At 37.8% G+C, this 144,179-nt stretch overlaps 2 protein-coding genes and 4 long non-coding RNA genes across 11 annotated transcripts in view; 2 read left to right on the top strand and 4 right to left on the bottom strand.

The window, feature by feature from the left end:
• LOC130239862 (uncharacterized) overlaps positions 1 to 573 on the bottom strand; it is a 1,002-nt gene extending 429 nt beyond the window's left edge. Inside the window, exons 1-2 of the long non-coding RNA XR_008838714.1 lie at positions 453 to 573; positions 285 to 379 (exon numbers count right to left, since the gene is read on the bottom strand). This is a non-coding gene — a long non-coding RNA (uncharacterized LOC130239862). The remainder of the gene's footprint in view (positions 1 to 284; positions 380 to 452) is intronic.
• A 2,386-nt stretch (positions 574 to 2,959) lies between these two features.
• On the bottom strand, positions 2,960 to 3,961 carry LOC130239861 (uncharacterized). Its single transcript, XR_008838713.1, has 3 exons — positions 3,841 to 3,961; positions 3,673 to 3,767; positions 2,960 to 3,277 (listed from the first exon to the last, which is right to left on the bottom strand). It is a non-coding gene; the product is annotated as an uncharacterized LOC130239861 (long non-coding RNA).
• Positions 3,962 to 62,703: 58,742 nt separating this feature from the next.
• On the bottom strand, positions 62,704 to 120,428 carry loxl3b (lysyl oxidase-like 3b). Of its 6 annotated transcripts, XM_056471214.1 has the most exons (17): positions 120,250 to 120,428; positions 115,437 to 115,772; positions 113,383 to 113,546; positions 112,435 to 112,652; positions 90,944 to 90,994; positions 89,562 to 89,636; positions 87,952 to 88,159; positions 85,436 to 85,616; positions 82,474 to 82,628; positions 79,013 to 79,183; positions 75,459 to 75,614; positions 72,522 to 72,681; positions 68,273 to 68,516; positions 66,218 to 66,333; positions 65,995 to 66,131; positions 65,357 to 65,468; positions 62,704 to 63,408 (listed from the first exon to the last, which is right to left on the bottom strand). In XM_056471214.1, the coding sequence occupies exons 2-17, from the start codon at positions 115,762 to 115,764 to the stop codon at positions 63,335 to 63,337; spliced, it is 2,550 nt and encodes an 849-aa protein (XP_056327189.1). In that variant the 5' UTR covers positions 115,765 to 115,772; positions 120,250 to 120,428; the 3' UTR covers positions 62,704 to 63,334. The 6 variants fall into 6 exon arrangements, with proteins under 6 accessions (XP_056327189.1, XP_056327185.1, XP_056327184.1 ...); XM_056471210.1 differs by lacking the exon at positions 79,013 to 79,183; XM_056471209.1 differs by lacking the exon at positions 75,459 to 75,614 and having other exon boundaries at positions 120,250 to 120,426.
• LOC130239867 (uncharacterized) lies at positions 99,528 to 103,304 on the top strand. The gene is made up of 2 exons (XR_008838719.1): positions 99,528 to 99,568; positions 103,135 to 103,304. It is a non-coding gene; the product is annotated as an uncharacterized LOC130239867 (long non-coding RNA).
• An 8,154-nt stretch (positions 120,429 to 128,582) lies between the features above and the next one.
• LOC130239863 (uncharacterized) lies at positions 128,583 to 130,153 on the top strand. Its single transcript, XR_008838715.1, has 6 exons — positions 128,583 to 128,671; positions 128,768 to 128,870; positions 128,982 to 129,090; positions 129,207 to 129,290; positions 129,404 to 129,708; positions 129,807 to 130,153. It is a non-coding gene; the product is annotated as an uncharacterized LOC130239863 (long non-coding RNA).
• A 3,737-nt stretch (positions 130,154 to 133,890) lies between these two features.
• Positions 133,891 to 144,179, bottom strand: part of pank2 (pantothenate kinase 2) — a 13,540-nt gene continuing 3,251 nt past the window's right edge. Inside the window, exons 3-7 of the mRNA XM_056471217.1 lie at positions 138,984 to 139,237; positions 138,716 to 138,892; positions 136,939 to 137,062; positions 136,605 to 136,730; positions 133,891 to 134,991 (exon numbers count right to left, since the gene is read on the bottom strand). Coding sequence (XP_056327192.1) covers positions 134,941 to 134,991; positions 136,605 to 136,730; positions 136,939 to 137,062; positions 138,716 to 138,892; positions 138,984 to 139,237 — 732 coding nt within the window. The 3' untranslated portion in view covers positions 133,891 to 134,940. The remainder of the gene's footprint in view (positions 134,992 to 136,604; positions 136,731 to 136,938; positions 137,063 to 138,715; positions 138,893 to 138,983; positions 139,238 to 144,179) is intronic.

The following is a 144,179-nucleotide window of genomic DNA, read 5'->3' as shown; positions in this document are numbered from 1 at the left end:
AGGAAATAAACCATTTCTCTTATCTCTGTGAACAGTAATTTTTCATAATGTTTGAGTAAATGTTGCTGACTGACACAAATACACAAGTATTTTGACTTATAATGGACAGGGTGTTTAAATGTATACTAGTGTACAGACATTTATAAAAACATACCATGTTTATACAAGGAATAGTGCATTCAACAGTGTAATGCCTGAGCTATATATTTTTTTGTAAGCATGCAAAAATATAAAATGCAGTTTTCGGAAGATCATAAATATCTGAAACAGTTTGAGACACTTACATTGCACTCCTGGATGAGCTCTTCCTCTTATTCATACAGATAGACCAGCAACAGAGGACGACATCTCTCGATTCATCCCTGATTTAATGTGAGGTCTGATGCAAAAAAGTGTAGAAATTAGTAGTAATAATAATAATAATAATACACAAGTAACATTATTAAAAATACCTGATGTATGGCACCCATTCTCTTTATCAAAATCTGCCTCAAACTGCTCCTCTTTAGTGGGAAAATACTGCGAAAGTTTTCTTCATTAAACTGAAAAATGAAGCAAACAAATATTAGTATTTATGTACAGTATTATATATAAACAGTTCATTACATTACAACATCAATGCTGTAAAAGGAACCTTATGAAATGGAAAAGCACTAGCTGTACATAAACCTCATTGAATAGCTAGCTAACTTAGCTTAGCTTAGATTTACCACTTAACAAGCTCACTGTTGTTCGTCTGCTTAACTGTTGCCTAATCGTTGCTGTTAAATATTACGATGCAAATAATTTGTTCAACTTCATTATATAATTCAGAATGAACATTGAAGCAAATCAATTTCAAATAGGAATGGGTGGTTAAAATACCTGTGTATCCCTATATACATCATATGGCAAAAACTGAGCCTCTGAACAAGTTTGAACAGCATGTGTCTTTCCTGAAAGAGCTTAGGCTATTTAAGACAATAAAATGATAAACTGTTAATGCTTACCTCTTAACATGCTCGCTGTTGATCTGCTCCTTCAAAATGTCGTCTGATCACTGCCGTTGTTGAGATTCAAATGCAAACATCTCAATCAAATCCACATAATTGAGTGAATTTTCTTAAAATAAACGTGAAGCCATCTTTCCTCACTTTTATTAGCTTAACTGGTTTCTCAAATGAAGCTTAATAATTGCACTAGTTTGCTTAAAAAAATAAGTAAAATTAAAAACTTAGTTATATTAGCGAAATCATCTTAATATTTTATAATAAGTCCAGAATATCAATTTTTTAAAGAAAATATGCTCATTATTTTTAATGACCACATTAATTTTTTTAATGAAAATTACAAGCCTCAAGAGTGAAATGATAGAGTTTGCAGAACAGCCTATTTCTGCATTGCAGGAATCAGCTTATTTCAGCTTTCTAAGGCCAAAAACAGCAAGTGATAAAAACTGCTCAAAACAGTGAAAATGAACAATGTTTTTGTTTTTAACAACATACTATGCAGTATTAAACTTGTTTTAACAAGTTGCAAGTGAATACTGAGTGAAATGAGAGAGTTTGCAGAACAGCCTATTTCTGCATTGCAGGAATCAGCTTATTTCAGCTTTCTAAGGCCAAAAACAGCAAGTGATAAAAACTGCTCAAAACAGTAAAAATGAACAATGTTTTTGTTTTTAACAACATACTATGCAGTATTAAACTTGTTTTAACAAGTTGCAAGTGAATACTGAGTGAAATAAGAGAGTTTGCAAAATGACAAATTCTGCATTGCAGGAATCAGCTTATTTCAGCTTTCTAAGGCCAAAAACAGCAAGTGATAAAAACTGCTCAAAACAGTGAAAATGAACAATGTTTTTGTTTTTAACAACATAATATGCAGTATTAAACATGTTTTAACAAGTTGCAAGTGAATACTGAGTGAAAAGAGAAAGTTTGCAGAACAGCCTATTTCTGCATTGCAGGAATCAGCTTATTTCAGCTTTCTAAGGCCAAAAACAGCAAGTGATAAAAACTGCTCAAAACAGTGAAAATGAACAATGTTTTTGTTTTTAACAACATAATATGCAGTATTAAACTTGTTTTAACAAGTTGCAAGTGAATACTGAGTGAAATGAGAGAGTTTGCAGAACAGCCTATTTCTGCATTGCAGGAATCAGCTTATTTCAGCTTTCCAAGGCCAAAAACAGCAAGTGATAAAAACTGCTCAAAACAGTGAAAATGAACAATGTTTTTGTTTTTAAAAACATACTATGCAGTATTAAACTTGTTTTAACAAGTTGCAAGTGAATACTGCGTGAAATAAGAGAGTTTGCAAAATGACAAATTCTGCATTGCAGGAATCAGCTTATTTCAGCTTTCTAAGGCCAAAAACAGCAAGTGATAAAAACTGCTCAAAACAGTGAAAATGAACAATGTTTTTGTTTTTAACAACATAATATGCAGTATTAAACATGTTTTAACAAGTTGCAAGTGAATACTGTACTGTAAAAAATCTTATATGCTATTTACAAAAAAAAATAGTGGTAACACTATTGCACATATTATTTTTAAGTAAATTTCAAAAGACTTGATTTTTTTAGCAAAAACCACTTGAATGAATCATGTGAAAATTACTGAATGTTTTGAGTGATAAATGAAGATTTTAATATTATTAGTGGAATGTGCTTTTATAATTTAATCTAATCCACCACCATTCACTCATATTTATTTTTTTAAACAAAAACCACTTGAAAGAATCATGTGAAAATTACTAGTTTTTTTAAGTGATAGATGATGATTTTAATATTATTAGTGGAATGTGCTTTTATAATATATGCAAATAAATCACCATTTACTCAAATTTATTACTGAAAATTACTCATTCATAAAATGTAAAATATTTAATGTATAATGAAATACATACACAATACATTTAGGCCAAATATCATTTTATTACATGATACACTGATAACAAAATGGTACAATATGTTAAACAAATCTATATAAAATGTACAGCAATGTTAATCTCTGATAAAAATTCCTTTATCCATGTCATGGAAAAAACTGACCTGTCAACTTTCCTTTGTAGGAATAGTCACATTTTAGACAATATTTGACAGAATTTGTGTATTGCAAACTTAATATACATTTCTTTGTAAGTGATTTTAATTTGTGGAATATTTGTATAAATCCAGTTCAGCGATTCTAGATTTTCCAGGCTAGCCATGACTCACTTATCCTCCAAGACAATGCAGAAGTCCTCATGGTTGGTCATCCCTCTGACAGACAGCAATTCTCTGTGCATTCCCACACTGTAAAATAAACATTTACGTTTATTATATTGAAATTATGTTTAAGGTTTCAAATTATGTTAAACATTTCAAATGTTTAAGGTTTACTAAAACACATTAAGGAAATATATTAGGAAATAAACCATTTCTCTTATCTCTGTGAACAGTAATTTTTCATAATGTTTGAGTAAATGTTGCTGACTGACACAAATACACAAGTATTTTGACTTATAATGGACAGGGTGTTTAAATGTATACTAGTGTACAGACATTTATAAAAACATACCATGTTTATACAAGGAATAGTGCATTCAACAGTGTAATGCCTGAGCTATATATTTTTTTGTAAGCATGCAAAAATATAAAATGCAGTTTTCGGAAGATCATAAATATCTGAAACAGTTTGAGACACTTACATTGCACTCCTGGATGAGCTCTTCCTCTTATTCATACAGATAGACCAGCAACAGAGGACGACATCTCTCGATTCATCCCTGATTTAATGTGAGGTCTGATGCAAAAAAGTGTAGAAATTAGTAGTAATAATAATAATAATAATACACAAGTAACATTATTAAAAATACCTGATGTATGGCACCCATTCTCTTTATCAAAATCTGCCTCAAACTGCTCCTCTTTAGTGGGAAAATACTGCGAAAGTTTTCTTCATTAAACTGAAAAATGAAGCAAACAAATATTAGTATTTATGTACAGTATTATATATAAACAGTTCATTACATTACAACATCAATGCTGTAAAAGGAACCTTATGAAATGGAAAAGCACTAGCTGTACATAAACCTCATTGAATAGCTAGCTAACTTAGCTTAGCTTAGATTTACCACTTAACAAGCTCACTGTTGTTCGTCTGCTTAACTGTTGCCTAATCGTTGCTGTTAAATATTACGATGCAAATAATTTGTTCAACTTCATTATATAATTCAGAATGAACATTGAAGCAAATCAATTTCAAATAGGAATGGGTGGTTAAAATACCTGTGTATCCCTATATACATCATATGGCAAAAACTGAGCCTCTGAACAAGTTTGAACAGCATGTGTCTTTCCTGAAAGAGCTTAGGCTATTTAAGACAATAAAATGATAAACTGTTAATGCTTACCTCTTAACATGCTCGCTGTTGATCTGCTCCTTCAAAATGTCGTCTGATCACTGCCGTTGTTGAGATTCAAATGCAAACATCTCAATCAAATCCACATAATTGAGTGAATTTTCTTAAAATAAACGTGAAGCCATCTTTCCTCACTTTTATTAGCTTAACTGGTTTCTCAAATGAAGCTTAATAATTGCACTAGTTTGCTTAAAAAAATAAGTAAAATTAAAAACTTAGTTATATTAGCGAAATCATCTTAATATTTTATAATAAGTCCAGAATATCAATTTTTTAAAGAAAATATGCTCATTATTTTTAATGACCACATTAATTTTTTTAATGAAAATTACAAGCCTCAAGAGTGAAATGATAGAGTTTGCAGAACAGCCTATTTCTGCATTGCAGGAATCAGCTTATTTCAGCTTTCAAAGGCCAAAAACAGCAAGTGATAAAAACTGCTCAAAACAGTGAAAATGAACAATGTTTTTGTTTTTAACAACATACTATGCAGTATTAAACTTGTTTTAACAAGTTGCAAGTGAATACTGAGTGAAATGAGAGAGTTTGCAGAACAGCCTATTTCTGCATTGCAGGAATCAGCTTATTTCAGCTTTCTAAGGCCAAAAACAGCAAGTGATAAAAACTGCTCAAAACAGTGAAAATGAACAATGTTTTTGTTTTTAACAACATACTATGCAGTATTAAACTTGTTTTAACAAGTTGCAAGTGAATACTGAGTGAAATAAGAGAGTTTGCAAAATGACAAATTCTGCATTGCAGGAATCAGCTTATTTCAGCTTTCTAAGGCCAAAAACAGCAAGTGATAAAAACTGCTCAAAACAGTGAAAATGAACAATGTTTTTGTTTTTAACAACATAATATGCAGTATTAAACATGTTTTAACAAGTTGCAAGTGAATACTGAGTGAAAAGAGAAAGTTTGCAGAACAGCCTATTTCTGCATTGCAGGAATCAGCTTATTTCAGCTTTCTAAGGCCAAAAACAGCAAGTGATAAAAACTGCTCAAAACAGTGAAAATGAACAATGTTTTTGTTTTTAACAACATAATATGCAGTATTAAACTTGTTTTAACAAGTTGCAAGTGAATACTGAGTGAAATGAGAGAGTTTGCAGAACAGCCTATTTCTGCATTGCAGGAATCAGCATATTTCAGCTTTCCAAGGCCAAAAACAGCAAGTGATAAAAACTGCTCAAAACAGTGAAAATGAACAATGTTTTTGTTTTTAAAAACATACTATGCAGTATTAAACTTGTTTTAACAAGTTGCAAGTGAATACTGCGTGAAATAAGAGAGTTTGCAAAATGACAAATTCTGCATTGCAGGAATCAGCTTATTTCAGCTTTCTAAGGCCAAAAACAGCAAGTGATAAAAACTGCTCAAAACAGTGAAAATGAACAATGTTTTTGTTTTTAACAACATAATATGCAGTATTAAACATGTTTTAACAAGTTGCAAGTGAATACTGAGTGAAATGAGAGAGTTTGCAGAACAACCTATTTCTGCATTGCAGGAATCAGCTTATTTCAGCTTTCTAAGGCCAAAAACAGCAAGTGATAAAAACTGCTCAAAACAATGAAAATGAACAATGTTTTTGTTTTTAAAAACATACAGTAGGTGAGAGTTCAAAGTGACTATTACCGCCGGTCCTTATACCGCCGCCGTTTTAAATCACTGCTGCTCTGTTTTTAGTGTAGGACCGCAGTTTGTGAAAAAGCCGCCAGGGGGGGCAAAGGGACAGGATGCGAACGGAAAGAAATAGCCTTTACAGCTGCTTTAAATATGCTACTGTGCTTGTAAATGATATTAAACAATAGGTCAAAGCATTATAAGTCCTTCATTAATCATTTAAAATTTGTTAACACACTTTATTGTAAACTTTTTAAGTGCAAAGAGGACTCGTTTTGGAATTGAAGAAATAAAAGACAACTAACATGACACACACATTCAATACAAATAAGTAGTCTTAAATAAATAAATAAAGCAGTCTTTTAGCCTGCTTTTAGTGTTTGCCGTTTTGATAGGACTAAGACAAGACTTTTTCATTTATGTTTTTATTTATGTTTTTATTTACATTTTCGTTGTTGATTATATTTTACTATCTTATTTTATGTCTGAATTATTGTACATAATAATAAACGAATAATGAAAATAAATTAATAATGAAAATATGCCTAAATTAATAATTTATTTAAAGATATTGCGGCGAAACACTGAGAAACGGTCAGGGGCATGGTCTAAAGAGCTTAAGTTGAATGCTGCTTCATCAAAAGCAAAAAAAATAAATTGACCTACCTTAAGCAGATCACTAAAAGTATAATAAAAATAATTTTTTGCTCTCTCTCTCTCTCTCTCTCTCTCTCTCTCTCTCTCTCTCTCTCTCTCTCTCTCTATATATATATATATATATATATATATATATATATATATATATATATATATATATATATATATATATAATTATGTATTTATTTAATTATATATAATTATAAATATATTCTTAATAAACTTCCCAGCCACAAATATTAAAAAAACACAACTTGTATTAAAACTGGGCGAGGATTAGAAAGAATACGATGCTTGTTATATAATTTAAAATGTTATTCCTCTTGTCCAATTTCTTTATGCACATTTTTTCACTCGCTACTCTGCCAGGAACTTCGCCGCTAGAGAGCACCTTCAAAAATCTCAATCTCATGGCTCATTCTTCACGAATATAGAATTAAAATAATGGCGCGTTTGGTTAATTGTGCATCCCGCGGGTGCAACCAACAAGAGTTGTGCATTTTAGTTTAACTTTTTGAGCGTTAAAAGCAGTTCGGTGTTAGTTTTTATTTAAATATATCAAGCCGAAACTAAACAGCGCATTCTCTCGCCTCCTCGTTCATAGACCGGGACGAACTGCTGAAGCAGGCAATAGAGAAACTCCGTCATTCATCATAATCTTAGCTGATGTTTCGGAGTCGAAAGAATATATTAAAGAGAAATGTTCTTTTAACAGTCCCTATATATTTAATCTTTTTCTTTCTTTTTTTCCTGTCATTTCTCTTCAGCAAATTATATTTTTTAAAGCTGCTTGATTCTTTTAAAACCGAAAGCAGAGCCCGTCAATTGGTGTTTTTCCATAAGATACGTTTATCCTACGATAATTTATCCTCTGATCCTTTTGCATAAAGGTTTTAATAAAAAAAAAACAGGTCACTTAATTACTTTCGATGTGCTAAAATATTTGTTAAACGAATTTTATTTAAAAAAAGCATATGCACATATTACAATTGTAAAATAGTCTAAAATGCATGGTCTAGTCAGAAATAAAGGAAATTAGTTATATTTAATGCATAAAATAGGCTAGCCCTTTTATAAATTGAGTTTAATTGATTTGAAACTATTAATAGCATTTTAATGTCCTGTATAAATAATAAAAGTTGCATCAGATTGACGAAAAAACGAATATTAATACCTGCAAACAGGGCCAGGGTTACTTTTTTTTCACTGACTGGCATGACTGGCAAACGCGTCAGAAAAAAAACGCTACGGTTACTAAAGTAACCCTTCGTTCCCCGAGGGGGGGAACGGAAATGCTATGTGGAAACTTCCACTATGGGGATTTCGTCAGAATCCAATCATCTGAAAGAGTATAAAAATGGGCCAATGAAATGCCAATGAGTTGAAGCCAATGCTGTAGTGGTCTCATATGGAGCAATCCGAGCGGCGTGGCCGCGGCTACGGATGCCATATTCCCCAGGAGCCTCTGAAATAATTTCAGGGGGACCACTTTTTTCTTCCTGTCGAACTCTCTCAGACAGTTCAGCATTACCTCGGCGCGCTCTCGTGAGAGGTGCGCCTCCATAGTGATCGAGTCCAGCTCCAACCCGAGAAAGGAGATGCTCTGCACGGGGGCGAGCTTGCTCTTTTCTCGGTTGACCTGAAACCCCAACGGGCGGAGGTGCCGGAGCACCTTGTCTCTGTGCATAATCAATTGCTCCCGAGAGTGGGCTAAAAATCAGCCAGTCATCGAAATAATTGAACGTGCGGATGCCGGCGAGCCGAAGGGGCGCGAGGGCACCCTCCGCGAGCTTGGTGAAAACTCGCGGAGACAGAGAGAGCCCGAAGGGGAGGACATTGTATTGCCACGCTCGACCTTCAAACGCAAACCGCAGAAACTGCCGGTGGCGTGGAAGTGTGGAGATATGAAAATACGCGTCCTTCAGGTCTATTGCTGCAAACCAATCCTGAGGACGAACACATCGCGTGATGCGCATCTGCGTAAGCATTCCGAAGCGCAGCCTGTGAAGGCAGCGGTTCAAAATGTGCAGATATAGGATTGGCCATAGCCCACCGCTTTTTTTTTTTTTTTTTTTTGGGGGGCACGATGAAGTGCGGGCTGTAAAACCCGCGCTCCATCTCGGCTAGAGGGCCGGCTCGATTGCATCCTTCGCCAGGAGGACAGCAATCTCCTCTCGCAAGACAGGGGCAGACGCAGGACTGACCCTGGTCACCCGTGAACCTGGGAGGCCGTTTAGCGAACTGAATCGCATAGCCGAGTCTGGTCGTATGGATGAGCCATTGCGATGGGCTGGCCCGCGCTAACCAGGCAGGCAGAGCCCCCGCAAATGGTCCCACCCGCACGATCGCTGACGTGCCAGCGGCGGGGCAGCGTGGAGTTAGTGGGCTTATCCGGGGAGCGCTGGGGTCCCACAGGAGAGCAGGAGAGGAGATGTTCTCGTCTCGCACTCAAACTCCAGGAGAGGGGCTGGGAGTGGAGAGAAAGGAGACCGTTCTCTCGTGCTCCATGAGCCATTGGCGAAATGCACCGATCCTGCGAGCTGGAAGGCATAGCGTCCCAGACTGGCAGTGTTCGGGCTGTCACATCCGGAGGAGGGGAAAAGTGCTCTTTCACTGAGGATTTTGATGGCGTTTTTTTTTTTTTTTTTTTTTTTTTACGCCTTTAAATAACGTGCCCCGCCCTCCAGCGGGGAAAGAGCAAATTCCCTCCTCCCCAGATGCCCCGCCTCAGGGACGCTTCGTGGTCCGTTTTACCGAACTTAGCGGCGCCCTGGGCGGGGGACGCTGGTTGCCTGTGCGATGCTCGGCGCAGCCGCGTGGCCGGAGGCGCAGGCGGGGCGGTGAAGCAAAGCTGCGGGCGGGCGTCCTCGGCGAAAAAGCAGCGGATGTGGATGGCTCGGCGGAGGGGAGCGGTCATACAATCCCGCCGATAGAGACCTCGCCCATCGCCTCCGACTGCTCTATCACCGGCGTGAATTCCTGGGCGAATGGTGAGTTAAGAAAGTGAACTTTGTCAACGTCACGCACATCACCAGGTTTAGCCTGAGGTGGCATTCCTGGATCACGGATGTGATCATCGTCCTTCCCAGGGCACACACAGCCGACTTTTTTTTTTTTTTTTTTGGTAAGAGCATAGTCGGTTGCGGTGCGGAGCGCATGCTCAGTCCTGGGTCAGAACCATCCTCGCGCAGCCGGGCCAGCGCCTGCGCTTGGTAGCGCTGGTAGGTGGCCATAGCGTGCATGGTGAGGGGGAAGGCGCACGCAGCACACTGCGTGAGCCTACTGTGCCCATCCAGGAAGAAGGGGATGGGGAGGCTTAGAAGGTCTCGCCTTCATCCTCCACATCACACCCCTCTAATCGGTCCAGCCGAAGCAGCCTGGGGAAGCACAGCCGCAAAGTCTGCTTCTGGATTCGACGCCGCGCTCAAAGTCCCGGAGGGAGCGAGCGGGTTCGAATCCTCGTCAGACCTTGACAGCCCAACCTCCAAGGATGGTGAGGATGGAAGCGCACGCAGATTGGGCAGAAAAAAGTGCCCTCAGGACAGCGTGAGTTTACTGTGCACTTCCGGCAAGAAGGGGACGGGAGGCTTTGAAGGTCTTGCCTCCTTATATCCTCCACATACACCCATCTAGTCGGGCCGGCCGCGGGGCTGGGGGATAAACCATCACCAGACCCACGGCCGAAGCAGCCCGAGAAAGCACGGCCATCACGTCTGCTTTTTAGATGCTAACGCCGCGCTCTCCACCCCGGAGGGAGGGAGCGAGCGGGCTCGCATCCTCATCAGACAATGACAGCCCATCCTCCGATGCAGCGATGGACATCTGACCCCCGGTGTCATCAGGTGAGAGCGACCATCCAAGGACGGAGCGCTTCTCTTCACCTGAAGCTTGGATGGAGCGCGTGGAGGAGCGAGAGGTCCGCGGCCCGGGGGCGGCGGATTTACTCTCACTGAAACCCTCAGATCTGCCCGAGTGCCAACCGCAGTGCGGGGGACAACTGGGGTGGGTGGCTCTTTTGCAAGAGCGAGCCGCGATCTTAACTGCGCAACAGACATGACATCAGTGATGGCATGCACTGCCCGCGAGCACCGCATTAACATGCTGGACCCCCAGACATGAAACGCTGTGCTCGTGCCCATCATCCGGGGATAGGAAACCACCGCATCCAGAAACGCACGGTCGGAGTGACGTCTTGAAAAAGACGCGCTGCACGACCGTGTTGCTCTTTTAGGAAAGCTTTTTTCCTATATACAAACCGCTCTTGGAGGACCGGACCCAAAGGACGCCAGGCAAGGGAGAAATACCCAGCTCGACCATCTGCCACTGCGTATACGCGCTCTGGACCGGGAGAAGCTGCTTCTCGATCTCTCTCTGTAGACACAGGTTGGAGATACCCTTAAAGACTCTCTCAGAAGCTTCGTGAAAGGCTCTGAAAGCGAAAGGATGTCGAGCATGGCACTGGCTGCGTCTTTATAGCATGACTGATTGTCATTGACGCCAGCTGTGCACGCTGACGCTGCCAACTCATTGGCATTTCATTGGCCCGTTTTTTTACTCTTTCAGATGATTGGATTCTGACGAAATCCCCATAGTGGAAGTTTCCACATAGCATTGGAGTTCCCCATCCGAAGGGGAACTGCTTAATCTCTGCGAATATTTGGTTAACTTATAAAACAAATGTCTGGTTTAGTGATGTTAGTAATGCATAGAAAAATGCAAAGCAGAATTCTCCTGAGCTCATTAAACCAGTGATGACAGCGACGGAATCACTGGCCCACCACGTTCTTACGAACATATTTTATTTATTAAAGGTATTATTTCATTGACCTGAACATAACCAGTTATAATATAATTAACCCATCGTCTAAAGCAGGCAACACTCTATTCAGCTATGTTCTGTGTTTTTACTTAAAAATATTTTCTTTTTGGCGAATACTTGGAGCGCAATATAGATATTTTAAATAACAGGTAGTAGGGGTGGGCGGTACATGGGTGTCATAGTCATCACCGGTGTGACATTGCGCCACGACATGGATTTTCTAATACCGTCAATACCGTAATAAATCAATTATGCGCCTTGAACGGCTGCATTTACATCAATAATAGCTAATTCTAAATAACAAGGCATTTAATTTTCTTCAAACGTTCAGTTGTGGTCTGAATACATGTCCTTATACTACAGGGCTCGAAATTGCAACCATTTTGGTTTTTGTTACTGCAGGAAATACAAACGGCTGAAGAGTGAAATATGCACAGGTTTGCAAACCTCACCTAAAGTTATAATAATAATAATGGCGCAGATGACAGCGATCATGACATGAGGTAAATGTTGATCCGCCAGCTGAGATCAATCGAGTGTTTTCGGAGAAGGTGCCCGAATCTTGATGCATTGCATTCACCGCGTGTTCAGCGCAAATGTCCGCTAAATATAAAATCTAACACTGTACACATCATCGCCAAAGAAACTCGCCTTTACTAAGTTTACACTGAAACTACAGCTCATAACAAAGAGCGGAATTGCGCTGGTGGTCATCGCGAGAATCCTGCTCTGTCTGCTCATAAATTGGTGCGGCTGACTCGCCTGCTTTATTCCACCAACACAGAGAAATGAAGATCAGCTCATAACGAGACTGAGCATTTACAATGACCCAAACCAAAACTTTTAAAGAGTGATAGAAGTGAGACTTTCTTTTGTTTGTTCTTCCTTGAGATGTTTTTTTATTTTGCTATTGAAAGTAATTCCATGATATTATGCCGTCACCGTTCAAAAGATGAAAAATACCGTGATATTAATTTTAGGTCATATCGCCCACCCCTAACAGGTAGCCTAGTTCAGTTCAGAAGTTGTTGTGCATAGAAACATTCATTTTCATAAGGCCCCATATTTAATGCGGTTTCGTTTTTAAACGCATAGGTTTTGTTACGCCATCCGTCCTATAGGAGTTTTGGATTTTGTGTATTCATGTTTGTGAAAAACACTTAATAGTGGAGACCCCTTCCCCCTTCTCATAACCAAAAGCTTGTCTGTCAGGTGTTAATGGGCATCAGTGAGGCCGAAATCATGTCGCGTTTTCACTGTCGGGCTAGCTTGCAGCATGTCACGCAAACCCTGCCCCCAGAACTTCCCCGGAATTAGATGTTGCATATTATTCTGTGATCTTAAGGAAAGTGTTAAGTAGACTATTTAAGTGTCTTTAATACGGTGTATAGATTATTATGCGTTATTGAAACATCAAGGGGGACGCAGCAAAGTCACTTATAAATTAAAATTGTATTATTTTAAGCAATTTTATTATTTTATGCAACAGCGTTACATTTAAAACGGAAACTTAACGGCGATTATAATCAAAAAGAACTCAGCCTATAAGGCTAGATGTTTTCTTTCCCTTATTTATTAATTTATTTGTTCATGTGTTTGGCGCACATAACGCTACGGTTACTAAAGTAACCCTTCGTTCCCCGAGGGGGGGAACGGAAATGCTATGTGGAAACTTCCACTATGGGGATTTCGTCAGAATCCAATCATCTGAAAGAGTATAAAAACGGGCCAATGAAATGCCAATGAGTTGGCAGCGTCAGCGTGCACAGCTGGCATCAATGACAATCAGTCATGCTATAAAGACGCAGCCAGTGCCATGCTCGACATCCTTTTCTAGCTGAAGAGACTTTCACGCTCAACAGCTAAGGGACAATCATTGTGGCGAAGGAACAGCATTTCCGTTCCCCCCCTCGGGGAACGAAGGGTTACTTTAGTAACCGTAGCGTCCCCCTTCGGATGGGGAACTCCAATGCTATGTGGAAACTTCCACTATGGGGAAATCTATGGAAAACGCCACAACGAAAGAACCTTACTGCGTCCCTGGCGAAGGGTGTGCCACGCAGTAGAGCGAGCGCACCTACAACGCCCCGAGACACAGTCTTCCAACGTGTCCCCTGGCCCTCACTTACCTGTTCAGAACAATTATGTTTTTCGGGGAGTCGCAATAACCCAGTAAAATAGGTTTTGATACGACAGTACGTTGGGAAAGCGTTCAGTCCCGATAGGGAGGACGCTGCGGAGCTCACCTGTTACCCAGAGGGGAGACCTGGTGACAACCTATGGACTAGCCCAGAGATGGGGAGTCCTTGCATAAGGATGGTTAGCGGGGAGGGAAGACACGAGCCTGCCCTAGAAGGGGGGACTATACCGTGGCTGAGTGAACGTATGGGATCGCCAGCGGGGATCACACATAGCAGGCACCTATACCCAGAACGCGGGCTGACCAGCGGGCATGCCGACAACGTAACGGGCCAACACCTGACTCCTCCACTGAGTCAGGTGCTGGGGGCCTCGGAGGAACTCTGCAGGGTTTGCCAAAGAAATGGGGAACTAACTGACAAAGCTGAAAAAGCGCACGTATCTCCGGGTTAGGGAGAGTGGCGCAGCAAGCGTGTTTCGACACCTCAACCGAATCGTTTCCTCAATCACCAAGGGTTGCCTAATACCCTTGAGGAAACCGGCTCCACTCGCAGATTGTAACCTTGCAAATGTATTGGGTGTCACCCAACCCGTAGCTCTACAAATGTCTGTCAGAGAGGCGCCGCGTGCTAACGCCCAGGAGGATGCGATGCTCCGTAGTGGAGTGCGCTCTCACCCCCGGGGGACACGGCTCACCCTGGCCCAAAGGCGAGGGAGATGGCATCCACTACCCAGTGGGCCAACCTCTGTTTAGATACGGCACTTCCCATCTGCCGACCACTGTAATGGACAAAGAGCTGGTCAGAGGATCTAAGGCTCTGAGTGTGGTCCCCATATATTCGCAAAGCGCGAACAGGACACAACAATGAAAGGGCTGGGTCTGCCTCCTCCGCGGGCAGCGCTTGCAGGCTCACTACCTGATTGTTAAACGGCGTGGTAGGAACCTTGGGCACATAGCCGGGCCGGGGTCTCAGGACAACATGAGAGTAGGCCGGCCCGAATTCTAGGCACGAGTCACTGACCGAAAATGCCTCCAGGTACCTAACCCTCTTAACCGATGCCAACACGACCAGCAGAGCTGAGTCGAGTGGTTCGAAGGGATCCCCACGTAGGCTCGTAGCACTACCGCGAGATCTCAAGAGGGTATGAGAGGGGGGCGGGGGAAAACATCCGCCTCGCACCTCTGAGGAACTGGATGATGAGGTTATGCCTCCCCACGGTGCCGCCATCCACGCATCATGATGAGCGGAGATGGTGGCCACGTAAACCCTCAGTGTGGAGCGCGACAGCCTTCGCTCCACCTGTCCTGAAGGAAAGAAAGCACAACACTGATCTGGCAAGATCGGGGGTCTTCTCGGCGAGAAGCGCACCACTCAGTGAATAGACTCCACTCCAGGGCGTAGGCATGCCTCGTAGAGGGTGCACTAGCCTGAGTGATGGTATTAACCACCGCCACCGGTAGGTTACCTAAGTCTTCCTCGTCGCGTCTTATGGACCCCACGTGGAGGTTCCACAGAACTAAGCGAGGGTGCCAGATGGTGCCCTGTCCCTGAGAGAGTAGGTCCTCTCTCCAAGGGACTCGCCAGGGGGGGCGTCGCGAGGAGGGAGAGTTCTGATATCCAGGTCCGGTTGGGCCAGGGGCGCAACTAGCAAGCCCTGCCCCTCGTCCTCCCTGACCTTGCACAGAAACTGCGCGAGTAGGCTCACTGGGGGGAGTGCATACTTACGCATGACTCGGGGTGGAGTCGCCATTCTCCCGGGGAAGGAGCTGCCGTGAGAGCCTGTTGGCCGCACGGTTGAGCCCATCCGGGGTGTGAATAGCAAGCAGCTACTTCAGCCGCGTATGACTCCAGAGGAGCAGACGGCGAGCGAGCTGAGACATGCAGCGGGAGCGTATACCCCCCATCCGGATGGAATACGCTACCGCGGCCGTGCTGTCCATCCTGACCAGCACGTGTTGCCCCCTCAGCACCGGTAAAAAGCGGCGCAGAGCGAGAAACACTGCCAACAGCTCTAGGCAGTTGATATGCCAATGCAGCTGGGTTCCCCTCCACAGGTCCGCAGCAGCATGCCCGCTACACACGGCCCCCTCACCCCATACTGGAGGCATCTGCCGAAACGACAGCCTGCCTGGACGCCTGACCTAGGGGCACACTGGAGGGGTCCTTTCCAGGGGGTGCGGGTGCGGTGACACAGCGCAGTGACAGTCACTCGGTGTGGGCCCGCGTGCCATGCGCGTCTGGGGACCCGATCGTGAAGCCAATGCTGTAGTGGTCTCATATGGAGAAATCCGAGCGGCGTGGCCGCGGCTACGGATGCCATATGCCCCAGGAGCCTCTAAAATAATTTCAGGGGGACCACTTTTTTTCCTGTCGAACTCTCTCAGACAGTTCAGCATTACCTCGGCGCGCTCTCGTGAGAGGCACGCCTCCATAGTGATCGAGTCCAGCTCCAACCCGAGAAAGGAGATGCTCTGCACGGGGGCGAGCTTGCTCTTTTCTCGGTTGACCTGAAACCCCAACGGGCGGAGGTGCCGGAGCACCTTGTCTCTGTGCATAATCAATTGCTCCCGAGAGTGGGCTAAAAATCAGCCAGTCATCGAAATAATTGAGCGTGCGGATGCCGGCGAGCCGAAGGGGCGCGAGGGCACCCTCCGCGAGCTTGGTGAAAACTCGCGGAGACAGAGAGAGCCCGTAGGGGAGGACCTTGTATTGCCACGCTCGACCTTCAAACGCAAACCGCAGAAACTGCCGGTGGCGTGGAAGTGTGGAGATATGAAAATACAGATTCAGATCCTTCAATAGATCCTTCAGATCTATTGCTGCAAACCAATCCTGAGGACGAACGCATCGCGTGATGCGCATCTGCGTAAGCATTCCGAAGCGCAGCCTGTGAAGGCAACGGTTCAAAATGTGCAGATATAGGATTGGCCATAGCCCACCGCTTTTTTTTTTTTTTTTTTTGGGGCACGATGAAGTGCGGGCTGTAAAACCCGCGCTCCATCTCGGCTGGAGGGCCGGCTCGATTGCATCCTTCGCCAGGAGGACAGCAATCTCCTCTCGCAAGACAGGGGCGGACGCAGGACTGACCCTGGTCGCCCGTGAACCTGGGAGGCCGTTTTGCGAACTGAATCGCATACGACCAGACTCGTCATACGACCAGACTCGGCTATGCGATTCAGTTCGCGGATGAGCCATTGCGATGGGCTGGCCCGCGCTAACCAGGCAGGCAGAGCCCCCGCAAATGGTCCCACCCGCACGATCGCTGACGTGCCAGCGGCGGGGCAGCGTGGAGTGAGTGGGCTCATCCGGGGAGCGCTGGGGTCCCACAGGAGAGCAGAAGAGGAGATGTTCTCGTCTCGCACTCAACTCCAGGAGAGGGGCTGGGAGTGGAGAGAAAGGAGACCGTTCTCTCGTGCTCCATGAGCCATTGGCGAAATGCACCGATCCTGCGAGTGAAGAAGATTTTTATTTACTAAACCTATATGAAGACACATTTAATTGTGTGAGTGGAGGGCCCTACGAATATGCCATTATATATCTTTGAAAACAGGTGATAGGTTAAGGCAAAGGGGTCATAAAAGAGCATGAGAGAGGACTTGAGGATGCAATGAGAACCATCTGTGTCAGAAAGGCATGAAATGTATACAACACATGTTGAAACTGTCATGTATATTTAAAAAGACACATACTGTATGGGAGAGAACAGTCCAGTTTAGATGTTTGAAACATAGATACTAGTCATGATTACCAAATGTAAACTGTATGTGGAAAAACGGTGATGATTATATTAGATCTGTAAATTATAAGGGCCAACAAGAAGAGGGGTCTTTAAATAGGGGTCGTAAAAGAGTAGGAGCTAGGAGAGGCCTGTTGAACCAGTAAACAGCTGTGAAAACACAAAGGTGGGAGGAAGCAAGGATAAAGGGGATAGCAAATTTGAGGGACATTGGATTTGTCCTGGGGAGAGACTGAGATGGGTCTGCTCCAGGCTGTCTCTGCTTTTTTGGGAAATATTCCAATAAAGTATATTCTTCTGATATTCATAACCCCAGTCTGAGCTTGATTCATCAAGAAAACAGCCAGAAACCACAACAAATGGCGTCCCTGGAGGGCTGGAAAGGAGCAGGACTGGTGTTGCTGTACATGCTGGACTGGAGAGAAAACACAAATATGTGGCCACAATAAAAAATGGTAAGCGATTTTATGCTTATTAGTTTGTGTTTTTTCTGCCAGGACCTGCTTGTAACGGTAAAGACACTTGAACTGTTTCTCCAGCTTTAAAGAACTAAAAGTAAAAGTAAACATAAAAAGATATTAAAAGAAATAAGGGGTTTTGAATAACATAAGAAAAAGAGTAATTTGCATGCAAATGATCTGTGTTTTCCTAAGAGGGCCTTGACGGATAGGATAAACATTAACTAGTAACTGTTACCCAGATTTGGGCAATTTTTTCAAATGGATGTTTGATATGCACAGAGCATTTATAATTTTAAGAGAGAGTCTTTAATGTGCGGTGACAGTTAAGAGATTAAAGCAGATTAAGTTTAAGTAGAGAGATGCGCGCAAAGTCCTACGATACCGCTCTGTTAAAGGTGAAGCAGAGGGCTGCATAGGTAGGCAAAAATCCTGTGGTTACCGCTCTAAGGTTAGAGGCTGATCGGACAGGTCACTCAAGAGGAGTGTAGTGAAAATCCTGTGGTTACCGCTTCAGTTTTAGGGAAAAAACATGAAGGCTGCTCGGGCAGGTCACTCAAGAGGAGTGTAGTGTAGTGCATTTATTCAATTGTATGTGTTTGTGTATTTGCTGCTTCAGGTTGAGGCAAAATAGTCCATATTGGTGTGCAGAGAAGGCTCCCTTCCTCCTCCTTGACTGGAACAAGGATAGGGGGATGCAGCTCATGTTACACTGAGTGGAGGAGAGGAGTGAATGAGAAGAGAAAAATAATAAGAGTAAACGTGTGAATGTGTTTAAAAGTATGTTTTCAATAAAGAGAAGGTTAAAATAATGATTATAGTAGATTATAATATAAAAGGAGGGCTGCAAATTTGAGGTGTGATTTAAAGAGCAATAAGAATAGTAATTGATGCAGATCAGGGAAGAGATTATGATATAAAGGAGGAGTCTCCTAAACCAAAACTGATGGAACATATTGCATTCAAAAGACACAGGCTGAAAAGGCAGAAGAATATACTAGTTAAACATTTTTCAGAAAAGGATCTTTGTGTTTTAAGTTGTGTTTATGTTAAAAAAAAAAAGAACAATGAGTGCACTGAAGCAGAGTGGACTGAAATTCCTGACATAGCAACAGGTGGAAGACAGTCTGCCCCAGGATGGGGGTAAGAGAGAGATTTATGGTGTCCATGTGTGAACAGTAAAAGAGAACATCAAACTATTATATAAAAAAAAAAAAGATAGACTTTAACATAATAATAATGGGTATAATATAAGTTATTAAATGAAGAGACATATTACAAAGTGCTACAGCAAGATAATTGAAATAGGGAAATAACAATAATAGAGTAAGATATAATTAATAGTGTTATATTATAGAAAATGGAACTAAAATAAATTCATTAAAGCTATACTAATTAACAAATGAAGCCATAGTTTATAAATATATGGAGATAAAGAGAGTATGAAGTAAAATAATATATTAATAAATAAATAGATTTACTAAGCAAGTATGAATAAATATTAGATAAGTTAGTTATTTGACAAAGATAAAAATGAGAAAGGAAAACTGAGGATAAAGGATAACGTGTGTAAAATAAAATAAATTTAAAAAGGTTAAAATGTATAAGTAAACCTAAGAGCTAAAAATGCAAATTAGGGAAAGGAAAAAGAAAAGAAAAAAGAATAGAAATAGAAATAGAAAAAAATAAGTCCAAACACTGTTTAATAGAGAAAAAATGAGATGTTTAAAAATGTAGAAAATGTTTCAAATATAGGTATATTAACAGAATAGATAATAAAAACTAGAAAAATTAGTAACATTCTGAAGAAACTAAGGTTTGCTTTTAGAGGATTAGTTTATATTTAAGGGCAATAAAAAATGTTTTGTCATCTTTCTCAAAGTCAGCTACATGTTATCTGAGCCATCATCTATTTGTAGTAAAGCACAGTGATTCAGATGAAAATCATAGAAGCTGGGTAAATGTTAAAGAACATGATGGAGTGAGTTAAAAAGTTATTTTTTAAAAGTTCATGCAGTAGGGAGCTAAACTGATAATTAAGCATTGCATTTCAAAAATGAAAAATGGTTCTAGTAAGCAAACATGTGGGTTAAATTAATACTATGAACCCTAAGCTATAGCAGTAATGATTTTGAACATTTATACCAGATATTAGGCCACCATGTAGTACTGTTTAATTAAAACAGATATGGAAATGAGAAATAAAATATTCAAATATGTGGCAGAGAATATAAAATATAAAAAATGACAAATGGCAAAAGGAAGGAACATTTGATGCAGGCATAGGGAAAATAGAAAGTGAGTATGGAAAATGTTAGGGAAATTAAAAAATCTTAGTAAAGAAACACTAGTATAGATAAGCAAAAATGCACAATCTGAAGCTAAATAAATTAATTAGAATAACACTAAATAAATAGAAAATTATATCATATTTACATATGATAATAATTACTGGAGGAAAAATAAGCTGATAACAAAGAGAAGATAATAGATGGAAGGAGTCTTCATTTGATGGAGAAAATATGGGAAAGAGGAAAAAGACTTTTATTAAGTCATGGGCTAAATTCCATATATTAATTAAGGGGATATAGGGATGGACTTTGGTGGACTGTAGTCTCGTACCTACCAGACATCTCTGAGTGCACTGGCAAATAGGAAATGTGGTTGAAAAACACAATGGACAAACTGTTGGCTGTGGACATTTGTGAAAGCAGTGAGGCAGGCACTGCACGCCCAGGATTTACTGAGGACTGAAAAGGCTACTGATGTTCAGAGACACTAAAAAGAGTCAAACAAGAGAATAATGAACTGATCAAAACAAGAAAAAGTGCACCACCAGAACTTTACATCAGCTAAATGAAAGAAAAGAAGCCAGAACTAAGAGAGAGGGGGAAAACACTGTGCCCTGATAAGGAAAAATGTGTTGAGTCTGGACACCACAGAAAAGACTCCAGAGCCAATCTATGAACCAGCTGTCTTCTCAGGGTGCGAGGAGGGAGAGTCTGGCAGTCCATCTCAAAGCAGTCGAACTATAGTCCAAATTGAGTATAATGTGACCACTCAGAAGGAAAATTAAGAGCAAAAGTGTACCTACCCATTCTTGTCTCAAATCAGACTCCTGCCAATTTGATAGAGAAATATCGTGTAAATTGAAGAAAAGTGTTATATGAAAATATACGATGAAAATTTAAATGTGTAATGTTGAAATTATAAATTATGATGAATGTTAAATAATTTGGTTAATTTTCATAGGTTTAATCATAGAGATCCTTGAACATAGAAGGATAAAGTACAATGCATGGTGGTGACAAAAAAAAAGACAGCTTTTGATAGCTGAAGAAATAATTTGGATTAGAAATTTTGATGGAATTAAATATTTAAGTAAAAATTAAAGAAATATCTTAGCATAATCCTATTTTGAGTAATCTAAACCAAGATTTGAGAGAAAATTATGTAAGAGATTAAGACAGAGAAAAGTGTTTTATACTTAAAGAAGAGATTAGAACAAAAAAATTAAATGAACAGGTACAATATAGGTTAAAAAAGTGACAATTCTAAATGTACTAAAAGAATAATTGAAAGAGAAAAGTGTTTAAGAAAACAGATTTTGTTTCACAAATAATCATATGTGAAGAAATTATTCAAAGCAAAAAGGATTAAGGACTAAAGATGAAAACCAGAACAGATAGAGAAGAACCTATAAAGAAATAGGTAATTTTAACTTGTAACAACTACAACAAAACTGTATGCACAAGCAGCATGATGTGAGAGCGGGAAGGAATTAGGAGCTGAAAGTGGATAACACAAATCAATATAAGATGCAAATTAAGAAATATCTCAGAAATAAAATTATTTAGGGTAAGTGTAAAATTTTAATAATGATTATCAGTTCCGGACGTAGAGGTAGAAAAAATTAGCCAGCATAGTGAGGATTAAAATTAAACCTGCTGCAGGTTTGCCCAGAGAAACACTAGATGCTGAAACTGTTATAAAAACATGAATGGATTTTATTTGAATTTGATTTAAATTTAATTTTTGAATATGGCATTAGTCAAAACAGACAAAAGTAAATTTTGTGTAGTTTATGATTTAAGCGCAATCAGTGATAGAGGATTTTTCAGCAGAGGTTCCTAACATACTGAAATATGTTATTCCTGATGACAAATATGTTAAAGTAATTGATTTCTGTTCAGGTAATTACTAGAGGAGGGTAGACAGTACAGTACAGGCAGATAAGCAATATATATACATTAGAATGCCTAAAAGGATTTAAAGCGGTTGAGAATTGATATTGTAATAACATATGTAGAATTTAGTTATCTGCATGTCCATATAGCTTAAGCTAAGTTAAAAGACTAAAATAAAAAACACTATTGTATACAAATAATACAATAATAAATACATATACAAATAATGGAACATGATGACTTTTTAGAGAGTTTAGTGCTGACTAGATATAAGATTATACAATAAAAAGAGTTGAGAAATTACAAAATAGAAAGGACTGAAAAAATTAGGCATGCCTTTAACTAGAAATCCAGATGCAATAATGTCAGGTAAGATGATAAAATAGAAATTGTATTTTCATTAAAGGAAATAATAAAGTATTTCTAATATAGTAGTTTTAGCATAGAGTCACAACCTCAATTAGATGACAGTAAAAGTTAAACAACAAACTAGTCTCTATGAACAATATATGTAGCATCAGAGTGAAAAAAGAAAGATAAGATTTTTGTAATACATACGAAGTACAGATTGTTGAGTCAACAGCATTTCTAAATATTGGCATTAAAAATGTATATGGTTTGTATCAAGGGTGAAGTGGTAAGGAAAATTAAGCAGCAAAGATAGTGGTCTCCTTATTTTATTATAGTGATTAGTGAATTGTTATACACATGTGACTTTTGTGCAGAGTAGAAGGTGAGTAAAGGAACAGCAATGTACATAAGAGGGTTATTCAATAACTTGATTGTGGATGTTGTGTTGCGTTATGATAAAACTTTTTTAGGGCAAGAGATACAAGCTTTTGGAAAACCACAGGTGTGGTAGATGAGTGAAGGTGATTCCAGAAGCAAAGTAGGGAAGAAGGAATAGTTATTACTAGACACACGAAGTAAGTCCCATATTTGGAATACCCACAGAAATAAGTTCAAATAATGTGTTCATTTATAAATGAACTAAGAGTAATTAAGGTTAATTAAATTAAATAAATTAAAGATAATTAAGTAGATAAATAGGTGGATATGTGATTCAGTGAATAAATAGATAAATAAATTAATTGTTAAGGAGTTAAACAAGTATTGGAAATCAAGAAAATTGAGCAATTATCATACACACCTGTAAGAAATGGCTGAAAGAGCTGAAGATGATCCATCAAGGCCAGAGCTTAACAAGATATGTGGAAATAACTAACTAACACTGCATGAAGTGCTATTGGGTCGACCCTTGCATGTAATCTTGCACATAACCTTGCATGTAATCTTGAACATAACCTTGCATGTAATCTTGCATTTAACCTTGCATATAACCTAAACTCGTGGAATGTTTGGAGAACAATTCAAATGCATTGGAAAGAAGAAGTTTGGTCTTTTATGAAGAAACTAATTGCCATGTGCAAAGCGATATCTGTACAGGAAACCAGAGAGTAGCAGAAGCAGGAGATTATTCCGATGCTCGAGTATATCTGAGGTGCTCTGGAGAAAGTGGAGTGAAGTCAGGAGAAAAGGACCTTATGACAAGGTTGCCAAAGGGGATGCCATCAACTGGGTACCATCTGAACCACTGCAAAAGGGCGCCAAAGGAAAAAACTACAGGAAGAGAAAGCTAATGGGAAACAGAGGAACCAGAAAATCCTGAAGTTCAATGAAGTGCAAAGTGTGGCAGGAGGAGTTTATCAGAAAAGTTAAAAGAGTGATTCTGATAATATGCCCGAGTAAGAAATACAAAAGGTGCCACAAGTTCAAGCGATGATAATCACCACAACTTCAGGCTACAGACTCTCAACATAAAGTCTCTATCAACATCTTTTCAGGGCAGAATGAAAGAAAGAAACAAACAATTCAATCGCAAGAGTAAATCAGACTGTGATTAAAAAAGCAGAGTGCTAAATATTTTGATAGTTTAGATAAAGAAGAGGATGATGAAGAGGATCCATGCCTTGGGTGTAAGTGCTAGAGAACCTCTACCGCAAAATGGCGGCTCTCTACGATGCGCAAAGTATCTGGGCTGAAGATCAACTTATTCTACTTATTATGTGTGTTGTTGGTGGAGTAGAATAGTGTGTAGTGAACATGTATTATGATTATGTATGGTTATTCTTTGATTCTTTGAAATAACTGTGATCATCACAAGCATATGTATAACCTGATGCACGCTCATGCTTAAAACACTACCTCCTTTGATATAACAGCAAAATAGAATCAAGTCTTTTACTGTGTTCTTGTCAAGACCGGATGCAGATGTTTGGCTTGGTTTTATTCCAAAGTGCGATTCCATGATCTGGTCATTTGTAATAATACTGTGACATGTATTTGTCATTAGGTAGTAGAACTTAGGACTGAATTATGAAGTTGCACTATGGGTAAAGACAATTAAGGTGTGGCTTTATTAAGCCACAGAGGAGGGAAATGAAGAAGATTTTTATTTACTAAACCTATATGAAGACACATTTAATTGTGTGAGTGGAGGGCCCTACGAATATGCCATTATATATCTTTGAAAACAGGTGATAGGTTAAGGCAAAGGGGTCATAAAAGAGCATGAGAGAGGACTTGAGGATGCAATGAGAACCATCTGTGTCAGAAAGGCATGAAATGTATACAACACATGTTGAAACTGTCATGTATATTTAAAAAGACACATACTGTATGGGAGAGAACAGTCCAGTTTAGATGTTTGAAACATAGATACTAGTCATGATTACCAAATGTAAACTGTATGTGGAAAAACGGTGATGATTATATTAGATCTGTAAATTATAAGGGCCAACAAGAAGAGGGGTCTTTAAATAGGGGTCGTAAAAGAGTAGGAGCTAGGAGAGGCCTGTTGAACCAGTAAACAGCTGTGAAAACACAAAGGTGGGAGGAAGCAAGGATAAAGGGGATAGCAAATTTGAGGGACATTGGATTTGTCCTGGGGAGAGACTGAGATGGGTCTGCTCCAGGCTGTCTCTGCTTTTTTGGGAAATATTCCAATAAAGTATATTCTTCTGATATTCATAACCCCAGTCTGAGCTTGATTCATTAAGAAAACAGCCAGAAACCACAACACGAGCTGGAAGGCATAGCGTCCCAGACTGGCAGTGTTCGGGCTGTCACATCCGGAGGAGGGGAAAAGTGCTCTTTCACTGAGGATTGTGATGGCGTTTTTTTTTTTTTTTTTTTTTACGCCTTTAAATAACGTGCCCCGCCCTCCAGCGGGGAAAGAGCAAATTCCCTCCTCCCCAGATGGCCCGCCTCAGGGACGCTTCGTGGTCCGTTTTACCGAACTTAGCGGCGCCCTGGGCGGGGGACGCTGGTTGCCGGCGCGATGCTCGGCGCAGCCGCGTGGCCGGAGGCGCAGGCGGGGGCGGCGAAGCAAAGCTGCGGGCGGGCGTCCTCGGCGAAAAAGCAGTGGATGTGGATGGCTCGGCGGGGGGGAGCGGTCATACAATCCTGCCGATAGAGACCTCGCCCATCGCCTCCGACTGCTTTATCACCGGCGTGAATTCCTGGGCGAATTCACCCCCAGTGTCGCCGAACAGGCCAGCCTGGGATATGGGTGAGTTAAGAAAGCGAACTTTGTTAACGTCACGCACATCACCAGGTTTAGCCTGAGGTGGCATTCCTGGATCACGGATGTGATCATCGTCCTTCCCAGGGCACACACAGCCGATTTTTTATTTTTTTTTGTAAGAGCATAGTCGGTTGCGGTGCGGAGCGCATGCTCAGTCCTGGGTCAGAACCATCCTCGCGCAGCCGGGCCAGCGCCTGCGCTTGGTAGCGCTGGTAGGTGGCCATAGCGTGCATGGTGAGGGGGAAGGCGCACGCAGCACACTGCGTGAGCCTACTGTGCCCATCCAGGAAGAAGGGGATGGGGAGGCTTAGAAGGTCTCGCCTTCATCCTCCACATCACACCCCTCTAATCGGTCCAGCCGAAGCAGCCTGGGGAAGCACAGCCGCAAAGTCTGCTTCTGGATTCGACGCCGCGCTCAAAGTCCCGGAGGGAGCGAGCGGGTTCGAATCCTCGTCAGACCTTGACAGCCCAACCTCCAAGGATGGTGAGGATGGAAGCGCACGCAGATCGGGCAGAAAAAAGTGCCCTCAGGACAGCGTGAGTTTACTGTGCACATCGGGGAAGAAGGGGACGGGAGGCTTTGAAGGTCTTGCCTCCTTATATCCTCCACATCACACCCATCTAGTCGGTCCGGCCGCGGGGCTGGGGGATAAACCATCACCAGACCCACGGCCGAAGCAGCCCGAGAAAGCACGGCCATCACGTCTGCTTTTTAGAAGCTAACGCCGCGCTCTCCACCCCGGAGGGAGGGAGCGAGCGGGCTCGCATCCTCATCAGACAATGACAGCCCATCCTCCGATGCAGCGATGGACATCTGACCCCCGGTGTCATCAGGTGAGAGCGACCATCCAAGGACGGAGCGCTTCTCTTCACCTGAAGCTTGGATGGAGCGCGTGGAGGAGCGAGAGGTCCGCGGCCCGGGGGCGGCGGATTTACTCCCACTGAAACCCTCAGATCTGCCCGAGTGCCAACCGCAGTGCGGGGGACAACTGGGGTGGGTGGCTCTTTTGCAAGAGCGAGCCGCGATCTTAACTGCGCAACAGACATGACATCAGTGATGGCATGCACTGCCCGCGAGCACCGCATTAACATGCTGGACCCCCAGACATGAAACGCTGTGCTCGTGCCCATCATCCGGGGATAGGAAACCACCGCATCCAGAAACGCACGGTCGGAGTGACGTCTTGAAAAGACGCGCTGCACGACCGTGTTGCTCTTTTAGGAAAGCTTTTTTCCTATATACAAACCGCTCTTGGAGGACCGGACCCAAAGGACGCCAGGCAAGGGAGAAATACCCAGCTCGACCATCTGCCACTGCGTATACGCGCTCTGGACCGGGAGAAGCTGCTTCTCGATCTCTCTCTGTAGACACAGGTTGGAGATACCCTCAAAGACTCTCTCAGAAGCTTCGTGAAAGGCTCTGAAAGCGAAAGGATGTCGAGCATGGCACTGGCTGCGTCTTTATAGCATGACTGATTGTCATTGACGCCAGCTGTGCACGCTGACGCTGCCAACTCATTGGCATTTCATTGGCCCGTTTTTATACTCTTTCAGATGATTGGATTCTGACGAAATCCCCATAGTGGAAGTTTCCACATAGCATTGGAGTTCCCCATCCGAAGGGGAACTCGTGTGCCATCGGAAAACTAGTGTAATGACGGCAAGCCATCTTTCCCAGACTCGGGGCAAAGTCCTGCCTCTCCTTTCACTCCGTCCCGAAGCCCCAGCTGGCCCTCCTGGCATCCTCTGCGTAAAACATATGCTGGATAAGTTGACGGTTCATTCCGCTGTGGCAATTACAGACTAATAAAGGGACTAAGCCAAAAAGAAAATGAATGAATGAATAAATAAATAATAATAATAAAATAAAAATAAGGTAATAATCTTTACACACAGATGCCGCGTAAGTGGCCTTTTTTAATTTAGAGATGGTACATTTGAATTGCCTCTGCCACTTCTTCCCCCACCTCAAACCTGAAAGTTGAAGAGAGAACTATATTCTTTGAATAAAACTATTGAGCTATAAAGGAAAAAAACGCAGAAGAAATTTGCCATTATATTAATTTTAGCACAGCTGCCAGTCATTTTCACATTAGTTTTTCAGTTAGGGATTAATATTAAAGTAGCCTAGTAAAAATGTCTATACTATAATATTATAATTTGTTATATCCATTATTATTATTATTATTATTATTATTATTATTATTATTGTTATTATTATTATTAAAGCTATACAATTGACAAAACGCAGAACCCTTAAAAAAATTTGCTTTCATTTTGACATAGCTAAAGCACACGTTTAAAGTTATGTAAAAAAAACATCCCATTCTACAGCAGCAGTCAAGTTAGGACACTTAAAAATGCCTTTTGCGTTTGAAGATGATCGACCTGCGAAGTTATGTTTACAGTGTTATAAAAGAAAAAGGTAGGCTATTTAGTGCGTGTGGATTTACCGTAGACAGGCTTTCTGTTTGGCTAATGCCTAAAAATGTAACTAAGTAACACATTAATTTTAGCAACTATTTTTAAATGGCATTTAAAATTTAAATTCATTTTTTAATTTAATTTAACATTTAAATATAATTTAATTTAAAACATTTATTTTTTCCTCGCTGATTTTGGTTGGGTAATAAAGCGTGATGACTCAGATATGATCTAGTTTAGCTTGCATGTGTGGGCATATTTTGACGTCTTTACCTAAAACTTTAAACATTTATAATATTTAAAATAAAACGGAAAGAAATAAGGAGACTAACATAATTTAAACCACTTATTTGGTGCTTAAACCACCTTCAGAAAGTTTTGCCAGCTGTGGTAGAGCGCAACGGAGGCTCCACTGGAATGTAGCAGAATTGTTAAAACTTGGTATTATTTATTAATATGTTATTAATGTGTTTTTGTGTTCCTCGTCTTGTACGTCGCCGTGTTATTCTGCGTCAACGTCACGTTTTTCTGTCCTTAAGTGCGCATATAGTCGAACATTTCTGCTCGACATCGGTAGAAACAAACTTCACAAGTTAAACTCCGCGGACACGGATGAGCTGCAAGATCTCGGCTTGCTCCGGATGCCTACCCATCCTCCGACCCCCACCTCACCACCTCGCCCACAATGGAGGCGCTTCAAGCGGCGCGAGAGGAAGCAGAAGAGGGGTAAGCGCGGGGGTATCCGAACAAGGCTAGCGGCTAACCCCCACAAACCCGCTATCCCCTCCATCATTCTAGCGAACGTACGCTCGCTAGACAACAAACTGGACTACATCCGTCTACTTCGTTCATCACATAGGACTGTAAAGGACTGTTGTGCTTTTGTGTTTACGGAAACTGCACATTAGTGAGCAGCAGACAGCCCACCCCGATGCTTTTCTCATCCTGGCAGGGGACTTTAACCATGCAGACCTAAAGAGTGTGTTTCCAAAAATACAACAAGACTTTCCAACACGGGGCAATAACACAATGGACTTTGTTTACACCACACAGAGAGGAGCTTACAAAGCCTTCCCCCTCCCCCACCTTGGTGGACCACTTAACTGTCATGCTAATGCCTGCTTACAGACCGATCGTTAAAGTCACCAAACCGGTTTGCAAGGAGATACAAGTGTGGCCAGAAGGTTCTCCAGAGGCTTTACAAGACTGCTTCAATACCACAGACTGGGATATGTTCAAACAGGCTGCCACTCAAAAGAGCAAGAGGCCAGCCCCAATCATGTACACCTTCTACAGAGGCACTATTGAGAGCATCCTGACCAGCTGCATCACTGTGTGGTTTGGAACCTGCAATGCATCCTGCAGGAAAACACTTCAACGCATAGTGAGAACAGCTGAGAAGATCGTTGGTGTCTCTCTCCCCTCCCTTCAGGACATTTACAGCACACGTCTTACCTGTAAAGCACTCTGCATAACAGCAGATGCCACCCACCCAATGCACAACTTCTTCAGTCTGCTGCCACCACACACACATACACACACACACCGCAACAGACACACACACACACACAGACAGACAGAGCGCCCCCAGGATACAGGTTAATATCCACTGCTGTATGAATATCTGTTATGTTAATGTACAAAATAAACCCGATTTAACGTCCACAAACCGAGACTAGCAAACTGAACACACTTTTTATTCCCGGTTGCTTTGCGCACGTCTGGTCTTGTTGATATGATTATACATGAGACTACGGGGACATGTTAATACACGCAACTGTCAATCAATTCGGTGGGCAGGGGGACCGCATTCCTACATAAAGTTGCGGTCGATCTGAAAATGTTGCTAAATTGAAAAAAAAGGACTGGGTGTGTTTATATCACCCCATTATGACGGTCTATACACCATACATGCACATATGTTTGTCTAAACAGCTTGAAAAGTAGATTTTTCACAATAGGTGCCCTTTAAACAACTGTCAAAGGAAAAGCAAGTGATTTTGAAACTGCTCATTATTTGAGCTCTCATGCAGTATTCTTGTTCCAGGGGCTGAGATATGTTGTTTTCAGGCCAAAAACAGAAAGTGATAAAAAAAAAAAAGCTTAAAACAATGAATTACATCATTGTTTTGCTTTAAACAGAAATGTATAAAGTACTAGAGACCCAGACTTAAGTAAAAGTACAAGTACTCTATCAAAAAGTGACAGAGCACCATACTTTAAGCACCATACTTAAGTGGAAGTACTAAAGTATTCAACATTTTTTGTACTTAAGTATTGCAAGTAGTTTATTTCAAAATTAACTACTCAAGTACTGTTGTGGTTTCTGGCTTTTCTCTTAATGAATCAAACTCAGACTGGGGTTATGAATATCAGAAGAATATACTTTATTGGAATATTTCCCAAAAAAGCAGAGACAGCCTGGAGCAAACCCATCTCAGTCTCTCCCCAGGACAAATCCAATGTCCCTCAAATTTGCTATCCCCTTTATCCTTGCTTCCTCCCATCTTTGTGTTTTCACAGCTGTTTACTGGTTCAACAGGCCTCTCCCAGCTCCTACTCCTTTACGACCCCTATTTAAAGACCCCTCTTCTTGTTGGCCCTTATAATGTACAGATCTAATATAATCATGACCGTTTTTCCATATATAGTTCACATTTAGTAATCATGACTAGTATCTATGTTTCAAACATCTAAACTGGACTCTTCTCTCCCATACAGTATGTGTCTTTTCAAATATACATGACAGTTTCAACATGTGTTGTATACATTTCATGCCTTTCTGACACAGATGGTTCTCAATGCATCCCCAAGTCCTCTCTCATGCTTTTTTATGACCCCTTTGCCTTAACCTATCACCTGTTTTCAAAGATATATAATGGCAGATTCGTAGGGCCCTCCACTCACCCAATTAAATGTGTCTTCATATAGGTTTAGTAAATAAAAATCTTCTTCAGTACTTAAAGTAAAAGTACAAGTATTGTGTAATGTAGTTCCACAAGCAGTCAAAAGACATCATATTGTTTTGTTTTTTTAAATATATTTTTTGGGGCACGTGATTACGCAGAACGAAAAGAAACATGGCTTACAATTCTGTTTTTCTATCGCGCTTAAACCACAGATCTGACAGATTATAACAGCTTTAACACACACCTTTCAAAGTTGTGTGTAACAAAAACACTCCATAATCCACTCAAAACGCTATTGAAACCCATTTTCAGAGCGCAAATTACTGGTTGTAAATGGAAGTTCTAAACACTCTACCGGAAGACGCTGGTCGCTATAGCGCCCTCCATACAGCAGCCAAGAAAAAGGTCTGTAATTGTAACGAGTAGGGGTGTGAATTTACACTGGTCTCACGGTTTGGTTTGGTTCGGTTCCGATTATCATGCCATCGATTCAGTTCAATTCGATATCTAAGCATTGACTATGCTTTCCATACATAATTCGATTTTTTCTTCACAACACAAGAATTTTTTTTATTAAAATCTATAAATATATTAATATTTATATATTATTCCTTTAACTGCCTGCTCGTCCAAATGGTTGACCATATTTTGACTGACCATATCTTATTGAGAGGAGTACCTAACTTAACTAAACCTGAAAGCACTCGTCACAACATTGCTTCTACATTGAAATCAAAAACAAGGAACTGTTTTTGGTAAAAATTTGCAAGGTAAGCATTTTTTTTTTACATATTACCCTCTAAGAGCCCTAACTTTGCAAAGTTATGTTACTTGATGCCATGAAAAATATTTAGTGTGTTTGTATTAATGTTTCAAAAACATGCTTGACCAAATGGTTGATTTGTCACTTTATGGTAAAGGTAGAAAAGCAAAACTAATGTTTTCATATCATGCATTTCTGCAGTCTGAATGGACTGTTCGCTAAGAAAGATCAACTTTTGATCATTCACAGAATAAATATGACACAGCTTGTTATTTATTTATGAATATAGATAATTTCTTAAGTATATATATTTTGACACTTTTAGGAATTTTTTTGAGTAAATATAATGACTTTTTAGAACTTATGTGTGGAAATCACTACTTTCAAAGATGATTACCTCTTAAATGGCAAATACTTGTGTACCAGCATTAGCACAATTGTAAGAAATTAATATTTGATAGTTTGTTAGATATTTGATGGATGTCAATAGTTTCTATGGTACAAAAACGCACATCGTTAGGCCTTTTTACCAGAAAATCCCTTCACTGATGAGATAATTCAGCATGTTCACTCACATACATTCTCTCTCTCTCTCTCTCTCTTTCTCTCTCTCACAAACACACACACACACACACACACACACACACACACACACACACACACACACACACACACACACTGCCCTGCACACACCTAAATGTACACTCCATGCACTCTCACATATTCATACACTCTCACACACAGTTCTCTCTCTCTCTCTCTCTCTCTCTCTCTCTCACACACACACACACACACACACACACACATTTTTGTGAATTGTGGGAACATAATATAGGTTACAATTGTTTTTATATTGTACAAAGTGTTCTTTCGATTACTCTAACCCCAAATCCTATCTCTAAACCCAACCCCCTACAGGAAATTATGTGAAGTTTTACTATCTGAAAATAAAAAATATTTAGTATGATTGAATGTCATACATAATGTCCACATAATTCACCATCTCCTCGTAATATCTGTGTAATACCAATGTTGCTATACATATACATGGGCACACGCACACACAAACACATATAAATACACTTTTACACACTCATACACTCTCTCTCTCTTACATACTTACTTACACACACACACATACACAAACACACACTCACACTTTTTTGAAGTTTGATTGATTGGTTAATACCACAATAAACAGGAGTTTCATCTTCTGGAAGCACTCGTGAAACTAAACTAAACAAGCAAACTAAATCCTGTTGCACTAATTCACTTGATTTTGATTTTATTGTAAAAAACAAGAAAATGTGTATATTACTTTATTAAATGAAAATCTGAAATATTCTTTGGTCTTACACTTCATATTTTTCATAATTATATAGTATATTTTATAGTATATTTAGAAATGAAAGCGCTGTTCACTGATGGCGGAAAGAACAGCCGCGGTTACAGTCTATATGTGTATAATACGCGGTTATCACAGGTAATCGATAATAGACACCGAGGAGAAAACTTGCACCTCAGACATGCTCGTGTCTGTATCCAAGTATCACTTTAACAGCCAAGAGGAGAGGAAAAGTTACCTCACAAACAGGCCAGCAGGTCAAATGTCCAAAGTGAGAGAGGCAGAGATGGAGTCTTACAACATTTCTTCGTAGTAGTGAAATAGCGGCTCGTGAGCTGTGCTGCCTTCACTCGCCCTCGCGCCTCCATCCTTCGCCATAGTATTGCAACATTGCGCATAGGAGATAAATGACGTCAGTACGTAATAACCGGTTATGGTCTATTACTGAACCGATATCGATCATTTTGACACCCCTAGTAACGAGTAACGATGCAGCTCATAAAAAATCTATCGGAGTAAAAGTATTAAACTCATCGAAAATACGTACTTAAGTAAAAGTGGAAGTAGGAGAAAAAAACAATACTCCAGTAAAGTACAGATACTGACTTTTAGTACTTAAGTACAGTAGTGAAGTAGTTTTACTTCGTTACTATACATCTCTGGAGATGACTAGATTAGATTAGATTAGATTCAACTTTATTGTCATTACACATGTACAAGTACAAGGCAACGAAATGCAGTTTCAGTCTAACCAGCAGTGCAATAGCAGCAAGTGCAGGATATAGGTATAAGTTATAAAGTGCAGTTATAGAAAAACTATGGTAATATTTACAGATGGATGTACTATGAACATTATATACAGAATGTATTAGCTATGAACAGAATTTACAATAAATGGATATATGTACAGGATGCTATTAATAATCAGGAGTGTGCAGATAGATAAACATAATTACAAATGTCCATGTGCAGTGGGTATGTACAGTTCAAATAAATGAATCAGTGCAATGAAAATGTGCAAACTTTAAATGTGCAAATGTTTAATAGTGCAGTGATTGTGAGGAGTATGAGTTAGAGGAGTGTGGGGGGTGTATTGGGGGGCAAAAGAGTCAGTGAGGGGCAGAGTTCAAAAGGGAGACAGCTCTGGGGAAAAAGCTGTTCCACAGTCTGCTGATTTTTGTCCGGGGGAGCCTGAAGTGCCTGCCGGAAGGCAGGAGAGAAAACAGTTCGTGAGCAGGGAGAGAGGTGTCCTTAAGAATACTGCGTGCTCAGCGCAGACAGTGTTTCTTCTGGATGTCCTCAATGGCTGGCAGTGTAGTCCCTGTGATGCGTTGGGTAGTTTTCACCACCCGCTGCAGTGCCTTACGCTCAGCAACAGAGCAGCTTCCATACCAGACTGTGACGCAGTTGGTCAGGATGCTTTCTATTGTGCAGCGGTAGAAGTTCACCAAGACAGCTGATGAAAGCTGGTTCTTCTTAAGTTGCCTCAAGAAGAATAGGCGCTGGTGAGCCTTCTTGACCAGGCTGGAGGTGTTGGTGGTCCAGGAAAGGTCCTTTGAGATGTGGGTCCCCAGGAACTTGAAGGATGAGACAGGCTCAACGGCCATCCCATTAATGTGGATGGGATCATGTGAGCCTGTTCTTCCCTTCCTGAAGTCCACAATACGCTTATTTCACGCGGCCGCCATTTTAAAGAACCAAAGCGAGGCTGTGGTGGGAAGAAACGCGGAAGTATAGGACCAGCACTGTAAACATTGCAGTGACATGCTGTGGACTACAAACCTCCAGCTGTTGCCGAGATTTCAAAATACAGACATGGTGTAAACATCACTTTAATATCAGTCAGTACGTTTAATTGAAACAATTAAAAGCAATTTAGCATCAAACAACATCACAAGCTCTGTAAGAGTAATATGCTCAAGTGTCCTCCTAGGCTTCAGTTCATGGCAGCAGGTAAACAGAGGGGACGCTTCCCTGCTTCAGCCTATGTAACTTGGTGAGCGATAAACACTGCAGTCCTCTGTAGCACACCCTCGTGTTGTCCCGGTACTGAAGTTTTAAAACAGTCTAATTCCCGCTAAGTTAAAATTGAAGTGCCGCTGAGCGCCGCTGACTCGACTGATCTTCAAGGCTGCTTCGCGATCCAGTCTCCATGTATCTTGTGTTTGCACTCAGTTTACCGCTCTTCACCCAGTGCAAACACAGATACACGGAGAGTGGAGCGCAAGCGTGAAACAGCCATAAGGATCAGTAGAGTCATCAAGCAGATCGCTCGGCTGTGTTTGTGCTCAGTAAACAGCGGAGGGTGAACTGATTACCTTCTCGGCCAATCACAAGCATATCTGTTGAGCACGTGAACACAATGGCCTATCAGCGCTGTTTTAAGAAAGCCATCAACAGTGCTTTAAATGTTAGCGGGAAATTGACAAATTTTCTTTTAATTCAGTAACGTGACAAGTCTAATATAGTGAAAGAATCAGTTCATTAACTTGAGTTTGATAAATGGCATCTAAAACGTGTGTTAGGGAAAGAAAACGTTAGCTAACTAGTGCCGTTTCCCTTAACTTAGCTGAAAATGAGCTCTGATATCCCTTTATATTTTCACCATTCATTCAGAACGGACCTTCGGGTCACTCAGAAGGCGGTGAAATGATAAATTTGTGTCTCTTTCTATTCGCTGATAAGATATACAGCCAAGTACACAACGTTCTAATGTAACTCCCAACGATACTTCCGGGTTTCTTCCCACCGCAGCCTCGATTTCGCTTTTAAAAATGGCAGCCGCGTGAAATCAGTCTATGAGCTCCTTGGTCTTGTTGGTGTTAAGAAGCAGATTATTGTCGGTGCACCAAGTGGCCAGATGCTGTATCTCCTCCCTGTAGGCAGTTTCATCATTATTGCTGATTAGGCCAATCACTGTGGTGTCATCTGCAAATTTGATGATAGTGTTGGATCTGTTCACAGGCCTACAGTAAAAAGGGAGTAGAGGAAGGGGTTCAGCACACAGCCCTGTGGTACACCAGTGTTGAGTGTGACGGTGGTGGAGCAGATGTGGCCTGATCTAACATTCTGAGGTCTGTTTGTCAGAAAGTCCATAACCCAGTTGCAGAGAGACGTGTCAATATCCAGGTCTCTGAGTTTGATCAGTAACTTAGAGGGTATGACAGTGTTGAATGCTGAGCTGAAGACAACAAACAGCATTCGTGGATGAGTGTTTTTATTGTCCAGGTGTGTGAGGACAGTGTGCAGTGCTATGGAGATGGCATCTTCTATGCTCCTGTTGCCACGGTAGACAAACTGGTGTGGGTCCAGTATGGATGGCAGAGAGTCTTTCAGACGTGCCAGGACCAACCGCTCGAAGCACTTCATGATGATGGGTGTGAGTGCTACAGGGTGGTAGTCATTCAGGCATGTTGGGCTGGAGTGTCACAATAGAGGTGGTTTTAAAGCATTTTGGCACAGTTGCTAGGTTAAGCGACAGGTTGAAAATGTCTGTGAATATCCCAGCGAGCTGTTTTGCACATGCTTTGAGGACGTGCCCAGGAATACCATCTGGTCCAGCAGCCTTACGAACATTGATCCGACTCAGTGCGGTGTAGACTTCTGAGGAGGTGAGTGTGATAGGTGAGTGGTCGGTTGAGGAAGTGTTCCTGGTGTAGGGTTCTGTATTGTCTCTTTCAAAGCGGGCATAAAAGTCATTTAGCTCGTTCAGGAAGGAGACATTTGTGGCTGTGGGGGTGGACTGGGTGGGTTTGTAGTTGCTGATGTCCTGAATGCCCTGCCACATGCGCCGAGGATCAGTAACAGTGTTGTAACAGTGGTTGTCCTTTTTGATGCCCCTCTTCAGATTAGCCCTGGAAGTGCTGTAGGCCTGTGCATCCCCTGATCTGAAGGCAGTGTTGCATGCCTTCAGCAGGAGGCGCACCTCCTTGTTCATCCATGGCTTTTGATTTGGGTATGTGGTGATCTGTTTCTGGGTTGTAACACTGTCTATGGTGGTGTTGATATATTCCAGAACAGAGGAAGTGTAACTGTCAATGTCTGTGTGAGAGCCACATGTGGCCTGGGAAGCAAACATACTCCAGTCTGTGTGTTTAAACCTGTCCCGGAGTGTGGAGTCTACCCCCGCTGGCCACACTTTGATGGTCCTTGCTGATGGCTTCACACGGATGATGAGGGGTGAGTACTTGGGGGTGAGAAACAAAGAAAGGTGATCTGATTGACCCAAGTGGGGGAGGGGGGTCACAGCGTATGCTTCAGCCATGTTTGTGTAAACTTGGTCTAAAGTTTTGTTTCCCCTTGTGTGACAGAAAATGTTTTGATGGAATTTGGGGAGCACTGTCTTTAAGTTTGAGTGATTAAAATCCCCCACAACAATAAAAGCAGCCTCCGGATGAGCAGTCTGTTGTTTGGCAGCAGTTATAATGGTGGAGGTGAACTCCAGTGGCAGATAAAACGGTCTGCATTTAACCATTAGAAATTCCAGGTTAACAGAGCAATGTCTCCCAACGATGACAGAGTTTGTGCACCAAGCTTTGTTAATATAAATGCATAATCCTCCGCCTCTAGTCTTATCGTAGTCATCCGCCGTTCTGTCTGCTCGGAATGTTTGATGCTCAGTTCGCGATTCAGCGTTGTCTGGTATCCCGCTGTTTAGCCATGTTTCTGTGAAAATCATGACATTACAGTTCCATAATCTTTTGCTGTGGTTGATGCGCAGTTAAATCTCATCCATTTTGTTCACCAGTGACCGTACATTGGCGAGAAAGATGCTGGGTAAAGAGAGCCGGTGTGGTGTTAGCTTTAGCCTAGCTCTTAGCTCGCCGCGCTTCCCCCGTCTTTGTTTACATTCTCTACGCCGCCTTCGAGCACTTCCGCCCGGCCGGGTAGGGCGTTCAGGCCCGGGTGTTCTGGTAATCTCCGGGATGAGTCGAAGATTGCTAATAAAACTGTCCGGAATGCACAAACCAATATCCAAGATCTCCTGTCAGGTGTACGATGTAAAGGCACTGCTGTTCTGCACGAACAGACCCGAAATTAGCAGAAATAATACTGCAAAACTGCAGAAACTGAAGAGACGTTGAGCCTCGCGAAGTGACCGCGCCGCCATCTTGTCTCGATAACCTAGTCATGTGAGAGCCAAAATGGCCGGATTTCCCCAATGGGCCATTACTTAGTAACTCGTGGTGACAACACGGTCTTTGTCTTATAAAGGGGGAAGAAGAGTTTGTATTGGAATTAAGCTCCGGGGGAAACTTAATTAAGAAGGAGACAGAGGGCGCAATGAGGCTTCCATGACTGCTGATTTTAACGAATAAAATATGGCTGAGTTCCTACAATCCGCTATAATAAATAAATGGGACTGATAAATAAGGGACTAAGCCAAAAGAAAATTAATGAATTGTATAATAACAGAAAATACTTGTTGTATAGCTTTATTATATATACATCCCTTCATTTTCCTTCAGCTTAGTCCTTGTTTATCAGTGGTCGCCACAAAGATATGAACCACCAACTATTCCAGCATATGTTTTATGCAGCGGAAGCCTTTCCACCCGCAACCCAGAACTAGGAAACACCCACGCACTCTATGCAGTGCATTTCTGAAGAAAATTAAAAAACATGTAAATCCAGCAGCTCTGTCTGATTTCTCATGCAGCATAGACGAAACATTGCCATGCCCATCAGTCATTAAAAATATAATCATTCTTAACCCTTTAGCTGCCCCTCCAAGAAAAAAAAATTTTTTGGATTGCATTTCTTAACTCCAAATGTCACTAGTTAACACTCAATTTTAGACATTGCACAATATAATTGTGAAGTTACTGAGGAAAAAGTAAAGGTAAGGGGAAAAAACGATATATGCATGAATCATATATATATAACCAATACCTTTAATTTTGGAACTGATCCCAATACCAAAATATCAACCAATCCAGATCCAATCCCGATACTGTGCCTTTTTTTAAACATAATACAGTTTCTATAGTTCTAGTGCTAAACTCAAATAATAGATCTTCTTTAGTTAAAAAAAAAAAGACCTTTAGGCCAACTAGGCCAATATGTCAGATGACACAATCTAACTTAAAAAACGATGCTTGTTGTAAACTAGGCTACATTATTTGAGCATTCGTTATGACATTGATATGTTGTGGTCCAGTTTATGTTTCCTTTTATAATATTACAATTTTTCTTTGAAACCTGTAATAGGCAACCACTATTGACCCTAATCGCTTGTAAAATAACCAGCCTTTTAGCAAAGCCTGATATTTTCCTGCAGGTTTGACGCAGACTAAACTAAACCTTCTGGGTCTAGTTTTTAACATTCCCTCACTTAAACTCGCCGCAAGTGAGATAGAAAAACTGAAAGAATGTCTGAAAAAAAAAATTTTGTCAGAAAAATTTTGTTTGGTATAATTTGTTGGTTATTTTAATGTATTTTGTTGGTCAGTTATCTACAAAACTATTCACAGTGCTGAAGGTATTCCTCTTGGAAGAATAAACCCAGTCGGTCTCGGAAGGATGAGAGAACATAAACTAATTTTACAGAGAAGCACACAGAGCAGAGCAGAGCAGCACAAAGGGAAGAAATCAGTCCGTTGAGGATCTGTCTAATGTATTATTGAGTCTTTTCTAATTTACAATTTCAGGTAGGCCTACTTTGTGTGTGAAGAGCAGGTAATAACCCTCTCTACTCCATTGAACATGAATTTAACCACTTGAATATTCATCTGTACTTCACATTCACCTATAGAATGGCTTTAAAATATTTGGGATATAGTAGGCCTACATGACAACTTTTTGATGCCTTATAATAGGCTACCTGTATGGCCTTTTTTGGCTTATAAATTACACAGAATATAGCACACGTGCAAGACTGGATTTGGATCAGTACCAGCTGGCCGATACCCGATCCAGAAAAAATATGTGGGATCGAACCGATATACAATCCAAGTATCGGGATCTGTGCATCCCTAAAAAAAAATTAGAATGGGGGTCAGCTGGTGTTTTTAGAATTTACACATAAAAGGGGTAAAAATCAGAACACACTTTTTGTTTTGTGTAGTCCAGATTAGAATTAAACAAATGTTGGAAAATAAGTAACTGTTGTTTGATGGCTATTTGAACACCTTTATGGAAATATTGCCTAAGATAATGGCAGGAGAAACACTGTATATTGTAAAACAACAGACAGATTTCATACAGATATTACCTCATTAATCCTGGATGGGTTGTACTCCACATCTTGTAGGTCCACCTTTCTCCAGCGCAATTTTTGAGCCTGAGACCTCTTCCACTTTCGTGGCATCCTTTAAAATATCAATAAAAATATGAGACATGTGATAATTAAAATAATTTTTGACTTGACATTTAGCCAACTTACTAGTTTGAAATATCAGGGAATTTAAGCAGAGAATTTACTTTTGTCTCAATCAAACGTATCTCCTTTGTTTTCTTTTATTTATCAAAAATAATCCAACTAAAAGACATTAAAGAATTTGCAAGAATTTGTAGGTCAAATTCATATCAACAATTTCATTTTAATTGGCACATACTTTCAAAGTTCCTCCAATGTAAGCACAACTGAAGCTAAAAAAAGAGAAAACCTGTAGTCTCAGATTGAAGGCAAATGTTAGTACAGAAGACAGTGTCTAATTAGACTTATAAAATGCAATAAACTTTTTTTTCAAAGAACAACAAAAAGCAAAAAAAAAACAAAAAACTGAAAGTCTGTATGAGAATGTACAAAAAAAATTATATATAAAACAAGTGCAATAAAATAAGTAAACTAATCTATTTAGAAGAATGCAGAACATTGAAAAACGTAATAACAGAACTTTTTTCCTCAAATGTTTCAACCAAATAGAACAAATGAACTGCTCTCAGTAGAGAAAGGAAAAACACAAGGAACTTGAAAAAGAAAGAGAGGAAAAATTAAGTCACAATTTTAAAAAACAATAAAAATTATATGCCAAACACTGACCAAGGTGCAAAGTGCAGCAAAGGACGTGGAATAATCTGATGATTCTCTCTGAAAAACAACATCAAACATACTCAAAACTACTGTAAACCATGCATAAATTTTCATGTTAAACAATATCAACCATGTACTTAATATTTATAAAATATAATTTTAGGGATTAATCTTGGATACTTATATCTCACCATATTTTTAAGAAGCCAATTTATGACATACATATGCTGTCTAGTACCTAAGCCAATGGCAAGAGATGTTGGGAAATGCTTGAGAATCCCTTTAAAGCTATTCTATTATCTGAATGCACAATTTACAGTTGTGTTTGAGTAAAAGATGCTTCATTTTACTCTAAACTACTCATAATAATTTCTACCAAATTTCACCTTTGTTGTGTTTTTAGGAATGTATGCTTTTTATATAATATACAAATATAATGGCTCAACTTACAATAGTATTTAGCAGAACACTTTTCAAAGCTTTTCAAACACACCACATGAAAACATGTTACTTGTTTTCTATATCTGTATACTATAGAACAAGTGGTCTGAAATAACAGATGGAGGATTGTTGGTATTAAAAACTATTTTAAAAGCCACAATTCCATGATTATACTTTTTTAGAACAAACATTTTTTTATTAACCATATCAATATTTAAATTATTAAGTCTACCTGAAAATGCAGGAATGATCGCTCTGAAACAGAATTCTAAAAAGAAAGAAAAAAAAGTCAACAAAGCAACAAGCATTTCACAAAAAAGAAGCTTCACGTTTTTTTCCACAATAAAATATAATAATCGCTATTCATTTACTTTAGGGCTGCTCGATTATAGGAAAAATTATAATCACAGTTATTTTGGTCATAATTGTAATCACGATTATTCAAAACGATTATCAGTTGAAGTCAAAATTATTCGCCCTTCTGTGAATTTTTTTTTTTACAGTGGGTATAAAGAATCACCCCCCTTCAAAATAATTACATTTTGTGCATTGTAGCCTGAAATGAAGACAGACAAAGTTTTTGTTTTATCTAACTGTATTTACTTAGTGCAACTTATAACACCCAACCAAAAGAAATAACACCATGTCTGAAAAAAAAATGAACTTAAAAAAATGAAATCAATGGATTGGATAAAGGATCACCCCCTTGTTTCAGTATTTGGTTGAATAACCTTTTTCTTTAATTACAGCCTTTAATCTGTTGGGATACGTTTCTACTATCTTTGCAATATTAGCCCACTCCTCTTTGCAGAACTGTGCAAGTACAGTTAAATTTGATGGTGTCCATTTGTGGACTGCAGTCTTCAAGTCATTCCACAGATATTCATGGGGGTTTAAGTCTGGACTCTGACTTGGCCATGCCAGGACATTCACCTTTTTCTCCTTTAACCACTGTGTGGTCAGTTCTGCTGTGTGCTTCGGGTCGTTGTCATGTTGGAAGGTCAACCTTCTTCCCAATGATAACTTTCTGGCAGAGGGAAGCAGATTTTCCTCAAGAATTTGTCTGTATTTTGCTCCATCCATCTTTCCTTCTATCCTGACAAGTGTTCCAGCTCCTGCTGCAGAGAAACAACCCCATAACAAGATATTTCCACCTCCATGTTTTACGGTAGGAATGGTGTTATTTGGATGGTGAGCTGTATTGGATTTCCGCCAGACATATTGTTTGGTGTTGAGGCCAAATAATTCAAATTTAGTCTCATCTGACCATATAACACTTTTTTTCCATGTGGCCTTGGAATCTTCTAGGTGCGTTTTGGCAAAGCTCAGTCATGACTTTAAGTTGTTTTTCTTGAGAAGAGGCTTTTTTCATGCAACCCTCCCATACAACCCACATTTGTGGAGAATTTTTGATGTTGTCACATGCACACAATGACCCCTCTTTGACATAAATTCCTGCAACTGCTTCAGAGTTGTTGTAGGCCTCATGGTTGCCTCTCTGGCCAGTTTTCTCCTGGCTCTTTCATCCAGTTTGGTGCGACGTCCTGATCCAGGAAGGGTCTGTGTTGTACCAAACACCAGCCACTTTTTAAAATGGACTTCACTAGGCATTGATAAAGCATTTGAAATTTTTTTTGTATCCATCCCTTGGCTTTCCGTTTCCCTTGGCCAGGCCACAATTTTATCCCTGAGATCTTTTGACAATGCCTTGCCACCTATAGTTGATGGTGTGCTTCAGTTGCACTACCTAAGGTTGAAATGCTACAATAAAGCTATTTTTATGCTGAGCTAATAAAATTGACCACCAATGAAAGTGAAATGGCATTGTGTGTTTTTAAGAAGATGATTTGCTACACCTGATTGAGTTTACCCGTAATTTTTAGGAGGGGTGATCCTTTTCACAACTGAGTGATTCTGTTTTTATGCTTGTTAATTGTTTTCAGACATGTTGGTGTTATATCTTTTACATAGATGTTATACGTTGTACTGAATAATTACACCTAGATAAAACAAAACTGTGTCTGTCTTCATTTCAGGCTACAATGCAACAAGATGTAATTATTTTGAAGGGGGTGATTCTTTTCTATACCCACTGTATATAAATATTTCCCAAATGATGTTTAACAGAGGAATTTTGCATAGTATTTCCTATTATATTTTTTCTTCTGGAGAAAGGCTTATTTGTTTTATTTCGGCTAGAATAAAAGCAGGTTTGAATATTTTGAAACCTATTTTAATAGGTCAATATTATTAGCCCCTTTAAGCAATATATATTTTTGATTGTCTGCAGAAAAAACTACTGTTATACAATGACTTACCTAATTACACTAATTAAGCCTTTGAATGTCAAAGCTGAATACTAGTATCTTATAAAAATATCTAGTAAAATATAACATACTGTCATCATAGCAAAGATAAAAGAAATCAGTTATTAGAAATGAGTTATTAAATCTGTTATGATTAAACTGTGCTTTAGGCATCTTTGCTGTAAGAAAAAAACTTTAGCTCCTTCAGTCAAGAGCAGTGGGGGGGGTTTCTCCTTTTGTTGTTTGATTAATGGTAAAAACAGGCAGCAGCAGGAATGTTGCGTGCTGTCACTTTAAGAATAGTGTGGTTGTTCAGATATAGTTTCTCTTTCACATGTCTTTTGATTCTCAACTTGTTTGTTAATTCTGAGGGTTAATATGAATAATCACTAAACACTGCGCTCTGACACAAATGTGCATGTATTTGACCATTAAAACGCTCACATTAAGATGGCATTAGATGTGTGTGCTCTGCTCATCTCGGAGCCTGTCCGAGGATAAGCACGGTGTACGCACACACAACAGCATGCGCTCTTTCGTGCTTTTAAAAATATGAATTATTTGAACGTACATCAATGAATGATGCGCATCCCGTGCTGCAAAAGTTACATTACAGGACATGCTTTTATTCATTTTCGCGTGGAACTGAGCTTTGCAGAGCAACAAGTGTACAACTGAAAAGGGGGCGGTATATGGTGGAATAATTGTTAATCTCGATTAATGGTTTTTCATAATCTTTAGAAGCCAAAATCAAAGTTGAATTTGATTAATTGCAAAGCCCTGATTTATTTCAATTCAATTCAATTCACCTTTATTTGTATAGCGCTTATACAATGTAGATTGTGTCAAAGCAGCTTCACATAAAAGGTCACAGTAAATAGGAACAGTGTAGTTCAGTTTGTAGTGTTTAAGTTCAGTTCAGTTGAGCTCAGTTCAGTGTGGTTTAATAATCACTACTGAGAGTCCAAATATTGAAGGGCAAATCCAACGATGCGCAGCTCTACAGATCCCGAACCATGCAAGCCAGTGGCGACAGCGGAGAGGGAAAAAAACTTCACTAATGGCGGAAGTGAAGAAAAAAAAAAACTTGAGAGAAACCAGGCTCAGTTGGGCACGATCATTTTAATTTCTCCGCTGGCCAAATGTCTTGTGCAGAGCTGCAGTCTCAGTGGCGGAGGCTGGAAGCTGGCCTCAGCGAAGACTCGTCTGTCTCTGGAGCGTCACAGGAATCAGTCTCATGTTCTCCACTCTTCCATGACCATGACAGTAGCTGCTCAGGATTCGGCCTGGTCCAGGATATGGAAACCTTGGGATCATCTCATCGTTGGTCTTGGATCGAATCAGTGAATCTTTTTATCTATATTCTTTTCGGCTTAGTCTCTTAATTAATCTGGGGTCGCGACAGGGGAATGAACCGCCAACTTATCCAGCGGATGCCCTTCCAGCTCATACACACACATACACTACGGACAATTTAGCCCACCCAATTCACCTACAGTATAGCGCATGTCTTTGGACTTGTGGGGCAAACCGGAGGACCTGGAGGAAACCCACACAAACACGGGGAGAGCACGCAAACTCCACACAGAAATGCCAACTGACCCAGCCAAGGCTCGAACCAGCGACCTTTTTGCTGTGAGGCAAATGTGCTACCCACTGCGCCACCATGCATCCCATAATAATCGCTATTTAAAATCAAAAAATTTTCTTAAGGTTTTAGAATATTTATCTGGTACAGAAGAAAAAAACAGCTAGTTATTTAAATAGTAAAAATACATTTGCGAGTAAAACACTAACTTCAGAATTAGCAATATCTCCCCAGCTAACAAATTTAGGTTGTGAGAACGTTCTCATAACGTTATCAGTAACGTTCCAAGAATGTTAAAATGTCCAGTTTGCTTAATGTTTTTAGAATTTTTTTATGGTTAGCATAACATTCTTACAACGCTCTCAAAACCTAAATTTTCACAAAAATATAACGTTCTAAAAACATTTTTTTCAATGTTCAGACAACTTTGAAATGTCCAGTTTGCTTAACATTGTTATAATTTTTTTAATGGCTAGAATAACATGCTTACAGCATTCTAAAAACCTACAATTCAGTTAAAATATATCATTCTAAGAACGTTTACTTGTAACATCTTAAGAACATTAAAATGGCCACATTCTTCAAAGTTAATTAAAGGTAACAAAGTTTTTTTTCTGAGATTCTCTGAACTCTTCAACCATTCTAATAATAAGTATCAATAATGTAAATTACAAAAATTATGTAAACTCTAACCTAACCCATAATGATTATTAATGTTATTTATTACTATTGTTATTTTATGGCAATTTGGTTGATCAAATCTTGTACCAAATCTTTGAACTATCCTTTTCAAACCTGGCATTTAAATTAAGCATTGAAATTGATAGTTCTGTATTTAAGGCTAATTATTTTCACTTTAATTCAATATTTTAAAATATTTAATACATTTATCATTTACATTACATTAGCACTTTAATTTTCATTACAATTAATGTTAATTACAATAGAACATCAAACAGTAAAAAAAGGAATAAATGGAAATAGAACTCACAATGAAATTACAGAAAACTATACACAACAACAAAATCTTAAAAACAAAAGACAATAAACCAGAAAACATAAAAACAGTTGGCTTCAAAGAAAACTGCAGTATCAGAGCGAAAGTTATTGCCAGAGCCAATACTGGATGATCAAGGTGAGACGATCAAATGCAAAAATTGCTTGAACATTCTTTGTATTTGAATCTGAAAAAAAAAAAAAAAAAATTTAATTTGTTATGGTTGTGGCCTTGTGTTAACTTGTGACTATGCAAAGCTGTTATAGCCTACATGAAGTTAAATTCACATAGCCAGCCCATCTAATTTGATAAAATATGTTACCTGAATCACCCGGAAAAGTAAAGCTGAGCTAATAATCCCTCATTAACAATCAGTTAATACAGTATAATCAATTGTTTTAATTATGATTGACTTGTGTCAACTGGGCTTACGATAATTTGTGCCTTACAATTGTCTGATTGAAACATCTATTGTGTTTAGCATTACTGGAGCAAACCTGAGCACCTGTGACTGAAACGTAGAGAATATTTCAGTAAATCATGAAGAAAATATAAGCAGAATGTATGATTTGATTCTCTCTCACAAACACAAGTTACATCTTGACATGTTCAGGCCTATTTGACTGTTATTATAGCCCATAACTTAATTCGCATTACAACAGTAATAGCAGTTTGTTATTAAATTATTATTAGTATAATTAAAATTACACATTTATGCTGATGCTGTTATTGCCAGGGGTCCTACCATGATGGTCCATAATTGTGGAAGCAAGACTATTTATCTCCTAGTCGTTAAATTTTGCAATTAGATTGTGGTCTTTAAAAACAAATTCACATTAAGTTAAATTCACCCAGAAACTTGAATTATGTTATTGATTATTTTCTTGTATCATTACAATTCCCAGAGACCTATTCATCTTCAGAACACAAACTAGGATGACATGTGAGAGCTCCTCATCCTCCAGAGACAGCTATGGTCCCAAAACAAAGCAGGGCTGTGACAGTAACAGATTTTTTGTTACAGTGGTGATAAAGCAAGAAATCAAGCAGTATGTCGGTAAATATATACTTACAGCGTTGCACGATTAATCGAAAAAAGATCACGATCTCGATTCGACCCGCCAAGACGATCTTAATCCAGCATTTCTACAATTCTCCCAATCATATATTCAAGTTCTGGAGAGAAGCAAAGATGGCCGCACGCATTGTATAATTATATTCAATAATTATACCTTTTAAAATAAGGTATAATTCACCCAAAAATGTCATTTCTGTCTTCATGTAATGATGTATTCGCGTCCGTGAAATCACACGTGACGTGAGCTGACCGTGAGCTGTTACCACAGAGATGGTGGGCGCGCGCATGTGAAGTGTAGTGAACAGAACCTGAATAGGCTGTGAATAACAGGTAACAAAGTTGTAAATAACATTCAGTTTGTGGCACAGAGGGATCGTTTGGGAGCCACGTCAGAAGTATGAACCGCACTTAGCAGTGAAAATGAAAACAAAATCGCACATCATTTAAATAATCATATTGCATTTTAGAGTTAATATATTTAATTTTTTTTTTTCATAGCAAACACAGAGTGTTGTGAATGAGAATAAATGTTTACTGGGTCAGTATAACTACTCTAGCCTATAAAATGTTTAATATAATGAAAGAGGGAATCTTGTTAATGATAAATGTCTGATTTTACCAGCAGAAAAAATGGTCTAATATTGTTGTCAATGACAGGTTGCAAGCATGTCTCAAACATAATAATTATGAGTAGTTGTATTCTGATGTCATCACTTTATTGTGCATTAATAACTAGGACAATATTCAAGTCCACCGTTCAAAGTCGTGATTCTCATTTTAGCTAGAATCGTGCAGCTCTACCTACATAGGTCTATATAGATGTTAAGATTCCTCTATGATCAATTGATTGTCCGCAACCCTTTCAATCGATAGACCTTATCAATGACCGTTTAAGCATGGACATTTAAAGGGGAATAGAAGCATTCAGTCAAGTTTACATTATTTTGTATAATGATTTTCACTTTAATGATAATATATTAAACACAATTAATGTAACCATTTAGCAGAAAACAGCATGTTTTACTATAGCTTTTAGACCTAGGGTGCCGCCATCTTGGAATATCGCTGTGCCTGACATCACAGGGTTGGTTCTGTTCCTTCAGCTGAAAAGATACAGTGGAAGTAAAGGACTGAACACGAAGACTGCAAAGCCTAATTTAACCCAATGCGTGAAGTTGAGGACGTGGAGCTGGTGCAAATACAAGCATCAAATGTGTGTCTAATAAAAAAATATATATTTATCCTATTTTTCTTTTTCTCTTTTAACTACCAAACATTTGACGCTCATTGATCCACTCTCTGTAGTACGCTGCCTGACTGCCTGTCTGGGTTTCAACCAGCAATTGGTTTCAACCAGGTCTGGTGCTGATGTAATGGGGTTGGGTACTTTCAATTTTCACAACTACAGCCCATCGCCTCTTTTCGTGTTCAAACCAAACTAAGATCAACACGTTTTTTCACATGGCAGGTTTTTACGTCCTTCATACATGTTGAGAGATCGAGTTGATTGATTGAAAAAGGAATATGTCTTGACATAATCCACAAAAACGTGACTTAGTAAAGCGTAAAGGCATTTAGCATTTTAATTATTGCATTAGTCAAATCATGCATTGGGTTAAATTAGGCTGTCTAGTCTCCGTACTCAGTCCGATAGAGACAAGATGAGGCTGCGGTCATTTCGCGAGGCACAGTGTCTCTCCAGTTTCTGCAGTTTTACAGTATTATTCCTGCTCATTTCGGGTCTGTTCGTTCAGAACAGTAGTGCCTTTACATCGTACACCCGACAGGAGATCTTGGATATTGGTTTGTGCATTCCGGACAGTTTTATAAGCAATCTTCGACTCATCCTGGAGATTGCCAGAACACCCGCGGCGGGCTAAGAGCTAAGCTAAAGCTAACACCACACCGGCTCTCTTTACCTAGCATCTTTCTCGCCAATGTACAGTCACTAGTGAACAAAATGGATGAGATTCAACTGCGCATCAACCACGGCAAAAGATTATAGAACTGTAATGTCATGATTTTCACAGAAACATGGCTAAACAGCGGGATACCAGACAACGCTGTATCGCTAAATAAGCATCAAACATTCCGAGCAGACAGAACGACGGATGACTCCGGTAAGACCAGTGGCGGAGGATTATGCATTTATATTAACAAAGCTTGGTGCACAAACTCTGTCATCGTTGGGAGACATTGCTCTTTGAACCTGGAATTTCTAATGGTTAAATGTAGACCGTTTTACCTATCACGGGAGTTCACCTCCACCATAATAACTGCTGCTTATATTCCTCCCGATGCTGATGCCAAGCTTGCTATTAATGAACTTCATGCAGCCATCAGCAAACAACAGACTGCTCACCCGGAGGCTGCTTTTATTGTTGCGGGGGATTTTAATCACTTCTTAACCACTTAAATCACTTTTAAGTTTTCACGTTTAATCACTTTTTAATCACGTAAAGACAGTGCTCCCCAAATTCCATCAAAACATTTTCTGCCACACAAGGGGAAACAAAACTTTAGACCAAGTTTAAACAAACATGGCTGAAGCATACGCTGTGACCCCCCTCCCCCAAATGGACCAATCAGATAACCTTTCTTTGTTCCTTACCTCCAAGTACTCACCCCTCATCAACCGTGTGAAGCCATCAGTAAGGACCATCAAAGTGTGACCAGTGCGGGTGGACTCCACACTCCAGGACAGGTTTCAACACACAGACTGGAGTATGTTTGCTTCTCAGGCCACATGTGGCTCTCACACAGACATTGACAGTCACTTTCACTGTTCTGGAATATATCAACACCACCCTGTTACAACCCAGAAACAGATCACCACATACCCAAATCAAAAGCCATGGATGAACAAGGAGGTGCGCCTCCTGCTGAAGGCACGCAACACTGCCTTCAGATCAGGGGATGCACAGGCCTACAGCATTTCTAGGGCTGATCTGAAGAGGGGCATCAAAAAGGCCAAGCACTGTTTGTTGTGACTTAAATTGATATATAACAGCTAGAGTGATTAATTAATGCTCCATTTATCATTTCATTGTTATAAAGTGAATTTATTTACCTTGGCATTTATATATGCTATTTTGCTTTAAGAACAGTTTTCCTATGATGCTTATCGCTACTGAAAGCGCGCCTGTAACCATTAGCAACTGACTCAATGTGAGAGTGTGTGTGTTCGGAGCTCACTCCTGTTTCAGTATACAGCAAACAACTTGAGTAAACAGTTCATTTTCATTTAAAACAAAGTTTTCCAGTCGTCATTATTGCTGCTAAAAGGAAAAGACAGAACACAAGCTAAAGCTAGAGGAGCACTTTAACAACTCTGATCCTCGGCGCATGTGGCAGGGCATCCAGGCCGTCGGCAACTACAAACCCAGCCAGTCCACACCCACAGCCACGAATGTCTCCTTCCTGAACGAGCTAAATGACTGTTATGCCCGCTTTGAAAGAGACAATAAAGAACCCTACACCAGGATCACTTCCTCAACCGACCACTCACCTATCCCACTCACCTCCTCAGAAGTCTACACCGCACTGAGTCGGATCAATGTGCGTAAGGCTGCTGGACCAGACGGTATTCCTGGGCGCGTCCTCAAAGCATGCAGAACAGCTCGCTGGGGTATTCACAGACATTTTCAACCTGTTGCTTAACCTAGCAGCTGTGCCAACATGCTTTAAAACCACCTCTATTGTGCCAGTGCCAAAACACTCCAGCCCAATGTGCCTGAATGACTACCACCCTGTAGCACTCACACCCATCATCATGAAGTGCTTCGAGCGGTTGGTCCTGGCACATCTGAAAGACTCTCTGCCATCCACACTGGACCCACATCAGTTTGTCTACCATGGCAACAGGAGCACAGAAGATGCCGTCTCCATAGCACTGCACTCTGTACTCACACACCTGGACAATAAAAACACTTATGCAGGAATGCTGTATGTTGACTTCAGCTCAGCATTCAACACTGTCATACACTCTAAGTTTATGATCAAACTCAGAGACCTGGATATTGACACGTCTCTCTGCAACTGGGTTATGGACTTTCTGACTAACAGAGCTCAGAATGTTAGATCAGGCCACATCTGCTCCACCACCGTCACACTCAACACTGGTGTACCACAGGGATGTGTGCTGAACCCCTTCCTCTACTCTTTTTTTACCATCGACTGTAGGCCTGTGAACAGATCCAACACCATCATCAAATTTGCAGATGACACCACAGTGATTGGTCTAATCAGCAATAATGATGAGACTGCCTACAGGGAGGAGATACAGCATCTGGCCACTAGGTGCACCGAAAATAATCTGCTCCTTAACACCAACAAGACCAAGGAGCTCATTGTGGACTTCATGAAGGGACGAAGAGGCACACATGATCCCATCCACATTAATGGGATGGCTGTTGAGCCTGTCTCATCCTTCAAGTTCCTGGGGACCCACATCTCAAAGGACCATTCCTGGACCACCGACACCTCCAGCCTGGTCAGGAAGGCTCACCAGCACCTATTTTTCTTGAGGCAACTTAAGAAGAACCAGCTTTCATCAGCAGTCTTGGTGAACTTCTACCGCTGCACAATAGAAACCATCCTAACCAACTGCATCACAGTCTGGTATGGAAACTGCTCTGTTGCTGAGCGTAAGGCACTGCAGCGGGTTGAGAAAACTGCCCCACGCATCACAGGGACTACACTGCCAGCCATTGAGGACATCCAGAAGAAACGCTGTCTGCGCCGAGCACGCAGTATTCTCAGGGACACCTCTCACCCTGCTCACAGAATATTTTCTCTCCTGGGCAAAGGAGCAGACAAAAGCCAGGACAAAAACCAGCAGACTGAGGAACAGCTTTTTCCCCAGAGCTGTCTCCCTTTTGAACTCTGCCCCTCACTGACTCTTTTGCCCCCCCAAATATTTAATATTTGCACATTTAAAATTTGCACATATTCATTGCACTGTTTCACTTATTTGAACTGTACATACCCACTGCAAATGGACATTTGTAATTATGTACACACCCACTGTACATATACATTGTAATTATGTTTATCTATCTGCACACTTCTGATTACTAATAGCAACCTGTACATATATTCATTTATTGTAAATCTCTGTTCATAGCTAATACAACCTGTATATAATGTTCATAGTACATCCATCTGTAGATATTTCCATGTAAATATTTTTCTATAACTGCACTTTATAACTTATACCTGTATCCTGCACTTGCTGCTATTGCACTGCTGGTTAGACCTAAACTGCATTTCGTTGCCTTGTACATGTGTAATGACAATAAAGTTGAATCTAATCTAATCTAAATTACTTCCACTGTATCTGTTCAGATGAGGGAACAGAGCCAACCTCGTGATGTCAGACACAGCGATATTCCAAGATGGCGGCGCCCTAGGTCTAAAAACTATAGTAAAACATGCTTTCTGGTAAATGGTCACATTAATCGAGTTTGTTTAATATATTTTTATTAAAGTGGAATCCAATGTGCAAAATAACGTAAACTTGACTCAGTGCTTCATTTCCGCTTTAAAGGATTGGTTATGCTTTGTGCTGTGAGACATGCGTCCACGACTTTGTACATTAAGTAATAATAATCAAGTATGCATTTACTTTACCTTATGGAGTCACTCTCTTTGGATATAGGGGATGCATAAAACTGTTACGAGCAAATCCTGTTATATCCGCTGGTGCTGCCGTTAAAACGCGGGTCAGGTAATCAAAAAATAGACTACATGATGTTTATAAGTGGGTCGCGGATGGCTAAGATCAATCATTAGTTATGCAATCTTTTAACTACTTTGTCTAAAATATTGAATAAGATTTGATTAAACAAAAGCGAAACTGATCGGATCAATGGATGATTTTGTCATAAACAGTGAAATCAGTTTTATATAGACAATTTTTAGGTAACAAAAAATGCATTTTTCAAAACTAAATATTTCACTTTTATTTTACTTATATTGTAATTGTATTTAGCAAACTAGTTTGTGTTGTGCCACGGAAAATATAAAGTCTAATCTTTACATAATCTTAAAAAAAAACTTGTATTAAAAATGTTGATAAAGGTCTGTGATATAAGCATTACAACGGAGCATTACAAGCGCTAATTTTCTGTGGAGCAATTGATTTGAGTTAGGGGAAAAAAAATAGCCTATGCTGTTTATTAAAAATGTTTGAGTCAATTTTTGTTTTGAAATCAAAATTTTTTAATTTAAGTGAAAATATTTAGGGCAGGCCTTTAATTCTATTTATTTAATTTATTCTGTTTTTCCATACACTGCTGAAAGTTTTACGAGCAAAAATAAATAATAAACTAAAAAGCTGTGATAATAGTAATAACCACACTATCTCGGTTGACGTCTCATTATGGCGATAAAGTGGTTATCGTCACACTCCTAAGTCCAGATAAAGCACAAAAAAACACAACACTCCATGTGACCTCAGTGGTTCAACTGTGAGCATACCAAGCTCTAACACCACTTTACTGAGGAAAAGAAAACGGTAAATACTAATTTGTTTGCCTATATCTCTCTCGCATCAGATCAGGGTTTGTGTTTACTACGAGCAGCAAGCACACACTCTGACCTGTCGTGGCGGAGGCAAACAAGTTCCCCTTTGGATGGAGAACTTCAATGCTATGTGGAAACTTTCACTATGGGGATTTCGTCAGAAACCAATCATCTGAAAGAGTATAAAAACCGGCCAATGTAATGCCAATTAGTTGGCGGCATCAGCGTGCAAAGCTGCCGTCAATGACAATCAGTCATGCTATAAAGATGCAGCTAATGCAATGCTCGACATCCCTTTGACTTTCAGAGCCTTTCACAAAGCTTCTGAGAGAGTCTTTGGGGGTATCTCCAACCTGTGTCTTCAGAGAGAGATCGAGAAGCAGCTTCTCCTGGTCCAGAGCGCGTATACGCAGTGGCAGAAGGTCGAGCTGGGTTTTTCTCCCTTGCCTGGTGTCCTTTGGGTCCAGTCCTACAAGAGCTGTTTGTATATAGGAAAAAAGCTTTCTTAAAAGAGCAACACAGTTGTGCAGCGCGCCTTTTTCAAGATGTCACTCCGACCATGCGTTTCTGGATGCAGTGGTTTCCTGTCCCCAGATGATGGACATGAGCACAGCGTTTCATGTCTGGGGGTCCAGCATGTTAATGCGGTGCTAGCGGGCAGTGCATGCCATCACTGTGATGTCATGTCTGTTGCGCAGTTAAGATCGCGGCTCGCTCTTGCAAAAGAGTGACCCACCCCAGTTGTCACCCACACTGCGGTTGGCACTCGGGCAGATCTGAGGGTTACAGTGGGAGTAAATCGCCGCCCTCGGGCTGCGGACCTCTCGCTTCTCCACGCGCTCCATCCAAGCTTCAGGTGAAGAGAAGAGCTCCGTCCTTGGATGGTCGCTCTTTCACATGATGACACAGAGGATCAGATGTCCATTGCTGCATTGCAGGATGGGCTGTCATTGTCTGATGACGATGCGAACCCGCTCGCTCCCTCCCTCTGGGGTGGAAAGCGCGGTGTTGGCATCTAAAAAGCAGACATGATGGCCGTGCTTTCTCACGCTGCTTTGGTTGTGGGCCTAGTGATGGTTTATCCCCCAGCCCCGCGGCTGGACTGACTAGATGGGTGTTATGTGGAGGATATAAGGAGGCAAGACCTTCAAAGCCTCCCGTCCCCTTCTTCCCGGAATTGCGCAGTAAGCTCACGCAGTCCTGAGGGCATGTTTTTTCTGCCCGGTCTGCGTACGCTTCCATCCTCACCATCCTTGTAGGGTGGGCTGTCAAGGTCTGATGAGGATTCGAACCCGCTCTCTCCCTCCGGGATGATGAGCGCGGCGTCAAATTTAGAAGCAGACTTTGTGGCTGTGCTTCCCCAGGCTGCTTCTTCAGGCTCTGGAGATGGTTTATCCCCGGCCCCGCGGCCGGACCGATTAGAGGGGTGGGATGTGGAGGATGAAGTCAAGACCTTCTAAGCCTCCCCATCCCCTTCTTCCTGGATGGGCACAGTGGGCTATGGCCCATGATGATGGAGCAGTTGGAGACGATGGGCGAGATCTCTATCGGCGGGATTGTATGACCTGTACTGTGCACTGACACTGCACTGTCGTATTAAAACCTATTTTATTGGGTTATTGCGACTCCCCATAAAAAATTGCTGTTCCTAAACAGGTAAGTAAGGGCCAGGGGACACGTTGGAAGACTGTGTCTCTGGGCGTTGTAGGTGCACTCGCTCTACTGCGTGGCATACTCTTCTCCAGGGACATGGTAAGGTTCTTTCGTTGTGGCATTTTCCATAGATTTCCCCATAGTGGACGTTTCCACATAGCATTGGAGTTCCCCATCCGAAGGGGAAAGTTACGGTTACTAAAGTAACCCTTCTTTAGGGCGAAGGGCGAAGGAACAATGCTATGTTCCTTCGCCACAACGATTGTCCCTTAGCTGTTGAGCGTGAAAGTCTCTTCAGCTAGAAAAGGATGTCAAGCATTGCACTAGCTGCATCTTTATAGCATGACTGGTTGTCATTGATGCCAGCTGTGCACACTGACGCGGCCAACTCATTGGCATTACATTAGCCCATTTTTATACTCTTTCAGATGATTGGTTTCTGACGAAATCCCCATAGTGAAAGTTTCCACATTGCATTTCCCCCCCCCCCCCCTCTGGGATCAAAGGGTTTCCGTAAGTAACCGTAACCTTTAGTAACTGTAACGTTTTTTTAAAGTATTTTTGATCACCAAATGGGTTCTTTGAGCTTTGTATGATTACAGTTGAACCACTGAAGATACATGCAATGTTTTGACAAAGTGTTTAGCTACTTTTCTGGACTTTGAACATCTTGGGACCATTGCTGTATATTGAAAAAGAGGGAGCTATACCTTTATAGCAAATGAGCCAAATATTCCATAAAATTATTAAAACGTGCACAAACCAATGTTTAGTTTGGAGAGAGAAGGGCAAAAAAAAACTTTTGCAAACCTAAAAATAACTTTTTTCTATAACTTAAACTTTATGACAAATGTACTGGATCTGTTACACATATATCACAATCACTCTTTATAACCACAAATTTCACTGCTGTTGTTTTGCTCCAGTAATACCGTCAAAGAACACCGTAGTAGTCAGGAAACCATACAAAATCAGAGAGATTGGTGTGGTGTAGAAGAACTGCAATGAATGTCTGTCCTGGGTGACACTGGTTTAGACCATCGGTATGTTCTTGATGCCCTCAATTCGAGCTTCCAGAAAACCTGCAATAAATGAAATGACCAATTACACCTGGTATCTGCATTATGCAAAGTGAAAATCAAACATTTATTTCTTACTCAGATATTTCATATTCATATTTGTCCGATAATATTGTCACATTCAATAATTTTGACTCATACCTCTGAATATTTCTAATTCATTGATCTTGTTAGGGTTTCATTTACATTTCATTCTTATAAGATTATTGATGCAAAATGTCTATTTTTAATTGCACGCACATACAAACCACACCCAATTAGTTGCTGCTACAAGTAAATTGCAGTAATCCAAGGAAGAATAATGAAGACATGGAGGAAAACAAAGAACATACTATAACATAGTATAACAATCAAAAACAAACAAGGACAAAAGATGGTTCGTGAACACAGGCATTTATAAACAGAACATTACCAACCAAAGTAAAAAGAATCTTGACAAATAAAAGTAACTTAGCAAACTTACACATGGGCAAAGCATTTTCCATTCAATGCTGCGTAGTGCATCTCTGGTTAGGAGTAAATCTCTAAGTAAAAAGTAAAAGTAAAAGTTAACAACCACAACAACAGTAAATCAACAGTAGTTCAGTTTGTAATAACCATCATATTGCGTATTAAAAGGATAATGTTTATAACATTGTTCAGCCAAATATAACATTATTTGCTGTTTCTCAAAGTCGCAATGTGTATCCATATTCTTTTAGGCTAATTCCTAGTTATACATGAAATTTATTCAGTTGAATTTGCAACAAGCAAACAAAAAAGGTTAAGTAGAATATATAACTGTGCCCTCTCTCTCTCTCTCTCTCCAAAAAAAAAAAAAAAAAAAAAAAAAAAAAAAATTTTTACTAATGCTTTGCTTCTTAGACTTTACACACCTGAAACTTGTCTATAGCACTTGTTCACTGCTGCTCTTATAGTTGTGTAAATTGCTTCCTTGTCCTCATTTGTAAGTCGCTTTGGATAAAAGCGTCTGCTAAATGACTAAATGTAAATGTATATACCTGCAAGAGACAAAGTGAAAAATTAGGTGTAAAATCGTCAGAAAGTCTTTAGCCACCACTTAGGAGAGTAAATAGTGAGTAAATTTTATTTTTTGGGTGAACTATCCCTTTAAGATTTAATCGCCAGAAACTTCCCCAGCAGTCTTGCAGATAGTATACATATTTTATAGACCTTTTCACAAGATGGAGATGATGCATTTCAATTGTCACCAGCATCTTAAATCCAAAAAAAGTTTTTAATATTTAGATTTTTAAAATAGCATGTTAATTAATTTGTTTGTTTTAATGCCATGTTTGCTTTAGATAGAGAAGGGAAGTCCTAAATAAATCTTTTAAAAAAACATTTTCTCTATAACATCAAATGTACTGGACCTGGTACAGTATATCACTATTCTTTATGAACACAAATTTCCCTGTAACAAGTGCTGTTGTTTTGCTCCATACCTTCAGAGAACACCGTAGTAGTCAGCCATCTATACAAAAGCATTGGTGTGGTGTAGCAGTACTGCAATAGATGTCTGTCCAGGCTGACACTGGTTTGGGCCATCGGTATGTTCTTGATGCCCTCAACTCGAGCTTCCAAATAATACAAAATTTAAAAGCCATTACATCTGGTATCTGCTATTATGTTGTGTAATTCAAACATTAATTTGAACGTGACGTCTGCGTCACGTTTGCATCAGCTTCAAGGGTTTGCAGCACATTGCATACGCTTATTCCAGCTTTATTATACGTATTCATTCTCTGCTATTGTTTTCACCTCAATTATGTTTAATTTGCAATTAAGTGCGTTTTACCTTTCTTATTTATAGCTTTTTTATTCCAAATGGTAAATATTTATACCAATGATATAAACATTTCGGTATGCCATTGTTAAATGTCAATTTAACTAACATAAACAATATTTGTAATTTTAGAGTTGTAATTTTATATAGTTGTACAGTTTGTCAAGTTTTCATGGACATGTGATCTGACAGAATTATACAAAAAAAAAAAATTTACACCTCAAAAGTCAAGGGCATGCTCACTTTATAATTATTGTTTTTTTTTTTTTTTTTTTGTACTTTTAGCAGGTACATACAAACTTTGTATCAACAGGTACAGAAAACCTGGAAGGGAATCAACATTTTAGAGAGTTAAGGTTTCTCTTTTAATTCGCCCATATCATCACACATAAACAACATAACCTTTTCTATTTATTCATTTGATGTAACTAAAAGAGATGATGGATCCCCTTTAGGGCTACTTGAACTGTGGCTTTTTTAATACTATCCCTGCTGAAAAAACTGCTAATACCAGCCTAGGCTGGTTGACTGGTCTTAGCTGGAAGTAGCTGGTTTTAGCTGGTCTCCCAGCCTGACCAGCTAAGACCAGCCTGGCCAAAACCACTCTAAAACCAGCCTGCCTTCTAACTATGAAGCTATGCCTGCCTTCCAGCTATATGCCAATAAAAACATTTTACATTTGTCCTATGGTTTGTCAGGATAGGGCAATATTTAGCTATCAGTCTGGTGAATTGATCAACTGGTGAATTTAGTATGTTCAGCCTGGGGATGGAAAATGAATGACCGAAATCCACACAATTTACAGTTTTTCCCCAATAGTTTACACACATTTTCTGAAAGCATGCCTCATATTGACAAAACTCTAGGGCTAAACCCTTCAATTGTCCTGCAAAATGAAACTACATATAAAACTCTTCTCAAAATTGTATTTTGATTTTAAATGACACACATAAACCATCCATGAATAGACATTTATAAGAAGCAGTTGGTCACTGATGTGTTTACAGTTTTTCATGATTGTAACATGGAGACTGACACGGAGGGATCCATTATGCAGTATTTATTAGTTAGTCAAACATCCAATACGCACTAAAGTGCGAACACACATCAAAAGTAATCAATAATGGTCTTGGGGCTGGCGGCTGACAGACACAGAGTGATTTACCAGGCATAGATCAGAGGCAGGCGGTGTGGTTCAGAATCCGTTAGACAGGCTTGGGTCGAGGGCGGGCAGCGTGGTTCAGAGTCCGTGTATAAAGCAAGGGTCGTGGGCAGGCAGAAGGCAACTCAGAGTCAGAAACAGTCCGGGGTTATTCTCAGAAGATCAGACAGGAAAGACTGCTCAGTAATGCTGGCCAGGGCTAAACAAGACTTCGCAATGAACTGGTGTTTGAGTGTGGCTTATATAGGAAGCGTGGGTTGTTAATTAGATTCAGTTCAGGTGTGTGCACAATCAGTTTAAATGGATGATGTAATGCTTAAAAGTCCAGGGATGGTGACCTCTGCTGGCCAGCGAGAGGAATGACTGGGACCGAGTCGGTAACAATGATTGCTAACACACTAAAATTTTACTCTTCCCACAATTAGCAAAACCTTACACTCAAGGAGCAAAACACAAGGCTAGATCTGCACAACTGTAAGCACGTTGTCAGCTTCACACTTTTTGCAAAACATCACACAGTGATTTGCAAATCACTAAACACACTTCGATGCTTTTGACACAGATATTTTTCATAATGGAATTTCCTTGCAATTTCAAAGCAAAGGCCTTCAAATGAACACACACATGAACCATTGGTTAAACACAGCCATCAGGTGTTCACACACTGCAAAATTGTAGACACACCAATCAGCTGGAACCACAATAAAAAAGCAATACATATAAACTATTAGTCTTCAATAAATATGTTGTACAGGAGCTATAATTATTAATCTTTAATAAATAAGCTAATGCTGCAGTATGGAAGAGGAAGCAGAACGTGAGGAAGATTGGTCAACAGGAGACGGGGTAAGGAATTTTTTATTTTTTTTTACATTGAAATGTATACATCACCAAAAAACTAAATAAATAAGCTTTACATTGTTGTATGGTTTGTTAGGATAGGGCAATATTTAGCTATCAGTCTATCACTGTTTGGTGAATACAGTATGTTCCATGTACTTTATAGCAACATCTCTCAAATCCTGATTATATCCCCATGTTTTTTAGTTGTTTATCTCCCTCCATATTCTCCATTTCTCAATCAACACTATGGACAATTTAGCCTACCCAATTCACCTATTTTGGACTTGTGGAGGAAACCGGAGCACCTAGAGGAAACCCACGCCAACACGAGGAGATCATGCAAACTTTACACAGAAGTGTCAACTGACACCATCGACCTTCTTGCTGTGAGGCTCAAGCACTACCAACTGCGCCACCACGTCACCTTAAGCTGTTTTATTATTTAGAAAAATTTCAACAAATAAGCATACATGATTATCTGCTTTTCCTGCAGGTGCTAAACACTGCAAATAAGTCGTCCAAAGGACAATTGACGAAAAAATAAGACGGCCTAATGTCCGACAAGTCACATGCCATGTTCTTACAGTGAAAACACATTGCAGAACAAAGCAGGTTACATTCCTGGTGAACAACAGCTAAATCCAGCCTAGGCATATAGCTTGAAGTTTTCATAAGCATAGCTTCATAGCTAGAATGCAGGCTGGTTTTAGAGTGGTTTTGGCCAGGCTGGTCTTAGCTGGTCAGGCTGGGAGACCAGCTAAAACCAGCTACTTCCAGCTTAAACCAGCTAAGACCAGTCAACCAGCCTAGGCTAGTATTAGCAGTTTTTTCAGCAGGGATAGTATTAAAAAAGCTACAGTTCAAGTAGCACTTAAAAGGATCCATCATCTCTTTTAGTTACATCACATGAATAAATAGTAAAGGTTACGTTGTTTATGTGTGATGATATGGGAGAATTAAAAAAGAAACCTTGACTCTAAAATGTTGATTCCCTTCCAGGTTTTCTGTACCTGTTGATACAAAGTTTGTATGTACTTGCAAAAACATTTAGGCTAAAAGTAAAAAAAAAACAATAATTATAAAGTGAGCATGCTCTTGACTTTTGAGGTGTACTTTTTTTTTGTATAATTCTGTCAGATCACGTCCGTCAAAACTTGCCAAACTGTACAACTACATAAAATTACAACTCTAAAATTACAAATATTGTTTATGTTAGTTAAATTGACATTTAACAATGGCATACCGAAATGTTTATATCATTTGTATAAATATTTACCATTTGGAATAAAAAGCTATAAATAAGAAAGGTAAAAAGCAGTTAATTGCAAATTAAACATAATTGAGGATAAGTGAAAACAATAATGGAGAATGAATACGTATAATAAAGCAGGAATAAGTGTATGCAATGTGCTGCAAACCCTTAAAGCTGATGCAGACGTGACGCAGACGTCACGTTCAAATGAATGTTTGAATTACACTGCATAATAGTTCACCTAAAAATGAGGCTGGTTCTAAACATTTGACTTTTTTATTCTGCTGAAGACATAAGCAGATATTGTGAAGAAAGCTGAAAACCTGTAACCATTGGCTTCCATAGTAGGAACAGCAATCAATGGTTACAAGTTTGACTGTAATAAATAAAATAAATCCCATGTTTGTCATAAACAGGTTTAAGCATCCTCTACACACATTTTCCAGCACATTACCTCTGAAAGAAACTTCCATGGACCAATATTAAAATATGACATTGCCATAGTTTGTCTCAACATGGTAATTATTATTTTTTTCTAGGGCACGTTTATAAAAATTACTTGGCCTAAAAAAACCATGGCCTATTCATGGCTTAGTCTAAGGCCTTCAATAAACTACGACAGTTTGCGTTCACTGAACAGTAAGAACGATTAATAAACGCATATGAAACAGTCCCTTAAAACTCACGTCTCGCTTTCAGTTTCGGGCTTTGGCGCGTTTTGTACTCACACACAAGCATACCGCGCCAAAGCCCAAGTGAACCGGGCTCTGGCACACCTCTTCTAACCGGGGCACGGCCGGCCAAGTGAACCATGCCTGAGCCCGATTCAGGGCACTCACACTTCTCAAACGATCCGGGAAACGGGCCTGAGCGCGGTTCGAATAGCATAGTGTGAGTAGACCCTAAGTGTTAATCACAGGCTTTCGATATATGTTATAATTTTTATCATTCATATTAAATGGCTCCCAACACTTGACATATCTTTAAATAACACTTTATTCTCCATCTGTAACAGAGTTGCACATGACATGAAATGTTATTTTACTGCAGCCGAACACATGAAGGCTTATACAGTTCAGTAAATATACAAATGAAGAACAATGTAAAAACATCACGGAAGCTTCAACGGGAAAGCTGTACATGAAGGTTGATCTGAAAGTAAAATAAGAGTCAGAGCTTTGAAGCATAACATACATTCACACTTTGTAACAGCTTTTAGACAGGAATGCTCAAATCCGGAGTATGAAACATTCAAGTACTTTTGACCATTTTACAAAGAGACATCGGCTGTGACATGCCCACAAGGCTTTATAAAGCTTTAAGAAAACAAGCACCTGAAAGCACTGTAAACTCATACAGTAGGCTGTTCCACTGACAGCCTGAGCAAATGTTCATTAATGTTGAATTTTCACTATGCCGAAGCCAGAAAATCAGTGGGCCAGAGCGTCCTTTGGTGTTCTGCTATTGATTTAAAAAAAAATTTGAGGCTTTTCATAATTTCAAAAGATAATCAGTTTATGGCTGGTTTGAAAGAATAAATATTTGTTACTGAATTAACCTACATGCTAGATTGTCTGGGTATGCTAATCAGCTCATTCTGTTGCTTATATTATGAGATCTGGTTGTTCAGTTGTCCAGGATATTTCTCAAACTTCTTCTCAGCCTCTTCGCTGAACGAGTCACCTGAAATTGAAAGACATAAATGAAGACATATTTTTCAGTGACAAATTTTTCCATTTTAAATGATTTCATGTAACGTCAGTATTCAGAATAGCATAGTGCCATAATAAACAGTTGAAGTTAGAATTATTATCCCCCTTTGAAACTTTCACAGTATGTCTGATAATATTTTATCTTCTGGAGAAAGTCCTATTTGTTTTATTTCAGCTAGAATAAAACCAGTTTTACATTTTTAAAAAAAACATTTTAAAGCCAAAATTATTAGCACCATTAAGCTATATTTTTATTTGATAGTCTACAGAACAAACCATCGTTATACAATAACTTGCCTAATTACCCTAACCCACCTAGTTTACCTAATTAACCTAAATAAGTATATAGACATATATTTACACAAGTATATAAACAGACTCAATGATGAGGTAAATAGGGCGGCTCAGTGGTTAGCACTGTTTCCTCACAATAAAAAGATCGCTGGTTCGACTCCTGGCTAGACCAGTTGGCATTTCTGCGTGGAGTTTGCATATTCTCCCGGTATTTGTGTGGGTTTCCTCCAGGTGCTCCGGTTTCCCCCACAGTCCAAAGACATGCGGACAAGATTAGCCAAAAGAAAATGAATTAATGAACAAATGGGATAAATAACCTAGAGGGCCTATAAGACAGTAGTTGATAGTGCCACTGTGTATCTTGTGTATCTTACATCTGTTGCTCCAAGGAAATCCACAGTGGTACTTTATTATATATATATATATATATATATATATATATATATATATATATATATATATATATATATATATATATATATATATATATATACATATATATATATATATATATATATATATGCACTCACTGGCCACTTTATAAGGTACACCTTACTAGTATCGGGTTGGATTACGATCTGGTGACTGTGGAGGCCATTTGAGTACAGTGAACTCATTGTTATGTTTAAGAAACCAGTCTGAGATAATTCACGCTTTATGACATGAGGTATTATCCTGCTGGAAGTAGCCATCAGAAGATGGGTACAGCGTGGTCAGAAAGGGATGGACATGGTCAGCAACAATACTCAGGTAGGCTGTGGTATTGACATGATGGTCAATTGATATTAAAGGGCCCAGAGTGTACCAAGAAAATGTCCCCCACACCATTACACCACAACCACCAGCCTGAACCGTTGATGCAAGGCAGGATGGATTGATGCTTTTATTTGGTGTTACCACCAAATTCTGGCCCTACCATCTGAATGGCACAGCAGAAACCGAGACTCATCAGACCAGGCAACGTTTTTCCAATCTTCTATTGTCCAATTTTGGTGATCCTGTGTGAATTGTAGCCTCAGTTTCCTTTTCTTAGCTGACAGGAGTGGCACCCGGTGTGGTCTTCTGCTGCTGTAGCCCATTCGCCTCAAGGTTGGACGTGTTGTGCGTTCAGAAATGCTCTTCTGCATACCTCGGTTGTAACGAGTGATTATTTGTATTACTGTTGACTTTCTATCAGCTCAACCCAGTCTGGCCATTCTCCTCTAACGTCTGGCATCAACAAGGCATTTGCGCCCACAGAACTGCTGCTCACTGGATATTTTCTCTTTTTTGGACCATTCTCTGTAAACCCTAGAGATGGATGTGCGTGAAAATCTCATTAGATCAGCAGTTTCTGAAATACTCTTTTTCTCTTCTACTCCCCCATTCTGATGCTCGGTTTGAACTGCAGCAGATCGTCTTGACCATGTCTACATGCCTAAACACATTGAGTTGCTGCCATGTGATTGACTGATTAGAAATTTGCATTAACAAACAGTTGAAAAGTTTTACCTAATTAAGCTGTCAGTAAGTGTATGTGTGTGTTAAAAATGTCTTCCCATATGTGAAGACTTGTATGTGAAGGCTAGAGAGAGTCCAGAAGCTCCAGGAATGTATTTTCTGAAGACTTTATAATCATTTCTCACCAATATGGCAGTTATGGACCCAGATCCTGTGGCCGTCATATTTGCAATTACATTTCATGGCGTTGTTTGTGAAGTCACTCTCAGAAACCTCATAGTTAGGGTTAATCACAACCTGAAAAAGAAAGCAAGAAACATAATCAAGTCTTGATACTCTTGAATAAAGACATATGTTTGACAAAGATAATTCTCATTAGCCCCTTTCACACATACAGACCTTTACCGGCAATTTTCCGGAAAGGTCTGTATGTGTGAACAGGCCCTTTTTGAAAATACTGGTAAATTCATTCCGACTATTTTCTGAAAAGAGGAGTTGTAACATTGCCAGTAATTTGCCGGAATGCTGCACTGTGTGAACGCAAAAGGAAGATTGCCGGAAAGAGCGCGTTCATGTCTAGAACACACTGACGTAAGACATCTACTATAGCCAATCAGAACACGCAGACGCATTCACGTCCGTACGGTTTGTGAGAATAAAAGCCTGTGAATGTTTTTCCAGACACATTTAGCTGATAGATGTTAGTCAGATCACGTTTCTATGTTCCTTTTTAATGCCAACTTTTAAATGTACCAGTAAAGTAGTTCCGGAAATTTTCCAAATAATTACCGGTATCACTGTATGAAAGGGGCTATTCTCTGACCTGAAGGATATAATTTCCTGGTTTGACGTCGGTAATGTCGATCCATTGGCAGTCAATGTCATGCCGATACAAATCCCAGCAGCCCACTGTGATGCCCTGCTCACCGAAGTTTGCACACTCATATCTCTTGGAAACACCTAGAATGAACACAGATGTGTACTTCAATGAAGATGTCCAAGTAAACTGAGAATTTTAAAGAAGTTTCTGGATCAGTGTGATTGACCCTCATCACAGTCAGTGTCCTCAAGGCAGAAACTGGCTTTGTGTCCTTCTGCAACTTTAGTGCCATTGGCCGACATCAGGTCATAGTGTGTGAAGATGTCCATACTGTGATAATGCCTGTGGAGTCACACACACACACACACACACAGACACACACACGCACACACACACACACACACACACATGCACACACACACACACACACACACACACACACACACACACACACACACGCACACACACAACACACACACAGCAGATCTTTAAAAAAAATACAATGTAATTGCAAATTAACAATCAAGTTCCAATTTTTTGATTCTTGATTTCTTGTAATTTCATCTTATAAACTTACAACTGCATTTTTATATCTCAGTGTTTAGTATGTTGTAGGTTGCAAGGTGACTATCAACTGTTTTTTCAGAGGATGACAAGCTGACAAAAAATTGCTGTTCAAGTTTTATTTATGGGGAAAATGACAAAGCACTGCAGTGTCTGGGTGCTCTGTGTTTGTCTGAGATAATTAGTCTACCGAAATGTGTATATTCCATAGAAGCTGAAGCTGATCGGTCAGTTCTTGTCACGTGGCTCGCGATGCTCGTCTTTCCAAAGTTTACAAAAAACTTTCTAAAGATTTCTGTTTCATACTCATTTTGCTGCTTGGGGCTTAAATTTGGGCACTCAAGGGACTGAGATTTAAGCGAGAGATTAAGGTCCTCATTCTTTCATTTTCTTTTCGGCTTAGTCCCTTTATTAATCTGGGGTCGCCACAGCGGAATGAACCGCCAACTTATCCAGCATTTGTTTTACGCAGCGGATGTCCTTCCAGCTGCAACCCATCACTGGGAAACACATACACACTTATTTACACTCATACACTATGGACAATTTAGCTCACCCAATTCACCTGTACCGCATGTCTTTGGACTGTGGGGGAAACCGGAGCACCCGGAGGAAACCCACGCGAACGCAGGGAGAACATGCAAACTCCACACAGAAACGCCAACTGACCCAGCCAAGGCTCGAATCAGCGACCTTCTTGCTGTGAGGCGACAGCACTACCTACTGCGCCACTGCATCGCCGAATAAGGTCCTTTTTAAAAATAAATGATTTTTCAAAATAAAAGATCGGTAAAAGACTCAGATAATAAATAAAACGGACATAATTAATGATTTTTTTGCGGCCCGGTATCAATTGATCAACAGACTGGTACCAATGGCCCAGTGGTTGAGGACCAATGATCGAGAGAAGATCGATTTACTATTTAATTAACATCTTAAAATCTTATTTTCCATTAATTTTTATTAATCCTTAAGTACTCTTCAAATTGACAACCCTTTCATTATGTTTGTGGCTGTTTTTGCCCATTGACTTCCTTTATAATAATTTTTTTTACTGCAAGGCCATGACACCATATAATCATGCATTCTTGACTCTTGCTGGTTGTCCCTGTTGGGAAGAGCTACAATTTATAAGTTTTACTGTTGATCTGAGTAAATTTGCTCAGTGTATTGTTGAGTTGTTGAAAGTTTTCAAAGCATTTTTCCAAAATATGTATGAAAATAAGTTCTCACAAAAAAAAAAAAATCATTCCATTTGCTTTAACACGAAAAAGTTTTAAGACGGCCAAATTAAGACTCAACATCACCCCAGAGTGGATGGAAACATTTACAACAGCACATAAGGGTTCATTTTAAAGCTTAGGGTACATCTCTGCCAGAATTGTTTAGCATTTGTCCATATCCTAAATGGTTATAAACTGGATGGCACAAAACAGTCATAACAGAGAGACAGGTTAAGAATCCTCTTAAATACTACTGTTATTATAAACAGTTTATAATGCATATGGTGTAAATTATATTTTTTATGAATGAAATATTTTGAGTTTTGATATTATTGGGCTAGTTGGTCTTTCATTCCATTGTGGCAACCCCTAATAAATAAGGGACTAAGCCGAAGGAAAATTAATAAATGAATATTATTGGGCTAGTTTTGAGCTATATTGTTGCAAAAACCTGGCAAGCCATGAAATCATTCATGTTTTAAGTGTATGTTTACCCATGACATGCGTGCCAGACCCATGAGTGTCGTCCAGCTTTAGGCCTGAAGTCTGCCCGTCCGATGTTGTGTATTTGCGAAGAGAATCGGAGCAGGCGGCGATGACCATAAGGCCAGTTTGCACTAGCAGCACTCTTGGACAGACAGTCCTCCTCGGCTGCACAGTACAGCATGTGAAGGGGACGGTCCTCTATATACGTCGTCTGCTGCACAAGCTGAGCATTTAGCACCAGATCAGATGCAGCTGCGGACATAAACAAACAAATTCAGATAAAGCAGATCTCTCAACCCTATATTTAGTCCAGCAATTTGATTCAGGGCTTTGTTTCTATTTTGATGGTGCTGATGTGTTATTGTCTGGACAAACAGTTTTGCTCAATGTACAACAGCTGAGAAAATGATAGGTTGTCTCATTTTGTATACATAATCTAAACAGGTGTAAGTCATTTGAAGTCAATTCTTTGGTGTGTGAGGTTCGGTAATTACAGGCCAGAGCTAAAAGATAGATAAACAGAAGACTGACCACAGCGCTAGATCTACCATCAGCAGCAGACTGACCGTCTGAGAACAGTCCATTTTAGACATCCATAAACACTTTTATGAATAACTTCTGCAAAACAGGTCAGTTTTGAGTTTTACTGAATGCAAGACTCTGCTCTGGATTTTGATCATGATATTGATTTATATAAGTTCCCTGAACATACTTAAGACACAATATTGCTAATCAATTTATCGAAAGCAGTTTTAAACAAAATCAAAGCAATATTCAGAATTTTTTAAATAAGCGGGTTGAGTGAATGATTCAGTGACTCATGATTCATCAACACTCACAGTGTTTAAAACCATATGATGACCAAATAGGTACTACATTTGATTAATGTTCTACTTTGTGACCATTAAAATGTGTTATATATAGTACAAATTAAATCAAGAATACTGCATACAATGTTGGGCAAGCTACTTGGAAAATCTAGTGAGCTAAGCTATCAGTTAATCTACTAATGGATTAGTTCACCCAAAATTGGGTTTACTATTTACTATTGGTCTACTATTTGTAGCCTTTGACAGGTTTCTAGCATTTTAAAAAAATATATTACTTTGTGTTTAGTAGAAGGAACAAACTCAAACAAGAAGAGTGAGTAAAGTCAAAGTCAATTTTGTCTTAATCTGCGGTCACCTTGCACTTTTCACCCCATAGACTTCCATTCATACGCATGTGAATGCGACAGACCAGAAACGAAAGCTTGTGTGACAAGTTTCGCAGTTTGTTGCGTTGCAAAGTTCAAGTCTGATAAACTCTGATCTGTGAAATCACATCATGTGACAACGTAAGACCAATTGAAGATTAAGACTTGACCTCTCTGTACAGACATGTGAAATATGGATCTATCGCTAGCTTTTTTCTATTTGTAATTATCTTGTTTTATCTCCTCCCTTTTCGCAGCGCCATACGATAGAATTTCGCATACTTAACTTAACAGTGTCTATGATCTGTAATCAAATTAGTTTGCGTCACCTATCTATCTTTATATGGATGGACTTTCTTGTGGAGGTGTTAAAAAAAGGATGTGTATTATAAACATAAGTAACCTGTTTCACATTCGAAAAATGTAGACAGTGTCCTTTTGAGGAAATTTAATCTGAAACGTGGATGAAATGTACCCGAAGCTGTAAGATCAGCTGTCATAAAGTCAGACTGAACGACAATGAAGATGACCCAAACACAGAAGAAAACTCTCCTGGAGTTTGACGTCATCCACCCATGACACTTTCATTATCCCGCGTTCTGAAATGATTCCTCACAGCAAACGTAACAATCTGTAGTGGCAATTTTGCACACAACGTGTCTCAATAATAAAACCAGAAAGAAAAAAAACTGTTTTGACATTTCCGTGCGGTTATTTGAATTGCCACATGGATTGTGTAATCAAATTCAGAGCTCCTATTGGTTCTTGGATTGACACTAATCGCAGCTGTTAGGCTTGTTTGAGATGGCCAAAATCTGCGCAGAACCGATCACTGGTGATCACCGCAAGATGCAAGCCGGTTAGAAATGAGTTGTCACAATGACGTGCGCCAAAAAACTCTTGCGACAGCGAGGCGGGTACCTCGGACTGAGCAGTCGGCTGCAGTTGCTCTCCAATAACTGCGTTTTCAAAAAGCATGACGGGAAACAACTGGCTGACCACACAGCTGAATGCTTATTAGATGAGTCTGACAAACTGCACTTTATTCTCTAACTTATTTTTACTAAGCTTTATACATGGCGGTGTTGTATACCTTTTTTTGTATTTTCGTTGATGATTTAAAAAAAAAAATCTTAAAGAGCATTACATATGTTTATTTATTTAAGTTTACACACAAACAAAAACAACACACATCTTTGAAAAACATAATGTGACATATCTAATATAACAAAATGTTACAAATAAATAATTAGGATGTGCTGTCTTTTATTTCTCTCTTAATTTAAAGTCGTGTTTGTTGTCATTTTCACTTTTTTGTATGTTTGTGTGAATTTTGTATTGTAATTTTCATGCAACGTTATTCCATGAAAGTCAATCCAATACATACATATATGCGTACATTCAAAGGTAATCAGACTGTTTTGCCATTATGCCTCATCTTTGTGTGGTTTCATATGAGAAGTGAAAGGGTTTTTTTTTTTTTGTTAATGATATTTCATGTATATTTCTGTTCAAAAATCAAAGTGGAGTGGTAAACAAAACACACACACATATGTATGTGAAGTCAAAAGTTACGTTTAATAGACCAAGAACATCTTCACAGTATTTCCTTCAGTCTAATAGGTTTTATTCTGGAGAGTCTTGGGCTGTTTATTTTTGTCTGGCTGGAGTAAAAGCAGTTTATATAGGCCTAATAAGCATGTCAATATAATTAGCCCCTCAAGAATTTTTTTATGTCTGCATGCAGAACAAACCACTGTTGTCCAATTGTTTTCCTCATTTTTCTTTATCATAATTAATCTATAGTTTACTTGTTTAAATTGCACTTTAGGCTGAATACTAGTATCTTGCAAAAAAAACTAGTAAAGTATTATGTAAATCATATCATATAATATTGTCATCATGGCAAAGACTAGACAAATTAGTTAGTAGAAATTAGTTTATAAAACTGTTGAAAACAAAATCTGTTAAACAACACCTTTACATATTTGATGCAATACCATTTTTTACTTACACACTCATTTTTATTTCACAAGAGAGCTAATAATTATGTCTTCAGTTATATGTCCCTTTATACCTTCTAATGACCTCTATAGAAAGTCTGAAATTACAATAGAAATGGACCACTTGTTCAATAAAATGGCAAATTCTAGGGACATTCCAAGCAAAACAAACAAACAAACATTTATCATGACCTGTCACTCAAAACATCTCACTATAGCTACTAAATTTATAATGTAGCCAAATTAGATTTTTGACCTTTCTTGCTGTATAAGCTGTTTATTTTGTTATTCTTTTAACACTTACCACTGTTGATTATACAGATATACATTTTAAATTTTAAAAACACCCTTTTAAGTAATGAGCTGTTCATCTTCTGTGATTGTGACCATCTTTTTGTAAAAACAGTAATATTTTAATTGCATCCACTCCCACCATATTATAAAAATAGCCTATTTTAATTATATAGTTGCTATGGTATCACAACAACTATAAACATAATCCAATACTTAAAAAGCATGTTCAAAAACACCATAATATTTCCTTTAAATTACCATAGTATTTTTTTTTTAGGTCATTCGTCTAAACCACTGGTGGAGTTTTCAGGCAGCAAAACAATGAGATCTGGGAAATGTCTGACTTCTCATGTATTTTTTGAGCCCTCCTTTTATGTCCCATTCACACGGGGCGTCAGCTTCAACGCTTCCCATTCACTTTGAATGGGTGATGTCAGACGTTGCCAAACTGCATTGTGGATCCGTCCGCGCCACTTCAGAGGCGTTGCTCGCTGCAGAAGTTGGGACTCAACTTTTCAAGCTCCGACGGAAGCGTCAGCCAATCAGTTCACTGTATGCAAATACCCCAGCCAGGAAGTGGCCTATTGCTGACTAATTTCATTTAGACACGCCCTCTGTCAAGCACTGACGCTGAAGCCCCATGTGAATGGGGCGTAAGAGTGAACTTTAACATCCCACTAGCTTAATAATGTCAGATGTCAAGGGAATTTAAGTGCCATTTACAAGTGCTGTTGTCCGCTTGTGTATAAAAGTAAGGGCACTCACTCTCTGAACAGATCACTCCAGCAGCAAAACGCGCAGCTGCTTTTTGACAGTTTACAGTCCTGTGGTGTTGGCATTGGCTGATGGACATCTCATCACCGGTACACTTCACTCCACTCATGACCATGTCTGTCACGTTACTGCTGTCCCAATACCACGTTTCCTTCGTAAAACAAGCATCAAAACACACAAACACAGACAGTGATCAGTAATTTTCTATGAAGAGAAATTATCACACATTCATTGAACTAACACCAAACTAAATGTGTGGCTTTAAAATGCTGTTTTCTTAACCATTTGAAAATCATACTGTTACGTTTTTAACACTTCTTTAATTTTAACACCTTTTAGAAGCCACCAAAAATGACAATGAATTTGTGACCTGCACAAAATAATGGTGACTTCACCTTTCAAATTTAATACAAAAAATATGTTAATTATTATATTTTAATAATGAAAAGGAGAATTCTGAAATCATTATTATTAATATTCATATTAATATTTTATTATTATTATAGTAATTAAATTAATGTTGCAATACAAAAGAAAAGAAAAAGAAATCATTCAATTTCAAATCTTTTCATATAGGTATGACCAGGGGCCTGTTCCATAACCCAAGCTTACAGAAAAAGCCAGGCTTATTTTGGTAAGTCAGGTTTAATAACGGCGGATTTAGTTTCATAAATCAAATTTACGAAAGTTTCTCTGACAACTTATGCTGGGAAACTAGCCTGGTCTGGGGCAGTTTAACTCTCAGGCTAATGCCACAGTCACACTAGAGTTTGAGCTTGCGAAATTCTGTCGTACGGCACTGCGAAAAGGGGCGGGATTAAACAAGATGATAAGACCTTAAAAAAGCGAGCGATCGGTCCATTTTTAAAATTTCTGTCCAGAGAGGTCATGTTTTGATCCTCGATTGGTCTCACGCAATCATATGATGCAATTTCGCAGGTCAGAGTTCACCAAGCTTGAACTTTCCAATGCAGCGAACTGTGAAACTTGCAGCATGACCTTAGGTTGCTGGTCTGACGCATTCGTGTGTGTATGAATAGAAGTCTATGGGGATAAAAGTGCAGTGAGATCGCAGCTTAAGTCTTAAGTTTAAGCTTACTCAAAGTAATGTTAACATTCACCTGCTATAATTTGATGCCATTTTAATTTACTTAACCTCCTAATAATGATTAAAACTTTATAGTCACTTAAAAGTAAATATACAGTATATACACCAAACACCTTTATGAATAGAACGATAATACATTTAAATTCATATAAAATAATCCAAACGAAACAAATACAAACTACAACATTTCAACAATTTTTTTATTTATTTTATGTTTCTGTTGATTTTTTCCCCTGTAAATTTTATTTAATATTTTCCCCCAACAAATAATTTTGGGTGTGCTCATTTTTGGACTGATTTTCAATTTATTTTTTGTTAGATTAGTTCAAAATTTTGCTTTGGTACTGAATAATCTAATGTACATACAGAAAGATATTATTGTAAAGCGTCCTGTAGAAAATATTTATTTAAAAGAGAGACCTGTGAGGGGTGTACTTAGCTACTTATATATGAATGACAAAAATGTAATGAAGAAAATAATATTAAGAAAGCACTGACTGATATAAAAAAGTAGGCTACATTTCTTAAAGAATGACTTTAAAGCTGTAAACCCTGAGTGGAATAATCAGGAGATGGATCCAAGCTGAGCAGCAGCCTTGCTTTAATATAAAGATATTTTCCAATTTTCCAATGGGGAAGATATTTCCAATTTTCCGCATGTGTCAAAGGCAAAGCAGCAATTTGCGGTGGTTTCGGGAGCAAATTTAAAATCCTGCCGCTTGTGCGTGCACGGCTCTTTGTAGCCATTATTCTAAACTTAATGTGCTGACGTTAAGCACATTTTGAATGTTACCGGGAGCCTGCAATGCATTAACTTTTTTCTTGCAAGAAACAATTGGCAGAAACACGTATTCTCTCTCTCGCACGGGCGCAAGCACAATTTCAATGTATTGTGACAAATATTTAATTTAACAATAATAGGCCTAAATAATGGCCTATATTTTAAAATCTGCAATTTCCTTTGAGCCTTCTGTCTTGCTTTCATGCAAGCCGTAGTTTTTGATTATTATGTTTAAATTATTATATGTTTGAACTCTAAAAACCAACGTGGCTTACTTGCTGTGAACAGCTGTGTCTCATTTTCAGAGTAGCACACAACATAAAAGATGCATCTAAGCTCGACCTTCTGGGTTTCACAGTTATCTAGGTTATTTAAACTGAACTTAGATTAATCAAATTAGATCAAATAAATCTTCAACTTGCTGTTATGGAACCAATTTAAGCATAGACGTTAAATTCGGATCATTGAAGTCAGGTTTTGACTTTAATCCCCGCTTTTCTAAATGACTTTAATGAAACAGTCCCCAGGTGACATTTATATTGTGAAGTTATACTTCACAAAATAATGTACAAATACAGGTATAACAGCATTATACAAGAAGTAATCTGACGAGAAATCTGTGTAATGGGAGAGTTGTCAAAAAAGGAAAATTCTGTCATCTCAAACCTTAATGAGTTTCTTTCATCTGTTAAGCACAAATAAAGATTTTTTGGAAAATATTTGAAACCAGTAAGCATTGACTTTCATAGTATATGTTTTTTTCTACTATGGAAGTCAGTGGTTACTGGTTTTCAGCTTTCTTCAGCTATATTCTTTTGTGTTTAACAGAACAAAGAAACTCATAAACGTTTGTAGTAAAACCATAAAGGTTTGGAGTAAATTATTAGCAAATTTTTATTTTCGAGTGAACATTTTATCATAAAAATACCCCCCTTCCCCCATTTAAATTATTATTATTATTTTTTTTTATTATTAATAATTTGTTCATTTATTTGTTTGCTTGTATTTGCTTGTATAGGATAGATATTGCTGTACTCACAGTAATAGCATGCATGCTGAACCCGAGCCCTAGCTGTCTGCATAGCACCATGGCCTCTTTAGTGCTCCAGCCCTCACTGCACACACTGCCCCACCGCTGCCCCACCCGCACTTCCACACGCCCCTCATACGGAGAACGCCCGCCTGACAGACGCACCTGCAAACACAGCCTACGCCTTGTCAGACACACTCACCCACCCGCTTTCTTCATGTGTGTCAATTCATTGAAAATTTTATGGCAAAGCACTTGTTTATTTATGCAGTTGTTATTATTACTGGATATGATGCTTATTTATCTTCACATTGTAAAATCCAATGTTGGACTGTGGTCATTTTTAACTCCAACACTTATATTGTAGTAGAGCTATTTTTGTATTAGTGAATTATTAAAACTGTTATTAAAGGGTTTTTTTTTATTAAATAAATGAAATAGTTTGATAACAAGCAGGAAATGTTCATGGACCAATGACATCACCCCATTGAAATGGTCTATACAGTGTGTAACACTGCTCTAAGTGAATAAAAACATTCAGCTTAAGTTTAAATCGGAAAGTGCACCAATTATTGCTATTTTTAAACTAAAGATTCAACTCGTTTAGAGTCGTTTAAATGATTAGTTGTTTGTCTGGATCCTTTGCCTGTTCGTATCGACGTCAACACAAAACAATACCAAATATGAAGTGCCGGATCCGGTAAAATATAATTGCACCTTTCCTTTCAAATGCTAGCAGAGTGCAGGTGTGTATGGGACTGATCACGACCGAAGATGAGTGAACATTAATGAGTGAACATTCTGGTGATTAATGCAATAGTCTACCCTGCAATGGGGATTTGCCAGCCGTTTGTTAAAGGAAGAATCAAAAAAGACTATTGATGTATGGGACTTTGTCAGAGCTTGGCAGGAGCTTTATCAGTACACAGTTCATATGGAGCAGTCTCTTCCTCCATTTCACAAGTGTAAGTAAGTGCGCTAAAAATGGTTGTCTCCTTGTTTTCTCTAGCTTGCAATGTGTATTTAATTGTGTTTTGTTACTTGTAATCCCTCTCTTTATATTCTTCATATCGCATCTAAAACCATGATGAAAATGCAACGTGCTGCTTTCTTTACGGATTTAAATGCATTTGTTAGCTTGCAATCCTTTGCCGTTTGTCGTTGCTATGGCCACTATCAGCTGTTTTACACATGTTTGACGGTCAAGTTTCAAAATAGTTCAGCTTTTGCTGCTGTGTGGATTAATACTGAATGTCTATCAATGTTTTAACTTATGGTTAAGAATAGCGCAATATGCTGGTGCTTTAATGCACTACTGCATTGGGCTCACACATATGCTCTGCATTCTAGCTACTTCAACAGTGTTGATAAGCCAGGCATGACATTTCTCTTTGTCTTGCGCTGAACGCAGTCAACCAATCACAACAGACTGGGTCATAGAGCCAATCAGCATAGATTATCATTGCGCTAAGGAGGGGTTTGGAAAAACAATGAATCGCGAAAGTCATATGGGAGTCAATGGGATAATTAGGTAAAATTAAATGCATATTATAAGAAAATGAAAGTGTTTTTTGGCCTTGCATGCATATCAGCCTGTTGTTGGAGACCCCCAAAACCAAAATATGAACTATTATAATGCACAATAGGGGCTCGTTAATTAGTCACCCTCATGTTTTTCAATTCCCTGAGACCTTTCTTCATCTTCAGAACATAAATTAAGTTATTTTAAATAAAATTAAAGCACTCTCTCATCCTCCATATACAGTTCTAACCGTTCTGAGATGTTTAAAGTCCAGAAAAGGAACCAAACATTGTCAAAACATTTCATGTGACTTTAGTGGCTCAAATGTAATTATATGAAGCTCCAAGAACACTTCTGTGCTTCAAATAAAAAAAACAGCAAAAATTAATTTGTATGCATATATCTTCTCTTTCTCTGTCAGGTCAGGGTGTGTGTTTACTATGGGCGTATTGTCATTAGGGTCAACAGCACAGCACATAACCATTTTATTGCACATAAAAAACACGCACTCTAGTTTTCATAGTTTTTTGGAGCACAAAAGTGTTCTTGGAGCTTGGTATAATTACAGTTAAGCAACTAAATTTACAGACAGCATGGTGGTTCAGGGGTTAGCACTGTTGTCTCACAGCAAGAAGGTCGCTGGTTCGAGTCTCGGCTGGGCCAGTTGTGTGGAGATTGCATGTTCTCCCCGTGTTTGCTTGGGTTTCCTCCGAGTACTCCGGTTTTCCCCACGGTCCCAAGACATGCAATATAAGTTAATTTGATTAACCCTTTAACTACCCAAGAAAAAAGTATAACTTCTAATGTCGCTAGTTAACACACTCAATGAATTTGTTTCAACACATCCCATAATTTCTAAAATATCAGCCTCTACCAAATGGTTGATATGTTGGTTTTTGGTAAAAGAATCAGACTTAATACATATACTATGAAAAATCTGAAAATATGAAGTGTAAGACCAATTTATTTAAAAAAATATTCAAAATAAAATATTTTTGAATACTAAATCACCTTTTTTTAAGTATAAAATAAAATATTTTAAATTATCATTTATTTACTTGTTTTTATTTTTACAATAAAACCAAAATGAAATGTAGTAGTGCAACAGGATGTTCGTTTTATTTATTTATTTTTTTAAACCAACACTGTAAACCAACAACACTGTGTGTAAGCCATTTTAAAAAAAAGTCATTCCTTAAATGACTCTAACAGGCATTATTTAAAACAGTAAAAGCATGGTCAACTGTTTGGTAGAGGGGCAGTCAAAGGGTTACTTAAATTGGCTGTAGTGTGTGAATGGGAGAGTATGGGTGTTTCCCAGTGCTGGGTTGTGCCTGAAAGGGCATCTGCTGCGTAAAACATATGCTGGAATAGTTGGCGGTTCATTCCGCTGTAGCAACCCCTGATAAATAAGGAACTAAGCTGAAAGAACTGAATGAATGAACTGATTCCTTTTCTTGACATTGAACGTCTCAGGACCATTGCTGTCAATGGATGAGGAGGAGGGAGCTCTCCAATTTCATCTAAAATATCTTAATTTGTGCTCAGATGATGAACAAAGGTCTCAGAGGATGGGTACAAGCTGAGGGTGAGTAATCACAAACATAATTTTCATTTTTGAGTGAACTAACCCATTCATTATTTTCATTAGTTTTTAATTTCAAAATTATTTATACACTGCACTTTCTTGTATTTGAACATTTTTTTAATAATTTGTAGAAATTGTTAAAAGACAAACCTTTTCATGAATAAGCTACCAGTATAGAATAGGATGGCTGGTTAGTACTAGTCTGAGGCAGGTGAAACTACTAAAATCAAGTAAATGTTGACTGGAGCTGCCCAATCTTTTGATCGAGGTTATTTTCTGACTGTACCTGTATTAGAAGCACTGCCGCTGTGTTTTCATCTGCTGTTCTGTGAGTTTTTTAAAGTTCAAGGCATTGAATTTGCATGCATGAGTCGAGTGTGTAAGTAGATGCGCCATCTGAGTTTAAGGCATTGTTAGCATGCAAGTGTGTTGCTGTTACTGTTAGAATCCTACTTGTAGGCCATGGTTGGCGTACCCGAGGCCCAGCTGCCTGCACACCACCATGGCCTCCTGCGTGCCCCAGCCTTCTCCACATATCAGGCCCCAGCGCAGCGTCCCATTCGCCTCTGTGTGCAACACCTCCACACGGCCCTCATATCGTGTTCGGCCCCCTAAGATACGCACCTGAGCAGGGCACAACCAGGGACCAGGGCTAATGGTCACACTTTTTACCACTAGTGGATTTTTCATTTTGGCACATTTTTTTTAACACCATGTCCTAACAACATGCTCAACAAAATGATTCCAAGACACAAAAGATGCAAGCGGCAAAAGATTTCTGCAACAAGCAATTTGGCTGTCTGCATCAGATACCACACGACAATTAACAATTTAAAAATCAGCCAATCAGACGTAGTCTAACAAGTAAATAAAAATTAAACTTATTTAATATTATTAAAAGTACATGCTCAGAGTCACAGTTCTAAGTTCATGTTTAAACTGTACACTACCTGACCAAAGTCTTGTCATCAATCTTAGTTGTAAGAGCAACAAATAATAACTTGATCATTTGGTAAAGTGGTGGAAGGTAGATTTTTCAGATGAATCATCTGTTGAACTGTGTCCCAATCATCACAAATACTGGAACCCGCATGGACCCAAGATTCTCACAGAAATCAGTCAGGTTCGATGAAGAAAAAATCATGGTTTGGAGTTACATTCAGTGTGGGGGTGTGTGAGAGATCTGCAGAGTGGATGGCAACATCAACAGCCTGAGGTATCAAACATTTGTGTTGCCCATTACATTACAAACCACAGGAGAGGGCATTCTACTCATACTTCAGCCTCCACATCAAAGTTCCTGAAAGCAAAGAAGGTCAAGGTGCTCCAGGATTGGCCAGCCCAGTCACCATTATTGAGCATGTTTGGGGTAAGATGAAGGTGGAGGCATTGAAGATGAATTTAAAGAATCTTGATTAACTCTGGAAGTCCTGCAAGAACGCTTTCTTTGCCATTCCAGATGACTTTTTCAATAAGTTATTTGAGTCATTGCAGAAATGTATGGATGCAGTCATCCAAGCTCATGGGAGTCATACACAATATTAATTAATTTTGTCTGAATATCAATACTCACTGTCTCATGACTCAATATTCTATACTGTACATTATTTCTGTTAAGTGACAAGACCTTACTGTCTTAATTAAATAATTAAAAATCAAGGCATGATCATATTTTATTTTGGTAAAATAGGCATAATCTAGAGGCCTTTGCCTTTCATACAAGCCACTTCTGATAGCAAATGATCATTTAGATGTCAAGTTATTATATGTTGTTCCTAAACCTTGGAAGTCACATGGTGTATGTTTGCTAGTGATTTTATTTTCAAGGTCTTAAGTGAACTATCTACTTGCACTTTCAGTATGGCAAAAATGTTACACTGGCAGCATTTAAGACTGAATAAAGCACATAATCAGTAGAGGGGATCACTATCAAAGTAGAAATTGTCTTCGCCATCACAAAAATAGAAAACATTTCTAAAATAAAAAACCTGCATGTTGCGGTTGTGTATGTGTATAGGACAAAAGCTCCTATTAACATGGAAAAGATATCTAAGATGAATCACGTGAAGTTAGGGCATGGTGTGTTCTTTCTTTGCAGTTTAGTTTGATTGAAATGAACTCTAGCCAGCAAGAATTTTTTGTGTGTTAAAAAGACATCTAATAGACATCCGAACATAGATGTCTTGGCTAAAATAAGGCTAAATTTGGTCTGTCAGTGGAAAAATAGACATCTAACAATAGTCCAAAATCAAATTGACTATTTGATGATTATAGTCTTCATGTTATTTGTCATGACAGGTTTTGCAAAAATGTTACAATATTCATAAAGATTTTTTAAACTAGCCTACAGACCAATTGCTTCAATTTTGGTGATAAACTTAGAGAATAGTGTGACAACTAGCCCTGGTATTCCAAACATGCATAAATGTACGTCTACCAGCATGTGCATGATAGTTCAAGTACGTTCCATCGCTTGCAATCAATCATTAGTCACAACAGATGCTTAATTCCAGTGACTTTCTTTTCATACAGACAATCATACCCAGCATTTCTAATCATTCATTTTGAATCAAAATGAATCTGTTGTACTCATAATTTTATCATTGCTGTGTTCTCTGTGAATTGTAACTCATAACCATAAAACCAGTCTTAAATGGCATGGATATATTTTATACAATAGCCAAAAATACAATGTATTGGTCAAAAATATGGATTTTTCTTTGATACCAAAAATCATTAGAATATTAAGTAAAGATCATGTTCCTTATAAAGATATATTGTAAATGGCCTAAATAAAAAACTCTTGATTAGTAATAGGCATTGCTAAGCACTTCACTTAGACAACTTTAAAGGTAATTTTCTCAATGATTTGTTTTTTTTTAACCATCAGATTCCAGGTAAAAATAAATTCTGTTCTAATAATCTACTGTCCTATCCTAACAAACCATGCAGTAATAAAAAACTTATTTATTGAACTTTCAGATGGCATGTAAACCTTAATTATGACTGCCGTTGTGGTTCAGAGTCACAACTGAGAAACAAGCAATAATGAATATTAGATCTCTGAAAACATCCGAACGGCAGACAGGAATAATATAAAATCAACAAACGGAAGATATTTTTTAAGCAATACATCAATTACACTTTACAATAAGTCTCCATTTGTATCATGTAATCTACATTAAGTAATACCTAACCTATGTGTATTATTAATCTCATTGGTGCTCATTTTTAACAGTTGCTCATACTTTGTTAAACTCAAAATGGATTAATATTATTTGATGGATGCGAGTTAAAGGTCCCGTGAAATAATTTTTTTTTTTTTTTAAGTTATCATCAGTTTGTCAGTCTTAAGCATATCCATAAGCTAGCTCCAAAACATAGACAAAATTTGCTTTTAGAAGATAAAAAAACATCCAAAACTTTCAGTTTCCGCCTACACGGACCAACAAATTTTTTACATCACCTCATAGTTCAGTTTTTCATCAAATCATGGTCAATCAAATACTCTCTAGTATCTGACATGTCCTACCTTCTTCAAGATACTTTTAATTTGATGCGTTTTATTTTAACAACTGTCACTGCCAGAGCTGTGATAAAAACTAAATGCTATTGGCTGTTTTTTTTAAAGAGGAGGAGCAACTCTATGTCCTGCCGTCTTAATGTTTCAGGTGAGTTTACGTCAAACATCAAATAAAACGTGCACATCTCTAAGCACTTCACGGGACCTTTAACATTTCTAACAAAATCATTAATAACCATAAATTTTCATTAATAACCATAATAGTTGTTTAATAACAATAAACAAATACTGGAACATTACTGTTTTATCAACGCATCTATAAACATATTCTGATAAAACATGAACATATGTTGAAAAGGAAAGGTTTTGAGTGTGTGTGTGTTGCTCTGACCGTCTTTTCGTAGCCCATGTACGGAACATTGCAGCGGACTGAAGCGTCTTCAGTGTGCTTGCAGTCCTCCGCTGTGATGTTTTTATAGCGGCAGCTCCACAGTGAGCGCTCATTACCAGTGCACTGCACCTCATTCATATGGATAGGCCCCAACCCTAAGAGAAAACACACCAACATTTACATTTGTCACTCATACTGACAAAGAAACATTTTAAGTTATGTAGTTTTATATGTACAGTGCAATTCACAACTAGGCCCTTATAAAAACGGTGTACTGTATATGGCAATATCATGCAAATCACATATTTAACATACTAGTTCATGTTTGCATTTCACAGATGCAACATATTTTAATGGCCTTAACATCTATTAATTTTTAACCGGAATTATGAATATATTTAAATGTATTATCTTTACGTTTATATTTACATATATAGCTGTTTATCAGATTTCCATATCTCACAACTAATGATTGATCACCTGATCGTGGTTATTGATTCTAGTCATAATTATTTGAGATAACTATGATAATTTTGGATAAAATATATACATTTCTGTAGTTTATACGTCCCAGTAGTTAATTATTTTATTTATTTTTTATTTTTTGCAGTTTTTGTTCTCGTGAATCCACCAGAGGCAGCTGTGGACGCTTTTTGAGCACACAAATTTCTCTCATGAGTGCCATTCGCGCCTGCAGTTCTCACATAAATCCACCAGAGGACGCTGTCGACTTACTGACCAACTGACAAGACTGATATCTCTGGCTACATAATTTGCAATCTTTAGAAATTTATACAGGGGTACGTTTTCACAATGAGCCTGTGTTGCAATTATTTGTGCTTTGTGATGGAGGACTAAACTCACTATACTGTAGATGGGAAAATGCCACAGTTCATGCTCAATTTTTAAGAGTTGTTAGGTGGGAATGTGGTTTTATTTTTAAAGACAGTGTCTTTTTGAAAATGTTTTTCAGTGACTTTGGATATTCAATGTTCATAGCACTCCAAGAGAAGCCTTTTTTAGAGGTAGGTGTAGTCCCTGTCCATCAAACACATCTCTTCCAAAATATAAATCAGGGTACAAATGGATTTTAGCCCTTAGATTTGTGCTTGGTAGATTTAAAGAGTTTTAGTCTGGTCTGTGGCCTAAATTTGAACTACATTTCATTGGGGTCTAAATGGTGAAACACGTGAAGAAACATCTGAACTGGTGACTTGTGCATTGTGGTTGTAATTGACAGGTTCACTGTGTGCTGTTAGAAACCACATAACAGTTCACATTCATTCTAGACTGCACACATAAATTCACACTTGTACAACTATGTTTATGGGGGCTTCCCATAGACGTAATAATTTCAATCTATATAGACTGTATATTCTATCCGCCAACCCTACTCCTATATCCAACCCTCACATGAAACATTCTGCATTTTTACATTTTTATAATACTTCATTGTGAGTTATGAGCAAGGCAAAAAATTTGCGGAATCTGCAGACATTTTTTGATATACAGTGCTCAGCACATGAAGAGTTGATGCAAAAATATGAAGATATGAAGATGCAAAAGCCGCTAAACGCCACTTCCGCCAAAAATGAGATAATGACATTGAGTGAATGCTTTAGGCACATAGTTATGTTCAATAAATAGTTTTGTTTGAAATCATCTAAATCGCAGCGTCAGCCCATTCAGAAATAACAGTTTATTTGCAAAACGCCACTTGCCTTTGACAGCAAAAGCCGCTATATCTCGAGAACCAATCAGAAGGCTTGAATCGAATTATATGTTTTCAATGATACGCCCGCTTTATGAGGCTATTTTATTCCGCTTTTGATTTTAAAAGATGAAGTTTGATGAACTGGATGAGCCTGTCCGACCGTCAGTGAATGGCAAATGAAAACATCCCTTACCTCAAAACTCTATGCTCTCTCCAATCCATTCGTATAAGAAAAAGAAAACACAATGTACAGTCGGAATGTAGCATGCATTCATAATGTTTGCTTGCGTAGCGGCGCTACTTTGAATGAGTTCTATACAGCAGCTGCATTAAACAGCAACTCCATTTCACGAAAGATGAAGTTAAGATGCTGTTCTTTTATCCCGCATGGATGCTATGAGGATAAACAAGAGACGAAAAAGAGACCAAGTAGTAGGCTACAGGATGGGAGGAAAAAAAATAAATTAGCAAATTTGTGATCTTTGTTCTGATTCATCTGACCTTTTTTTGCTGCTAAAATAGACCAAAACAGTCATTAATTCATCCAAAATATATAATATATTTTTAAGTTTTTAAGTAATATTTATTTTATATTAAGTTATATAAAATATACTGGGATTCCGAAGCAGTGATTTGTCTGATATGAAAAGTGACCAATCACAGTCGACCTTGTCTAGTTTTGCATGAAACATAAGGGCGGGACAAAGGCCTTTCTGTGTTACAGTGGAAGTAAATAACACCTTAAAAACAAATGTTTTATTGGAATAATGCTTTTCGGATGTTTTCACAATAGAGATGTCTATCTTATTAGCAAGAGTAATCAACCCGCGGACATACTTCCTGCCTTTTCGATGATCTGCACACACGTTTCGCTCTTTTTTCTCTGACGGCGAGTATACTCGCCTCTGACCTGTCACTCTTCTGAGGCCTGGTTTAATAAATGTCACACACCTGGGAGATTTTGACATGAGATTTGCTGGCAACGGCAGTCAAATATGCAGTTTGTAGATCCTTATTTATGCCGACTGACCAAAAACAATCAAGCATTTCAGGCAGCCATAAAAAATTAAACCAATTATGGTATATTATTTAGTAATGGGTTGTTTGTTATCTCTGATGACCTAAGAGGTGATTGTCAGGTCAAAAGTCTTATAATAAAAACATTCCACACATTCCATCACTGTTGGCAAAACAGCCTATAATCCACTCATTCTTCTACTCTTTCTCGTGTGTCCTTTTCATTCTTACCTTTTCCCATGCTGGCCCCAGTGAGTGCTTCTTTGGCAGATCCAAAACCCATTTCTCTACATACCACACTGGCAGAGACCAGGTTCCAGCGATCATCACAAACCGTCCCCCATTCACTGCCCTTCAACACCTCAACACGACCCTCACCATATTTTGCTCCACCCTTCAGCCGTGTAGTAGGCTGATAAGACAGAAAAAGGAAGATTGTTTAGCATACCCCATATTGTGCTATTTCCAAGGTGTATAATTTTGTTGGGAAGGTATAGTACAATAGGTTTATATATAAGGTGCAGTAGGTGATTGTCTTCAGATTTTCTTGTGCTGGTTGAAAGTCTCTTCACATTCTAATAGTAATGATTAAATTAAATCATCTATATGTATTTATATGTATTTTTATATTCTGGTTTTAAGGCATTAGACTTAAAAATGTTCATTCAATTAAAAATTGTCCCTGATTTCTGATAAGTAACTCAAACTGTCAGTCAACAAATGTTTGTACATCTGCACAGCCGTTCTCACAGACAAAACTGGCATTTGCGCATGCACGTGCACACAAATATAGAGTGACAGCAGTAAAAACTAATTTTTTAAATCCTCAATCAATATTAGAGTTTGTTTTGCACGCTGGAGGAAAGATGACATCAGGGCTGAAGTATTTCTTTTAGACAGGCAATGTTCTGTTTTAGTCACGCAACTATTTTAGTCACATAAAGCTGATGTAGATTTAGTTGTTTTACTGATGGGTGATATGCACAGAAGTGTTGTTCAGCCTCTGAAATCTTCCAGCGAAAGATTGATGTGACTATTTTGAGTTTCATAAGGGACCTTTTACAGCATCGATAATGTAGATTTTTATTTGGTTTAACAACAAAACATAAGTAAATAGCTCTTTTCCACCTAGCCTGCTTTACTAAGGTTTTTCACTTCACATTGGTTCATTTTTGAACAATGACAACCTGTGACGCGCTCCCTATATTGTTTACCATGCTACTGTGAATATTTGTTCTGAAATAGCATGCAAGTATGGCTTAGTAATAAGTGTAATTCCTTCATCCCGCCGGCCAACAACTGAGCATACAGTAGTCGCTTTAGGACAAAGGGCATGAGCGAGTGAGACCAGCGATCCTTGCACGCATGAAATATTGCACATTATGATCATGTAAGTTTTGCTTGCTATACAACTGAAAACGTGCTAGATATAATACTGTTTTTTGTTTGAAATTGTAATAGGGCTGGGTTATACATTTAGGAATACTAGGATTTTTTTTATTTAACCAAATTATTTTTAATTTACCAACATTACTAAGGTAAATAGTTTTAATAGTTAAAAACAAAAATATTTAAACAAAACATCTGATCTCTTTATAATAAAATAAACACAAGTGTTAAAGTGACTCTTAAACTTGATAAATAAAATGTTACAAATTGTGTGCAATGTTAAAGCGTAAATGCTGAACAGTCAAAGCAAACGTTAAGGTGTGAATAATAATGATACAGTAAATCTCAAACTCTGTAAACAAAACAAATTATCATAATCAAATCTGAGCTTTCAAGTAAAGGAACTAGTCATCATTATTCAGATTGCAACATTACAAATTGTGAAGTTGAATGACTAAATTACTCCCTATGCTAAAGAATCTTTCAGATGGGGTGCTAGTGGCTGGGATGCACAAGAAAAGAAACCAAAGAGCCACTCTGGCGACATCCTTACATCCTTTTTTATTTACAATCTCCTTACTGCTGCTATACGGCGCTAATTTTTGCATGTGTTGATATTCTGACCTCTTGCATCTCTCGTAACTAGGTAACCATAAACCATTTTCTCAGAGGATCAGCAGCCACATTGTAATAAAACTATAGAGCTTCATACCGAAACTAGATAGAGAATCTTTTTTAGTTGATATTGACAATGGTGTTCAGTCAAGAAGTATCGATATGGATATTTATTGACTGAGGCGTGGCTTTGGACGGCAGAGGAGGGACTGTGTTTAGCATTTTAGGTTAGCATTTGGGGTTCTATCATTCAGGTGCGACGCAAGTGTTTTTTGCTTGTTTCAGCCCAGCACAGATAGCATTTTCACATCCTGCACGTCCATTTAGTTGGTGCATTTGTTATTTTGAGTCAACAGAAATAGGTTGTGCCATTGACAAACTGCAAGCTGATCTAAAGTCAATTGATAAGTTTTTTTTTTCTTTGTTATTTAAAGAGTGTATTAGTTATGTGCACCTATACAGGTCCAGTATGCACATACAAATTGCTTTACACAGTGTTTGAGATTAAACGCAGAAAGAAATTGTTCACAAGACAAGTAGCTGTTACATGACAAGTATGTTTGTGCTGAATCGTTTCAGATTTTCAAATCATTCTTACTTTTAGGAAATAAAATGCACTTTGAAACTTGAAACTTTCAGACCTTATGCATTCACAGTTACATCACATACTAATGTAATCTATTCATAATAAGTATCATAATCTGAGTGCTATAATAGGTGCTTCACATAAATCATATCTTTACCGGCATCTTGAGTTTCTTCTTCATAGTAGGGCTCTGTGTGTACAGTGGTCCAGGCACACAGCTGACCACAGCAGGCATTCCTCCAGGACATGACTCGGTGGCGTTGCCATAGTTAAACTCCAGAGGACATGCGGCCAAGTGCACTTCTGTGCCTAAACAAGCCACTGAATGAACCAGAAAAAAGTTCTTCTGCCGCTCAGCATACAGCCTGAAAGAAGTGAAAGAGACAGTGGCTATGGATGTCATTAAACAGGTTAAAGGCATTTCTCAACCTGGCGTGCTGTTAATTTAAGCACAGCATCATCTTACAAGATCACATACAGCAATAATGTATTACAGCCATCTATTGCTAAATCACATCTCATTGATAAGTTTATTTTGATATTTACTTCTAAATAAGTAACAACTGTTAAAATTCAGTTCATAAAGTATTCAAATTATTGGCAATTAACTTAATTAAGTGTGAAATTTCTTAACATTTTTTTTAATGCTATCATGTGCCTTAACATTATTTTGTAATTGCAAAGCTACATTTGTTGCAGTTTTCATACTTTGTGTAACATTAGGTTTTGTATTGCACCATTTTAAGTACAAAAAAATTAACCTAAAATTAATGAATAAACGTTTATTCATGTTTTTTGTAATTGTATGTGAAAAAAATTGCTTCAGTGTAACTAGCTACTTTTAGGAAGTAACTTGTAATGTAGTTATCTTTTTAGAAGCTTATACAATAGCTGCTTAGCTATTTACTTGTGAGTAGCGTGTACATTATCAAGCTACAGCCTCATAGTACATTTAAAAAAAGACGTTTGCTGTTTGTTCAAACTACTTAATTAAATTAGGTTGCAACAGCACAATTTTTTAGGTTCTTTTGGAACAATGTTTTAGGTTCAATGCACCTAAATTTATAAAAGGTAACAAGTTAACCAAATTCCTTCATGTTGTCTCAACACAAATTGATAGTGTGGAAGCCGACATTTTTTTACAGAATAGCTTCTGCCACACTGAATATCACAATATTCTTGTATTCAGAATTTCTAAATTCACATATTCCTTTCCTCTAGTTTTATAACTGTAAACATCGGAGATGCTTGCTGCCATTAATTTTGGAAAGCAATAATGATTCAATCACATTATTAACAAGAACACACAACAGTGAAAGTTTGTTTTTTTAGAACATAAAATATAAAAAATATATAATATTGTGAAATGTTATTACAATTTAAAATAATCACTAGCAAAACAGTACTTTCAGGAACTTTAGTCCAGTCTTCAGTGTCATATGATTTTGGTTTGCTGCTCAAAAACCTTTCTTATTATTATCAATGTCATAAAAAATAAATATATAAATGTATTTTATGTCAATTTTGATTCATTCAAAGTGTCCTTGGCTTGCTGAATCAAAGTACTTATAAGCCTTACTGATCCCAGCTTCTGTTACTCATTAATGTTTTTGTAGGCACCAGAAACACCCATAATGCAACATATCTGACATGTGTAGGTACAGTTAGGAAGAAAACAGAGGGTTAGAAAGGTCTGAGACATGATGGCATTGCATGCCCCCCCCCCCCCCCCCCCCTCCCTCTTTTTTTTTCTTTTACCAGGGTTACCTTTTAGCCGCAGCTGATTTGCCCCGTTTAGGCTTAGAGCTAGTTTTAGTGATAGCCTTAATTTTGGACTCCTGCCTGTAATGCAAACAACCATTATGCACAGAAACACACAAATGTCCACAGCAACATCCAACATGCATGTACATACATATACATAAATACATAGCAGATGCATGGGAAAGAGGACGAGAAGTAACTTTTAAGATCTAACACTGTTATACTGTTGATGTGAGGCACAAACTAACTGATAATTATTTGATATATACTATAAATCAGTAGTGTAACACAAATAGATCTGATTTCTTGTGAGAGACTAGTGATGTGCTGTGAGAGATTAGTGATATCTGTAAGATTAATTATGTCTTTTAGAAACTATGATGTGCTGTGAGAGACTAGTGATGTTTTTTTTTGAGACTATTGATGTATTTTAAAGACTAGTGATGTCCAGTGAGAGACTAGTGATGTCTTTTAGAGACTGTGAGCTGTGAGAGACTAGTGTTATTTCTGTGCTCCAAGTTTGATCATTATGTTTTCCACAAAATAAAGAGTTTATAAAGTGTCTGGGTTATTCTGTAAAACGCTGCTCTACTATACTATGGTAAAGTTCCTGAAAATAAAATGCCTAGCCAAATATAAGTATCTAATTCTAAGTTTATGAGGGAATATCTTAAATAGCTTCAATATGATCAGTGAAGATTACTTTTTTTCTGGGGGGAACTCAACTGCTCAGAAATTTTGTTGTTAATTACAGCTTTTAATATTATAGTACCAAGCAAGTAACTACAATGCTCCCAGATTTGACCCTTAATAAAACTACATTTACCTAAAGACAGAGCTACAGAGTTCAATAAACATATAATAAATCTATATTAACAGTATACTTGTACAAAAAAGTAAATGTGTAACAAACAGTATTTTGAAAAAATGACAACTATAAAATGCCACATCAATTTTAAAAACTATCATCATTTCACTTTTCCATGCCTGTTATATACATCTAAACAGAAGTGCACATATCTAAGATAAGCATGCATTAAGCAGAAGCAGGTATGCATGTTAGTATGAGTAGGAGGGCGTCTCTTTCAAGATTTCTTGAAAGCTGTTTCTCGTACACAAGCACAGCCTTATCTCAAAACTATGCAAGTCAAACTAACAGATGGAAAGAAGTTCTTGACAAAGAAGTGTTTCGTCCACCACTCTCTCAAATATACACACTTTTTCACACACACACCTCAACAAGCTGCATTACTAAGAGCATAACTGACTGAAGTATGTTAGTTAATAAGAGGATGACTAACACTATAAGGTCACTACTAAAGCCGCATGTGCTTTAGTGCTCTAGGGAAAGAACACTGGTTTGGTTTCTTTCCCTCAGATGATACCTGGTTGCTTTAACTTTAGCTTTTGGTTCAGCTGATCTCTTTCTGAGATGCCTGTTGAAAACACGGAGATGGGGTCAAGCACAAAAACACAGTCTGCTGTTTGTCTCTTTCTCTGCTCTTGAGGCTGCTTAAGATGGGAAAGGTTGTGTAGCATCATCATCTTTCATTAATCTTTCATTGTGTGCTTAATTTTAATAGTTGTGTGAAGAAAAGCTTAATAAAGTTTGTGTGAAATCAAATTTACAATGTTTATTTTGCTAGCGCACATTGCTATTCATTAAGTGAACAGTTGCAAGTTAATCCACTGAAATATATATATTTTTTGGTATACTTTAATGGCGGGCCTTCACTGTTGATGTCGGATTTTCACAATATTCTTAACCATTCACCTCTTACCGTTAGTTTGCTATGAGAGAAAGAAACACAAAAAAGCCTTACCTCCTACTCAACCTTCTGTTCCAGTTGCAAGTACATCAACATTATAGATATTTACATTAGATGTCCCCTATGCTATTGTTGCTTATTGGAGGGAACGCATCAATGAAGCCGCCATTTTAGTACAGGGTAGGTGCTTCTTTGAAATGAATGTGGGACCAAGGTGCAGTGGAGGACTGGCCATCCAGCGCCAGAGATATATACACATAAATACATATATCTATGATCGGGAGTTTTCCCATGGTCAGTATGCAAATATTTTTTTAAATTATGAAAATTATAATTTTTCATCACTTTTCTACATTGATGGATAAGTGATCATATAGGCATTGCCGACAAAGAGTGTGTGTTTATGTGAATGGAAATGTATTATACTCCCTCCCTGTTAAATTTGATCTAATCCGTGTCCTGAAACATACCCCCGTTTTCACTTCTCATTCTAACGGTGGGAGTGACTCATTTGTAAATCCCTGTTATGAACGACTCGTTTACTTAGCCGACAATAATACAAGTTTCTGGCACCGCAGTATCTTGTCATATTTCATTTACTTTGTTTGCTTATTTTTTTTAACAAAACCAGCGCAAGCTGAGTATTTAGTGCAAGTTGGTGCTACTTTGCCTTATGGTCAAGGTAGTAAGTCGCTGTATCATCATCAATAACGTTACTTGTTTAGCGCAAAAGTTCGTAACATTCAAAATCATAAAAAACTAAATCTTACCTACGCTACTACACCTGTCCACAGCGCTAAAAGTCCAGCATATTCAGATTGGCTTTAGTTTTGACTAGTGCAGTTGAATGACATTTGTTCTGGGAGCACTGTACAAATATGGCGGCACTATTGATGCATGTTCAGGGTCTGTATGCGATATCTAGTGTATATATTTATGCAACAACATAATGAAATAAAAGTCTCAGCAACTTCCTGTTCACTCTGACTTTAAAGCCTTAATAGGTTGTTTTCACATGACGCCATTGATGACACGCGAAATTCAGATGTAGGGCAGGAAGGAATCACTATGTAGGAATCACTATCAGAACATCAAAATGTTTCTGTTTTATGTTGTTTATGATTGTTTAAATCAGTGGTTCTCAAAGTGGGGGTCGGGATGAGACAATGACGGGGGGTCGCTTGAGGATTTCCAAAAATCTAATTCATTTTATTAAACTACTAGAATTACCATATTTATCCATAACCTACAGAAGAAAAAAATAGTAGTTACTAGTTACATAAAAAACAACATTCAAATAAAAAGCCATCAGCCTTTCCATTTTTTTGCGATCCCAGGAGTAATTGTGTAATATTAAAGACACTGCACACTGATTTTAAGGCACCAGGTTAAACTTTCTGACATCTTTACAGCACTCATGTACATTAAACATAAATACAGGCCACAACTGAACATGGAGGATGGTCTCCGAGTGGCATTCTTCAAAATTGAATGATGAATAGACTTGGGCCTATTGGTATATGTGCGCTGGTGTGTAAGGTTTATATATTTACAACCACCTCAGAGGATATTGGGGGTCACGAGCCACTGGTTGCTGTCTTGGGTTTTTAAGTTGAATCAAATTAATTTTACAAGTCACCTCCACTTACATTAATACATTAACATGGTTAAAATGTTGTAACATGATTGACGTATTCAATTAAGTTATAGTATCATATGTTGTAATAATTTTTTGATCATATAGTTTTTAGATCATATAGTTGTACATACTTTTGTGGAGTTGTGAAGTTGCATTTAATATAAATGGAAAAGTATAATCAATTTAAAATGAACACAATCAATTAAATAAATAAATGTAATTATTTAAATAATTAAAATGTATATCTTTATAGTATACTCTTGAAGCATATTATATATTTAATTTTTTTAATGTATCATAAAATAAAGTGTGTTCTTTATAAGCATGTGAGAGAGAAAGTCATTTCGTTTAAATCTTTTGGCTAGTTTTGACATTTTTCCTCATTAAATTTGACTGCATTTAGTGTGTAATGTTGGTCTGGCCAACTCTTATAAAATCATAGCTTTGCCAAAAGAAAATGGCTTTGTTTTTTAATTGATAATCAAACGTAAATCTGACTGTTCTATTATAAATCGTAAATTAAAATTTCACAAATTCCATTAAAATAGCCCCAAAACTATTGCTTTTATAGTTTTGCGAATTGTTTTATTAGAACTTAAGTCTTTTTGGGGGGATTCAGATTTCATGAGGTTATGGAAACATCATCAGTCACAGTGTATCATTGATTCAAGAATGTGGGGCTGGTAATGGTGCGAACGTGCCTTAGCGAGACGGCTTGAGAAATGAAACCTTTATATAGTCTATAAAACAACACATGGGAAATAAATACAGACAGACATCTAGTAGATACACAAAGACATGCTCTTAGCTTCCTCTCATCATCAAAAGTTTACATATATGTGAGTAAAGCCATATATATTTTGCACAGGACTCATTCTTGTAAGTGAAACATTCTTGTCAACATTCCTCTGGATTTGGGGGATGAGACGCTTACAGTGCACGAGTGTCCCACATCCATGCAATACTTTACTTGTCCAGCTGTTTGTCTGTGGTTTAAACTGTGTGTGTGTGTGTGTGTGTGTGCGTGCGTGCGTGCGTGCATGCGTGTGTGTTGCTGAGCTAAACTGCATTTCACAGATGACTGAGAAAAGTAAACATTATTTCCTCTCACAGTGGCTGAACTGCCACAGTATAGTGAGATGTCACACATACACAGTCACAAGAAATACAAATAGATCTGCTCCCAAAACTCCAAAACTATTAGTAAAATGCTTCAAAAGTATGTGATTTCTTTTTTTATTATTACTTTGTGAAGTTTATTTATAATCTAATTGCGATAGGATCACATGCTTATGATTGCTTGTGGCTGATCCCCCATTATTCAATTTATGATTCACCAATCAGACGATTCCTAAGCCACTATAAATACCCTAAGTTCCATATAACAGCCATCTTCATTTTGAAGAATCCCCCTTCCACCCCTACTCCTCCTCCTTTCCTAGATGGGTGGCACGGTGGCCCAGTGGTTAGCGCTGTTGCCTCACAACAAGTTAGTTATTACCAAGCCAGCCGGTGTGTCTGTGTGGAGTTTACACGTTCTCCCCATGCTCACGTGGGTTTCCCCCGGGTTCCCTGGTTTCCTTTCACCATCCAGAAACATGCACCTTAAGTTAATTGACTGATCCAAATCGGCACCATAGACATGCTCCTAGTAAGTAGGAGTATCTCTTAATTGCAATCACTATCTGTTCATCCGCTACTACAGCAGGGGAGTTCTCGAGATCTACTTGAGGTCAAACTCCCCTCTCGCCTTGCAAACAGGAGGGAGCCACGGGCTCGAGGATCTTATGAGCTCAGGGCTCTCTCCCGGGACAGCATGCCAAACAAGCTTTATAATCAATCATCAGCTAAGTGTGAACTATTGAAATGTAACTTATTAAAGTAGAAAGAAAATATTTCCAGGGTTTTCACTGAACACATTAATTGTATTCTCAAAATATGAACACATTTTTAATTTTCGATGGCACCAACATACTCCTAAAAAGTCTGGAACAGAGGCAGGTTTAACATTAGGTCTGCACAATGTTAGAAAAAACCTTATTTGTCTCATATTGTGACACAGTTCCTAGAGAAACGAAATATTAAATGAAACAACAGTGGCTTGTTTTTTCTACTGCGAGCTGAATGGATGTAGTAAAGTAAGCATTTCATTCACAAAGATGGGGAAAGTGTTTGGGGAGAGTTATTACAACCTAACAGACACCTCCTGCTCACCATTTCTGTTTTGTCGTCAAAACTGACAGTTGGAGCAGCGTGGTTATATATGTTAGCTACGCCCATTTGCTAAGATATACGTAATCTGACAATGTAGCTGAAAAAACAGCAAGTGCATTTTCAGATTTCAATTAAAGATTAGAAGGGCAAAAAAAATTTTTATCCATGTTTCCTCCAGAGTTTCATGTAATTTCGGGTGTTTCATACTTAAATTGTTGACTTTAACTGCAGTTTGGCACTTTCACTTTCATTCGGGAACACTGGAGATATTGGATGCAACTATGAACTGCTGGAAGAGTGTTATTTTAATGGAATTTCATACCACACGTTGAATGGAAGAAAAAAAAACACTGCATTTAATGATGCAGGTCTCTGTGGTCTTCACTGACTCGGTAGGTGCAAACAGAGTCAAACAGCCATGTGTGTGTGGACTATCCTGTTGCAAAACGTGGCAAAACGTCCTACATGCTGGTACACTGTAAAAAGTAAAGGTGCTTCAAGTACCCTGTTGAGTACTCAAAGAACTTTAAAATGTATTTTAAGTGCCTCAAAGCTCTTTCTCTCAAAATGGGGTTCCTTGGGGAACCACTGACAGTCTTTGCAGTGCTTGCAGGACCCTTTTGCAGTAACTGGGATCCTACAAGCACTTTTTTGTCAATACTGAGGTTCTGAAGTCACTGTTTCCTTACACTAAGACCTCGAAGCACTTTGAAAGTTATTGGAGGAACTCAATTTTCAAAAAAGAGTTACTGAAAGATCTATAAACTTATATAATGGTTCCTGGTGGATCTCTCCTCTAAAAGCTAGCACTTAAAGGAACCAAGAGATTTTTTTTTTTGTCATAAATTAAATAGACAATTGTGGAGACCAGAAAATGAGATGGATGTTCATTTACTTAATATTTACTTAGTTATTTGTGCTTTTAGTATGATATGAAATTTGGTGTTTGTTTTTCTTTTTTGTGTGGCACTCACTGTGAACACAAGAATATCAATGATTAGAGTCTAAATGTTAACTTGATTGCAGTTAGGAGACTGACAGAAATTGTGAAAAACTTTGAAAATGTAAAAGTAATTTTGGAGAATAAAATACAAATGAGCCACAACAGAGGGGGAAAAGGAGACAAAAACATGCACAGGCTTGTACAATTATAAAATGATAATTATTATAGGGGACTAATTTAATTTTCTGTCACTTAACCTCATTAGACCCTTGAATTTTGATAATACTAAACTTAAATATATAGGCTATGGCAGGGGTGTCCAAACTTTTTGGGCCGAGGGCCAAATGTAAAAAAAAAAACATTGTCCCGGGCCAAATTTTACATACATCACACAGACATGCATATATATATATATATATATATATATATATATATATATATATATATATATATATATATATACACGGTACCGGTCAAGAGTTTGGGGTCAGTTTTATAATTTTTTTCATGTTTTTTTTAAAGGAAAATTATTCAGTTCATAAAGGCTACATTTATTAAATGTAGAAAAATGTTAAATTGTTAAATATTAATTATTAAAAATTTAAATAACTGCTTTCTTATTGTATGTAGTTTCAAATAAAATTATTATTCCAGACATTATTGCTTTTATAACAATAATATTAATAATAATAACAACAACAATAATAATTAATATTAGTGATCTCTGAAGGATCATGTGACTCTGAAGACTGAAGTAATGAAGCTGAAAACTCATCTTTAAAAATGATTAAATTCAATGATACGCTACTTTTGAATAGTTATTTTATAGTGCAACATTTCACAATTTTGCTGTATTTATGATGAAATTAATAATTTACTGAATTAATCAATCTATCAAAGAAACGTTGGCTAGAATTCTGCATTATAGACTTAAATTATAGAGAGACAGCATATGAACCGAGACTGCATCAGATCATGAAGCAGATCAATGTTGATCTTTCTTTCAAGCTGGCAGTGCAGAAATCAACAAAACAACTGGCCTAATACAACATAATATAAGATTAAAATATGGAAAAATTATCCGATGGTAACTTCGGTCAATTTTCCTAACAGATAAACAGCTCTCGGTAATATTACAGCATGCTTTTACTTTCGCATTAGACATGAAGCACACATTTACCGGTAGGAATGACATCTCGTCTTATCATTCTCTCTTCGTATAGCCGTATATACAGTATGGCTATTACACAATCATAATACACTGTGATATAGCCTGGGTCGTTAGTTTGTTGGAATGTTTTGTTTTGTCACTACACTCGATCGGCTTAATCGAGCAGAGACCATCTCATTCAGGCAATCTCGGACCGATTAATTTGGCGCGGATGCGAGCGTGATTGCTGAATTCACAAATGCCAAACGAACTGCGCTAACAGGAGAAACGAGACAGATTCCGAAACAAACGTCTATGTGTGAAAGGACCCTAAGATTGTATTTGCACGCAATTGACAGACAGTCGCAGCCAAACTTTTGTGACAAGGCAGCACTGGCCCGATTGGGCCAGTAACATTCTGTACACTGGCCTGAGCGTATCGCACGCTGGCCCCGGGACATCGGGCAGTCTGTCGAGCCCTGAATCATGTTTCCTTCAGTTTGTTCGGTTCGTTTTACTTCATAACAGGAACTGCTGCCTAATTGAAGGCATGTGATAGCGACGCCCGGTGGTTATTTATTGAATTACGTTCATTTGTGTATAGTGGGCCAGATTCTATTGAAATTTATAAAAAGCCTCGCGGGCCGCCACAAAACTGATTGCGGGAAGCAGATGGCCCGCGGGCCGTACTTTGGACACCCCTGGGCTATGGGCTCTGGTTTATTGATCAAAAGTATTCCTCCAGTTTGTTTTGATAAACCAACAAAGATAACTTGCTAATGAATGCAGTATTTTGTACATTTTTATTTTTCTGAATTAAATGGTTTTTTCATCTGTTTCTTGGATTAATGGAATGGAATTAATTGTGTTGCCACAAAAAAAAAAAAAAAAATTAACCGGAACTAACAAAATAATATAAACATGATGCGGACGCGCATCATCGTGCATGCGCAGATGCAGGTCGCAGGAGCATTTTCAAATAGCGATTTATAACAGCTCCTTTCTTCCATTTCGTGACTGCTGTCATCTCTAAGACACGGAAGGTGAGTAAGTTGGAAAAATAAATATACAAATTAGATACGATTTGCACACAAATATATACACTTACACGCATCATTATGTTGTGTAACCTGTTTTAGGAACGTCTCGCTAAGCGATTGCTGTTGTATAAGATTGGGTAAACGTTATTATTTTGCGATAATAACAATCGGCTGGATATACATAATCACTCAAATTACATGTCTACCTCACACAAATATAAACAATTTGATGTAAAAAAATATTCATTTATGTCGAAATATTTTATTGTCATTGAACACGAAGCTTCCATGAAAGCCATTGCAAGCGACCGTTAATTTCAAATTAAACGGGTAACGTTATACATTCGTACTTATTAGACGGCTTTTTTCCACAAATATATTTATTTATTTAATTATTTATTGTCTTCCTATACATATACAGTGTGTAGCAAGTTTGAGCAGGGTTGCTTATATTATTTTCTAGCCACGATGCTATCTAATATTCTTTTCTTGTATTGTTTGTGAGTAATATTACGCATTTGTTATTATTTTCGTTTCTTAAACAGTTACCTGTGTGACAAATTGTGTCTAAGTTATGTACTTCAATACATTTTTTATTCATTCACACGAATAATGTACATAAGGCCTGCTTTTTTTCCTTCTCAGAACATCCACATAAACCCTGAAATTGTTCAGTATTCTCTCAAACAGCCGTTTGAGTCACCTCAAATGTAAGTATTTTTTTTAAATAACTAACTGAATTGGAAATAAATGTAAAAATACTTCATTTAACAAACAATATTATTTGATAATCATTATCCAGCTGGGTAACACTGAACTAATGACATTAAACTTTTAACCTTTTAAGTGTCTAAAATCACTCACTTATTTTCTCATTTGCTTGTTTCTGATGTATCCATATTAGGTGTAAATCAGTGTGACAGATATAGACTAGAAATTTAAAGTTTGCTGTATCAAATCCAGGTAGCAGAGGGACTTTAGGAGCCAGGTTGAAATGGTCCGATGCACTTCACTTGCAATGCAGATCATCATTTCTGGACAGCTTTCTACTTACTGCTGTGGACATGAAAGGTTCAGCAGACTTTTTGCTCTGAATGAATGGCTATTAACATGGTGTGAAGAACAAAATCTGCTCTTTATTAACAATTGGAATCTTTTCTAGGATCGTCCTAGGCTTTCCCATGCTGATGGGCTGCACCACAGCAGTACTGGAACTGAATTCCTGTTGGACAACATCTTCAGGATGCTTTGACTAGTAAGTGAAAATACACATTTTAGCCATGTAGACTTTTGCTCGTCCCACATTAATCACAGTAATGCATATCTGGCTTACTCCATAGAAACTGTGTCTGTTCCTCGTATTATTAGATCAAGAATTTAATTTACTATGTGTTCTAGAAAAAATCTATTAAAAATCAAACCTGAAAAAGGCAAATAAGTGAAAATACTTTTTTTTTTTTTTTTGTAAGTTCGGTCTTCTAAACATCAGGCCACTTGCACCTAAAGCACGTATTGTAAACAGACAACAATCTTAATGCACTAATAATCCTAATCTTAATGTCTTACTGAAACCTGGCTTAAACAAATTGACTACAGTATGTTAGTTTAAAATGAAGCCGCGTTGAACTTGAATTTAATTAAATTATATTTATTATTAGATAAAGCAACATAATGCTTGGGTAATACATTTAAAATTAATAGTTGTTCAATTAAAATAAATAAAGTGTCCACCAAATTATATTTTTTTACAGAGTAGTGAGTTAGTTACTACCTCACAAATAAACATGGTTTAAAGTAAATTAAAATTTTGTCATCATTTACCCACCTCTAATATGTTCCAAACCTGTTTGATTTTCTTTCTTTAGTTGAGCGCAAAACATTATATTTTGATTAAAGCTGAACATTTTTAACCGTTAAAAATAAATTATAACCAGTATAACAAAAGTATGGATTGTGGTTATAGGTTTTCTGTTTTCAGTTCAACAGATGAAAGAAACTTAAACAGAATGTGAACAAGTGAAGGTTGAGTAAATGATGACAGAATTAAACTTTTTAGGTGAACTCTCCCTTTACAGTGGAAGTGAAGCAGTCAGTCAAGTTTACATTCATTTGTAAATTGATTTCCAGTTTAGTGAAAATATAATAAACAAACTCGATTAATGTAACCATTATTGAAGAAAAGAGCATGTTTTACAATAGTTTATATTTTTAGAGCTAGAGTGCAGCTATTTTGCAATATCACTGTCTGACCTCACAAGGTTGGTTCCGTTCCCTCAGCTGAACAGATACAGTGGAAGTAATGGACTGAACACAGAGACTGGAAAGCCTAATTTAACACAATGCATGAAGTTTTGGATGTGCATCACAGAGCTAAAAAATTATTAGCCCTTTTAAGTAATATTTTTTGATAGTTTACAGAACAAACCATCGTTATACAATAACTTGCCTAATTACCCTAACCTGCCTAGTTAAGCATTTCAAATGTCACTTTAAGCTGAATACTAGTGTTATGAAAAATATCTAGTAAAATATTATTTACTGTCATCATGGCAAAGATAAAATAAAACAGTTATTAGAAATGAGTTACTAAAACTATTGTGTTTAGAAATATGTTAAAAAATTTCGAAATTAGGGAAAAAAATAAACAAGGGTGCTAATAATTCAATGGGGCTAATAAATCTGACTTCAACTGTATGTCCGAAACATAAAAATACATTTATACATTTTTTTATTTTTATTTTATTACCGATCAATTGATGTGCTTTGGTCCACTCTCTGTATTACGATGCCTGACTGCCCTCAATGTCTTTAACAAGATCTGGTACGTAATGGAGGCGGGTACTTTCACTTTTCACTATATAGCCCCTCACTTTTGTTCATGTTCAAACCAAACTAAGATCGGTTCAGTTTTTGAAAGATTATTGTAATCGTTGCATTAGTCTGAATGTAAATCACCGTGTCAGGCAGCACTGCACCAGTGTGAGAGAGTAGACCAAAGCACATCAAATGAACAGTATTTAAAAAAAAAAAAAAAGAAAAATAGTAAACATATAAAAAAAGTTTAGATTTTAGACACAAGTCTGTTCCTTGTATTTGTACCAGCTCTGCGATGCATGTCCACAACTTCACGCATTGTGTTAAATTAGGCTTTTCAGTCTTCATGTTCAGTCCGTTACTTCGATGATATCAGTTCAGTTGAGGGAACAGAACCAACCCCGTGGCGTCAGACACAGCGACATTCCAAAATAGCTGCACCCTAGCTCTAAAAACTACAGTAAAACATGGCATTTTCCTCTAAATGGTTACATTAATCGAGTTTGTAATATATATTTTCATTAATGTAGAAAACAATTCGCAAAATAATGTAAACTTGACAGACTGCTTTGCTTTCATTTATATATTTTAAAAAACAAGACCAACTTTATATTAAGGCACCTTAACCACAGTACTTAAAGTTAAATTAATAATATGGTACAATGCACTTATTAAGTACTGTATATACATGTTTTTACATTGTACTTTTTTAATCATCTGCATGTAAATGGATCTAATACAGGGTTCAATGCTAAGGACATTTTCTACTGGCACGGCTGGACCAGCGGTTCAGATTTTTACTTGTCCTGCCAAAATTTTCACTGGCCCCACCAAAACAAATAAAAAAATAAAAAAATAGCCACATTTTAAATAATGTGTCAAAAATAATGTCTGTGAATCTAGAATTTAAATACTTTTAAAATGTTAAAATATTTAGCAGTAAAATATAGCAGTATGGAAAATGTGCAGGTATTTTACTGCAAAACAAAAGGTGGCAGACTTGAAAAAATATATGCAAAACATCACTTCATTTTTTTCGTTGTGTTGTACCCATGTAAATATCTGTTTCCACAACCTTAGAAACAGACGTTTCCTTTTAGCCTCATAATTTGATGTTGCTGTCATGTTGTCGTCTCTTCACTGTACTGGTGTTTACCAGGTTGTGGAAAAAAATAACGTACTTACAACATCCAATCAGATAAAAGGAACCAAAAACCAATATAGTGTTTACAACTTCACAGAAAAGGTAGCATTCAAAGACTTAAAAGCACAAATTGTTTCTTGATTCTAAGACTGTATTAGCACGCAATTGACAAATAGTCGCAGGCAAATTAAAATTTTGTGACAAGGCAGCACTGGCCTGATCGGGCCAATAACGATTCTCTCTACTGTCCCAAACATCTCTCACGCTGGCCCCGGGCCATTGGGCAGTCCTTATTGTTGAGCCCTGTAATATTAATTTCTGTATTTCAAAGGCCACTTAAATTTAGCCCAAAAACAATATTTGACCTTCATGCATGATTGATTTAAATTTTTAACTCATATAATTTTCTCTTTATTTAATGTGTTTTAAATCAACTAATGGTTAATTTTAAAAAAAGCTAATAACTACAACCTGAATAAAATACCAATATCACGTATGCAGTACACTCAAAATTATAGTGCATTATCTGTGTGAATGAGTAGGAAAATATGTGGGGTGCAGTAAGGAGGGAGTTGTTTCAGACACAGCTTTTGTATTGTCTTATTTCTGCTTGTGCTCAGATATTTGAGAGGTTTACATTCTATGGATTTTGCCTTTATTGATGTATATGGGCACTCTGCAAGCAGTGGAAAAAATCCTTTTATATAAATTAAGACAATTCCTAACTTTTTTGATGTTTCCTTTTGTTATTCAGAAATGTTCTGCATATCTTTTGTGAATATGTCTTGTTAAGTAAAAAAATGGCTCTGGGAATATTGTGAATTTCCTTTGTTTTCATAACTTCTTTTAATTTACTTTTATAGGGACACCTCCAATGTGAAGCAGTGGACAGCTAAAGATGTTGCTGGCTGTTATTGCTAGACATTATTTAAATTTGATTGTTTGCATTAAAATGTATATTACATTATTAATCATATTATGTGAATGTAATTGTGATGTATATTGATTAATAAAAGTGATTATTTATGAAAAATGCGATTTGTATTTTTTTAAATCTATAAACATGTATAGATAGATGGATAGATAGATGGATAGATAGATAGATAGATAGATAGATAGATAGATAGATAGATAGATAGATAGATAGATAGATAGATAGATAGATAGATAGATAGATAGATAGATAGATAGATAGATAGATAGATAGAAAGATAGATAGATAGATAGATAGATAGATAGATAGATAGATAGATAGATAGATAGATAGATAGATAGATGTCCATTGAATTTGTGATTAAACGTTTGCACAAACCATAAATTAAGAGGGATAGGAAAAACAAGCATTAAAAAATAAAATGGTGCTTCAAAGCACTCAAGGTGGTTCCTGGTCATTCTTAATAAGAAGGTTCCTCAGAGAACTGCCCCTTTTGAAATGGTGCCTAGAGGTTTTTTAGAGGGTTCCGCCGGCGTGGCAATGTGAAGAACCCCAAAAAGTGCCTCCGTGAACCTATTATTTTTACAGTGTTAATAAGAGGGTTCCTCCAGGAACCCTTGAAGTTCCTCAGAGAACTGCCATTTTGAAATGGTGCCTAGAGGTTCCTTAGAGGGTTCCGCCGGTGTGGCAATGTGAAAACCCCCAAAAAGTGCCTCCAGGAACCTTTAATTTTTACAGTGTAATAGTTTGATTAAGGTGTTTACAGTTTACATGTCTGTACTGCACTTCAATAACACGACTAAAATCGGCATACTTCACATGTCTTAATTTGATTTCACGGAACTGAAAGGAACTGCCAACTTATCCATCATATGTTTTACGCAGCGAATGCCCTACCAGCTGCCACCCAGCACTGGGAAACACCCACACTTTCTTGCATTCACACACACTACGGCCAATTTAGCTTATTCAATTCACCTGTACAGCATGTCTTTGGACTGTCGGGGAAACCGGAGAACCTGGAGGAAACCCACATGAACATGGGGAAAACACGCAAATGTCCCATTTGAAGTAGATGTACGTTATTAAAGTTGTCCTAAAAATATTCAACAACAAACAATCTTGTCTAAAGACAATTTGGAAACACTTTTTTGATTCGCTTCAAGTTTTGACTACTATAGTCTTAATTATAAATCTTTGTTTATTGTTTGTAAAAAAAAAATGATAATTTCTAGTGTCCAAGTGGTTCAAATTGACTTGAAATCATACTTAATCGTAGACATTAAAAATAAACTTTGTTCTGAACTGTGTTTTCTGGTTACTTATCATGCCTGACATTGCCGATCCTGCAATGTGACTATTGCAGATTTGCACATTGCGATATCGATGCTGAAACGTTATATTGTGCAGCGCAGCCCTATTTAACATAGTTTCAACTTTCCATTTAATCACAATGTTTAATTGTTTCGGAATTAAGGATATTAATTGCAAATCTTTAGCTCATTATGACATGGGACTAGACCTCTGCTGCTCAGCAATCTATGGTCATCATTGTTTGGTTCTTTCTTTCATGATGGGCCATACAGTATATGTTCAACAGGAGACAGATCTGGACATGCAGAAAGAGACTAGATCTAATAACCACAGACTTCCTAATGGCAGTATACAGTATGTCACTGTATATATGCATCCATGTCAATAGAACTGTGTGCATATGCCAGTGACCTATACCATCTGGTTTGCTAGTCCATGAACCAAGGGAGACATTTGCTTGAACATCTAATGCTCATGAAATCTGGATGCTCTCTCTGATCTTGAACTGATGAACTCAATGGGCTCTATTTTAATGATATTAATGCATAGTCTACAATCCACAGAGCAGGTGTGCTTAGGGTTGTATTTTAAGAGGAGGAAAAATGGTCGATGCACCTGGCGCATGGTCAAAACGGGTTGTCCTTTATTATTATAGTTATTGTTGTGTTTTCTGCATTTAGTTTGCAGATTGACTTACGTTTTATGTTTGTGGCTCTGTCCGTACATGTTTGTTGTATTATCATGTTTTTTAATTTGTTGATTTTTATTTTTGTTGTGTAAAGCCTGAAGCCTGGTTTATACGTGATGCGTCCGCTATTTTGCTTGAGTGCGAGCAGCGAATGTGACATCATCGCAGTGTTTGCGGAAGTTCGCTTTGGGTGCACGCGACATGATTTCGGTCGGCTGAGCGCATGATTTTTATTTTGAGACTTACATTTACATTTTTTCATTTAGTCATTTAGCAGACGCTTTTATCCAAAGCGACTTACAAATGAGGACAAGGAAGCAATTTACACAACTATAAGAGCAGCAGTGAGTAAGTGCTATGGACAAGTTTCAGGTGTGTAAAGTCTAAGAAGCAAAGCATTAGTAATGTTTTTTTTTTTTCCTTGAGAGAGTACAGTTAGTGGTATAGCCAGAGAGTCAGTTACAGATTATGAAGGAAAGTGGAGACTAAATAGTTGAGTTTTTAGTCGTTTCTTGGAGACTGCAAGTGACTCTGCCGTTCTGATGCAGTTAGGAAGTTCATTCCACCAACTGGGTAGATTGAATGCGAGAGTTTGGGAAAGTGATTTCTTACCTCTTAGGGATGGAACCACGAGGCAACGTTCATTCACAGAACGCAAGTTTCTGGAGGGCACATAAATCTGCAGAAGTGAGAGCAGATAAGAAGGAGCAAAGCCAGAGGTTGCTTTGTAAGCAAACATCAGAGCTTTGAATTTGATGCGAGCAGAAACTGGCAGCCAGTGCAAACGGTTGAGTAGCGGAGTGACATGTGCTGTTTTGGGTTCATCAAAGACCACTCGTGCTGCTGCGTTCTGAAGCAGCTGAAGAGGTTTGATAGAACTAGCTGGAAGCCCAGCTAGTAGACAGTTGCAATAATCCAGTTTGGAGAGAACAAGAGTTTGAACAATGAGTTGAGCTGCATGTACAAATAGGAAGGGTCGGACCTTTCTGATGTTATAGAGTGCGAATCTGCAAGATCGAGCAGTTCTAGAAATGTGGTCAGAGAAGTTTAGTTGGTCATCAATCGTTACTCCAAGGCTTTTTAACATTTTGGATGCAGTAATGGTTGCCCCATCCATCTGGATTGACAAGTTATGGTGTAGAGTCGGGTTGGCAGAAACTTTAAGCATTTCCGTTTTCGCGAGGTTAAGCTGAAGATGATGATCTTTCATCCAGTGTGAAATGTCTGACAGGCATGCTGAGATGCGAGCTGGAACCGAGGGATCATCAGGGTGAAAAGAGAGGTATAGCTGGGTATCATCAGCATAGCAGTAAACCAGAGTCAAGAGATGTGTTAATTATGTGAGTCAGTGTTGGTATGACTGCAGGAAAAATGGCTTGCAAGAGATGAGAGGTCGATGGGATCAAGCGGACAGGTGATTGCATGGCTAGATAACACGAGATTGGACACCTCTGACTCAGAGAGCTGGGAAAAAGAGGTAAGTGTGTGTGGTGTTGGTCTATCTTGCGTGTTTGTTGTAGGTGCAGCAAATTGAGCACTGATGTTTGCAGTTTTGGTGCAAAAGAATGTAGCAAAGTCATCAGTAGTGAGTGTGGAGGATGCGGGTGGAGGAGGAGGATAGAGGAGGAAGGAAAATGTTTTAAAAGTAAGCGAGGATTGGTGGCACTGTTGACTTTCTGACGGAAGTATGTCTGCTTTGCAGAAGTAACCTCAGCCGAGAAAGAGGACAGAAGAGTTTGGTATGTTATGAGCTGTTCAGGATTTTTTGTTTTTCACCAAATTTTCTCTGCAGCCCGAAGTTTTGAGCGATGCTCACGGAGAACATCAGAGAGCCAGGGTGCAGGAGGACTGGCACGGGCTGGCCTGGATGTAAGAGGACATAGTCTGTCTAGACATGATGCTAGTGTGGAGCAGAGTGAATCAGTGGCACTGTTCGTATCAAGTGCAGAGAGTTTGCAAGATGGAGGAAGAGAGTTTGATTGGGTGAGAGAGAGCGTAGGTTTCTGCGAAAGGCAACTAGACTTGGAGTGTGTGGCGGCTCAGGAGTAATGTGGATGTTTAGAGACAGAAGGAAATGATCCGATGTTTGTAGTGGAGTTACTAGTGTTTGATCAGCGAAGCAATGTCGAGTGTAAATAAGGTCTAGCTGATTCCCTGATTTGTGAGTAGCAGAAGTAGTTGCTCTTTTGAGGTCAAAAGAGGCAAGCAGAGTCTGGAAGTCAGCAGCTTGAGGTCTTTCAATGTGAATGTTGAAGTCACCTAGTACCAACAAGGGAGTGTCATAATCAGAAAAAGATGAGAGAAGAACATCCAGTTCATCTAAGAAGTGACCTAATGTACCCGGTTGGCGGTAGATGACAACCACATTTATGTAGAAGGGGTGGATAATGGTGACTGCATGGAAGTCAAAGGAGCTGATTTTTGGCAGGGACAGTCTCTAAGTGAATTTACATTCTTTGGGTGAATGAGTGGCTATGGAGGTAATAAAATCTGCCTTGTTAACAGCTGATTGACAATTCCAGAGGCCCACGGAAAGAGAGAGTTGTGAAATAGCAGATACATGTATTGATCGAAGGTTGTGAAGATTGCAGCGTACCTCCCGTGCTTTGCGAGTGTTAGTAACAACAGGAATTAGTAAACACATAATAAAAGTGCAAGGAAAACAATAATGAGTGCAGAGATAAAGTAAAATAATAAAGTAAAAAGTACTCAAGTGCTTTGTTGGTGTCTTTGCTCGGTGGAGTCGCGCAGGTAGAGTCGATGGTCTTTACACTCGTCGGTCTTCACACGAGGCTACCGCGGTGAGACTAGCTGCTTATATACACCCCTGAGCGCTTTGCTGATTGAGCTCAGCTGGACATGCCTCGAGAGTAAAAACACCCGAAACTGCGGCGGGGGGGGCGTGAAACTGTCCGGCTCGACACACAAGCTCTTACAGTAACCAAGGAAACAGTGGGTAAACTTTCTAGTACCATAGACAGATAGCTGAAAACAAGTTTAAATGTCCTACAACCATACACAACCAGCTGAAAACAAGTTTTCAAGTCTAAGTCCAAGTCTAAGTGTTCTCTAACCATACACAGCAACTGAAAACAGGTCTAAATGTACTTACACGGTGTTGCTTTCAATGCTAAAGTGCTCCGGCACCGCGTTTGATTTGAGTTGAATATGAACCACTTTGAAGAGATTTTGTCTGAAACAGGTATGACTGTACAGACACCTTTATGATCCGTGATCATAGAGATAACCAGATGATCAATAATTCTTGGCTATAATTGCAACAGCAGTGGGAAAGGAGGAACGTTTTTGTGAAAAGGTTTGGAAAAACCTGAGGGATAAGTTTGTTAAAGCCAAATGGCAAAAGTGGTGACCCAGGTACACCATTACAGAAATATATTTTTCCACCATTCAAAGATTTTGCACTGATGTATATGTTACAATTTTGAATTTATGACAATTTAATAGTTACAAAACTATAATTAAGGAACAAATTATTTCTTTGATAACTAAAAAGGAATATTTGAACGTATCGGTTAACAATATACCGATGGCCTGTACGTGGCAAATATAAAAACCTCGTCCATTTCGTAAGGTGCGCAAGCAGTCAGCGGAGGTGAGCGATGCGGCATCAGGCAAAAGTATAAATCCACCTTAACCAGAGAGTAGGGCTGCAAATTAGCTTCATTTTATGAACGTGGCATAGGTTGTCTTTGAATAACAATATCAAGTGTATTGTCCCTGTTAAATAAACAAATATATAACTAAATAAACCAATCAGAGTCTTACATCTCAATCGCATTGGTTGCGTACGTAAGTGTAGAGCGGGCGGGGAGGGGTGGTCGCAGACGTAAGTGTAGAGGGGTTGTCACAGGCCCCTAATAATATCTCTGGGGCCCACAAAATGCATTGGCCCTTAGAATCATCCTAACTCCTTCCCTTAGCGGCACCCCTGACTGGGGTTATACACAAATACAGGGCACTAGATTCATTTATAACACTGGTTGCTCTGGTGTGATTAACATTTTTAGATGGTCTCAATAAGGGCCCTATCATACACCTGGCGCAAGACGTGTTTGGCATGTTTAATAAAACAAGTTTAGATCTGTCCACCTTTTGGATTTTGGAGATGTATGCATCACCATATGAGGCAAAAGTATTTGATGTGTGTTTGTCCTATACTTGTAGGCTTATGGATGTCTTCAGTTGAGTACATACAAGACCGCTTCCTTATGCAAAAAAGTAAAGGAGTAAGGTAATGAGTAAAAGTAAATTAAAGAGAAAGTAAAGAAGGCAAATGGAGGAGACTTTGTTTACATTGTTTAGCCATTGTTAACATTGTTTAGCCTCGCTGCAGATGCTCTGTTTAACTGTTTTCTCGATAGTGAAGCGGTCAGTTTTTCCTTTTACAAATTTGGCCATGTAAATAGCAAATGTGCCATGGCACGACGCAACTGACTCTTAAAGGAAATGGGACATGAGACTCTGATTGGTTTAATGCACGTTATACTCAAAACACACCTCAAGAGAATAAGCACATCCCCGTTAGACCATGCGCCAGGGCGCAGAGTAGGGCTGGGTGATAATTCTATATCGATAATTATCTCGATATATAATTTTTCGATAAAAAAATAATGACAGTTCGATAATTTCTTGATAATATTAAGGCACTATGCGTAACGCTGTACAGGCATTTTTGCAGCCTGCCCTTCCGGATGCTGCACGCAGTACAAGTTTACAGCCATAAAGTGTTAGTTGCACTTGAAGGAGTATGAAAAAAATAAGGTAAAAAAGGTCAGAGTCACAGACATTGTTGACAAAAAAACGTCACTAGGCTTCAGTCTGGAGATACTTAAGGATTATAAGGATTTAATATGAATGCTACTGATTACTTAATCTATCGATTGTCGATAATGCTTTAATCAATGACTGATTAAGACATAATCTTTAAAATAATGACATATAAAAAATGCAATAAATATATGACAGACGTTTACAACAGCAGTGGATCATTAATTAAATCCTTATTTTACACAGAGCGAAGCATCATCTACCCGCAGTTGTTTAAGATGGGCACAAACTAAAAATATATATTTCTTTGAAAATGTATCGTTTTCCAACGAATTTTGTTTTGTATAATGTGTAATTTAATTTCGATGTATATTTTGTTGGTCAGTTATCTACAGCATAAATAAGAGGAAACGAATAAGATCTGAGGTGAATCGCTTTAAAACAAGCCGGCTATTATATGCTTTAGCGTCAAAACAATGCATTAAACTGTTTTCACGGTTTCATTTTAATGAATTAACGAAGCGTAGTCTGAGCAGCATGAGCTAGACAGCCTTTACAGGCTATTGGCAGCACTTATAGTTTTCTTGGATTACCTCGGAAAAATAAACTCAGGCTGAAGGATGCGAGCTCAGAAGCTCACTGTTTGAATGAAGACGCCCCCCGCATGTCTCGCCGTGATGCGCAATTTATAAAATGAGATTCTGCATAGGCCCATTCATGCCCATCTGTCAGACAAATTTGGTTAAAACGCCTGCGGATACAACAGAGATCTGCGCATAACAGGGTTTTATGCGTTCCGCAATGTGCGATGTCAAGAGGGTGACTCCATAATAAGGTAAACTACACACACTTGATTATATAATGCATGGATGCATCTCACAGTGCAAAGCATAACTAAACCTTTAAATGTCCATGCTTAATCAGTCATTGATTAAAGCGTTATCAACAATCCATAGATTATCAAGTAATCAGTAGCATCCCTAAATAAAATATATTAAAGGATATTTCACCCTAAATTCACCATACTCACCATTAAAAAGACAGTTCATCCAAAACTGAAAATTCTGTCACCATTAACTCACCTTTTACTTGTTCCCAACTTGTTTTATTTTAATTTTTTCTGATGTTGAATAATATCAAATAACTTGTAGGTAATGTCTTTGGTTGTTTAAAACTTAAACAGTAAATGCTGAATTAAGATTGTTTTTGCTTATTATTTTATTTATATTGTCAGACAGCTAAAACATTTCACAAAATGTGTTAAATCAGCTGCACACAGGGATTTGCATGCTGAAAATCCTATAAAACTGATAGATATAAAGATTTTACATTTATCGTGATGATTATCGATATCGACCGATATGAAAAAAATCATCATGATAATTTTTTTTGCCATATCGCCCAGCTCTAGCACAGTGCATATTCTTCCATGGTTAAAATAGCAAAAGTGGATTCAGACACACCCTTAATGCTTTTGTGCCATGCACTTTAGACTTTGCACCTAGATTGTTAAAATAGAGCACTAAGGGTGTACTCACACTTGGCTATCCAAACCATGATCAGGCACATTTGACCACTATTTCCCAGTTTGTTTGACAAGTGTGAGTGCTCTGAATCGGGCCCAGGCATGGTTCAGTTGACTGTCCCTGGCCCTGTTGAAAGAGGTGTGCCAGAGTGCGGTTCGGTTGGGCTTTGACATGGTACGGTTGTAGTGTGAGAACAAAGCGTACCTGAGCGTGAAACTGAATACCCAACGTCACTTTTAAGGGACTGTTTCATATGTATCTATTAATCATTCTTACTTTTTAGTGAACGCGAACTGTCATAGTTTATTAAAGAGGCAAACCCCTCACTGATCGACAGCTGCACCTTCAGCAAACCTCCTAATATCTGCAGCACAATGACTTTCATAAACATTTATGAGCGTCAAAAGTGGTGGATCTGTTCAGCAGAAGATTTGACTGTATGTCATCACAATACAAAGACTTAAAGTAATACAAAACAATATGACTAAAGCAATGTCAATTGTATGGAGTGTGAGCGCTTCTCCTCAGTTAAACAGTGTAGGCGAAGGAAGAGAGGGGAGGGGGACAATCGCGCCTGGGCTCGGTTCAAGACAACCGTGTCAGGGGTTGATAAATTGCTCTGTTAATTTGTATATATATTAGAAAATTATAATTATAGCATTTTTATGATTATTATCATTACATAGAAACTCCTTATCATCTACAATTCCTATTTGTAAAATACTAAATGTAATAATTTTTTTAGATGGTCGTAGCAATATCTGGCAACACTGTATCGCCAGATATCTGACAGAAAGTGATCAAGTGTGCGGGTCGTTTATTATTATCATATCAGCCATTGCTGTTGAAAATTATATAATCACAATCCAGTCAATTCCCACACTACATCAGTTAAGAAGTCTTGAACACTCACTTATAGAAGTTCTTATTGACTTTCTTCTCATGGGGAAATCCCATCATGCCACAAACCACACGTGAATTTTTGGGTGTCCAGCCAATATCACAGATCTGAGCCCATCCGTCCTTATTCTTAACCTCCACGACTCCTTCAGTGACTGGCATCCGCTTAGTAGCCATAGTGACGACGGGCCGCAAACGCACCTCCTCCACCCTGTTTTCGTCCACCTGCACCTGAGAGAAACACATGACACAATGAGCAGAGTGTGCTACAGCCCAGACACACATTCAGCATCAATACTTTCACTATTCATTTCTTTAATAAGGTCTTATAAAGCATGGGTTTACAAGCCACCCATATACAGTTGAAGTCAGAATTATTACCTCCCCTGTTTATTTTTTCCCCAATTTATGTTTAACGGAGAATCGATTTTTTTCAACACATTTCTAAACATATTTTTTTAATAACTCAATTCTAATATTTATCTATTTTATCTTTGCCATGATGACAGTAAATAATATTTTACTAGATATTTTTCAAGACACTTCTATACAGCTAAAAATAACATTTAAAGGCTTAATTAGGTTAACTAGGCAAGTTAGGGTAATTAGGCAAGTTATTGTATAATGATGGTTTGTTCTGTAGACTATCGAAAAAATAGCTTAAAGGGGCTAATAATTTTAACCTTAAAATGGTGTTTAAAAAATTAAAAACTGCTTTTATTCTAGCCAAAATAAAACAAATAAGACTTTCTCCAGAAGAAAAAATATTATCATACAAAAATTTCCTTGCTCTGTTAAAAATCATTTGGGAAATATTTAAAAAAGAAAAGAAATTTCAAAGGGGGGCTAATAATTCTGAATTCAACTGTATAAAGTGAATCACAACTGCCCAAATTTTGACTTTTTGACCAATTTAATTTTGAACTTTGACCTATTTAATTAGTGGATAGGGTTCCTTTACCTCTATAATATTGGAGTCCACAAATCCGGGCAGTCTCTCATCTTTACAGATGACTCCGGCGTCCTCATCATGAGTGCAGTCACTGTTTCCCCAACCTCGAGATTTACACACTGACACACTTGTTTCACTGCCGCTGCACTGCACATTGTCAAGCCAGATTTTCCCTGAAACAAACACAGACTCTCTGAGCAACACATACAGGCCATGCAGAATATGTGAGTGAGTGCACGTGCATTCAGACAAATCTTAAATCTAAGTGCATTAAATCTGTTTAAAAAAAGTATTGCACAGTAAAACTCAAATAAGTAAAATGACGTAACATTATTTTTACTTTTTACATGAAATTCTGCAAAAACTGAATGCAAAAAAAAAGAAAAAAAAAAAAAAAAAAAATATATATATATATATATATATATATATATATATATATATATATATATATATATATATATATATATATATATATATTATATAATAAATATTAATTGTTGTACTTTTTCTTGTCTGCGCACACAAGATGTTCTAACTTTAAATTCATTTTGCATGCTGCTCACTAACTTTACTGATTTTATTAACGGCTCATATGATGTTTCTGAGGTGGCACGATGGCTCAGAGGTTAGCATTGTCGCCTCACAGCAAGAAGGTTGCTGGTTTGAGTCCCAGCTGGGCCAGTTGGCATTTCTGTGTGGAGTTTGCACGTTCTGCCCACATTTGTGTGGATTTTCTCTGGGTGCTCCTGTTTCCCCCACAGCCCAAAGACATGCAGTATAGGGGAATTAAATAAACTATATTGGCAGTTGTGTATGTGTGTGAATGCAAGAGTGTATGGGTTTTTTCCAGTGTTGGGTTGTGGCTGGAAGGGCACCCGCTGCGTAAAACATATGCTGGATATGTTGGTGGTTGATTCCACTATGGCGAACCCTGATTAATAAAGGGACTAAGCTGAAAAGAAAATGAATGAATGAATGAATGAATGAATGAATGAATGAATGAATGAATGAATGAATGAATGAATGAATGAATGAATGAATGAATGAATGAATGGCCGTAGTGTATAAGAGTGTGTGTGGATGAGTGTTTCTCAGTACTGGGCATCTGCTGTGTAAAACATATGCTGGAATACTTGGCAGTTCATTTTGCTGTGGCAACCTCTGATAATCAGAGACCAAGCCGATGGAAAATAAATGAATGAATAATGTTGCTGATCGATCAAGTTTGCCAGCCTGACTTTACCAAGATCGGTAAGGTTTTATTTTACAAACAAACGTAATTTTGTGTTTTGCAAAAAGTCTTCTTCACTTGGTTAGGACAGCAATAATACTAGAGCAAGGTTAAGTTATGCCGCCTTTCTTTTTGTATACATTTGGCTGGTTTGTTGACAATGTTCTCAAGTACATTTGCAGGGTTGTGTTTGAATGAGGCATTTTAAAAGGCTTGGATTTTTTGGAAATATGGAAAAATAGTAAAAGTCAACTTAACTTTGGTATTTGTAAAATGAGCATATATGAAAAAAGTGGAGTGTCCCATTTACTTTAACTAAGAATATCTCTGGGCTTGAGACTTCAGTATTTTAAACTAAACTAAAGAAAACACAAAATCGACTACTTAAATTTAAAGAGCACCTATGATTACCCCTTTGGGGTAATTTGGATCCTATTTTTATTGTCCGGAAATTTAAAAAAGAGACTTATTGTGTTTATATCACTCCAATATGACAGTGGATACACTACACCTACACACAGTTCTGTCCAATCAGCTTCCAAAAGGTGATTTTTATCATAGGTGCCCTTTAACTTTAGTCAACTCAAACAATTAATGTTAACCCAGGGGTCTACAACTTTTTTGGTCATTCTCCCTCTAGCTAAAATATGACCTTTAAATGAAAATAGCAATTTGTTGTTTACAGATGTTAGGAAGTGTCTGGCACTGTGACTTCTGATCTATGTAAGCACCACTAGAGGAGAGTGGCAATGTGGCATTTACGCTGTTACTTTTTGCTTTCAACTGTGAACCTAACTTTACAGTGTATACAGATTAAATTCAGACATTTTACCTGCACCCTTGCCATATTTGGCACTGTGTGTCCAGCCTGTGGCCGAAACGAAGCCTAGCTGGCGACAGAGGACATGGGCATTGGCCAGTGAGAAGTCATCATCACAGATGGTGCCCCACTCGCCTTTGTAAAACACCTCAATGCGGCCCTCGTTGTGCTTTCTAGGAAAACCAGACAGACGAAACTTCAGCGTGTCTAGGTTGTCTGCCGTCTGAGGGGTTGGCATGGGGCTGGAGCGTGCTGGTGGTGTGGTCTGGGCAAAGCATGATGGAATCCAAGTATTCACTAAGAAGACAATGATGTGTCGCCACCATTGATGCAGCTCCATGTGTGGCTCTACAGTGGAGAGCAAACACAAAGAAAAATGTAAGTGATCTGTATGTTTAGATCATTGAACTTTTACATTTATATTATATTCTGGTCACTTTGGTTGTTCAACATCAGGGGTATCAAACTCAGTTGCTGGAGAGCCGCAGCCCTACACAGTTTAGTTCCAACCCTGCTCCAACACACTTACCAGTAGGTTTAAAACAAGCCTGAAGGACTCAATTAGTTTGATCATGTGTGTTTAATTAGGGTTGGAACTAAACTGTGCAGAGCTGCGGCACTCCAGGAACTGTGTTTGACACCTATGTTCTACACCAATTTTGACTGACAAAATGGTTTATCATAATGAATTAACATTGACGGCAACATTTTAGAATCACCAAAACTGCATATTGGTTTAAACAAATATCTGTTTTGCACAATTTTCAAAATTAGTGAGAAGATCCTGCTGTTAAAATAAAATGTCTTTCTCATTACTGTAATGCAAAGTCAGCATCTTGTGGGCAAACAAAATGTTCAGAATCAAAATAAACAAACTAAACTATTACAGTTGTCGTGATTAAATGAAGAGTGATATTTTATGAAAGTACATTGAGATGTGTGCAAGTTGCATCAAATTTCTTTACGCATTTTGAATTTTCTTTCTTGTTTTTGTGATAACAATGGCCAATCATTCATTCATTTATTCATTCAATTTCTTTTCTGCTTAGTCCCTTTATTAATCAGGGGTCGCCACAGTGGAATGAACCACCAACTTATCCAGCACATGTTTTACACAGCGGATGGCCTTTCAGCTGCAAACCAACACTGGGAAACATCCACACACACTCATTCACACACATACACTTTGGACAATTTAGCTTACCCAATTCACCTATACCACATGTTTTTGGACTTGTGGGGGAAACTGGAGCACCCGGAGGAAACCCACGTGAACAGGGGTAGAACATGCAAACTTCACACAGGAATGCCAGCTGACCAAGCCGGTGCTCGAACCAATGACCTCTTCCTGTGAGGCGATAATGCTACACACTGTGCCACCATGCTACCCCAATGGCCAATCAAATACTTTAAAAAAAATCACAGTTTATAAAGTTGGAGTTGGAGTGTGTACTATTTTGTGCTCTTCATTCTCTCACCATAAATAAAAATGTTGCTGAATCAGTCACACTGATCATATAATGTGAGTTTTTGAATAACTTTATACAAACCCTATAAATCAACATTCAAAATCATTATAACAATATTAAGAGCAATAACTAAGAATTTTGTTTAATACTGCAGCCCTACTACTCCTGCAAGTTTTAAAAGACTAAAGTCACTAAAGGAAATTTTATAACAATGGTTGACTTTGAAGCTATTTTTAATCAAAATTTGCTAGTAAACTTTCCAAAAATTCCAAAGAAATAAAATCAAATATAGTTAATTAATTTATAAACATTGAAGCAGTGCTTTTGTGTAAAATGTACAACGCCAAATGTGTGTTTCATTTAAAAAACGAATGCATACCATTACAGTAATGAGAATCTCCAAGAATTGTTCATATAAATAAAACCAAGCAAAAAAAAAACAAACAAACAAAAAAATACCTAAAAGTAAAACTTGAAAAAAAAAATACATTTAAGCTTTGCACTAACTCTCGTCAAGTCTAAAATCAAAGGTCTATGTATTCTAAATTCCCAACACTCCCTGAGAAATCACTGTACTGCAAAATGACTAAGAAGAAACCGACAAAATCTGTTTTTTGTAATTGTTTTTTTGGGGGGGGTTTTCACGTTTAATAGACAGGACAGTGAGGGGAGCAAAGAGAGGGAAAGGATCGGCAAAGGACCATGAGCTGGGAATCAAACTTGGGTTGCCTTGAGCACCTGATTGCTATGTGTCAACACTCTAACCACTAGGCTATTGTCTGAATTTAACCCACACATCCAGTCACCACATAAACATCAGTTCAATTTGTTCATGCTAATACCTGTCTTCAACAACACGAGTTGGTTCAGGAACTTCAGGGTTTACAAAAACTGAAAATGCAAAAAAGAAACTGAAAATGCAATTCTCCGGATTCAAAACAGGATTGTTACATTTCTCGAAAAATATATCTTAAAAGTAACTATTTACAGCTGTCTTTTTAGTTCAGTAGCCATTAGCACCTTCTGCCATACTGACTTTAAGGGAAGCAATAAATCATTTAACCGAGCCTCCCACTGACTGTGTGCTTGAGTGACAAGAGGCTGATCTCTTCAGGAGTTTTGTTTACAGTATGACAATCAAACGAAAACTAAGCTGATGATATGATGGCTCCTCACCGGTGCGGCTGCAGGGATTCACTAATGCAACAACAGATTAACAAAGAGGTCAATGTGGAGCCAATGGCCCTCAGAGGAATGTGCATAAAGACCTGTTACCCAAACATGTGCCCTTCTGTTCTGGTACTCGACAGCATCTTTGCCTGATCTTCATTTGAATATTAAGAAATATCACACAATGTTCTAAATCACAATAAAAACATTGGGCCACTTTTGATCCAGTGGACTTGGACAAATCAATAATTACAAATTTCATGCTCATTTGTCCATTCATTTTCTTTTCGGCTTAATCCCTTTACTAATCAGGGGTCGCCACAGTGGAACGTACCGCCAACTTATCCAGCATATGTTTTACGCAGCGGATGCCCTTTCAGCTGCAACCCATTGCTGGGAAACTCCCATACACTCTAATTCACTCACACACGTTATGGACAATTTAGCTTAACCAATTCATCTATAGCGCATGTCTTTGGACTTGGGGGGAAACTGGAGCACCCGGAGAAAACCAAAGCGAACACTGGGAGAACATGCAAACTCCACACAGAAATGCCAACTGACTTAGCCGAGGCTCGAACCAGCAACCTTCTTGCTCGGAGGCTATCGTGCTACCATGATGCCAAATTTCATGCTCATAAGTCCTAAAAGATCCTTATGTTTCTGTCCTGAACATTTACAACAATGTAATTTCTGCTGGACTATAGAGCGTAGCACTCAGTTCTGTAAGTCAAATCGCTATTCATTTTCATCATAGGAAACAATCAATTATATCAATTGTATTAGCATTTGTTGATCGCATCGGTTTGCAATAATTAAACTTTTTAAAGCATATACGTAAAACTACATTACCCATGATGCTGTGCAGAAAATTACACCAATCAGATAATGGCAGCGAGCAAACTACTTACAAAAAAAAACATTAAAAGACCCACCCACTAACACTGCAAATGATTGCAATCCAGTCAACAATAGTTTTATACTTCCAAAATTACAGTCTAGTTGTAGGCTTACACAGATTAATACAACTGGCAATGCATGGCATTGTAGATCTTTCCCCACACATCTTAAACCATTTTAATTAAGTTCTTAACCTCAAATCAAATTTTGTAATGCGGTTCTTGGCTTACACTGCTTTAACAAAGACTTCTAATGCCCTCTACTGTGGAAATTGGGATGATTCGTGTCACACTTTCAAATTTTTTTTTATAAAATGCAGCTGTTACTAATAATATTCATCCCATTTGTACACAAAATTGCAATTGGTGGAAATTACATACAATTAAAACTATTCTGGTTCCAAGATATTTATCTTCATTTTATTTTTTTCTATTGTCTTCCCACAAAATGGCTTATGTTGTAAAAAAGAACACCAACTAATGTATTCACATAATAAATCTGCATTTAATTACATAAAGCAAGTATTAATAGTCATTTTAAGAATCTAACACGTGCAAGTCGTGTTAAATATGTGAGGATGTGTCAAGATTGAATAGACAAATGACCTCTCAACCCGTGAAAGGATCCAATTATACAAGGTAGTAAAATAAGAATCTGGCGCGCTATTGACAACAGATCTTCAGTAGCTCAGGGCTGAACGATTCACAGACACACTAAATTACGGTATTTTAACTGTAATTATAACCAAATCAAACTGACAGCAAACTTATATTGTAAACCAGCACATCTGTAAACTATATCACGCTTTGAAATGCCTTATCTATGTGCTGAGGTAACGGTGAAGCAGACAGACCTGGATCTTGATTTGTGGAGAGTTTGTGGGCAGATTTATTAGTATACATTTAGTTCCTACACAAATCAGAACGATTGCAAACGGATATTCAATTGTTTTGTACAATGTGACCCCAAATCTGTATCAGGTCTCTTGGCCAGATTTTAAGAAATACACGGAGGAGAAAAAGACACTTCTGATAAACCGAAAGCGCCGTTAACTGTTTTCTTTTCAACGTAAGATTGTTAAAAAAAAAAGTCCGTTTCACGTTTTAATAAACTACACTGCAAAACTGAAAGAAGTCTGCCATTACAGAGGAATTTTAACTACTCGGATGATCTCTTCACAAATAAATCCTTCATTCAGCGGTATTTGTAACACAACAAAGTCAAATATTCAATAACGTCCTTTCAGATGAATAAAATGAACAATTGCGCATTTTCTTTTCACTAACCTCAAGTTAAAAAGCTTCCCCTCACACTCTGTATTAATCACAGAGCCTGAAAAGCATCCAGAAAGCACCGTGGGAGCCGCTGCAACACCGAGACGCTGTAAAGCGGAGAAAAGTGGCAGAAAAAGCGGCTGTGAATGCAGAGGATGCCAGCTGGACAGAGAGAGACAGAGGAGGAGAGGTGGAGCTGACTCGTGGACGACTTCACACGAATGAAAGGGGGCAGGATTTATTTGAGGAAAAACACACAGCCCTTTCACAGCGCAGGAAAAGATTTTCCGACTTGCATAACGAAACGTTCCTCTGGTCAGTCACGTTTTACATGAATTCTGCATCTTCAACTTTCATTCAGCTTTCTTATCGAATTTAACTAGAGAACGGTAATAAAACTGTCGTAGCCTACAAAAATTTGAATACTGCTATAAATAACAACATATTATTTAAAAATGACCGGCATGTAAATCCATATGCAATGAAAGGAATTAAATTCAGTTCCCTTTAAATAATTAACTTATTATTAGATCGATAACTATGCTCAAAACTGTCCAAACCTATGAAAAACATACTCATTTTTAACAAAACATAAAAACAACCAAAATTACTCTACTAAAAATGTAAAAAATGGCATCACGGTGGCGCAGTGGTACGATAGCCTCACAGCAAGAAGGTCGCTGGTCCGAGCCCCAGCTGGGTCAGTTGGTATGTCTGTGTGAAATATGCTGGATAAGTTGGCGGTTCATTCAGCTGTGACCCCTGATTAATAAAGGGACTAAGCCGAAAAGAAAATTAATGAATGAATAAATGAAAAATGTTAAAAAATATATCCAGAAAAATTACATTAAATCTATGGGCGACAGTGGGTAGCACTGTCTCCTCACAGCAAGAAGGTCGCTGGTTCGAGGACTGTGAAGTTCTCCTGATGTTATCCCAGTGTTGGCGTGGGTTTCCTCCGGCTGCTCCGGTTTCCCCCACAGTCCAAAGACAGTAAGAGTAAAATCTTTAAAATACTAAATACGGCCGCCAAAGTACCTGCCACGACTATACGTCGCATTGTACAGGGACTGGTCGCCCCGGCTACACACGCCGTCACGAGTATGATAAATAGAAACCCAAAATGAGGCTAGTGCGACGATTTGGTCACGCGCTCACCATTATATGGATAACAGATGTTTAAAATGTCAGGTAAAGTGCAATAAGTATAGTAATATATTTCTAATATATTCCTGCAGTGTCTGTTTGGTTATGAGCTTTAATCGACTGTAACCCGTCAGAAAAAGTGAGGCAGGTTTGATGCCAGGGGCGTTGCTAGACATAAAGCTCTACTGGGGCACGTACCCCCTAAAAATAAATGTATATTTTTAAATATATATATACACTATATATAAATATAAATACACTATATATATATATATATATATATATATATATATATATATATATATATATATATATATATATATATATATATAAATACACTATTATTCACTATTATTTTGAAGAATAATTGTATAATAATAAGAGAACTTTTATGTATATTATATTTATTATAAATAAAAGTATTCTTCTTATTATACAATTATTCTTCAAAATAATCTTAATTGTAACTGGAAAACAATGTTAAGACAACTGGAGTGATATGCTAAGATCATTTAAGAAATTACTTTTGCATAAATATTAATTTAATTAGAATGAAATACTATAGACAATTCAATAAAATACATTAAAAAAAGATGTGTTATAGGATTATCTGTTGTAGACTTGACACATGGCAGAGAATTAGGTTTGTTAAGTCTTACCTCCCTGACTCCTCATACCTCCTTTTTGCTTCATACAAATAAATCTATCAGGATGCATGCTTAGTAAGATCACCGTCATATTGTTTAAACTTTGGTTTTGTCCACTTGTAAGACAAAAAAGGCTGTTACGCTGGTTTTACAACGCATGAGCGGCGCGTAACAAGCAGCCTACTTTTTTGGCGCGCATGTTAACTACCGGGATTCTCAGAAGAAGAGCAGCGCGTGCGCGAGGCGCGCGTGTTCTTTGCGCACACGCGGAGATGCGTCAGTTTGCTTTTTGATTACATTGCTTTCACCAGCGTTAGTTCGGTTGCACATAGAGAATAACGTCTTTATTGCGGAATTGCCACTCTTAATAAATAGACTTGCATATGAAGAAATTATATCTCAATGCGTTTACTGGGGCACTGGAGATTTTCACTGGGGCACGTGCCCCAGTGAATTGGGTCTAGCGACGCCCCTGTTTGATGCCATGCTCACGCGCTCGTCATTATGGATTATAAAAGAGGAATAAAACATCAGATAAAGTGGCAAATACGTATAGAAATATATATCTGCAGTGTCTGGTCATGTGCTTTAATCGACTGTAACCCATCAGAACAAGTGAGGCAGGTTTGACGCTTAGTTGGGGCAGGTTTGACGCCATGCTCACGCGGTCGTCATTATGGATTATAAAAGAGGAATAAAACATCAGATAAAGTGGCAAATACGTATAGAAATATATATCTGCAGTGTCTGTTTGGTCATGTGCTTTAATCGACTGTAACCCATCAGAAAAAGTGAGGCAGGTTTGACGCTTAGTTGGGGCAGCTTGACGCCATGCTCACGCGCTTGTCATTATAAATTATAAAAGAGGAATAAAACGTCAGATAAAGTGGCTAATACACATAGAAACGTATATCTGCAGTGTGTGTTTGGTCATGTGCTTTAATCGACTGTAACCCGTCAGAAAAAGTGAGGCAGGTTTGACGCTTAGTTGGGGCAGGTTTGACGACTAGTTGGGGCAGGTTTGACACCATGCTCATGCGCTCGTCATTATGGATTATAAAAGAGGAATAAAACGTCAGATAAAGTGGCAAATACATATAGAAATATATATCTGCAGTGTCTGTTTGGTCATGAGCTTTAATCGACTGTAACCCGTCAGAAAAAGTGAGGCAGGTTTGACGCCATGCTCACGTGCTCGTCATTATGGATTATAAAAGAGGAATAAAACATCAGATTAAGTGGCAAATACATATAGAAATATATATCTGCAGTGTCTGTTTGGTTATGAGCTTTAATCGACTGTAACCCGTCGGTGAAAATGAGGCAGGTTTGACGCTTAGTTGGGGCAGGTTTGACGCCTAGTTGGGGCAGGTTTGACACCATGCTCACGCGCTCGTCATTATGGATTATAAAAGAGGAATAAAACATCAGAAAAAGTGGCAAATACATATAGAAATATATATCTGCAGTGTCTGTTTGGTCATGAGCTTTAATCGACTGTAACCCGTCAGTGAAAGTGAGGCAGGTTTGACGCTTAGTTGGGGCAGGTTTGATGCCATGCTCACGCGCTCGCCATTATGGATTATAAAAGAGGAATAAAACATCAGATAAAGTGGCAAATACGTATAGAAATATATATCTGCAGTGTCTGTTTGGTCATGTGCTTTAATCGACTGTAACCCGTCAGAACAAGTGAAGCAGGTTTGACGATTAGTTGGGGCAGGTTTGACGCCATGCTCACGCGCTCGTCATTATGGATTATAAAAGAGGAATAAAACATCAGATAAAGTGGCAAATACGTGTAGAAATATATATCTGCAGTGTCTGTTTGGTCATGTGCTTTAATCGACTGTAACCCGTCAGAAAAAGTGAGGCAGGTTTGACACCTAGTTGGGGCAGCTTGACGCCATTATCACGCGCTCGTCATTATAGATTATAAAAGAGGAATAAAATGTCAGATAAAGTGGCAAATACACATAGAAACGTTTATCTGCAGTGTGTGTTTGGTCATGTGCTTTTTATTTGACTGTAACCTGTCAGAAAAAGTGAGGCAGGTTTGACGCTTAGTTGGGGCAGGTTTGACGCCATGCTCAAGTGCTCGTCATTATGAATTATAAAAGAGGAATAGGCTAAAACATCAGAAAAGCAAGCACAAGGTTACTGACTGTTTTTTAGACTTAGCCCACTCCACAATTCACACATCACTGGTTTCTGTCCTCTACTTATTTGGTAAAAAGGTAATAATGGTCCAACATTCCTGACCATTATCACCAATAAAGCCCTAAAACAGGGCATCAGTATTTTGTAAACCAATTGTGGCCATGGCAAAAGTGGATACTCAGGTGGTTTTGATTCACAATACAGAAATGTGTTTTTTTACCATTCATAGATTTTACATTGACATATATAATACAATTTTGAATCTAAAACAATTTAATAGTCACAAAACTATAATTAAACAACAAATTATTTCTTTGATAACTCGAAAGGATATTTGAAGCTATTGTTTTACAACATATTGATGCCCTCTTTTCAGGGCTTTATTGGGGATAATGGTCAGGAATGTTGGGTTTTTATCTTTTTAGCATATAAGTAGAGGCCAGAAACTAGCCAGACAATAACATGTGAATTGTGGAGTGGGCTAAGTCTAAAAAAACAGTCAGTAACCTTGTGTTTGCTTTAATATTATTATTATTATTATTATTATTATTATTATTATTATTATTATTATTATTATTATTATTATTATTATTTTGCAAGGTAAAACAGTGTTATTTCTCTTGTGTTGAATCATCAACCAGAAATGTTTGTATATTATTATGTCACACACATAGTGAATATAACACATACACACTATATGTGTGTGTGTGTGTGTGTGTGTATATATGTATGTGTGTGTATATATATATATATGTGTGTGTGTGTGTGTGTATATATGTATACACACACACACACACATACATATACACATACATATACATATACATATATATATAAATATATACACATACATACATACCTACATATACATATAAATATATATATATATATATATATATATATATATATATATATATATATATATATATATATATATATATATATATATATATATATATATATAGATATATATATATATAGATACATATATATATATCTATATATATATATATATATATATATATATATATATATATATATATATATATATATATATATATATATATATATATATATACACACACACACAGTATATATATCGTTTATTTTATTGAAGTATGGCTTAGGATTTTTTCATTACTGTTAATGTCTACATGAATAACTTAGATGTTACATACTGTTGTTTAAATGTTGATAAAAAAATATTTTTGGTGTTTGTGTTATATACATTTTCAGGGTTAATCTACATAATTGTACCAAGATTTGACTGTAAATCATCAGAAATAGCGGCAAAAGTGACAATGTTATAAGAGACTGTTTGAAATCAGCCACCAACTCTCATTCAGTGAATATTAGGTGATGCTAAACCAACCTGTAACATACTGGAACACGGACGACCCCCGTTTTTTTGTCACCTTATGATTGGTTGAACTGCGAACTGCATTCAATCGAGCTATCCTATTGGTTGTAAGTGACCACAGATTTAAAGACGATGTACCTACTCGGGTACACTTTTGCATAAAAGTTACATGTCCTTTAAGACGCTATAATTAATTAATATAGTTTTGCTCCCAAATATCTTTGTTGTAGCGGACAATTGTTACTGGACGATTCTTGGAGAATTTACAACATGGAAGGTAAGCAAATAACTTCAGCATTTTCTTAACATTAAAGGGCACATAGGTTACCCTTTTTTTCATATTTAATATAAGTCTTTTGTGTCCCCAGAATGTGTCTGTAAAGTTTCAGCTCAAAACACCCATCAGATTATTTATTATAGCTGTTTGAAGTGTCTATATTATAGCTGGAAAAAAGGTTTTGCTGTTTTTTTGTACTGGCCCTTTAAGGCTAGTCCTCCCCGCCCACCGTTCCCACGTGCCTGTCAGCAATCGCCGCCCTCGGCTGCCTCAGGAAGCAGATCTCACATAACGTGTGTAAGAAATACTACAGTACGAACTTTAACAATCACTATTTGATGCATTTTTTTGTGGATTTGCAACAATGAGTCACACACAATGTCATTACAAAGTTCATGCACACACACAGCAAGGACACAAACACATAGCGCACACACATACACACAAACGTAGCGCTGACATACACACACACACACACATAGCTCAGACGCGGACACACACTTAGCTCAGAGAAATTAAATTTTCGGCCTAAAGAAAAGAACTCCCTACTGCATGGTGTTAAGCAACTTTCACTTTTCTGTGTAAAACACAAAACCCTTGGTTCGTAACGCACGTGACTCGCGGATTAACAACTTTATTTACTTGTAGATAAATCCTAAATTAGTAACGGTCACAAAACTCGCCTTCCATGTCATTCAAATCACATGTAAAAACATTTTGGCTTCCTTATATAAAAAATGTAAAGATAACGCATCTAGTTGTGGAGGCACCTAAATGCTTTCGTAAGTTATTAAAGGGGTTTTCTGTCTCTACTTGTTTAGTCTGCATTAATGCATGTTTAAGCGACACAATAATAGATTGGGATCTCAATTCAAAACTCCAAGCAAACATAAATTGTAAATGATGGTAATGTGCACGTTTATCAATTCTTCAAAGTGCTGCATTTAAATCCGCATTTGTTCGAGGGATTAAGTTTTTACTCTTTTTAGTAAACAAATAGCACAGAAGTAGTGGTTTATAGTTTAGATACAAACACTGATGTTTATGGTAATGATTAAAATCACTGTTTAATGCAACTTGACGCTGTTGAAAGCAATTACATTGTTTACCCAGGTAGCGACAAACAACCATTAAAATATATGAGTAATTATTCAAAAATAAAACATATGGTAATGAAGTTTTAGGAGTGAATTAATGAATCATTAATTGAAAATGAAATGAGTTGTACAACATTATAATGTTAGTTTTAGACATTTATCATTATCAGCAATTGTACTGTAAATATTGAATATTTTACTTGTATATTCAGCTTGTTATTGCTTGATTTATATTAAAATTCCAAGTCATGTTTGTTAAATCCAAAAGTTACTTGCAGTAATGATTTTGTAATAAATGTTAAGCAAATTACATTTGTCTCCTCTTTTTTGCTGATCCAAAAAATGATCCGATCTGGACTCAAAAACTTAATGTGATTTATAATATACTTTATAATATAGTATACTTTTTCCTGCTGCTTGTAAATTCAATACATCCCTAATAATTAGTCTTTTGGCGCTTCCCTGTGGTTGTAATTGGTAGGACATGCTGACTTCTGTGTCGTTCTAAAAGTTATGTATTTTTGCTGCCATGTCATTTTGGAAAATGTTTCCAATAATAATGCTATTGAGAATAATAATTAAATAAATATGTAAAATTGAAATACATATTATTTCGTTTAAAAAATAAATAACAGCACAATTTTTCATGAAGAAAAAGCCATATTTATTCAGAGACTTGAATGACTGAACTTGAAGACTGTTAAAAAGGACAATTGGTGCAAGTTTGGAAGTACTGTCTCCACCTTTGATAGCAAAAATGGAAATTGGCACTGCCAGTGCAGAAGCCTAAACAAGAAACCCAAAATGTGAGTAACTGCTTCAGAATCCATTCTTGTTATAATACAACTTTTAATGATATACATAAACATGGAAGCAAACAGCTTACATATAGTTTTGTACTGTACTCAGGTTGTAACTTTGACGACTTACACATTCATTTTATGGTACAGAGACCATCTGAAAATTTTAGAGGTACTATACAATTTCTAAATCAAAATGCATTAAAGCAATCCTGTGTCTACATCACTTGAATGTCACTAATGCCTCAGGATCACGTTTCACATTTAATTTGTTTCAGAATTATGCGCAAAAAATTCTTTGCCCAAGAATTGTTTGGACAGGTCAAACGCCAGAGACAGGATACCACTTCATTCTTTGGGTTTGTTAACAAAATTACATTATACAGTGTATATATACAGTTGAAGTCAGAATTATTAGCCCTCCTGAACTCCTGAATTATTAGCCCCCTACACATTTTTCCAGATTGTCTGTTTAACGGAAACACATTTCTGCACGTTTCAATAACTCATTTCTGAATTTCTGTTATCTTTTGCCATGATGACAGAAAATAATATTAGACTAGATATTCTTCAAGATACTAGTATTCAGCTTAAAGTTACATTTAAAGGCTTAACTAGGTTAATTAGGGTAAAGTTAGGGTAATTAGGGAAGTCATTGTATAACAGTGGTTTGTTCTGGAGACAATCCAAAACAAATAATGCTTAAGGGGGCTAATAATATTGACCTATTATTTAAGCCAAAAAAAACCTCAATAAGACTTTTCCAGAAGAAAAAATATAGGAAATACTGTGAAAAATCCTTGCTCTTTTACATATGTGTCTGCTTTAAAATGGCTTTTAATTTAATGTATTGTACAGGTTTTTAACAAGACAGAAAAACAAATAAGAATTTACCAAAACACTGAACATTACATCAGCATTTCAGCCTCAGACATGAACATTCTGAGGTAATACATTGTATCATTTCTATATTGTTTATAAAATCATTATTCAAAACATTTTGTCTTGGATACAGTCTGCTTTAAGTCCATTTATTTTCCCAGAGATGCCTTTCGAAATACAGACTCTCTGGATGGGTGGACTGTGTGCAGTCCACAGCAGTGGGAAAGAAATGATGGCAACAATTGTGGGGTTTTTGTTTGCACAGTGAGTTTTGTGTTGGTTCCTTTTTACATAAATCGGTATTGCATAATACTGGAACGTAAAGAAATACTGTTCAAAACATGAATACAGTTCATATACTTTACATTTTTGTAGATGGCAGAGATGGAAGCAAAAATGTCTCCAGAGTTGCTTCACACTGACCAGCTGATTCATCTTCGGGTTTACCATGCCTCCCGTTTGGTTGAAAAATCTACAAATTGGGGTAAAGCAGACAGTTATCTTTCAATGCTGGCTGGATGTATGGATGTATGTAAAATTGAATAAAATTAATGTAATATTTTTCTTAAAACTGAACACTGATTTTTTCCATTTTTTCAGGAATTACAACCTAAGAAAACAGTGCATAAAGCTGTAAACACATGTATGGCCCAGGACTTGCATATTTCAAAAAATCTGGAAAAAGTAAGTAACCATATTCTATATTTCACAATATTATACTGTGTTGATTAAGCAGTTATAATATACCAATATACTATTTATAAAATAACTAATATAGCATTTGATTTCTTCTGCAGAACCATGCATCCAGATGTCAAATCCCTGCAATAGATTCAGTTCGACAGCTGTAATAAATGGTTGCACTATAAGTGCGCTGGTATTGATCCGGCAGTGGTTACAGACGACATGCCATTCAATTGGGGATTGGATATTGTTCAACCATGTCCTTATGAGAAGTATGTAGTTTACATTTGCATAAAAATTTAGTCTCTACATATACATTCAGTCTTTGTGTAGCCCTCCAATTAATGTTTGCAAAACACTGTCAGTGTTGAAGCAGGGTTTGGTGGTGGACATTGTAATGACAGATCAGGAAAGCATGGTAAACATGATGAATATTTAATCTCATTAATAACTGAAAAAATGGCTTTTCAAATTTACATGTGTAATTTCAGTGACATTTACATACATATTTTTCAGAATTATCTGGAAGTAAAAGGGATAATTCACTCAAAAATGACCATTTACTCACCCTCATGTGATTCTAAACCTTTGGGTTCCTTTTTTCCTTTATACATAAAATTTGACATTTCTATGAAAGCTGAAAACATGTAACTATTGACAATTTTTTGGATGATCCATTCCTTTAAAAATGAGAAAAATGTGTTTTTTTCTTAAATATAATCATTTTAATGTTATGTTGCAGGAATTACACAGTGGCTTGACAAGTGGCACAATAAGGTCCAACAGGATGTTTTTGCATAAACATCCAACATTTTCCCCTTAACTGAATAGGTAACTTGATCTAAGTATTAGTATATTTAATGAACAACAGGTAAAAAATGTTTATATGACACATGTTAAAAAAATATTAGAAATATATATAAAAAATTTAACTGTAAAAAAAAAGTATTTATAAAATAATAAGGGAACAACTTCAGATATAACTAATATTATGAAGCTAAATTTAATGCTTTTTTGTCAACAGACTGAGGGGATCATAGACAGAATTAAAAAAGTCACACAGATAGACATGAAAGAATTAAGTAACACATCCTACGTTCTGGAAGTTATAACTCCTGAGGTAACTATTAATGTAATATATTGTAATGCATAGGAAAAATGCATATAGGACAATTAAATTAAATGTATTAAACTGTTTTGTTCCGCTTGGTTATTTAAAGGTAACCTTCTTAATTCTCAAAAGACAGAGGGCTTCCACAGGTTCCAGTCAGAAATGGCTATGCAGAAAAGGCTATTTTATTTATCCCTATATATTTCTATTAAAATAAACTCTATTTTTTTCCTTTCCAGGCTAACCTCAGATTGCAATCCAAAATGGTTTTGATGACAAAGGGATGCCTTCTGTTGCTATTTATCTTTTTGTATGGTTAAGCCTGAAAACGAAACCAATAAAGGTACATGTTTATGTAATATAAACGGCCTGTTGGAGTTTGCTTCAGTCAAAATGTGTTGCCTGGATTTTGTAACCTACTTTCCGATATATATTTTTTGCCATTGTTGAGGTAGAATGACATCTGAAACATTCATACGTACAAATAAAATATAGACAAATAGTTAAAAAAAGTAAATAAAGCTGTTTTAATGTTCCCATTGAAAAAAGTTACTCCAAAATACTTTTATTTACCCATTAAACTAGCAGTTACAACCAGTTGAACTCGTTACATTGAACGACATTGCACTAAAAAAATTAATTAAGTGAACTCACCTTGGCAGTAGTGTTGTTGCATTCTTTGCTCACGTGCATCTACCGGAGGGTAAAAGACAACACGCCGACTGCCGACTCCCGTTAAAAATTCAATTAACTACAGGAAGCCGTGGCATATACCGTGACGGGCGCATACAGCCGTGGCAGGTACCGTGGTGACCGCATACAGCCATGGCAGGTACCGTGGTGACCGCATTTAGCCGTGGCAGGTACCATGGCGGGCGCATACAGCCGTGGCAGGTACAGTGCCGGGCGCATTTAGCTGTGGCAGGTACAGTGGCGGGCGCATTTAGCTGTGGCAGGTAATTGTGGCAGCTGCCCCTGCCACGCAAAGATTTTACTCCCTCACATGTACTATAGGTGAATTGGGTAAGCTAAATTGGCCGTAGTGTATGTGTGGGTGTGAATGCAAGAGTGTATGGGTGTTTCCCAGTGCTGGGTTGTGGCTGGAAGAGGCATAAAACATATAGGGATATGGATAAGTTGGCGGTTTATTCCGCTGTGGCGACCTTTGATGAATAAAGGGACTGAGCCGAAAAGAAAATGAATGAATGAACATTAAATACACTTTCAAATAAAAAAGTAATTAGTATTTAAAAACTTGTGGTATACCCTAAGTTCAAATTTACTCACAGAGGATAGTAAAGATTTTTTTAAATGTTGCATCTCTTAAAATAATACTGTAATAATCTCAGGGGGAAATGGTGTATTGTGATGGTCTTCAAAACATGTGTAAACTTTCCTTACTAAAAACAAGTTTTTGTATTTTCATAACTTTTTTTTTTCATCTAGCATAGTTTTTATTTTTTTTAAATCAGCGTTTCTGCAGGTTTTACCAAGTTAAATTTATGACTTTTAAAGACATTTTTAGAACCATTATGAATTAAATTTATACAGGGATAAATGCTAAGCATACATATTTTTTCAAAATATCACAGTTGGAATAGATTTTTACTTGTCGTATTAAAAGAATTATTAATCTTTAATAATAAAATAATAATAATTTAATAATAAAAAAATATATGTCAGGTCAGTCTCCTCAGCAGTACAGAGCATGCGGAAAGTATTCATAGCTCTTCACTTTTTACACATTTTTTTATGTAAATGCCTTATTCCAAAATAGAATGTGAAAAAAGATTTTTTGAAATTGTTGCAAATTTATTAAAAATAAAAAACCTGAAAAATCACATGTACATAAGTATCCTTTGCCGCGAAGCTCTAAATTGAACTCAGTTACATTCTGTTTTTACTGATCATTCTTGAAATGTTTCAGCAGCTTATTTGGAGTTCACTGTGGTAAATTCAGTTAATTGGATATAATTTCAAAATGCATACACCTGTCTATATAAGGTCCCAGAATTGACAGTGCATGTCAAAGCACAAACCAAGCATAAAGACATTGGAATTGTCTGTAGACCTTCGATACAGGATTGTCCCTAAGGAACAAGACTGGGGAAGCTTACAGAAAAAGTTCCAATGAGCACAGTGGCCTCCATCATCCGTAAGTGAAAGCTGTTTGGAACCACCAGGACTCTTCTTAGAGCTGGCCGGCCATCTAAGCTGAGTGGTCGGAAAAGAAGGACCTTAGTCAGGGAGGTGATCAATAACCCGATGGTCATTCTGTCTGAGCTCCAGCATTCTTCTGTGGAGAGAGGAGAACCTTACAGAAGGACAACCATCTGTGCAGCAATCCACCAATCAGGCCTGTATGTTAGAGTGGCCAGACGGATGCCACCAGCCTGCCTGGAATTTGCCAAATGGAATTTCTCCATTTGTTCGGAGAAAACCAGGCACCGCGCATCACCAGGCTAATACCATCCCTACAGTGAAGCATGGTGGAGGCAGCATCATGCTGTGGGGATGTTTTTCAGCAGCAGGAACTGGAAGACTAGTCAGGATAGAGGGAAAGATGAATGCAGGAATATACAGAGACATCCTGAATGAAAACCTGAAAGAGTGCTCTTGACCTCAGACTAGGGCGACAGTTCATCTTCCAGCAGGACAATGACCCAAAGCACACTGCCAAAATATCAATGGAGTAACTGCTGCCAAAGGTGCATCAACAAAATATTGAGCAAAGGCTGTGTGTACATGAGATTTTTCTGGTTTTTTATTTTTATTAAATTTGCAACAATTAATTTTTTTTACATTGTCATTATGGTATTGTGTGCAGAATTTTGAGGAAATAAATGAATTTAATCCATTTTGGAATAAGGCTGTAACAAAAAAATGTGTAAAAAGTAAAGCGCTATATGAATACTTTCCAGATCCACTGTAAATACATGGAGATATTTTTATGTTATTGTAAGGAAAAATGAAATCATTATGATAGAGTAAAAAAAATTCTTTTAATGAAAAATTAAGTTTTATTGAGATGAATTGTTGGTGACTGTTGGCCAGATTGGGTAGCTATACATGAACAAAGGAAAATTAAGACCTGTTAAAAAAAAAAAACTACCACAAACTATTTTAGTAGATTTAAGACTTTTTAAGACCTGAAATGTAGTTTTGGAGATTTAAGACATTTTAAAACTTTTTAAGACCCCGCGGACACCCTGTTAATTATTTTTGTGAAGCAGACACATAGATTGTAAGTGTCAATTCAGCGTTACTTGCAATCTCCTCATAATTATTTGTACCTTTTGCTCCAATTTTAAAATATTGATTATTTCAGTGTAATACATTTAAATTATTTAATGTAATAATTATAAAAATAATTTCAATGCAATAAACAAATTTGTTTGAATGATTCTGCAGGTTACAAGTAGGAAGAAGCCAATTTTATAGTTTTGTCTTTTATTTATCTTTAAAAAACAAAAAGATACAATCAGGAGATTAAAAATGTACAAAGTAGTTGTTTATTTATTAATATTTGGTTGAACACAATGCCTGTTTACCATTTTTTAAACAAACAGAAGGCACTTAATATGCTGGTGTAGCAACACAACTAATATGTTTACAAACATAGACAAAACTCTAAATACACAACAGACAATGAACAGAAGATTACACTGCACACACTGATTTGGTGTTGCATGTTGCATTGTTACAGAAACAGAGACACCAAACTAATTACAAAAACAACAACACCAAACAGCTTTGAAGACTTTGAGAATTATGATAGTGCATATGTTTTTGTTCCTCTTCCAGATAATAGGTCAACATTTTACCTGGTCCTTTTCTCTCAAAGTTGTTTTAGTCAAAATCCTGTCAAGCATCACAACATTAATTGTCCAAAAAACATAACATGAACATACACATTCTGAACACACTGCATCGAGCATATCGGTTTTGCTACATTCAAATTCACATCCAATTATATACTCACTCTCCAATTAATGTATATGTTGCACCAGAAAAGAGCAAAACGACAAAGAAAAGGTGCTTGACTGACATCCCAGTAAATAATGACTTTCCCCTGAAAACTGTGATATTTACCACATGCTTGGGTAATTATTATTGTCACTTACAACCACAAGCGTCAATCACTGCTTAATGCTAACCAGTAGTGATAAAAGTCACATCTAATAACCTAAGATGTGTCGATGTGAGTTATAAATCAGATTTTACTAGCTTATTTTCATATCAGATTTTGATGTTCGTCACCTTTGATGCATTTTAGTCATTTTCGAAATGCAATAAATAGCATTGCAGTAAATCCTATATCTATAGCATTGACTTGATTAATCCTTATTTTTGGATATCATTGTTTTACTCACTATAAAGAGATGTTATTATAATTACTGCAGTATTTCTTTGGTATAAATAAGATCCAGGGCCTGGTCTGCATAGTATTGTCTGATATCTGAAGGCACCTTTGGTCTGTTTGCATAAATATTTGTGTGCTTTTGTTTTGTAAAAAGATACAAAGTGAAATCTAGTAACTCAGGATGGGTTTGGTAGTTCCAAAAGTGCACCAACTGCTCCGAAATAACCCTGAAAAACACAACAAAATGGTTTTGAGTGATTTAGTTTGTTTTGGAGGTGTTAAGCCCAAACTATGCTGGTTTATGTTTCTCACAGTTTCTGTTTTTGAATACAACCAAATAACCCACACATAAAATGAAATTACAGTACAGTATATTGAATAATGCTCTTGTAAAACATACAGTAATAAAGATTTTACTTTATTAAATGTCATTGTTTAACAGAAGATACATTTGCATCTGCATCGTGTCCTCAAAATCGGAATAAAAACATTTCATGATTTGAAATCAACTAAACGAAGAAACTAAGAAATTAATTTCTCTGTTAAAGTCACAGTTCATCCAAAACTATCAACTATGCCATCATTTACTCATCCTTTACTTGTTCAAAATCTGTTTGAATTTCTTTCTTCTGTTGAACACAAAAGAAGATATTTTGAAAAATGTTGGAGACCTGTAACCATTGACTTCCATAGTATTTGTTTTTTCTACTATTAAAGTCAATGGTTACAGGTTCCTATCATTTCTCAAAAAAAAAAAAACTCCTAAAGGATCATCTGGTTAAAATGTTTATTTAATAAAAAAGCACTTAAACATTGTGTATGTATATATATATATATATATATATATATATATATATATATATATATATATATATATATATATATATATATATATACAAATAAAACGTATATATAAAATAAAACAAATATGACTTTTTCTAGAAGAATAAATATTAGCGGAAATAATGTGAAGGATTGGCAAAGGACCTCGATCCAGGAATCGAACTTAGGTCACCATGAGCACCTCGGTGCTGTGTCGACGCACTAACCACTAGGCTATTGGCGCAGACAACATAAACCTAACTCAACTAATAACTTTAATAAACATTTAAACACATTCAATAAAATAAACATAACTAATAACATTACCTTAAACCAGGAGTGCCCAAACTCGGTCTAGTGTCCTGCATATTTTAGTTTCAACCCCAGTCAGGCACACCTGGACTGGCTAATCATGCTCTTACTAGGCTTTTTAGAAACATTTATGCAAGTGTGGTGAGGCAAGTTGGAGCTAAAATCTGCAGAACACCGACCCTCCAGGACCGAGTTTGGACCCCCCTGCCCTAAAATGTATCTACATATTCATTCATTAATTATCTTTTCAGCTTAGTCCCTTTATTAATCTGTGGTCACCACAGCGGAATGAACCGCCAACTTACCCAGAATATGTTTTACGCAGCGGATGCCCTTCCAACCACAACCCATCACTGGGAAGCATCCATACACACACACACACATACAGTACACTATGGTGAGGTCAATTTTAGCATACCCAATTCAGCTGTACCACATGTCTTTGGACTTGTGGGGGAAACCGGAGCACCCGGAGGAAACCCACGCAAACACGGGAAGAACATGCAAACTCCATACAGAAATGCCAACTGACCCGGCCGAGGCTCGAACCAGCGACCTTTTTCCTGTGAGGCGATTGTGCTACCCACTGTTTAAATTTTTGTCTATATAAGCCAGCCCTACTTTGAGTATATGACTGTAAATGTAAACCAACATGTACTTTGAAAAAAAACATTAGACTTTGTGCTTTATAAAGATTCTCACACACCTCATGTCGAAGGAACAGGGCTTTTAGTTGTCCTTTGCTCCAGTAGTCCAAAGCATACGCGAGCAACTTCATGGATAACGTGTTCACCCGCAGAAAGTTACCAACAAACACCACTCTTTCAATGTTCTAAATAGAAAAAAAACTCATCATAAGAACTCATCCTGAAAACGTCATAATTTAAGAGGAGTTTTTCAGAAGCTGACGGGCCCGGGTCTCTCATAGCCCTGTACAATGCTGCTTGATCCAGAGTCCACAAGGCAACACCGTAAAGAGGCTGACAGACCAGGGCAAAGACAACATGCTATCAGTTTATAGTGTGGATGCATGCATGTACCTCATTAAGCGCACACATGCGTGTGATGGAGCCGATGTTGTTTGTGATGGTGACGAGTGTTGCTCTGGCCAGATCCTCCTTTGAGACAGAGTCTCTCTTCTCCTTACACATCATGTTCCCAAAGCTACAAAAAATATTACAATAATATTATATAGATTAAACAGACTTATAATAAAACCTGTTCATCACAACATCAAGATTTTATACATTATATGTTACATTTCAAAATTGCACTACTGTCCTGGAAAATATAGAGTTGAAACATCATTAAAAAAGAAAGTGAAGTCAAAGCAATATAGAATACAATACAAATTAAAGAAAGCTTTTCAGGTTTAAAGATGTTGAGGTACAGAAAACAAATAATTTAATGTAAAATAACATTGCATACACTGTAAAAAAGGTGAAAACTTAAACTAATCACTTCAACTTAAATGAATTATGCTTCTACAACAAATCTGATTTTATAAAGAAACAGGAATTAATCCTTGTTAAAGTGGAAAAAGGTTACTTAAAGAAAATGTATAATTTTCACTTTTGTCTTTTTTGCTGGATTAACATTAAACACATGAACACCAACTGATAAATTAGAATATGGTGGTCACTGTACTTTAGTAGTTTACTGTACTTTAAGCAGTTTACTGTACTTTAAACTGCATGGATCCAATATAATGATACACATTAAATTTTTTTCTTCATTAAAGACAAAACCAACTTTTTTTTTTTGAGCATCAAATAAGCATATTAGAATGGTTTCTGAAGGACAATGTGACACTAATGACTAACAAAGTGCGTTTTTGCTGCTTTTGAAAAAGGTAATTCTGAGACAAACTGAAACTAGTTACTTCAACTTGTTACATCCATGAACGATCGCCTCACAGCAAGAAGGTCGCTGGTTCAAGCCCTGGCTGGGTCAGTTAATTGGCATTTCTGTGTGGAGTTTGCATGTTCTCCCCATGTTTGTGTGGGTTTCCTCCGGGTGCTCCGGTTTCCCCCACAGTCCAAAGACATGCAGTATAGGTGAATTGAATAAACTAAATAGGACGTAGTGTATGTGTGTGAAGGAGTGTGTATTGGTGTTTCCCAGTGTTGGGTTGCAGCTGGAAGGGCATCCGCTGCGTAAAACATATGCTGGATAAGTTGGTGGTTAATTCCACTTTGGCGACTCCTGATTAATAAAGGCACTAAGCCGAAAAGAAAATGAGTAAATGAATGAATGTTACATCTAAACGAATTATGCTTCGACAAATACGTTGCAGCTTTCAATAATAAATTAAGATCAAATAACTTAGTTCTTCTAGTTGTAACAAGTTAAAGTAATTTAAGCTGATTCATGTATTTTATGTATAATGCTGACTGTATAAAGAAATATTTTGTAAATAAATTAATAGAAATTTGTAATACAATTTTGTAAATGTAAATTAAAAAATAAATAAACCTTGTTAAAGCTAAAGGTTACTTAAAGAAAATGTGTAATTTTGATTAAACACATGAACACCAACTGATAAACTAGAATGTGGTTACTTTAGGATAAACTGCATGGATCCGATATAATGATTCACATTCAATTTCTTTTTTAAGGATTTTTGGAATGATTTCAGAAGGATGTGACACTAATGACTGTCAAAATGATGCAGAAAATCTGCTTTTAAAAAAGATATTTCAGATGGTTTAAAACCCAAAAACATTTAACAATAGCCGAGTTATTGTTTATTTTCATTAAAAACAAATAACATTCAGCATACTAACATAAAAAAAGTAATAATGCATACGCTTGTACCTGGAGGCAACAGCCCATCCGGGCAGGCCGAATCGCTCATAGTTGCCACCATAGATTTCCCTGACAAGTTTATCTACACGTGTGCTTTCCCCTTCAGTGGCCATTGCCAGTGCTTCCTCAAAGGTGGAGCATCCCGTCAACAGGCAAGACAGCCCAAGAAATGTACCACCACCTAGACTAGATGGGAGAACAGAAAAAAGAATTAGTACAATTCCCATTATTGTGAAGTTATTAGACATGAACTTAAACTCAAAAAGCCATGACCAACCTGGTTCCAGTAACACGTTTGTAGTTGTCTTTGGAGTATACAGCCAATATGCTAACACCAGAGCCAATGTTGACAAGCAGCAGAGGATACGGGTTCTCCAGATTATATGCTTTCTGTTCACAATGCTCAGGGTCTGTTGGGTGCTCGAAATAGTAACATTCTGATAGATCACTTGAGACAACTGAGTCAATGTACAGAACTCCCTTTATCAGGCACTCCAGCTCATCCAGCTTGAACAGCTTCAAATTGGCCATCTAAAAGAGGAAATGCGGCACAGAAAGCCATTTAGCATATTACATAAAAGATAAATGCTGGGAAAATATTTATCGATATTTATCACATTCAGAATAAAAGTTTGTTTTAATATGAGGTGTGTGTGTGTGTGTGGGTATGCAGCGGCGATAATTATAGAACACGTCACCATTTTTCTCAGAAAACATATATCTGAAGGTGCTTTTGACTTGTATTTTTCCCCAGATGTTTGTAACAACCAAAGAAATCCATATATGCAAAGAAAACAAATCCAATTAGTTTACAAATTAAGTTATGCGTAATAAAATGAAATTACACAGGGAAAAAGTATTGAACACATGAAGAAAGGGAGGTGTATAAAGGCAGTGAAAGCCCAGACAGCAGCTGAAATCTCTCAGCAGTTATTCAGCAACCCTCTGCCCTTTAATAATATTATTAATTAATATCAGCTGCTTCATGCCAACATCTACATGAAGCTACGGTCACACCGGGCTTTGTGTGTGCGAAATTCTGTCATGCGGCGCTGCAAAAAGGGGCGGGATTAAACAAGCTTATTAGACATTAAAAAAAGCTAGCGATTGCTCCATGTTTTACATTTCTGCCCAGAGATGTCGTGTTTTGATCCTCGATTGGTCTCATGCAGTAAAGTGATGCGATTTAGCAGGTTAGAGTTCACCAAGCTTGAACTTTGCACCGCAGAAACCTGAGAAACTTGACACATGACCCCGCGTTTCCGGTCTGACGCATTCGCGTGCGTATGAATGGAAGTCTATGGGAAGAAAAGTCAAGTGTGACCGCAGCTTTAGCAGGATGATGAAGATGAAACCAGAGTGGACATTTCAGCAGAACAATGACTACGTTTACATGGACATCAGTAATCGAGTTATTTGCTTTAATATAATTAAGAGATTAATAAGACTAAGGTGTTTGTATGAGTAGCTTTTTGAGTGTTACTTTCATGATCAAGTTTTACATGTTATAGGACATAATTCGATTAACGTCATTGCGTCAACGTGCTATCCGCATTTCCTCTGGAGTTTCATGCAATTTCGGGTGTTTCATTTTTAATTTGTCGACTTTAACTGCAGTTTGGCACATTCACTTTCATTCACAAGCATTTCATGCACACCCTCAGTGACAAACGAGATATTGGATGCAACTATAAACTGCTGGAAGAGTTGTTTTAATGGAAGTTCATACCACACGCTAAATGGAAGAAAAAACCTCCGCATTTCACGATGCAGGTTTCTGTGGTCTGCACTGACTGTTTAGGTGCAAAGAGTGTCAAACAGCCGTATGTGTGTGTGTGTACTATCCTGCCGCAAAACATGGCGAAAAGTCCTAAATGACGATAATAATTAAATTAAGGTGTCTACATGTCTGTACTGCACTTCAATAATGCGACTAAAATCGGCATACTCCACATGTCTTAATTCAATTTCTCATAAGTTCGATTATGACCTTAATCTGATTAAATTAATCAAAAATCGCTGTTTACATGGTTAATTCTTAATCAGAGTATTGTCTTAATCGCATTAAAATCAAATTATTGGTGTCCATGTAAACATAGTCAATGATCTAAAACACAGCCAATGAAACTCTCAAATGCTTTCAGAGAATCAAGCTGTAAAATGCCCCAGCCAATCACCTGACTTGAATTTAATATAAAACACAAATTAAAGATCAGATTTAATACACAAGAGCCACAGAACCATCAAGATTTTTACACTGATGAAGTTTGGTAAAACTTACACCTGAGCAATTTTTCAGATTTGTTTTGTTATATTTTTATGTTTGTATTGTTTGGGTTTTTACTAAAATCTGGTTCAATTCCATGTCAACAGCTCCTTTAGATATATTGTTTCCACGAAAAAACATGAAGTGTTCAATACTTACGTTCTCCGCTATATTTATTTATTATGTACATGCAATACACAAATTTCTTTGCATAGATATTTAAATTTATAAAGAATTTGTATCATATACAAATATATATTTAAAGCTAAATATAAATAAACCTTTTATAACTTAAATGCATGCATGCATGCATGTGTATATTTACAGTACATCCGAAAAGTGTTCATAGCGCTTCACTTTTTCCACATTTTTTTGTTGCAGCCTTAAGCTACGGTCACACTTGAGTTTGTGTGTGTGAAATTCTGTCGTACTGCGCTGCGAAATGGGGCGGGATTAAATAAGATTATTAGACAATAAAAAAAGAGAGCGATTGCTTTATGTTTCAAAATTCTGTCCAGAGAGGTCCTGTTTTGATCCTCGATTGGTCTCACGCTGTCAAGTGATGCGATTTCGCAGGTCAGAGTTCACCAAGCTTGAACTTTGCACCGCAGCAACATGCCAAACTTGACGCATGACCAAGCTTGGTGAACTCTGACCTGCAAAATCGCATCACTTGACTGCGTGAGACCAACCGAGGATCAAAACAGGACCTCTCTGGACATAAATTTAAAACATGGAGCAATCGCTCGCTTTTTTAAAAATATCTAATAAGCTTGTTTAATCCCGCCCCTTTTCGCAGCGCAGTACGACAGAATTTCGCACACACAAAGCCCAGTGTGACCGTAGCTTCATTCTAAGTGTATGCCTTTTCAAATCATGTCCAATCAACTGAATTTACTACATGTGAACTCCAATTAAGCTGCTGAAACATCTCAAGAATGATCAATGGAAACAGAATACACCTGAGCTCAATTTAGAGCTTCACGGCAAAGGCTGTAAATACTAAAGTACATGTGATTTTTCAGGTTTTTTATTTTTAATAAATTTGCAGCAATTAAAAAAAAATCTTTTTTCACATTGTCATTATGGGGTATTGTGTGTAAAATGTTGAGGAAATAAATGAATTTAATCCATTATGAAATAAGGCTGTAACAAAAAAAAGTGAAAAAATCGTTATGAATAATTTCCGGATGCACTACTGTATACTTAATACTTAAAGTACGCACACATATATTGGTATCACGATTAATCTTTGCCCAGCTCTAGAAAAGATACATGAATGCAACAATTACCCCTTTCCACAAGCATGTATTGATTCCTAGTTCAGAGCTAGTGCTATTGTGAGTTTGTAATTGATCCACGAAGTAGCAATGGCTGCTTTCCAAAGATTGCTTCACTAAGCTTCGAAACTTTTATGAATCTTGTGTTTCAATCATGAACTCATGAATCTTGGGTTTTGTTATGAATTGTGTTATGTGTTATGAGGGTTCAGAGGGCATATCAAATTGGCAAGGTTTCAGTAAATGCTGCTTTGTCATAACTGTTTAGAAATCTTTATGGTTCTGTGCAGCTTCACTCAGGTTGCCCCCAGTGATAAATCGCTGAACAGGTTTCATAGTTTTCACCTGATCTCAGATCAGTTTCACAAGTTTGTAGATTTGTTGTTAAAACAAATTAAATAAAAAGGTATAATGGCAGTTAACAATAATCATTTTGTGAAGCGATTGGTTCAAATGTTTCTTTCAAACTGGTTATTTGTTTCTCCTATCACTACTATGAAGAGACCAACAAAGTCAGGTCATATATTACTGAATAATCTTTCCCAGCAACGCTAGTGCCAAATACAAATAAAGCATCAAAAATCTTGGTTCTTGGAGTTTGTGAACCTTCATCAGCATACAAGTATTATACATAACTCACCATAATTTGTGTAGAGAAATGTTATAAAGGAGAATATTATGATTAGCATTTTTTAGCTTCTATGTCAAAACTGGTGGTCAAAAGTTTGTTAATCCTGTTGGTCAAGGTAACTTAATGATATAAACACTTCTTACATCTAGACCTAGGGCCTGTTTCAGTAAGGAGGTCCAACCAACTCTGAGTTTAAATTTGAATCTGAGTTGATTTACTGTGAGGTTAAAAATGTAATGTATTTTTTATTCATTGCCATGTCAGCAACCAAGGCTATTTTCATGGCAAGAACATTTCAATAGTAAATAAACAATTAAGAACAACAAACAAATGAATACACAAGTTAAATAAAATGTTTAGTGTTACCGTGAGGTTAAAAACTCTTGAGTTTTCGGTTTCAGAACAGCCGATCTGAGTTAGGTCAATCAACTTTGAGTAGACCAAATCAGAGTTAAGTGCGCACACCGCAACTATAAAAAGGCATTATCAATGGAGTATATATATTACGAGTGACTATGGCAACATCTAAAAAAAAAAGAGCATTCAGCATTTCTTTCTCCAGCTGAGCTTGATGTGCTCATGCAAAGTTATAGCAAATATGACCATATATTTAAAAAAAGCAACACCACTGCATCAGTGAAACAGAGACAGTTAGCGTGAAAACATAGCTGCTCAAGTTAATGCGTAATTTTAAATTGAAAGTATTTAAATAACATAAATTTTAAGTATAATAAAATAAGTAATGTTATGTGTGACGTTTATAAAAATTTTAGACAAGGAATGATTGGTGGCATTTGAAGCATGAGACGCGGAGAACAGACGCTCCTGACACGCTGCAGATGCTCTAGAGGTCATTAATAATATAGTAATACTAAAACAGTTAAGGCGTTTTAGAATGACCAAAACAACATTTCAAATGGTTTACAGTGTGCTCAGCCTGCTGGTTTGTCCATTCTCACACATTTTTCATCATCATCTCTTATAACAAACCTTTTTTTAATGCACATACTGGAATTTGTTCAGTAAAAGTGTTTCCATCTTAGTTTATGCGCATCTTTTCTTATCGAATAAAAGTTTAGTTAGCTTCTCAGTTATGAGCATGTTTTTTATGCGTATTTTCAAAAGTTATGTGCATCATGACGTTTCCATTAATCGTTTTCTATGCCCACATCCAAAAGGAGCATTAAAATAGGTGGGTAGAAAGTCTAAGGCTAGAAGTACCGCTTCCTCTTTAAAAAAGGGGAGGAGACCGACAGAAACTCAAGAGTTTAGAAAATAAAACCTGCTCCTGACCAG

Source organism: Danio aesculapii, chromosome 13, assembly GCF_903798145.1.
Source record: "Danio aesculapii chromosome 13, fDanAes4.1, whole genome shotgun sequence".
Lineage (NCBI taxonomy): Eukaryota > Metazoa > Chordata > Actinopteri > Cypriniformes > Danionidae > Danio > Danio aesculapii.
Note: the sequence above shows the minus strand (reverse complement) of the source record. Positions and strands in the feature narration are given on the sequence as shown.

Coding starts and splice junctions, on each gene's coding strand:
- loxl3b (XM_056471214.1), bottom strand. CDS start 115,764: ATGGAGCTGCATCAATGGTGGCGACACATCATTGTCTTCTTAGTGAAT. Junction 89,637..90,943: donor GCTAAAGTTAAAGCAACCAG/GTATCATCTGAG, acceptor TTTGCATTACAG/GCAGGAGTCCAAAATTAAGG. Junction 63,409..65,356: donor GGTCCATAACTGCCATATTG/GTGAGAAATGAT, acceptor TTTCAATTTCAG/GTGACTCGTTCAGCGAAGAG.